General features: G+C 38.3%; 13 protein-coding genes, 2 long non-coding RNA genes and 6 pseudogenes across 19 annotated transcripts in view; 7 read left to right on the forward strand and 14 right to left on the reverse strand.

The window, feature by feature from the left end:
- Window positions 1–912: 912 nt before the first annotated feature.
- Window positions 913–2,879, reverse strand: LOC148719712 (ectonucleotide pyrophosphatase/phosphodiesterase family member 5-like; annotated as a pseudogene).
- Window positions 2,880–5,146: 2,267 nt separating this feature from the next.
- On the reverse strand, window positions 5,147–13,669 carry LOC148719713 (uncharacterized). The gene is made up of 2 exons (XR_015992976.1): window positions 13,182–13,669; window positions 5,147–5,544 (listed from the first exon to the last, which is right to left on the reverse strand). It is a non-coding gene; the product is annotated as an uncharacterized LOC148719713 (long non-coding RNA).
- Window positions 5,964–8,725, forward strand: LOC148719714 (uncharacterized). Its single transcript, XM_088737789.1, has one exon. It carries the CDS (start codon window positions 6,462–6,464, stop codon window positions 8,715–8,717), a length of 2,256 nt encoding a protein of 751 aa, XP_088593915.1. The 5' UTR covers window positions 5,964–6,461; the 3' UTR covers window positions 8,718–8,725.
- Window positions 13,670–14,473: 804 nt separating the features above from the next.
- LOC148719715 (procollagen C-endopeptidase enhancer 1-like) lies at window positions 14,474–32,786 on the reverse strand. The gene is made up of 7 exons (XM_088737795.1): window positions 32,431–32,786; window positions 21,995–22,189; window positions 20,460–20,662; window positions 19,450–19,638; window positions 18,626–18,641; window positions 18,293–18,327; window positions 14,474–14,616 (listed from the first exon to the last, which is right to left on the reverse strand). Exons 1-7 carry the CDS (start codon window positions 32,694–32,696, stop codon window positions 14,603–14,605), a joined length of 918 nt encoding a protein of 305 aa, XP_088593921.1. The 5' UTR covers window positions 32,697–32,786; the 3' UTR covers window positions 14,474–14,602.
- On the forward strand, window positions 27,710–28,548 carry LOC148719716 (uncharacterized; annotated as a pseudogene).
- A 1,387-nt stretch (window positions 32,787–34,173) lies between the features above and the next one.
- On the reverse strand, window positions 34,174–35,881 carry LOC148719717 (bis(5'-adenosyl)-triphosphatase enpp4-like). The gene is given in 1 exon segment (XM_088739240.1): window positions 34,174–35,881. A coding segment is annotated over 1 exon segment (894 nt). The 5' UTR covers window positions 35,727–35,881; the 3' UTR covers window positions 34,174–34,832.
- A 4,070-nt stretch (window positions 35,882–39,951) lies between these two features.
- On the reverse strand, window positions 39,952–42,257 carry LOC148719718 (ectonucleotide pyrophosphatase/phosphodiesterase family member 5-like; annotated as a pseudogene).
- A 1,056-nt stretch (window positions 42,258–43,313) lies between these two features.
- LOC148719719 (zinc metalloproteinase nas-39-like) lies at window positions 43,314–52,901 on the reverse strand. Its single transcript, XM_088737790.1, has 7 exons — window positions 52,462–52,901; window positions 51,406–51,600; window positions 49,998–50,200; window positions 49,081–49,269; window positions 48,485–48,500; window positions 48,084–48,184; window positions 43,314–47,378 (listed from the first exon to the last, which is right to left on the reverse strand). Exons 1-7 carry the CDS (start codon window positions 52,725–52,727, stop codon window positions 47,314–47,316), a joined length of 1,035 nt encoding a protein of 344 aa, XP_088593916.1. The 5' UTR covers window positions 52,728–52,901; the 3' UTR covers window positions 43,314–47,313.
- A 6,204-nt stretch (window positions 52,902–59,105) lies between these two features.
- Window positions 59,106–61,250, forward strand: LOC148719720 (uncharacterized). Its single transcript, XM_088737794.1, has 2 exons — window positions 59,106–59,315; window positions 59,511–61,250. Exons 1-2 carry the CDS (start codon window positions 59,203–59,205, stop codon window positions 60,343–60,345), a joined length of 948 nt encoding a protein of 315 aa, XP_088593920.1. The 5' UTR covers window positions 59,106–59,202; the 3' UTR covers window positions 60,346–61,250.
- Window positions 60,767–62,717, reverse strand: LOC148719721 (uncharacterized). The gene is made up of 2 exons (XM_088737793.1): window positions 62,519–62,717; window positions 60,767–62,376 (listed from the first exon to the last, which is right to left on the reverse strand). Exons 1-2 carry the CDS (start codon window positions 62,699–62,701, stop codon window positions 61,555–61,557), a joined length of 1,005 nt encoding a protein of 334 aa, XP_088593919.1. The 5' UTR covers window positions 62,702–62,717; the 3' UTR covers window positions 60,767–61,554.
- Window positions 62,718–65,845: 3,128 nt separating this feature from the next.
- LOC148719722 (uncharacterized) lies at window positions 65,846–67,528 on the reverse strand. The gene is made up of 2 exons (XR_015992977.1): window positions 67,305–67,528; window positions 65,846–66,243 (listed from the first exon to the last, which is right to left on the reverse strand). It is a non-coding gene; the product is annotated as an uncharacterized LOC148719722 (long non-coding RNA).
- Window positions 67,529–71,890: 4,362 nt separating this feature from the next.
- Window positions 71,891–87,071, reverse strand: LOC111343953 (procollagen C-endopeptidase enhancer 1-like). The gene is made up of 6 exons (XM_088738994.1): window positions 86,744–87,071; window positions 75,658–75,852; window positions 74,123–74,325; window positions 73,114–73,302; window positions 72,291–72,306; window positions 71,891–71,993 (listed from the first exon to the last, which is right to left on the reverse strand). Exons 1-6 carry the CDS (start codon window positions 87,007–87,009, stop codon window positions 71,891–71,893), a joined length of 972 nt encoding a protein of 323 aa, XP_088595120.1. The 5' UTR covers window positions 87,010–87,071.
- LOC148719723 (uncharacterized) lies at window positions 80,542–81,423 on the forward strand (annotated as a pseudogene).
- On the forward strand, window positions 81,512–82,806 carry LOC148719724 (uncharacterized; annotated as a pseudogene).
- A 1,526-nt stretch (window positions 87,072–88,597) lies between the features above and the next one.
- Window positions 88,598–90,221, reverse strand: LOC148719725 (bis(5'-adenosyl)-triphosphatase enpp4-like). The gene is given in 1 exon segment (XM_088739737.1): window positions 88,598–90,221. A coding segment is annotated over 1 exon segment (894 nt). The 5' UTR covers window positions 90,035–90,221; the 3' UTR covers window positions 88,598–89,140.
- A 5,247-nt stretch (window positions 90,222–95,468) lies between these two features.
- On the reverse strand, window positions 95,469–97,021 carry LOC111343951 (ectonucleotide pyrophosphatase/phosphodiesterase family member 5-like; annotated as a pseudogene).
- A 5,321-nt stretch (window positions 97,022–102,342) lies between these two features.
- LOC111343962 (tolloid-like protein 2) lies at window positions 102,343–108,307 on the reverse strand. The gene is made up of 7 exons (XM_088737791.1): window positions 107,945–108,307; window positions 106,892–107,086; window positions 105,492–105,694; window positions 104,575–104,763; window positions 103,980–103,995; window positions 103,594–103,679; window positions 102,343–102,900 (listed from the first exon to the last, which is right to left on the reverse strand). Exons 1-7 carry the CDS (start codon window positions 108,205–108,207, stop codon window positions 102,833–102,835), a joined length of 1,020 nt encoding a protein of 339 aa, XP_088593917.1. The 5' UTR covers window positions 108,208–108,307; the 3' UTR covers window positions 102,343–102,832.
- A 2,010-nt stretch (window positions 108,308–110,317) lies between these two features.
- On the forward strand, window positions 110,318–118,317 carry LOC111343960 (ciliary microtubule-associated protein 2). 2 transcript variants are annotated; one of them, XM_088738639.1, is made up of 12 exons: window positions 110,318–110,483; window positions 110,987–111,074; window positions 111,463–111,547; window positions 112,811–112,896; window positions 113,189–113,311; window positions 114,143–114,280; window positions 114,385–114,528; window positions 114,770–114,830; window positions 115,307–115,413; window positions 115,637–115,765; window positions 116,683–116,807; window positions 117,743–118,317. In XM_088738639.1, the coding sequence occupies exons 1-12, from the start codon at window positions 110,434–110,436 to the stop codon at window positions 117,801–117,803; spliced, it is 1,197 nt and encodes a 398-aa protein (XP_088594765.1). In that variant the 5' UTR covers window positions 110,318–110,433; the 3' UTR covers window positions 117,804–118,317. The 2 variants fall into 2 exon arrangements, with proteins under 2 accessions (XP_088594765.1, XP_088594766.1); XM_088738640.1 differs by lacking the exon at window positions 111,463–111,547 and having other exon boundaries at window positions 110,345–110,483; window positions 117,743–117,952.
- A 641-nt stretch (window positions 118,318–118,958) lies between these two features.
- Window positions 118,959–125,027, reverse strand: LOC111343961 (uncharacterized). Its single transcript, XM_022951163.2, has 3 exons — window positions 124,899–125,027; window positions 119,953–123,400; window positions 118,959–119,346 (listed from the first exon to the last, which is right to left on the reverse strand). The coding sequence occupies exon 2, from the start codon at window positions 123,390–123,392 to the stop codon at window positions 120,546–120,548; it is 2,847 nt and encodes a 948-aa protein (XP_022806898.2). The 5' UTR covers window positions 123,393–123,400; window positions 124,899–125,027; the 3' UTR covers window positions 118,959–119,346; window positions 119,953–120,545.
- Window positions 125,028–126,309: 1,282 nt separating this feature from the next.
- Window positions 126,310–136,811, forward strand: LOC111343947 (uncharacterized). 3 transcript variants are annotated; one of them, XM_088738332.1, is made up of 13 exons: window positions 126,310–126,461; window positions 127,268–127,283; window positions 127,316–127,459; window positions 128,137–128,436; window positions 129,552–129,779; window positions 129,993–131,418; window positions 131,689–131,950; window positions 132,079–132,112; window positions 132,430–133,656; window positions 134,063–134,215; window positions 134,617–134,747; window positions 135,584–135,642; window positions 135,866–136,811. In XM_088738332.1, exons 3-13 carry the CDS (start codon window positions 127,396–127,398, stop codon window positions 136,044–136,046), a joined length of 4,065 nt encoding a protein of 1,354 aa, XP_088594458.1. In that variant the 5' UTR covers window positions 126,310–126,461; window positions 127,268–127,283; window positions 127,316–127,395; the 3' UTR covers window positions 136,047–136,811. The 3 variants fall into 3 exon arrangements, with proteins under 3 accessions (XP_088594458.1, XP_022806883.2, XP_088594459.1); XM_088738333.1 differs by lacking the exon at window positions 126,310–126,461 and adding an exon at window positions 126,536–126,590; XM_022951148.2 differs by having other exon boundaries at window positions 127,268–127,459.
- A 250-nt stretch (window positions 136,812–137,061) lies between these two features.
- Window positions 137,062–141,350, reverse strand: part of LOC111343949 (uncharacterized) — a 13,275-nt gene continuing 8,986 nt past the window's right edge. For both annotated transcript variants that reach the window (XM_022951151.2, XM_022951150.2), the window contains exons 9-13: window positions 140,428–140,612; window positions 139,606–139,868; window positions 138,934–139,145; window positions 138,095–138,331; window positions 137,062–137,850 (exon numbers count right to left, since the gene is read on the reverse strand). In XM_022951151.2, coding sequence (XP_022806886.2) covers window positions 137,677–137,850; window positions 138,095–138,331; window positions 138,934–139,145; window positions 139,606–139,868; window positions 140,428–140,612 — 1,071 coding nt within the window. In that variant the 3' untranslated portion in view covers window positions 137,062–137,676. The remainder of the gene's footprint in view (window positions 137,851–138,094; window positions 138,332–138,933; window positions 139,146–139,605; window positions 139,869–140,427; window positions 140,613–141,350) is intronic.

Below are 141,350 nucleotides of genomic sequence, written 5' to 3' on the forward strand. Positions count from 1 at the left end.
TTTTATCGCTTTCCGTGTGCTCCTATATCCTAGTAGAGAAGTGGCGACTTGTTTCGCCAATATAACGGGAATTACATCCCGCACAAGAAAAGTGATAAACTACCATGGATTTTAGAGCAACAGGAGTACGATCTTTAACACTGAACATGTTTTTAATTTTGAAAGAAGTGAAAACTAGTTTGATATTTAGGTCCGATTTACAAAAGCGCTTGGTGAGTTGTCGGAGTTTAAGGTTCGCTATTTTAGAATAATAGCCGACAAAAGGGAGTTTACTTGAGGTAAAGTGTATTATTGTCATCATTGTTCCGGCTATTTTGAGAGGAGGACCCGTCAAGATACCGCTTGAAAGTTCTTTCAATAATATGCGAAGGAAAAGAATTACGTTTTAAATTGTCGGAAAGTTTCTTAAGATCGTTTTGAAGGCCGGAAGAGGTGTTGTTAATTTTGTAGATACGGTCAATAAGAGTTTGGATAAGGCCAATTTTGTAGCATGATGGAATAAACCTGAAGAAATTTGTTAGGAGACCAGTGTAGGTTTTTTTATGAAAAACTGAAAAAACACAATCATTCGAAGAGTTGTCGATAAATATATCAAAAAAGGAGAGTTTACCATCATGCTCTTTTTCGAAAGTGAATTTAATGTTGGGGTGCTGTGAATTAGTTTAATCAAAAAATGACCTCGCATCCTGTTCATTGTGGAAGACATAAAAGGTGTCGTCAACGTAACGCCTAGAAAGTAGAAGGCGAGTCGAATGGTTAAAATTATTTAGCCATGTTTCCTCGGGGAAACCAAGAAAAAGATTAGCTAGGATGGGTGCTAACGGAGAACCCATGCATCGCTACCCCATAAGATCAACAGCAATATCGATAGTTTCATTTAACGGAATATTGGTAACAAGACTTTCAACATCAAAGGAAATGAGAAACTTGTTGTTGAGATCGATTTATTCAGATTTATTAAGATTTATTCATCTACTTGTCTGTTATATAATTACTCACGTTCAGTTACTCATTGATTGAAGATGGCATAAGCATGCCGAAACATGTCTCTAAAAAAAGTTGTATATTTCTTACAATAATCTACTTCAGTTAAATTACATCATCTTGTGGAAATACAAAATGATGTGATCAGTTGACAGTGAATAATTTATGCGTGTTATTTCAAAAAACTTACTTATTCATAACTTTTAAAACTGTCCGACATATTCTGAGCCAAATATTGAAAAATGCAATAAACTTCCTATATTTTTTCCCGTAATTTAAAATAGGCCATTTAGTCCCTCCCACAAATAAGAAAAAAATTAAATGATAATTACTTAGTTCAAAAGAAATGCTAACCGATTCAAGCCTCGAATAGAGACGAACTCCTGACTGACCTGAAGGGTGGGTGCCTTAGGAGAGCTGTGATGTTTTCCATGGAGCCATTATTTGGACGCGGGTTTATTCTAAGAAGTTTGCTCATCAGGGGGTACAGATCTACGGTATTGAAAGGGTTCACTACCACACCTTCCCTGAAAGCGGGACCGCGGGCGTAGAATATTGAATAGCTTTTTGACTGCTCTGGTGACCAGCCATGTGATCCTAAAACTATCGGAGGATCATTTCGGGAGCGAGCAACCAACTTCAGTCTCGACGTAGATCGGTGGAATTCGGCGATTATTCTTCCAATGATACTCATCTGGTATGTTCTCTTTTCTGTACACTTTCCGGACATGAGGTATTGGATTTCTTGTGAGGTTTTGATATATGATGTCTATCATTCCTGGTTTGGGCCAGATGTGTACCGGTACAGAGCCTAAACCCAACAAAGTGTAGCTTGAGGGATCGATGTAATCATCCAAGCACACTCGACGACTAGACGATGAGTTATCCATTCCATGATCGCTAACCACTATTAAGTTCACTTTTTGCAGAAAACCGCTTTCATTTAAACGCTTGAGTAAGTATCCAACAACATTTTCATCAACATGTTTTATCATTTGCTTGTACTCGTTTGAGAAAGGTCCGTACACGTGACCTGCTTTATCGGGCTGTTCGAAATAGAAAGCGATGAAATGGGGTGGATCGCCTAGTCGCAGCCATTCCACTACCTTATCAACACGTGGAGACCACGGATCTTTCAAGTTAAACGCACAGTGGACATATGGCGGAAAGCCTGGCAAAGTTCTATTCCTAAACTTTGAAAGGTCCTCAGGATCGATTGCACTGCAGTTAATCAAACAAGTTTCTCTTTGGTAGTACGTGGGTTTGACTTGATAACTTGTTGTTGCAGGCCAAAAGTACGATGCACTACGTCCTCCTTGGTTTTGCAGACTCAGCCATATTGGCTCTGATGCATTGTAAAAGTTAGGATCAAAGTTTGAGCAGTCATAGCCGAAAATAAACTGTTCTCCGTAAACCGGATCCCAGAATACATTATCCACAATACCGTGACTTTCCGGGTACAGACCAGTGAGGATACTTTGGTGATTGGGCCATGTAGAGGAAGGCATAACATTCCTTATGTAGTCGGCTCTGACTCCAGTTAGAGCAATGAAGTTCAAATTGGTAGTTTTGGAAAGTTGACCTTTCAAAACTCGCCAATCCAATCCATCCAGTGATACTATTATTAGCGGAGGTTGATCGTCCTCAACCTCTCCCGCAGCATGCGTCAGTTGGAACAACACCCGGAGAAGAAGCAATAAGAACATGTTTACGGTTTATTTCATATTTGTCACACACTCACGAGTGATATAGCTGTATCCAGACTTGCATAACACGTCCTCATATACTTAAAATGTGCTTAAATACGCCCAGAATGTGGACGTGGACCGGATAGTTGTAATTTTTTTGTATGTCCATTATAACTGCTACTAAGAGGCAGAGGTTTGTAAATAGCATGCAGTTTTTCATCGACGGCAAAAAGCCAACTAGCGCCGAACCGTTAGGGTTGATTTCGGCCAGGTAAATTCCACTTGGGGTTAGGCATAACATGCTCCACAAAACAGGGTTTAATGGAGTCAGATTCATAGTTGTTGTTGTCTAATGTCTCACAGGAGATGAGGATTGATTGTCTGCGCATGATCGCAGCACTGTGGGTAAAGACCAATGCCGCACAAATAAACCACTGTAGAGACTAACATGAATGGGTGTACAATTTGATATCTGCAATTCTTAGTAACTACTCGTTATAAACATAACGGTTTTTCTCCCACAATGTTTTCAACTGGTGCGGGATGAAACGGTTATGTTTCTCAGCACTCTTTTCACACAGTTTATTGCAAGGGATCAAACAAATTTCGTGAGTTTGGGGTGTTTTGACTGCACACTTCACGACACTTCTCTGGAGTGACGCATTAATAATAAAGGCTCTGTCTGACTGGCTTTAAAAATATCGTTAAGAGATGAAAAATGACATCAAAGGACAATGTTTACCCCTTTCCTTCAGGGTAAACATCTTTAACCCACGTCCGCGGAAATTCCGGAACGTTTTGGAAATTATTGTAAAGTATTTGAAGGCTTGGTAAAGATATTCAGGACAGAATCATAAAATAAATTGAGTCTCTCAACATATAGCATATACATCGATTGAGAATTGACATAATCAACAATAGACTAAACGTTGTTTAAAGGGAGTCAAATATTGTTAACGAGGCGATAAGAGGTTGATAGCCACTTCAGACGACGGCTTATATCAGAAGTAACTCGAGAACAAAGATACGTCGGGTTCAGTAAACATTTATTTACGACTATTTTCTAAGACAAGTAATGCCTCGAACGAATCAAGTAAGGCCACAATAAAGATGAAATTGGCATTTACACGCTTAATCGTGTTATAATTCATAACAGAAGTAGGTTTCACCCAAAACTCTATATCTAAACGAGAAAATACCGCTTGCGGTGTGCCGCAAGGTTCTGTCCTAGGCCCATTACTCTTTTTAATCTATATCAACGATACCCAAGAATCTTCTGAAAAACTTAAATTCTTTTTATTCGCTGATGACACGAATGTTGTATACCGCTGACAAAAATCTCAAGTTCGTGGAGTCAACTGTAAATCAGGAACTCTGTAAGTTATTCGATTGGTTAACGGCCGATAAACTAACCTTGAATATTAAAAAACAAATTTCGTAATTTTTAGACCGACTCAGAGAAGACTTACCTATCACCCCAAAATAATGGTATTCGACAACGATCAAAATAAGAATGTAGCTCTAGAATGTAAAGAATTAGTGAGATATCTAGGTACAATAATTGTCAATAACCTTTCCTGGAAACATCGTATTGACCACGTGGCTATTAAAATGAGTCGAACTGTAGGATTGATCTGTAAACTACGGCATTTTCTGCCAAGACACACTCTTCCATTTATCGATCCCTTGTTGCTCCTTATTTAACCTATGCTTTGACGGCCCGGAGTCAAGCATATAAATTGTACCTTGAAAAGCTTCTCAAGCTTCAAAAGCGAGCTCTTCGCTTTATCTACTTCCCTGAGCGAAATCTGCATGCAATACCTTTATTTATCGACGCCGGTGTCTTACCGTTGAAATTTTTGTATTATGGGTATTTAGCTAACCTTATGTTTGAAATAAGATACAGTAATGCTCCTAGAAACATTCAAAATCTTTTTCAAGATGTCTCTGATATTCATTCTTATAATACTCGATCCTCTGCCTCTAATAACTTTTACACACAAAGTTCCAGACTCTCAATTCAAGTGAATTCATTTTCTAGAATCGGAACAAAAATATGGAATGAAATGCCTGTATCTTTTAGAAAACTTTCAAAAAATGCCTTCAAGAGAAAAATAAAACAAACACTTTTTGAGATCCTAACTTTAGAAGATTGTTAGATTGATCTTCCAGAAATCGTTCAAAAAGTTAAGTTTAATTTATCTTCCTCTTGATTGATCAGTTAATATGTATTCAATTATATCGTTTAATGTATCAGTAATTTCCCGTCAAGACTGTTGTCATTTAATAATTTAGTTTATCAGTAGTCTCTAGTCATTGCTGCCAATTCTAGCTTTTTCTTAGTTCTCTTGTTACTTTTAGCTGTATTTAGTTGTATCTATTTCCTGTAAACATCACCCGCCTAGTTTAGCTTAGCTACCCACGGGCATGTTACTGCACTTTTATCTCAAAACACAATAAAATGGACGAGTATGTATGAGTACTCATTTTATTTAATAGGGTGTTTTTTTAAAGTTACCAAGTACCAAAACTAGTCGGTTAGTCTCGTCATGCAACCCCTCAGAGCTACATCACGCTACAATAGGTCACGCTACAGTAGGTCACTCTACCTTAGCAATTCTGTCACATACCCGTCACAAACAAGTCATTCTTGACTCTTAATAAAGCTATATAATAAAGCTATATAATACATCCTTTGCTGAACAAGCTTTACTGAACAAGCATAATCAGTCAACATGGTTGGATATCAGCCTCGATATTTTTATCCATTTTTATGGACTTTAAACTCATCTTAGTCCATAAATAACTTACCCATAAAATTTAGTAACATCACTTTAATAAAGGGAAATTTCTTACCCCAATAATGTAGAAGCTAAAAGAGCAAGGAAAACAAAGAACAGGTTAATTCTAACAAACCTCTTACAATGATATAATTCAATATTTCACCCACTCTAAAACATGCAAAAATTAAAAAAAACAGATTATGTTCAGATAAAACACCAGACTAACTGACAGATTGTACTACATAAAACTCTTTGTATTTAAAAATAAACAAAAAAATTGAAAAATTAGGATTACAAAAAAAAACATCTTAATCGTGCAACAATAACTGAAACAATTATTTCTACTTGGTACTACACAATCTACTCTAATTACCAAAGCAAACATTACCACATTCCTCCCACAGTAAACAGAGCTACTGAAAGACTCAAGAGTCAACACTGCTCATGCTCAGTTTAGGGACTATCTTTATTTGGGGTTCAACTCTTCAATTCCTAGGAGTAACTGTAGCCACGAGAGTTATTATTTTTTTTTTTTCTTATCAGTTCTGTCGTTCGTCTTTGTTAATTGTAATTAGTGTAAATAGTTCTCGTCTCGATAGTTCAGTTCTGTATTTATTAGTTTGTATTTTTTCGTGCTGTCAAAATGTAAATTAAGTTTGTCAGCGTTGTTTCATGCAATCGCCTTTGAGTATTGTGTAGCCTTGTTTAGTCTATTGTTTTAGCCTTTTATCTGCTATATAACATCGTAGTTGTGATTTTCATTCAGTCGTTGTTATTCCGGAGTGCCGTACAGATCTTGTAAGTAGTTACGCTTTCGTTTGTATTTTCCTGTAGTTTCTCGTATTCCTTTCGTTGTATTTTAGTTTCGTTGGGTTTAAGTTCGCATTGTTAATTCTGTATTTTTTCTGTGTGTTATGTACAAGTGAATCGTCGAGATTAAAAGGTACGTATTTCAAACTGTAACGGAGTGTCAGTTACATGCATTCAAAGATCTGAAGTGGATGACATGTTGTCCGGAATTGAAGGTCGGAGAAGACGCCGAGCTCACTCAGAAGAAGCCCTCGAAAGCGTGCGAAAGAAGAATTCGAGGTCAGGGTGTTTATCCAGAGTAACGATGTTGTACCGTGCTACGGAAGTTCTGCTGAGTGATCCGAAAAATGTCGATGAAGTTAAACAGAAGTTACTGGAGATTAATGAAGCTTTTTCTCGCTTCGAACAGGTGCACTACGAGTACATCTCAACTTTGGATGGAGATATGGAAGTGTGGGGAAGCGAAGCGCGTTATTTCAAGGAACATTTCCGTCGAAAAATGGATTTCGTTTCGGGAATAGAGGGATGGATCCAGGACGTGGGATTAAAGGCCGGAGCACGTGAGGAAAATGAGATGCCAGTTGAAGACTGTGTAAGTACCGCTAATTCTTCGCAAAGTTCGCATTCATCTAGACTATCTATCAGACAGCTTAAAGCGAATCAGGCAATAGCGCAACTGAAGTTGTACCAGCTGAAGAAAAGGCAAGAATTACTACGTCAGGAAGAAGAAACGAAGCTAGAGTTAGAGCTTTTGGATGTGCAGTTTGAAATTAGGAAAACTGAACTTCAAATAAAGTTTCTTCAGGATGAGGAGCTAGTTGATTTAGCCAAGTTACCGAACGTTTTTGAAAATCTGAAGCCGTTTAGTGAAGGAGTTAATGTAGGAGCTGCACATGCGCCTGATCAGGAATATTCTAATTCTCGTGTTGAACGCAACGTTGGCTCTCAAGACCTTCCGTTGCGGCTGAAATCTAATGCGCAGGAGTATAAGAGTTGGTCAGCCGGACCTACTGCCGCCTTTGCACATCCAGAGGCGACAGGTTCTGTTTTGCGTGGAGGAGTTATGGATAGTGTGGCTTTAGCTATGAAGCAAGGATTTGCGTTGCCTAAAAAGAAATTGACAGTGTTTGATGGTGATCCTCTCGAATACTGGAACTTTATCAAATCATTTGAAACCAGTATCGTGAACAATGCAGCCAGTGAAAGCGAGAAACTCATGTACCTTCTTCAGTACACTTCTGGAGCAGCAAACGATACCATCAAATGTTGCTTAGTAATGGATCCATCCCTTGGATATCAAAGAGCAAGAGAACTGCTTCAAGAACGTTTTGGTCACCCCTTCACAATTGCCTCAAAGTACGTAACCAGGTTAACAGAAGGACCCCCTCTGAAACCAGGGGATCGCGCGGGATTGCTTGCCTTTGCAGACAAATTGAAGGACTGTGAAAATACGTTAGAATCCATTGGATATCTAGATCAAATAAACAGTGCAGACAACCTAAGAAGAATTGTTCAGAGATTACCATATCATCTCCGCACCAAGTTTGTTGAAGTTGCAGACCAAATCCAGGAAACTGGCCAAAGAACGAACATCAGTCACATCGCTGAATTTGTTAAAGTCAAAGCCAGAGTAGCAAATAACCCCGTGTTCGGTTGTGTGGTGGACATCGCGCGCGACAGATCGGAAAATGAAAGGCGAAAACCTAAGTCGAGGAGTGCTACATTAACTGGAGAACGCATCAGCACATTTAACACTAAAGAGACCAAATCCGATGGCAGACAGAGTCTACCCCCTTTTTGCAAGCCAGCTTCTTTCATGAAGTGCCCATCGTGCAGTGGTGATCATTCGTTAGCGAGATGCAGGTGTTTCAAGGACAAGAGCTTCGAAGAGCGCCTAGAGATAATGAAGAAAGCTCAGCTCTGTTTCAATTGCTTTAAATATGGCCACATAGGAGTTGGATGTTTAGCAAAGGGTGCTTGTGAAGTCCCAGGATGTAAGAGGAGACATCACACCTTACTTCATCCACCATCTCCACCACCAGCAGTGGAAGGTAGCGACAGAGTGACTGATAAAGGAACTCAAGCTGAAGGCGGTGCCCCGTTTCAAAGTGGACAGACTAATAGTACCTCAGCTGGAGAAGGAAAGGTGTGCCTGAGAGTAGTTCCTGTAAAGGTGCGAAGTCATGATGACGCTAACAAGACCATAGAAACCTATGCCCTTCTAGACGGTGGATCAGACATCTCCTTGTGTGACAAGAAGTTAGCCATGGATCTTGGAGTGCATGGACGCCAGAAAACGTTTTATTTGACAACTCAAGAGAAAGAGGATAGCCCAAGAGTTGGTCACGAATTAAGCCTAGTTGTTGAGCCACTTGATGGAAGTGACAGAGTTGACGTTGTTAGACTTTGGACAGTTGATAAATTGAATGCTTCAGGCCGCAGTATTCCATAAGAACAAGATCTAAAGCAGTGGCCTCACCTTAGAGACATCAAGCTGCCAAGTACTAGTGAGAAGGAAGTTCGATTGATTATAAGCACCAACGTCCCTGATGCCTTTTGGGTGTTGGAGGAGAGACGTGGTAACAAGGGAGAGCCATACGCTATACGCACGCCACTTGGCTGGACACTCATGGGCCCTATGCATAAGAACGTTGGCGGAGAATGCCATCTTAACGTTAATTTTGTTGGATCAGCGGAGGCCGTGGGAGAAAAGAATGATTGTCTTATGCACCAGCTAGAAAGGTTCTGGGAAGTGGAGAATTATGGAGTTGTTCCCCAATCCAAGCTTGGCATGTCAGTGGAAGACAAGAGAGCCCTTGAAGTTATGGAACAATCTGTGAAACTTGAGCATGGTCATTACCAAATTGCGCTTCCTTGGAGAAACTACCCACCAGTCTTGCCTTATAATCGCTGCATGGCAGAAAAGAGGCTACTGGCGCTTAAAGGCAGGTTCATGCAAGATGGTGAGCTTCTGAAAAATTACAAGACCACCATGGAACAGTATCTTACCAAAGGTCACGCTTCACGAGTGCCACTTAATGAGATTCATGTAAAGAACAAGCCGATTTGGTATCTACCCCATCACCCAGTGCTGAACAAACCTGGAAAGACTCGAGTGGTTTTTGATTGCGCTGCAAAACATAAAGGAACGTCTCTGAACGATCAGCCCCTTACTGGACCAGATTTGACAAATTCTATCGTTGGTGTGCTAATGAGATTTCGGGAAGAACAAGTCGCGTTGTCTGCTGATATTGAATGTATGTTCCATCAGGTCAGAGTAGTGCCAGGTGACCGAGATGCATTCAGATTCCTCTGGTGGCCAGATGGAGATCTGACCCAAGAACCAGTTGATCATCGTATGGAGGTCCATTTGTTTGGCGCGACCTCGTCTCCAAGTTGTTCTAGCTTCGCGCTAAGAACGACAGCAGAAGACAACAAAGGTGAATTCTCAGAAGAGATAGTTAAGACTGTCAGAAGGAATTTCTATGTTGATGACTGCCTAAAATCGGTAAAGTCAGCTGAAAATGCTATCGAAGTTGTGTATCAGCTCCGAGAAATGCTCTCCAAAGGCGGATTTCGACTCACAAAGTGGTCGTGCAACAGTTTGGAAGTTCTGAGTACAGTCCCTCAATCTGAGAGAGATCAACCGGTACTAGACCTTGACCTAGACAAAGACAAGCTACCGATGCAACGTACGTTGGGGCTCCACTGGGACATGGAGAGCGACAAGTTCCTATTTAAGGTTGCTCTTAAAGACAGACCGAACACCCGTCGCGGTATACTTTCCCTGTCAAGTTCCGTTTATGATCCACTTGGTTTCGTTGCGCCAATCATCCTCCCGGCTAAGAAATTGTTACAAGAGCTCTGTAAGCAGAAACTTGGATGGGATGATCCAATCAGCACTAATGATGGTGAAAGGTGGGAGAAGTGGAAGGCTGAGTTGGTCGGTCTCTCTCGGATAACAGTAGACAGATGCGTTAAGCCAACCTGCTTTGGAAACTTGAAGATGGCTGAGTTACACAACTTTGCCGACGCGTCGCAAATCGCATATGGAGCAGTCTCCTATCTCAGATTGGAGGATGTCGAGGAAAGAATCCATTGTGCGTTTCTCATGGGGAAGTCTCGCCTTGCTCACTTGAGACCTATGACTGTGCCAAGGTTGGAACTGTCAGCTGCAGTCTTAGCCATTCAGTTAGATCAGACCATAAGAGAAGAGCTGGATATTCCGATTAGCCAATCGACATTTTGGTCGGACTCCACCTGCGTGTTGCAGTACATCAGAAACCAGTCAAAGCGTTTCCATACGTTTGTTGCAAATCGGCTGTCAGTTATACATGAAAATTCAGCACCTCATCAGTGGAGATATGTTAGCTCCGAAGACAACCCGGCAGACGAAGTATCCAGAGGTCTTACGGTGGAAGAAATGTGTACAAGCAGTAAATGGCTGAGTGGTCCCGAGTTTCTGAAGAAAAAAGAAGAGTTCTGGCCGTGTGATCCTACAATTCACCGATCAGGACCTTCAGATGATGATCCAGAAATCAAGCGTGAAACTCATTCTCACAGCCAGTCGTTGACTCGTCATCGAAGCGAAGTTCTCTCCAGGTTGATAGAGTATTACTCATCTTGGGACAGATTACGAAGAGCTGTGGCCTGGCTATTGAGGTTCAGAACGTGGCTCATCGAAAGACACAGTAGCAGATTCATTAACTCCACACCTGAAAGCAGTTTGAAAGAGGGATCCCAGTTCCTGTCCGTGGAAGAATTACAGAACGCAGAACGGGAAGTTATCAAGCATGTACAAAAACTTTCATTTCCGGAAGTCATTCAAGCCATACAGACAATCAGTTCATCGAAACCTTCACGTGGAGTTACCTCCGAGTTAAAGAATCTTAAGATACCAGCTCACATGCGCAAACTTCATCCATTGTTGGACGACACTGGAATTCTAAGAGTTGGAGGAAGACTGGAAAATGCCTTAATCAACTATGACGCAAAACATCCAATTATTCTGCCGTATCGTCATCAGGTAACGGATATGATCATTTCTCAGCACCACAAAAAGGTTGGCCACCTCGGTCAAGAATACGTACTGTCCAGCTTACGACAATTCTATTGGATAATCAAGGGGCGTTCAGCTGTGCGTCGAGTGATTAGTGGCTGTTTCCAGTGTAAGAAACTTGGTGCAGTTCGTGGAGAGCAGTTGATGGCCGACCTACCAAGGGAAAGACTAATGTCAGGAGATCCACCGTTCACATACGTAGGCGTGGATTACTTTGTCCCTTTTATGTACGCCAAGGTCGCTCGAACGTGAAACGTTTCGGGTGTTTGTTTACTTGCCTGGTCGTCAGAGCCGTTCATATAGAGGTCGTGAACTCGCTTGACACTGATTCATTCGTTAATGCCTTACGAGGATGTCCAGTTACCGTTTACAGTGACAATGGGACGAACTTCCAAGCAGGGGAAAGAGAGTCACGCGAGTCATTGAATGATTTAAATCAAGAATCAATCCACAGGTTTCTTCGTCAGAAGAATATTAGATGGAAATTCAATCCCCCTACAGCCTCACACATGGGTGGGGCCTGGGAGCGTACGATCAGATCTGTGCGCAAGATCCTGAGAGCACTGCTAGGACAACAACTCGTCTCTGAAGAAATTCTCCGAACCTTGATGAGTGAAGTTGAAGGGATCTTAAATGGCAGACCGTTGACTACAGTCAGTAGTGACCCGAAGGACCTGGAGCCTCTTACGCCAAACCATCTGCTCTTGTTAAGAGCCAACCCAAATTTGCCTCCTGGAGTCTTCAACAAAGAAGAAATGTACAACAAGCGACGCTGGCGTCAAGTCCAGTACATGGCCAATTTGTTTTGGAAGCGCTGGTTGAAGGAGTATTTGCCAACCCTCCAAGAGAGAGAAAAATGGACCAAACCTCGCCGTTGCTTAGCGAACGGAGACCTGGTTCTAATTGCAGATGACAACATTCATCGAGGAAGATGGCCGTTAGGCCGAGTAACCGAAGTTTTCACGGGAAAAGACGGGAAAGTCCGCTCAGCCAAGGTGCAAACAGCTACCACAATTCTTACAAGACCAGTGACTAAACTGTGTTTCTTAGAGGGAGAAAACAAAGCTTAAAAAGAGAAACTGAACCTGTTGTTAAGAAGAATGCAATGGAATTGAAAATCCATACTGTAAAAGGATAAACTTACTCTCGCGTCGTACAATAGTTACGTTAAGTAATGAACTGTGGACTTTAGTGGTTCATTAGGGGGGCTATGTAGCCACGAGAGTTATTATTATTTTTTTTTTCTTATCAGTTCTGTCGTTCGTCTTTGTTAATTGTAATTAGTGTAAATAGTTCTCGTCTCGATAGTTCAGTTCTGTATTTATTAGTTTGTATTTTTTCGTGCTGTCAAAATGTAAATTAAGTTTGTCAGCGTTGTTTCATGCAATCGCCTTTGAGTATTGTGTAGCCTTGTTTAGTCTATTGTTTTAGCCTTTTATCTGCTATATAACATCGTAGTTGTGATTTTCATTCAGTCGTTGTTATTCCGGAGTGCCGTACAGATCTTGTAAGTAGTTACGCTTTCGTTTGTATTTTCCTGTAGTTTCTCGTATTCCTTTCGTTGTATTTTAGTTTCGTTGGGTTTAAGTTCGCATTGTTAATTCTGTATTTTTTCTGTGTGTTATGTACAAGTGAATCGTCGAGATTAAAAGGTACGTATTTCAAACTGTAACGGAGTGTCAGTTACAGTAACTATCAGTTAGTTTTTCATAAAGAAACAAAATGATCACCGTTTGAAAAAATTCTTGATTGTTAATTAAAAACATATTCTCCCTGTCAGTATTATAGGAAAGATACGGAGAACAGTGTGGAAAATATCCACACTGGTGGTGTGGTGCAAAGGTTTATATAATGTACCTGTTCTGTAACTTGCGTAATTAACAACAACTCCACTCTCATCGGATTTGGTTTGTGTGGTACCCTCTGATGCAAATTTGACTTGCACATTCTTCATTTGTTTTAATGTGAAATAGGACATAAAAGAAAGAGATGAATGAGAACAAATCCTTTTCTCAATGTATATCTCTTGGCCTGTTGTGTTTGTACCAACAAGATGGAACATAGGACACAATTAATGAAAGAGTACCATACCCTTTCTTGGTTTTCTTCGCATTTTTAAGTTAGAAAATGTTGACGAAGAGTGAGAGGTCTTGGCTTCACTTTTGTAAGGCTGTACACTGTAGCTAGAGGAACCTGGTTGCAGGATGTCCAAATGCTCCTCCTCATGAAATAGGGTACCCAGCTCTTGAAAGCTTTCATAAGCAGAAAGGTTTAAAAGTCATCAGGAGACAAAAAGTAAGTTGCCAATGGAACACAACTATGGCACAATTAATGCCAGGGTAACTTGCATTTATAAAATGCATTGACAAAATCTGGTACATTTTTATGGTCTTTGACTTCATCTCCGTCCATAAAAACATAAAAAAAGAACTCAGCCAATATCCAGTCATCTTGACCTCACCCTTGGTCATGAACCCATATGTTCAGACCAAAAATACAAAGGTAGAATAAATATATGAAAATCATATATTTGAACTGCGGTATTTGATACGTATGATGCACGATCCTCGCAGTAGATAGCGCTATTTAAGCAATAGCGAAATTCAGACCTGAAAAAAATCAGGCCTGTACGGGACTCGAACCACTGACCTCTGCGATACTAGTGCAGCGCTCTGCGAGGATCGTGCATCATACGTATCAAATACCGCAGTTCAAATATATGATTTTCATATATTTATTCTATCTCATTTATCACTTTCACGGGTTCATTACGAATCAACTTAACGGCCTGCTCTCAGTTGGCTTGTTAGTTCAATTGGTTAGAGCGCTGCACTAGTATCGCAGAGGTCAGTGGTTCGAGTCCCGTACAGGCCTGATTTTTTTCAGGTCTGAATTTCGCTATTGCTTAAATAGCGCTATCTACTGCGAGGATCGTGCATCATACGCAAAAATACAAAGTTGGTAATAAATTGATCATATCTCTAGTTTCAAATAGACTTTCAAGATTTCAATTCAAGCAAACTTCTGAATTAAACTGGCAGTGCAGAGAAACATGTTCCACTAAACAAACCATTATTATAGCACACCTACCAGTGATGCGTAACTCATCCTCGTCGTTTTCCCTGTTTTTATTGCAAAAGGATTTCCTCCCAATTTAAAGCTTGTATAAAACAAGCGAATTTCCCTCCCTGATGGAATTGAAAAATTCCATGTACACTCAGCGTTTTGATGGTAAGTCAAAGGCCAGTTGGGAGTAAATAATGTTCCACTTGCTTGCTTCAAAAACTTTTTGCTACAAATTAAAACAGGTAAAAAAAAAACATTTTTAATTAAGTAAAAGGAGCTCTATATGTGACGGCCAAAACGGTCGACGTACGAACAAAAGATCCGAGGGAAGATTTACAAGTTTATTACACAGCAAATAAATGCAACGGTACAATAAAAACGGGAACGAGTGACACTAAACAATAAATAAGAAAACAAAGCTCTAATGAGCTAAATGATGTAACAAGATTAAAATGAATTAGGAGAAAGTACTTAACACTAAAGGATAACCTACAGACAGAAATAATTCAGTAAAAGAAAGGAAACAAACAAAGTACTTGAAAACAGGAAATTGTGTGACAAAAACTATCAAAAATAGTGATTGCTACACCAGGCATGAATTCAACAAAGACTACGAGCTAGGCTTAATATTACAACTTGAGCTAATACAGTATAAAACAGTGAAAGGGGAAAATGAAATTACTAGTGTAATGAACCCATAATTTGGTTCTGAAAACACAGGAATCATAGCAACAATGAACTGGAAGCAGGTAAGGAAAATATTACAGCTGCTAAAACGAAAACAATTGTAGTTTATATAGCAGAGAAATTACATGCTGTGTGACAAAGGTCAGAGTAAATAAATAAAATACAGTAGTAAGATAAAAGGAGTATGTGGCTAAACTAAGCAACTTCTAACCCGAAAATCACTACAAAAATACAAATGGAAACAACTACATGCTAAGCTTGGGGCTCAAACAAACATAAAATACTGAAACATACCAAAAGCTAGTATAGCTTAGAATCCGCTTTAAAGGCACTCTTAGGAAGGCAATAAATCAACTGAACTCACCGAGCAACGGTTGTAACTTATAGTAAAATACAGGAAAAGGTAAAAATAACTTAAAACCAAATTTGGGCTAGGAGCGGTCAATTACACAGGAATTACATAAGGGAAATCGGCAGTTAAAGGAATAATACAATTAACACATTACTAATACAGTTAACACATTACTAACACAATTAACACATAACTGACAAATCGCTAAAATTCCAGAAAATAAAATAAACAGAACAACATGTTTTAAGTAGAAAATAAGCCTAATGACTCTGTCACATATATAGATGGCAGTCCCCAGCGATACTTGAGGTAACTGACGAGCTGTTGACAAGTAACATTTGTTTTTTTTTTTTTTTTTTTTTTCCACGGCGGAGTAAATCCCTCCGAAAAGTAGCCTGCAAGGCCCTCACCGTGGAATTCTGTAGGGCTGCAAGAAACTCGAAAAACCACTACGGGCAACTCCTGCCAAAATGAGTTTATTACGACATCTTGGTAGTATTTCATTGGCCACACTATTGACAGGTGGATGTCAAAGATCTCGGGCTCTCACACGACGAATATCCGAAACTCTCCCATTCCCACTTACATTTCTTGTAGTTGGAAGTTGGAAGAAGTTGTTTGTTTTTTCAGACAGATGTGAAGTTCAAAGTTAGAGTAAATATTATCTACAGTTATTTCGTTCCCCAGAGAATGTAGTTATGAACAGAATGCATATGGGGCTTAGAGGGTTAATTTTGCAATATTTGCCTGTTCTATTTTATTTTAATGAGGGCATGTTGCTGTTAAAAAGTGAATAAAAAGTTGTTTCATAAAAAATATTTTGTTTTTTTTTATCTTGAAAAAATATTTTTTATGCAAAGGTTTCATATCTAGCTTAAAGATCTTTCTAAACTCATTTTGAGATATCTTCCTCTCATTTTGAGAATTTTTCCTTCAAAGTAACATCGCCTGTTACTCAGCTCTTGATTTAAGGCATTGGTTCTTGAATTAAGATGCATTGCTTTTATTCCGAGTTTTCAAGATCTTAAATCAAAAGTTCTTTGTAAACTCATTTTGAGACATCTTCCTCTCATTTTGAGAATTTTTTTCTCAAAGCAAGATCGCCTGTTACTCAGCTCTTGATTTAAGGCATTGGTTCTTAAATTAAGATGCATTGTTTTTGTTCTGAGTTTTCAAGATCTTAAATCAAAAGTTCTTTTTAAACTCATTTTTAGACATCTTCCTCTCATTTTGAGAATTTTTTTCTCAAAGTAAAATCGCCTGTTACTCAGCTCTTGATTTAAGGCATTGGTTCTTAAATTAAGATGCATTGTTTTTATTCCGAGTTTTCAAGTTCTTAAATCAAAAGTTCTTTCTAAACTCATTTTGAGACATCTTCCTCTCATTTTGAGAATTTTTTCTCAAAGCAAGATCGCCTGTTACTCTGCTCTTGATTTAAGGCATTGGTTCTTAAATTAAGATGCATTGTTTTTATTCCGAGTTTTTAAGATCTTAAATCAAAGATCTTTCTAAACTCATTTTGAGACATCTTCCTCTCATTTTGTGAATTTTTTTCTCAAAACAAGATTGCCTGTTACTCAGCTCTTGATTTAAGGCATTGGTTTTTAAATTAAGATGCATTGTTTTTATTCCGAGTTTCCAAGATCTTAAATCGAAGTAAAAAAACCTTACTTCAAGGATCAGCGAAAACACAGATTTAAGAGTGAAAACCTTCGATATTTTTTTGCTACGCAACGCAATGGCTATGGCATCATCATCTTACACTTTTAGCATGATAAAAGTTCCAGTGTTCCACTTTTAATTATAAAGTTAATTTTAACGAAACAATAGTGTGTCAAAACATCAATCGAGCATGAAACTGGAAACAAAAGAAATATATCACACCTAACATCAAAGCGCTTGCGATCGTGCAAGCTAGCTACATTTTCGGAAATTTTTCGTGCCGCGAATAATGAATATTCAATTAGAAAAACAATAGAGTGCATATATGAATACTTAATCGACCCACAAAATGTGGGTACAAACTTAAACCGTGCTGAAGTTGTCATGTTGTTTTTTTTTTTTGTTTTTTTTTTCAATGCCGAAGAAATTTCAACTAAGTTTATGGCGTGTTTCAAAGTGATAATCTCGAAAAATTTGATCTAAAGAGCATTTTCAGTTAAAGATGGTGTAAATTCCAATGAAAAAGAAGGTACGACAAATGAAATTTCACTTTCTTTAGACTTGATAAATGCGAAAGATAGCCACAACTTCTATGTTGGTGTTTCGAAACCTTGATTGTTTGTAGCAATACAACTTTACTGAAACTTCAAACTGTACTGTTTTTATTTTTTTCCAAATTCTGCACTTCCAAATCGGGGGTGCGACTTATCAACGGATGTGGCTTATACATGGACGTTTAAGGTAATTGATTTTATTTCTACATGGGAAGCGTGGTTTCAAATAGAGAGTTGACAAACTGGTAGTTGACATTCAACAAAAGAATTGTTAGATTTTGAAAAAGACAACAACACTATGTCTTAATCATTAATTTCAAATTTATAAAACAGTAGTTTTACTGCTGATTACATTCTACCAAAAAATATCCATACTGTAAAATGGAGGGCTTTTTCAGTTTACCCCTACAAGAGATGATGCAAAGATCAATGTGAAGCTTCAACATCCCTCCCCTGCTCCCCAACGACCCCCCCCCCCCCAGGCATTTGAACTTGTGAAGATGGGTTTCATTCAAGCTTTAAATTGATTGATGTATTATTTCATTATAAAAAATTGGGGGAAACTGTGGCAGCTACAAGTCAGAGTGTTTTTATTTGTTTAACTGTTGAAGGTTTAAGTGTTGATTGTTTAACTGTTGATGATTTACCTGTTGAAGGTTCAACTGTTGCATGGCTGTGGCATCTACCAAAGAATATAAAAATAAGTTATCAAAAAGTTACTACAGGACAAAAATATGAAGATTTTTCTAGTAGGTATACACGAGAGCTAGCTCCCCTTAATCACAAACCACTCAACTACAAGTAGTTGGTCCCCAACTGATAGGTACTAACTTTTTTCCAGTTGTTTAATGACAAATGAAAGAATTCGAGAAATCAAATACTCTAAACTCCTCAAACAATCAAATCTCAAAAATAAAATTGCAAAATCCTCCTTAACAATTTTTTTGGTTAGTTAACTCTGATAAAGGGAAATTTCTTACCCCAATAAAGTCGAGGCTAAAAGAGAAAGGAAAACAAAGAACAGGTTAATGCTAACAAACCTCTTAAAATGATGTAATTCAATATAATTTTCACCCACGCTAAAACATGCAAAACTTTAAAAAAACAGATTATGTTCAGATAAAAGACCTTTTTGCTGCAATTGACAGAAACAAAGAAGTGAACCATCATTAATTAAACAAACACTTTCTGAAGAAATACACGTGACTCTGTGAACAAAGAGATACAACAACAATTCCATTAAGACATAGGAAGACATGTACATAGCCAAAATAAAATAGGCAACTGTGATTCGTGATTCACGTTAATTCCGTCATCAACTTATAACAAAAATATATAAAAAGTAGACACTCCAAAAGCAGACTAACTGACAGATTGTACTACATAAAACTCTTTGAATTTAAAAATAAACAAAAAAAAAATTGAAAAATTAGGATTACAAAAAGAAAAAAACATCTTAATCCTGCAACAATAACTGAAACATTTATTTCTACTTGGTAATACACACTCTACTCTTACCAAAGCAAACATTACCACATTCATCCCACAGTAAACGGAGCTACTGACAGACTCAAGAGTCAACAGTGCCCATGCTCAGTTTAGGGTATCTTTATTTGGGGTTCAACTCTTCAATTTCTATTAGTAACTATCATTTAGTTTCTCAAAAAGAAAGGAAATGATCACTGGTTAAAAAAAATTTTGATTGTTAAAACATATTCTCCCTGTCAGTGTTAAAGGAAATATATGGAGAACAGTGTGGAAAATATCCATACTGATGATGTTGCGTTAAGGTTTATACATGTACCTGCTCTGTAACTTGCGTAATTAACAACAACTCCACTCTCGTCGGATTTGGTTTGTGTGGTACCCTCTGATGCAAATTTGACCTGCACATTCTTCATTTGTTTTAATGTGAAATAGGACTTAAAAGAAGGAGATGAATGAGAGCAGATCCTTTTCTCAATGTATATCTCTTGGCTTGTTATGTTTGTACCTACAAGATGAAAGACAGGACACAATTGATGAAAGTGTACCAAACCCTTTCTTGGTTTCCTTTGCATTTTGAAGTAAGAAAATGTTCACGAAGAGTGAGAGATCTTGGCTTTACTTCAAGTTTATCGTTGAGGCTGCACACTGTAGCTAGAGGAACCTGGTTTCATGATGTCCAAATGTTCCTCCTCAAGTAATAGGGTGGCCAGCTCTTGAAAGCTTTTATAAGCAGAAAGGTTTAAACGTCATCAGGAGACAAAAAGTAAGCTGCCAATGGAACACAACTATGGCCAAATTAATGTCAGAGAAACTTTCATTTTAAAAGCCATGACTAAATTTTCTTGACTGGTATTTTCCTTTCAATCATGACTTGTAAATTGAAAATCTGTTAGGTTTAATGCCTCACAAGGTTTTGTTCTGCTCCAAAGCAAGATAATGGCACCTTGAAAGATTAGTAAGGCTTGAAAAAAATCTGGTACATTTTTATGAACCTTGACTTCATCTCCGTCCATAAAAACATAAAAAGAGAACTCAGCCAATATCCAGCCATCTTGACCTCACGTTTGGTCATGAACCCATCTGATCAGACCAAAAATAAAAACATAAAAAGAGAACTCAGCCAATTTCCAGCCATCTTGACCTCATGTTTGGTCACGAACCCATCTGTTCAGACCAAAACTACAAGGTTGGTAAATAAATAAATTAATCATATCTCTAGGTTCAAATAGATGATGAAGATTTCAATTCAAACAGACTTTTGACGTCAACTGCCTGTGCAGTGAAACATGCATGTTCCACTAAACAGACCAATTATAGCACACCTACCAGTGATGCGTAACTCATCCTCGTCGTTTTCCCTGTTTTTATTGCAAAAAGGATTTCCTCCCAATTTAAAGCTTGTATAAAACAAGCGAATTTCCCTCCCTGATGAAATTGAAAAATTCCATGTACACTCAGCGTTTTGATGGTACGTCAAAGGCCAGTTGGGAGTAAATAATGTTCCACCTGCTTTTTTCAAAAACTTTTTGCTACAAATCAAAAACAGGTAAAAAAGCATTTTTAATTAAGTAAAAGGAGCTCTATATAAGTGGCAGTGTTTAACAAGGATTTCCAGCCCTGAAAAAAGCCATAACCCCACTGATTTGCACTTAGTGTTTTATAGTTTTGGCGCCAGAGCGTTGTCCCAGGGAGTCTGGGGACCAACCCCTCTTTTTATTTAAAGTCGCGAAGAACTCAATATCCCAGATAACGGTCAGCCAGAAATCACCAAAAGATCTATAAGAAGTATGGAATGCCCTACGAATTGTAAGTTAAAATTTCGTTAAACTCTCAAATGCTATTCAATATTTAAAAAAATCTGTATTTGTTTTTTAGTTTCACTTGCTTCCTCTGGCAACCAGTACAAAAATAAACGGCAACCATACATCAGAAACCTTCAAAGCTACAGTAACGCTTCAAAACGAAAGCGCGAATCACCCACATGTGTAAAATTACAAAAAATTTTGATTGTGTTTGATACTGTCAATCAGCTGCTGACATGTCATCTGCCTTTCGGGCCACTCTGTCAGATTGATGAGTGAATGAAAAAGCCTTCAATCATTAATAAGGTCAACTTTTCTTATCAGTAAAGGCGTGTCGTGTTTATATAAGCCCCACCTAATGCACCAGGACCTACTTTGATTGTTTCACTGAGTGAAAAATCTATCAACAAGTGACATAAAATAAGCAGAACCCCTAGTTTGAAAACTTGCCAAATTGTTTGCAAATTTTCAAAGGACCCAATGTCCTTCCTTGGAGGCCTCAAAATTTTGGCTAAACAAACAATCAGCCATCGTGCTGTACAAGAAATGTCTGGATGATTCAGTGGGATTAAATACTTATAAAGACCATTAGTCTAGTTTGGCCGGCATGCTACGGCAAGATTTTCTTCATCCATGTAATCTTTTTTCTTTCAAGGGTTGGATTTGAATGTCTGTGACGCATCCCCTGGGTCCGGTAAGAAATTAATGTGTGGTTGCTTACAGATATGGAGTTTCTCTTGCTGTGTTAAACATGATTTCTCACTCATTTGCCATGTTCACTTATGAGTTATCATGTTGAATACTCCATTTTATGAACCCCCAAGGGATGCATTATTCTCCATGACAAGACTGATAACAATAATTATAATCTCAGATGAGAATCATTACCATTATCCATATCATCATTACCATTTTAATACTAAATCTTGAGAATGGGAAAAGAAATCTATCTTGATGAAGTAAATGACCCAGTTGAAAACAAGCTCTTAAATTGTCAGAAAATGACAATCACACATATAGATCAAAAGAAATAAATTTAAATGTGAAAGACTTACAGACCTGCAGTTTGAGGTGGGATCCAGTTTTGTGGTATTATCCATTGAAGTATAACGTACTTCAAACCCTGTATTCCGGTCTGACCCATCAGTTTTAAAAATAAGGGTGATGCAATGGTCCAAAGAATAAATTTTCTCTGGCATTACCAACTCTGAGCAAGAGCAAAATTTTCCAAAACGTATGGAATTGTCATTACATCTAAAAGACAAGGTTGAAAATGTTAAAAGTATATTTCCCTTTTATGCAAATCCAGAGTTATATGAACAGTTTTATTAGGGATATTCCTTCAAATTTGAGTTAATTATTAACCGCCTCCTGGTTAGTTCAATTGGTAGAGTGTCGGACTGTTGAGCAGGAGGGTGAGGAAGGGTTCAAGCCCCGGCCGGACCAACACTCAGGGTCTTAAAATAACCGACTGAGAAGAATGTGCTACCTTTCTATAATATCAAGAAATGGATGGATAATTCTAGTCTTATTGGATAAGGACGAATAACCCGTAGCTGGCCCCGTCTCCTGCAGGGTTAGGGGTAGGAGACCTTAACTTCACACGCAAAATATTACTGTGTGGTGGATGTCCTCCCCTGGGGTGGGATGGGTGGGTTTACTAGGCCCGCAGTAATTGGCGCAAGCTGTTGCGGTGTCCCTGCCGGTCGGCGAATCTAATAAATTAAATTAAATTAACGCAACATGTGCAACTACTTTTCAGATATCAACCTCCTGTCTGTGCCAAGTAAGGAATAAATTTAATCCAAAGGGTGTGTGAGATGAGGAATTATATAAGATTTGATAAAATATAAAATTCCTTAACAGTTTTTCAGAAAAACATAACACATTTTTACGGGAGAATCTAGGAGTGCATGTGCATCTGAAGTCACTGAAGCTTTCTATAATCACCCCTTAGACTAAGCGTCCAAAGCTTTCTCTACAAAAGGAACAAAAGGAACAAAAGTGGTGTTACAGAAAAATATGTGACTTGAATCTGATCTAATATTGTCCTTATAAATAAAACAAGATGTAAAATATCCCATTAATGAAGGTAAACACTTATTACTTACACATAGAACAACATTCAAGGGTGAAAATCGCGAGTGGGCAAGAATTCCATGTAACCCCATACATTAATTATGCACTCAGTCTTTATTTAATGAAAACAATAGCGGTAACAATAGAATTCCTTAGAGACTAGTAGTCTTTATTTTCAAAGTTCTGATATTTTTCCCAGTCTTTTTTGAAATAGGGTAAATTTGGCGCATTTTGGCTTTAGAAAATGAAAATTTCATGTAATTTTACTGAGGTATCTAATTTTGTAACATAATTGAATGTTGATTTCGCGTTGAAAGACTATGGCTGGCTAGAAAATAATATCAAAGCTATTGTCAGGTTATAAAGTTTGTCAATGCAAAGTTAAGTTGTATCTCCCTGTTCTTGTGGTTTGATTGATTCTTTCATTATCCTTGTAGAAATGATGCCGAAGCTCATCACAGTAGTTTGATAGGTGAATAAGTATTTTGTTTGTTTCGTGCCCGAGTGACGAAGGCGGATCACGAAAGGTACATAGAGCGTTGCAAAGAAACCTTTATATTTATAGTCTTAATGGACTACATAAAGGTGGGTGATATGTTAATAATGTTTCCAAAGGGATCCTTTCCGTAGTGCTGACGCGACATATAATCTTGTAGGTAGCCATCGAAAAGTTCTTTGGATGTTCCTGTTCGTATCACCGTTTCTGTTGACGTAGTTTCTTCGTATAGTGAGGACTCATGCACTGCTTGAGCATTTGAAAATTTGTGTGCCCAGGTGTAAGTTAGGGCTAATACTTCTTCGATGGAGAGTCTGCTACTGGAAAACCATGAATTCCAGTGCATTGAAGCCAGTCCATTGCAACCTTTTCTTGAACATCCCCACTCGTACCTGCCTTGCAATGAAGTTTGTCGTGTCCAGCTAAGTGCATTGCCGCACCCAGCCCGAGGATATTTTACTGATGTCGCAAGCAGGTTGGGTTCCTTACACCACTGTATGCACCGGTCGTGATCCGAAAAGATATGATATAGTTTAAATAAATTTAAGCTTTCCATTTTGTTGTACACCTTTGGCTCAGGTAGATGCGAATAGAAAGATAGATGAATAAAATGTCCTTTTTGTGTGGTATGTGGCCAATCGTATCGAAGAATAAATGCATTCTTTAGTTCAAAGGGGACCTCTTGTGCATTATGTAGCACAGTGGTTAAGACAATGGACTTGTAATAAAGCATTGAGTAAAGAGTGATGGTTCAAGCCTTAGCAGGGCAGCTAAGAAGGTAAAAAGAGAAAAAAAAAGGAGGCACTAGTGATGAAAATAGTGGGGAAAAAAAGAGAGGGAGGGGAGTAGAATGTGGGAAAGAAACAGAGAAGGAAAAGCCATTCTCAATCGATTTCTCTTTTTTTGAAGCAGTAAGTATCTATTAGTAATGTATATATGCTAAATCCCTGGGAATGAGTCATTATCTTGGAAAACAATGAAGTGCATGCATAATTAATAAAATGGAAGGCATAATTAATGTATAGGATTACATGGAAGTTTTTCCCGCGAGTGTAATCGATTAATTACTGGCCAAAGTTTAATTTCAAGATCAAGGAAAAGTTTAAGTTAGTTTGCATCAAAAGAGAATAAGACTTGTGAGGTACTTGCGTGCTTGTAAGTTGGGATTTACAAAATGTAAGTCTTAAATATTTTTAGTCGGGCAACCGACTATAGGTGGTTTGCACGTTACGTCATCGCCGCCATGTTGGTGGACGTAAATAATAGATATCTCATTAGCTTCTTTTGTTCGTCCACCAGCATTTGTTCCTTTCATCATTGTTACCTGTGGCTCTAGAGATTGGTTGGAAACCACCTATAGATTTACCATCGGGTTTCTCCACAAATCTCCGTCACGTGCCATGGGGAATACCGCAGACACGTAATAATTAAGGCGTAACCTTTTCTGCGGATATGTCAAATGTGTTAACAATGTGTCATCTTTCTATGCTCAACCAAACAGACCCACACACCGTTCGCGGTAGACCCTCTCTAAAAGATGGCTTGTGTAATGAACGTATATTTCGAACCGGTCGTTCCACGAACTCAAACTAGCAAAAGAATCAAATGATTTAGCGAGGTCTCTCTAGAATCAAACCAGAAATCGAATGAGTCATCAGTGAACAGAAAATGTGGACAGAGAGACAGGAGAACATTTGCTGATAAATACAAGGTGCCTCGTGATCAAACTCTGGGAAACGACATCAAAGATGCCATGTTAGACTTTCATCAGTGAGGATAAACGTAATTGTTATATTTATGTGACCTCTATCATGATTGTTACGCTTACATAATTTTGTTATGCTTTTGTTCAAACAGAGTATATTATCTTTTGTTATTTATCTGTTCGTTCCATTAGTTATGTCGCTTTAGTGCGAATATTAAATTCACGTATTTGTTATGCAGAAATGTTTGTTTGGTACCAAACAATGTGGTGTCAAATGAATGTGAATAATGTATAATTTGGACAAAGTAGCGCCATGCTTACAACAAAATTGTGACGAATCAGCGTTGTGTGCACAACAAAATGAGGTTGCAAAAGAAATAAAGTATGCAAAAGAATTCATATCTCATCATGCGGTGTTTGTTAATCGTTGTAATATTAAAAATGTGATTCAATAATTGAGGAATATCAGTACAGTATGTCTACAGAAAGGGCTTTTGAATCACTTGTCACAAAATTACTCTTCATTTATTCTGACAATAGAATGTAAATGGTGTCAGTATCTATCATACTGATAATGAGGGTTATGAGATATTTGATTCTCATGCAACAGACGAGTATGGTAGAAGCCATCCCTCAGGTACATGTGTACTCTTAGAAGTACCATCTATTCAGGGCTTACTACAGTATTTCCAGACTATACATTCCCTCAGTGACAATTACGAACTCAGAGCACTGCAGATAAATACATATGAAATAACTGCAGTGAACAGTTTGAGAGAAGAACACAACTGCTCTTGAAAACAATGCTCTGATGTAGGGCTTTATGCAATGTGTTACTAAGTAACAAAGTCTTGTAGTTATTAGAATTCCAGAACCTTATGTTGCATAGCTGACCGAGGAAATAAATTATATCATAAGATGGGCATCAACAGGCATCTAAAAAGGGAAGATTTATACACGAGTCTTACATGTAATATTTGTGGAGTTGAGATATCAGTCCAAATTAAAGCTCAAAGCTATGGGATGTTGTCCAGTGGTTTAAAGTATAAAAAAAAAGTTGGAAAACTTAATTTTCAACAACTACAGTGGAAATACAGGGTTTTTATAGTGGCTTGCAAGTTACTGTTAGGTATTACTTGTATTTTTCAACAAACAGTCAGAGCAAAGTACATGTTCTCCTTATTGACCTATGAAGATACTTGTCAACTTGCAATACAACAAATGAAAATAAGTGGTAAACCATCATTAGAACAAGCTATTTCTAACATTAATATTGTTACAAAGAAACTTAAAACAGGTATTGTTCACTATGAAATACAATTTTTGTCTTGCATGGCCATGGACCTTCATCAAATCAGACACATGCAAAAGCACAGACGAAAATATAATTATGATAATTTGGAACCTGCTCCAAAAATGAAAAGACGGCTACAGATAAATCTTAAAAAAAAAAGCAAATCCATACGACGCGTTGAGAGCAGAATCGTACGACAAGGTTAATGCCACCTTGGACTCAGGTACTGAGGTCCTTTCTAAGAGGATAAAGGTGATTAAAATGGCCGATAAGAGCGAGTTTGGCTGGTCAACGGTCAATGAGTATCTTTCGGACGAGCTGGCTTCAGACTCTGATGACGAGAAGAGGATGTTCAGGGCGGAGAGAAAAACTAAGGAAAGGCGTCGTCGTTTCCGTCCCGTGGATCGGAAGGAATCTGCGTCTCCTAATCCTACTTTTTCTTATTCTCGTTCAGGACCTCCTTATTCAGCGAGTGGTCAGTCTAATCGAAGGGTTTATAGCTCTTTGCAGCGTTTGGGGCCTTGTTTTAAGATACTTTCCACTTTAGACTTGCTTTGTTTCACCTTCGGGTTATGGCGCTACTCCCAGGCCGTACCCAATATTCTCCAGTATTTGTTGTCTATTTTTGTGTCTTATTTTCTAATAACTTCTGGTAAGTGCAGAATGCAAAAATATCTGCAGATATTTGTTTTCTGCACGTTCTTACACGGTTAATTAGGTGTGTCAGGTATCCGGACAACTCGCCCCTTGGACAATTAGCCCCAGACGATTAGCCCCCAGTCTTTGGACTATTAGCCCCCAACCCACCATCCTTGATATAAACTATGCTCTTGCTGTTCACTTTACGAACGTTTCCCTATCATGCATTTTGAAATAAACAATGTTCTTGTTATTTGCTTCTTACGAACGTTTCTCTGCCTTGCGTGTCGAATTATAAAGTATATTTTACAAAAGTGAACTGTGCTCCTTCTGTTTAGATCTTTTACGAATGTTTCTTCGTCATGTTGTTTATTTCGAGAACTTAAATAGGAAAGGAAAGGCATTCGCATTGTGCGAACTTTTACCAATTATTTATTTGCTTATTGAAAACCCATGCGCAATGTGTGAACGTTTACTCATTGTTGGTTACTTATTTCAAACCCATGCGCAAGGTGCGAAATTTTATTCATTGCTGTTTATTTCAAACTTGGCTCTGTCCAAGTTGGGTGTTCCCTTAGTTCCGGCAAAACCTCTGCATATCGCATTGTTTATCTCTGAGCTAGCTAAACGTTCTTCCGAGAATAGCTTCGGTGTATCTCCTATAGAATCTGCTATTTATGCTATTAAGTGGGGTCACGCAATGGCCGGTATTGAGGCTTGCCCTGTTAGCCATCCTTTAGTAAAGTTTGCTTTAGAAGGCGTCAAAAGAAGGCTCGCCCGACCTGTTCAGCCTAAGGAGCCGCTGTCGGTTAGTACCGTACTGGCGATAGCTGCCCATTTTGCCTCAAGCACTTCGCTTTCCGATCTTCGTTTTTTAGTTATTCTTTTGGTTGATTTTTCCGGCTTTTTTCGCATTGCTGAGATGAGGAATATAGCACTTCGTGATGTCTCTATAATTAATGATCATACGTCTGTTTATGTGCCTCAGCGCAAAACGGGAAGGCCATACTGCTTTTCTCGCTAGAACCGGCCAGGTTACTTGTCCTGTAGCTGTTACTGAGCGGTTGATTAAGCTTTTACCACAGTCTTCCTCTGCGTTCCCATTAGTTCGCAGAATCGTCAAAGCCAGGTCTAAGGAGTATTTTTATTCTAGTTTAGGTGTTTCCGTTTCCACTTTAAGGGAGGAATTTAAGAGGCATATTAAGACATTTGTAAGTGATGTTTCCAGATATGGCAAGCACAGTTTGAAGTCTGGGGCGGCTTCTAATCCGGCTTGTAGGAAGATAGCTGGTGACTTGTTAGATATCCACGCTGGTTGGAGGTGCGAGTCCACTAAGCATAGATATATTAAGCACGGCCTAAGTGAGCGTTAAGGTGTATCTAAGGATCTGTCAATTTAATGTTGTGATATTCGTCTTCTGTTTACCATTATGGCATATTTTTTCCATTATTAGTTGGTGAGCGTTTTGATAGGAGTTAGATGTTCGCTTTTGCTGACTTTGCAATTTCGAGTAAATTCGTAGAGTCCTGGCGGGGGACGTAAGATGTGCCTGGCCCGTCCCAGATTTCCTGTCCCCCCTTTTTTCTATGAGGTTTATTGGGGCAGGTTTTTTCTGGTCACCCTGGTACGCTTACGTGTAGCCTTAGTTTAATTACCTTGATGTAACTTTGTTCATTTTGGCTATCATTAAATCGGGTTTATGGCGTTACTCCCAGGCCGTACCCAATATTCTCCAGTATTTGTTGGCTATTTTTGTGTCTTATTTTCTAATTACTTCTGGTAAGTGCAGAAAATCAGGGAAGGCCCTTATTAGGTATATAATTAGGTATATAATTGTACAATCAATTGAGTATAAATAATGATTATTGCTTAATGTATTACTTTTTATATTCCTTTTTCCCTCTTAGTAAATCTTAAATATAGTATGCTAGCTTTTAATAAATATTTTCCTCGTGAAATCATGTGGTAGTGACCATCTCAAAAGCAATTGCTACTATGGCCACTACACACTTCTCCCTTTCCTACAATAGGTAAAACTCTCTTCTCTCTATTTTCTCCTTTTATTTTATCTCACATGTAGTTAATGATATAAATGGTGTAAAATAAAGGTGATGATGATGATGAGGTATGCTATGCACACAATGTTTTCACGATGAAATATACTTCCTTGCATTTAGACCGTTATTATTACAATTTCATAATATATCTTTCTAACACGTGTATCAATTGGCATGTACTTATCACCCTTGGGAAGGGGGGCCTCCTTAAATAAAAGGGACTGGGGTGCTCATTGTACCTTTTAGGGGTTAAAAAAAAGTGGGTTTGGTACTCCTCTTAGGCTGTTCAGCCTCAAAAGGTCCACAGTAGCAGCTTCTGTGATACCTTTTAGGGCATGGCACCAAAAATATGTGAGAGTGCGTTGTTGTAGAATTGGTGGCTCTCACGGGTGAAAAAATATTTTATGCCACGCTCGCAAACCAGGACCTTGGTACCTCCTTAATATTTCTTTTATAACCTCTGCGCACCATGAATGGTCAACACTCATAACAGCACGTCTCCCTGTAGCCCGACTTACGATCTTGGATCGTCTTGTTAAAGGGAAAGTACGGTCTAGAAAAAGTTTATGTCAATTAGAAGACTTTTTCCTCAGGAGTTCGAAAATAACTGCCATTTTGTCTAGTTTGCTTTGTATTAGCGACAAGAGCGCTTCGAAGTTGCCCATTTTTACTACTTTCGGGGTTAGAAAATCGCTATCTTGGATATTACGTCATTGTGACGTAGCAATAGTCAAACTTAGATCGGCACTTTGTCCTTGTTGACCAGTTTGGCCTTTTAAGAAAACAATTTCGAATACTCCTAATAGTTGAAATGAGCTTAACTGTTCTGTGGTTGAATGTCAAAATACATACTAAAATTCAAAAGGAAAAAGTGTAAGCCTCCACAAGCTACTGGAAAGTGAAATGTTAAAGAAAAGTTAGCCGACAAAAATAACCCGCGACGACGGCTTGACGAACCCTGCAAAACCTCAGAATTTCCAAAACGAAGACTTCCAGCGAGATTTACAAGCATGTAAGTTTTCCTTGTTGACCTTCGCTTCGAACTGAAACTATACTTACCTTTTCCATATTCAACACAAATCTCAGCTACGAGTTTTTTCAAACCATTTTATTATTTCTATTACATTAAAATTGTTTCATCTTTACATGCTCCCTTTGGAGGTTGGTTGGCCGCATCTTGATATGCTTTAATGTGACAGCGTGATGCTGTTAGCGAGTTTCACAGGCGCTGACAAATACTTGGCTGTGTAGCCGCGCGATGCGGTTCCGGTCCAGGCCCACAAATTGACCCTTTCTCAGCATGGAGTCTCCAGTAGCTCAGTGGTTAGAGCATCCGACTAGCTCACGGAGGGTCGTGGGTGCAAGTCCCATCTGGGGCTCGGATTTTTCTATTACATAAAAATTATTTCATTTTATCGTAAGCGAATAAATTGAAGTTCGAAATGGTAGTACACGGTGTGTGGTAAATTTTCAGTCGCCACCCTTGACCAAAGCCGATTTCCAACATCATGCGCCTTTCCAAGAGATGTACAAATATGTCTTGTTTTTCCTAAGTCTGCTATGAGTTCACCGTGTAAATTTTCTTTACCCAACCAATCACATTCTCCTGCGAAAAAAACTAAATGACATTTAATACATCGCTAGCAAATTGTCAAGACAGACACGTTTGCGACAAATACAAATTATCCTTCGTCATGCAGGCGCCCATATTTCACTATATCATATCAATTGGACACAATTAAAATAATATAAAAATTTTTATGTCTTCCAACCAACTACTTGACGTAATTATGCAGTGCTTACGCTTTCAAAAGAAATCGAAAGTTTCATTTTAGCTTCAGTCATATTGAGGTAATTTCTATAGTAAACACTGTACGATATATCTATAGCTATACGTAAGCTCTACTGTAATAATGTAGATTGTAAGTAACTCGTAGGTGCCTTCTGATTGATATTTTGTAATTTTTTATTCTTTTTCACTTGTTTTTTCCTTTCTTTTATTCCTCTATTCTGTATGGTACTGTATTGTTTTTTGTCTTCTTAGCTGTCTCACGTTTTTTGTATTGGCCAATGTAATGTAAATTGTATATGTATGTGTGTGCATTAAATCCTCCTTGATGCTAACAAAAAAAAAAGAAAGAAAAAAGAAAAAATGTAAACACTGTACGATAGAGGCGACTTTCCGGCGCGCGTCGAAAATAACAATGCTCTACTTCACACAACTCGCGACATTTCAAACATATTTTAATAAAAAATACTGCGTTGAAGCTAATTCCAAGCAATAAAGATAAAAAACACCTTTGCAAATAAAAGTTAAATGCTGAAACAAACAAAATTGAATTCGTAACAATTAACTTCTGCCTTTTGTCTGCGTTAATTTTGGCAACTAAGTGTTTGTCCGTGTTTACGCAGACGAAGAATGATCTTCAAGTCTCTCATTTCTAACTTGTTGCACGCCAATTGGGGCTGATCATATTAGTTCCAAATGGCTCGTGTTCAGTTATACACCGAAGCTGGGTTCCTGTATGTGCAAAAATAGTTCATCTCATTCCGAGGTAGCAATGTGAAAGGAATCCGTAGCGGGCACTGCGGTCTTCTTTTAGCAAAATAACTATCACTCCAGAGCGAGGATTTATTTGAAGAAAAAGCCTTTGCTTTTCATGATCAAATTGAGTCGGTGTCCTAGTACATTTTATTCTTAGGAGGATACATTCTCGTTTTCCGTAGGTTTCCCTTGACAGTTGTCGCAAGGGAACCACTCGCGATTTCCAAGACGTGTGCGACTAAGCGGGTCGACGTTTCTTCTTGAAATTAATTTTCTTGACTTTCTCTCTCTCTTTCTCCCCAACAGAAGTATCTCTTTCCCCTGAAAACGAGCCATGTTTCGTTTGAAACATAATTGGGTGTACCACATCCTCTCAGCTAGATTAAAATCCAAGTGGAGAGTTTAATAAGTGGCGCTCACCTCGCCGCTGTTCTCCTTGTTTACATCCACTTCAGCAGCGCCATAACAAAGATGGCGGATTTCAATTTGAAAATGCCGATTTTTGGAACGTAATTGCTCGAGACTAAAACGCTCTCAGCTCAGATGAATAGCCAGTTAGAACAATGCAAGCAAGGAACTTTTGATATAATTTTTCTAGACCGTACTTTCCCTTTAATTACTAATTTTGTGAACTTTCGGTTGGCACTCCTTTCGAGAAGAAATCATATTTAATACCTACCCCACTATTATTTCCAAAGAATCTTGTTCACAGTCTGGCATCACTCCTGTTATGTTCAACTTCTTAAATTCAAGAATAGCTCTTCGGTCAACGGGAACTCGGATATTGTACGAACAACTAAGGTTGTTTTCATAAAGTTCGCCATGAACATGAGAGTACACGCTTCCAGTCGAACCACGATATTCAGACTGCGGACAATCGGAAAAAGAAGCACCAGGTGAACTGAAAAGTAACATGAACGAAAGTAGGAGCATTTGTACGTCCATTTTCCGTATTTTTAGGGATGATTAATCAACAGTAAAATAGAGAGAGAGGAACAAGTCTTTTGAAAAAGGGCGAGTATTTCCTGGACCAGGACGCATAGCGGTCGTAGGCCACAACAGCGAGATACTGAAGGCAGAGATGCTGAAGGCAACGAGATGCTGAAGGCAGCCCTAGTATGCTCCAGGGTTCTCTCAGTCATTTTTCGATCAGGCCCTGGGGACAAAGCCATAGACTACTTTCATAAATGGCTGCCAGATTAATTTTCTTTTGATTAAATTTAAATTAGCCCTTCTGGCCTCGCTTGAGATAATGTATTCTTTTGAATTTTGTACTGGAGAGCGAGGCCAGAAGGGCTAATTTAAATTTAGACAAAAGAATATTAATCCGGCAGCCATTTATGAAAGTGGTCTATAACCTCCACAAAGTTGGGCAGAGTGCTTGGCGGAGGGGATGGCTTCAGCGAAAAAACTGGTGACAAAACAAAGTCATTTTGAAACCGTCATTACCTGTAGCTCAATCCCCGATGGCTACATAGATCGAATAACTATAGCTCCCGAAAAACAAACAAGAAAAGGGAAAAAACAAAAACAAACAAACAAAAAAAAGAACAGAAAGCGAGAAACAAAAGGTGCCGTGGTCGTGGTCGCCTTCCATTGACGTACAAATGCACATGTTCCTTTTACAATGGAAAGATCATACTAAGTATTTTCGTCTACTACGATAACGTAGTTACAAGGGAAAATCTTATATAAATTCTTGTATCTTTTTATAAGTCAGTTTATTATCTCTTGCTTTTAACTACGAAGTCTCATGACGGAAGCGCCCTCGGGCTGCGGCATGAAGCTCCAAACTCAGATACGAGAGGTATACCTGGAACTTTTAATTGATGTCTCTGCAACCAACTTCTTTAAAGTGGTCAACCGTGATAGTAAAACGTATGGTCTCCAATAAACAGCGGGCAGAAGAGCATCAAAGTTAAAATTCCCTTCGTTATCAAGACAACAAGCCTTTTCATCCATTTCTTCCTTGGATGCAAAAAGCTCCAAGGAGGAGTGCTGGTTTCTATGGGGTACTCTCTGATCCATTACATGAGCTGTCCAGGTATTCATCATAATTCCCCCGACGTCTCTACCACTATAGTTATTTGCCCCTCTCTAACTATTATTTGCACTGGATATTCTTTGACGGTTCAAAAATTGATATGTTGGGGGAACATGGACTTTTCTTTGATTTCCGCTCCCTGAGAAAACAGCCGGCAGTGCCGCTGCCGGGTTTGTTGTGAGCAAGTGCACAAGTTGAAGATTGTTATCACCATGTTGGGTGTGGCCTTCGTAAAAGGGATCTTTTATGTACGAGGGATCTCTTCCAGCCTTATGACAAAGTCCCTTAACAGGAGTAGTTGAGTCATTTAAGTCGCCAGGATAGCAGAGAAGTTAGAAGGGAATAGCTTATATAACTCCATTTGAGAAGAGGGCTCTTTTCGCTAAATATTTTGTGGAACTAATTGCAAAATCAAACAAATTTCAAAGGATAGACAGATCAGAAGTACTAACGACGAATCAGATTTATCACGCAAAACTGGTTTCAAGAAGCACATTTACACATAAGTAGGCGATTCACGATTGGTTTGGAAAAGTGTTGGACTAGTTTGACGTCTGATTAGTTGCGTTTGAGGCGCTAGTGATGGTCACGTCCGATGTGCAATACATATTACAGGCCGAATGGATCACTTCATCTAAACAGCCATGTATAGGATATGTTTAATGTTAACTAGTGAAAACATATTGAACGAGAAATGATGTTTAAATCGAGCTTGCTGTAGCTAAGGTTGCAATAAAAAAAGCTGAGAAACTTGAAATAGGATTGAAAACGGGATTGCTAAAGGCGTTCCTCTGTCAAAAACAGCTTACAAACTTTAACACCCACAAAACTCTCAAGTGACATCTTTAACATTTAACAAGAGGTGATACTGAATACCCACGTGCATACTAATGGAACATTATTAAGCCCAAGTGGACTGATAACGAGCAAATTGGTATGCTATTTTATGTTGTTTAGATAGTCTATATCTTACTTTAAGTCTCTCGACAAAGGAAATACAAAGTCTTCAAAAGTAGAACGCATGCTATTTTATTGTTTCAATTGTTAATAACTGCGAAGGCCATAAAAAGTGTCGACAACACAAGCCTCAAGCAGAGGTAATGCAGCACTTTTCCGGCGGTAGTGTGCCTCTCTTTTAGCACGGCTTTGGTAATTTTCATTGAGCCGTTGTTTGGACGCGGGTTTATTCCAAGAATTTTGCTCATCAGTTGGTACAGATCCACGTTATTGAAAGGGCTCACTACCACACCTTCTCTGAAAGCGGGACCGCGGGTGTAGAATATTAAATAGCTCTATGATTAGTGAGGTGGCCAGCCATGGGATCCTCGATTTAGTAGAGTATCGTTTCGAGAACGTGTAACCACCCAACCAACTTCAGTCTCGATGTAGATCGGTAGAATTCGGCGATTATTCTTCCAATGATACGCATCTGGTACGTCCTCTTTTCTGTACACTTCATGGAAATGAGGTATTGGATTTCTTGTAAGGTTTTGGTAAATGATGTCTATCATTCCTAGCTTGGGCCAAATGTACGCTGGTACAGATCCCGTATAAATCACTGTGTAACTCGAGGGATCAATACAATCATCCAAGTACACTCGACGACTCGAGGGAGTGTCTTCAATCCCGTGATCGCTAACAACTATCAAGTTCACCTTTGGTAGAAAACTGCTTTCATTTAAACGCTTGAGTAAATATCCAACGGCATCGACATCAACATTTTCTACCATCTGCCTGTACTCCTGTGAGGACACCCCGTGTGAGTGACCGACCGCGTCGGGCTGTTCGAAATAGAGAGCGATAAAATGCGGAGGTTTTCCCCGACTAAGCCATTCCACCGCCTTATCGACGCGCTTAGACCACGGACCTCTCAAATCGAACACACAGTGGACGTAGGGTAAACCTGTGTTGAATATGGAAAAGGTAAGCATAGCTTTCAGTTCGAAGCCAAGGTCAAAAAGGAAAACTTACATGCCTGTATATCTCGCTGGAAGTCTTCGTTCTGGAAATTCTGAGGTTTTACGGGGTTCGGCAAGTCGTCGTCGTGGGTCATTTTTGCCGGCTAACTCCTCTTTAATATTTCACTTTCCGGTAGCTTGTAGAGGCTTACACCTTTTCCTTTTGAATTTTAGTAAGTATTTTGACATTCAACAACAGGACAATTCACCTCATTTCCACTATTGGGAGTATTAGAAATTGTTTTTACAAAAGGTCGAACTAGTCAACAAGGACAAAGTGCCGAATTAAGTTTGACTATTGCTACGTCACAGTGACGTAATATCTAAGATGGCTTTTTTCTAACCCCGAAAGTTGTAAAAATGGGCAACTTCGAAGCGCTCTTGTCGCTAATACAAAGGAAACTAGACAAAATGGCAGTTATTTTCGAACTCCTGAGGAAAAATTCCTCTAACTGAGATAAACTTTTTCTAGACTGTACTTTCCCTTTGAGGGTCCTTAAGCAATGTGGTGCATCTCCAACTTCACTGGCTAAGGTTTTACACAACCATTGTTCGTCCTGTTCTACAATATGCTGCCCCTGTCTGACAGAATATATCAGATCTTCTACCTTATTAGATTGAGGGCATTCAGAAAAGGGCTATGCGCATCATTTTTTCCTTGATGAATTACAACGAGGCACTAACCCTTTTCTAGCAAGCCACCCATACATGGGCGTCATAACACCCACTACTATTGTTATTTGTTTCTTGTTGAAATTAAGAGAAAACATTATGTAAGTGTGTACATTGCAAGGCTGTTTGATGTGACTCCTATAGCAGCCTAGAACATCCACAATGACTCCCGATTTCCATTGCAGTGAAGCGTTCATATAACAACAAATCCCAAAGATCCAGCATTCTGCTCCAAGAGCAACACTGAAAAAGTGTCGATCTTTTAAGATAAAAACTTGCTCAAGAAATCAAAAGTTTGCATTTAAAACACACCTCAGGGCCAGATCTTGTTGTTTGGCTAGATAATGCGTTCTCGCTTTATCCGCTAGCCCTTGTTCTTCCTTTTGACGAAAGCTAGTGTCCCAAATACAACCTTTGCCTCATTTATGACCGAAAAGAATTCTGGGAAATTCAACCACAACTCGAGAAGGCAACACCTCACATTTCCATTCTAACAAATTATCAGAATCGTGTCGGGCCACCCAGTCCTACCAGCAAAATATCACATCGATCAAGACTTTTGCCACTCAAAACTGTCTCAAAAGCCTTGGTAGGTCCTGGTAGCCATCCACAGATGGGCCAGAGACAAGACTTCACTTGTGAACTCGCCAAGCTTGCATAAAAGCATTTTGGCGGTCCAGTCTACATGAAACCACCTCTCACCTCTGTTTTCTTTCAGAGGCTTGCCTCTACCCACATTCCAGCTTAATGATGCTGTCCTGAGAGCTTCTATAGAGGGAAAATGGTTCGAAAAACTCTTATAAACGCGAGAAAACAAATCGATTTGAACGCATCAAAACACAAGCGGGTGATTCGGTCTGATTTTCGCTATTGCTTAAATAGCGCTATCTACTGCGAGGATCGTGCATCATACGTATCTTTTTATTCTATTGCAAAACTTGGGATCAAATTTAGAGCAGTCGTTACTGAAAATAAACTTTTCTTCGTACAAAGGATCCTCAAATCTGTTATCCACAATACAGTCGAACCTCGATTATCTGGACTTGTCAGGACCTCGGTAAAAATAGTCTGGATAACCGGGAGTCCGGATAATCGAAAATATGAATATTAATGAGATAGAATGTAGACAAAAGGTATGCAGCAAAGAAAACGTCATTTTAATTGTGAAATCTACACAGTCTGTATGTATTTACAAATAAACTTTCAGTTCAGGTATTTACAAAGGTCTAAAATGTTCAAGCATGTTTGTTTGCTTCAAAGACTCGTAGCTTGAATTGATCGCTTCGAGTTTTCAAGATCACAACTAATTAATATTCAGATACAATGAATATATGAAGTTCATATATTTTGAACTGCGGTCTTAGATACGTATGATGCACGATCCTCGCAGTAGACAGCGCTATTTATGCAATAACGAAAATCAGACCTGAAAATATCAGGCCTGTACGGGATTCGAACCACTAACCTCTCCGATACTAGTGCATCGCTCTACCAATTGAGCGAACAAGCCAACTGGGAGCAGGCCGATGCAATAGCGAAAATCAGGTCTGATTTTCGCTATTGCATAAATAGCGCTGTCTACTGCGAGGATCGTGCATCATACGTAATTAATATTCATAAAAAAACTGGGACCAGAGGAAAAAATCCGGCTATTCGAATAGTCCGGAATCGAGGTCCGGATAATCAAGGTTCGACTGTACCGCGACTTTCCGGGTACAGACCAGTGAGAATGGTGTGATGATTGGGCCATGCAGAGGTGGGCAGAACATTTTTTATGTATTCAGCTGTGACTCCTGTTTGTGCCATTAAGTTTAGATTCAGCAGTTTGGAAACGTTGACTTTTCAATACTCGCCAGTCCATTTTATCCAGTGATGCTATTATCAACGGAGGTTGATTATCCTTGACTTCAGCCGCACCATCATTTAACGAACAAAAGCCAGAGAAGAACCAGTATCAGGCTGTTAAGTATGTTCATGTCAGTACTTCATTCGTGACAACAAAACGCGCCTCTAATAAAATTGCGCCCAGTGTTGCATGGAATATGCGGAAAGTAGTTAATAGCGAACTGGGTTCGCTTAATTAACTATGAGTATTTGTCAACCACAAATATTCAAGAAAAAATTATGACAAAATATTTGTTAGAAATAACTGGATTTTTCAAAACTTGACCAAATAATACAGAAAAAGCATGGTGTTAAGTAAGAAACGGACAGAATGAGTACCCTACCACCGTCTGTTTGCCAGGAGGTAAAACTAAATCAAATAGTGCTCGTTTGAGCGTAAACAATACGCGCCAATGATAGGCGTTTAAGCCCAAGGTGTGATGTCTTTGTTAGAAAACTCTGTTCTTCATACTTCTGACTCTATTGACAATAATAATAATAATAATAATAATTTTTTTTTTTGATCATTTTGTATTAGTTTTTCTTTTTTTTGAGGTACATATGTAAATTCTAAACATGTTAGCTGGCCACGTCCTAGACGCCCAGCTTTCGTGTATATAGGTTCTGGCATCCAGACGTTTTAACTGCCATAATAATAGGTGATTTGTGCTTCGCCTAAAGTAAGTGTGATGTTTTCCCTATATTATAAGCAGGAAAAATAAACCGACCGTTCTATAAGTATGCAAAAGAAACGACTTACTGACTGGGTACGAATCCACTGAGAACGAAACGTCTGGGTTCGACTCGAAACCGTTCGAGGCGCTAATAATGATCATGTTTGATGCACAATACATATCACTGACTGAGTAAGTTTCTAAATAGAAACTACTGCAAAATGACATGTTTTATGCTACTCAGTGAAAGAGATATAGCACGAGAGGTGACGTTTAAATCGAGCATGATGTAGCTAAGGTTGATATGAAAAAAGTTAAGATGCATGTAATGGGATTAAAAAACATGATTGTTAATAGCGTTCTTTTGTTAAAAAGGGTTGATGAACTGTAAACTTATGAAATTTTCAAGGCGATGTCTGCAACAAACAACAGCTGATTGTACCCATGTGCTAACTGAATCGCACATTAGCACAAATAAAGAGTAGTGGCTAATTAAGGAACCTAAATCTGAAACACTACTTCGTTTAGCTGAACTAGCGCTCACACTCAATTGTTTTTCTTTCGTAGACAACTTTTTCAAACAAACCAATGGCGTAGCCATAGGTACGAAAATGGGACTTAGCTATGCCAATATTTTTGTAGGTTTTGTCGAACACCAATTTTTCAGCTACAACGGCCCCAAACCTGAACTCTACGGTTGCTACATTGGTGATTGTATCGGCGCTACCTCCTCTACCAGAGAGGAGCTAACTCCACTTTCTTCATTTAAACCACACACAACCCACAATTCCTCCATTCGCTCTGCCGAAGGGCCAACGCTCGAAACTTCAGCTTTTTAACTTTTTACGATGGACAATTTACAATTTCAACTTAGTTGATATAACCAAATTACCTTGTGACACCCACAGACGCAGCACTACAGTTTCTTTGGAAACTTACCCTCTTTATTTCTTAGGACAACTTTAGCACAAACAAGGAGTAGTGCCGTGAATACCAATCATGATTTGGCTCGGTTTAGGTTGGCATTCTAGTTATTATCAAGGAAATATAATTATTGCTTCAAGTGTTAATAATTGCGAAGTTCATAGGAAGTGTTACCAACACAAGCATCAAGCAATGGCGATGAAGAACATTTTTAGCGGTGGTGGGCGCCTTTCTCAGGACAGCTTTGACGTTTTCCACGGAGCCATTATTTGGACGCGGGTTTATTCCAAGAAGTTTGCTCATCAGGGGGCACAGATCCACGGTATTGAAAGGGTTCACCACCACACCTTCCCTGAAAGCGGGAACGCGGGCGTAGAATATTGAATAGCTTTTTGATTGGTCAGGTGGCCAGCCTTGCCATCCTTGATCTTGCAGAGCATCGTTTCGAGAACGTGTAACCAACCAACAAACTTCAGTCTCGGTGTAGATCGGTGGAATTCGGCGATTATTCTTCCAGTGATACTCATCTGGTATTTTCTCTTTTCTGTACACTTTCCGGACATGAGGTAATGGACTTTTTTCTTGTGAGGTTTTGATGTACCATGTTTATCATTCCTGGTTTGGGCCAGATGTTTCCCGGTTCAGAACCTGAACTCAACTGACAACGTGTAGCTCGAGGGATCGATGTAATCATCCAAGCACACTCGACGACTAGACGATGATTTATCCACTCCATGATCGCTAACCACTATTAAGTTCACTTTTTGCAGAAAGCCACTTTCATTTAAACGCTTGAGTAAGAATCCAAAAACATTTACATCATTATGTTTTACCATTAACTTGTACTCGTTTGAGAATGGTCCGTATGCGTGACCTGTATTAACGGGCTGTTCGAAACGGAGAGCGATGAAATGCGGAGGTTTTTCCGAACCAAGCCACTCTACCGCCTTATCAATACGTGCAGACCACGGAACTCTTCTGTCGAACGCAGTGTGGACGTAAGGCGGAAAGCCTGGCAGAGTTCTGCTCCTAAACTTTGGAAGGTCCTCAGGATCGACTGCACTACAGTTAATCAAACAAGTTTCTCTTTGGTAGTGCGTGGGTTTGACTTGATAACTTGTTGTTGCAGGCCAAAAGTACGATGCACTACCTCCTCCTTGCTTTTGCAGACTCAGCCATATTGGCTCTGATGCATTGTAAAACTTAGGATTAAATTTTGAGCAGTCATTGCCGAAAATTGAACTGCTCTCCGTAAATTCCAGAATACATTATCCACAATATCGTGACTTTCCGGGTACAGACCAGTGAGATGATTGGGCCATGTAGAGGAAGGCATGACATTTCTTATGTAGTCGGCTCTGACTGCAGTTCGAGCAATGAAGTTCAAATTGGTAGTTTTGGAAAGTTGAACTTTCAAAACTCGCCAATCCAATCCATCCAGCGATACTATTATTAGCGGAGGTTGATAGTCCTCAACCTCTCCCACAGCATGCGTCAATTGGAACAACACCCGGAGAAGAAGCAATAAGAACATGCTACAGTTTATTTCATAGTTGTGACACACTCAAGAGTGATATAGCTGTATCCATACTTGCATTACACGTCCTCATATGTTTAAAATGTGGTGTTATACGCCCAGAATGTGGACATGAACGGGATAGTTGTAATTGTTTTGTATGTCCATTATATCTGCTACTAAGAGGCAGATGTTTGTAAATAGCATGCAGTTTTTCATGGACGGCAAAAAGCCAACTAGCGCCGAACCGTTAGGGTTGAATTCGGCCAGGTAAATTCCACTTGGGATTAGGCACAACATGCTCCACGAAACAGGGTTTAATGGAGTCAGATTGTTGTTGCCTAATGTCTCACTGGAGATGAGGATTGATTGATTGTATGCGCACGATCCCACTGTTGGCAAAGACCAATGCCGCACGAATATAAAACCAATTGTAGACAAACATGAGTGGGTGTACAACTTGATATCTGCAATTCTTAGTAACTACTCAAACATAACGGTTTTTTTCGCAATGTTTTTGAACTAGTGCGGAGTGAAACGGTTATATCTCCGCGCGCTCTTTTTCATTTTTTTCATTTTTCACTTTAAGAGATCAAACAAATTTCGTGCGTTTGGGGTATTTTGACTGCACACTTTACAACACTTCTCTAGAGTGACGCATTAATAAAAAAAAGGCCCTATCTGACTGGCTTCAAAAATATCGTCAAAGATAAAAAATGACATCAAAGGACAATGTTTGCCCTTTTCCTTCATATGGCGTCCCATCGGGGCCAAAATTCAACATTGCGATTTGAATACTTCTGCGATTTGAATACTTTTAGTATTCTTCCGTGTTTCACGATTGGACATTCAAGTTTTTATTCCTTAGGAAACTTTTTCCGATTCAACATTTTCTTTTTACAATTAAACTTCCAAGTTTCGAGTATTAAACATTGTACTTCTCGTCATTCCACTTTGTAGTTGTGGCAATGCAATATTGTTGTACTTATGGTATTGACATATTCAACATGCAGTAGTTCGCGCTATTCAACATTCAACTTTCCATCATCCAACCGCAACCCAGCTATTAACGAAGGAGCGCAGGCTCACTAAGGTCAAGTACCTCATGTAAGCGACAGAGCTGAATAACGTATACGCATGCGCCAGGTTTTGCCGCGGAAACATGGATTTTGAGTCGTTGGCATGGTTGATTTCCTATTCTGTTGCTTCGAGGCGTCGTTTTCCTTGCCGCTTTTCTTTTACAGAACCTCCAAAAATTTGGTACACCCCTAAAAATTTTCAAAAATTAATTTTCTCCTTTAAACCTTTGGAAATGGGAAAGTGCCTTCGACGAAAAGAGAGTTCCTCGGTTTTAAAGGTCAGCCCTTGTTATTTTCCGCTAAATTTTAGACCTAGGACACTTGAGCCCGCGTTGTTGACCGCATACCCGCTGACGTTGCATTTCATTATTCAGCTCTGTCCATGTAAGCCTCATAACTTCGTACGAGGTTATCTTCCGAGATGAAAAATGGACGATATCTCGTATTTGCTGGACTTTCTGCGCGAAGAACTGCATGTTGAATATCCACAACTGCAAAGTGGAATTACGAGAAGTACAATGTTTAATACTTGAAACTCGGAAGTTTAATTGTAAAAAAGACAATGTTGAATCGGAAAAAGTTTCATAAGGAATAAAAACTTGAATGTCCAATCGAGAAATAAGGAAGAATACTAAAAGTACAATGTCAAATCGCAATGTTGAATTTTGGCCCCGATGGGACGCCATACCTTCAGGGTAAATATCTTTAACCCACGTCTCGGAAATTCCGGAACGTTTTGGAAATTATTGCAAAGTATTTGAATGAGTCATATTAAGGACAGAATCATAAAAATAAATTGAGTCTCTTAACATCTAGTCTCTATATCGTTTAATAATTGACATAATCAACGATAGACTGAACATTGTTTCGAGGGTGTCAAATATTGTTAACGAGGCGATAGGAGGTTCATAGCCACCTTAAACGACGGCTTATATTAGAACTAACTTGAGAAGAAAGGTACGTCGGATCTAGTAAACATTTATCCACGATTATTTTCTCAGAAAAAGTAATGCCTCGAACGAATTAACTGAGGCGACAATAAAGATGAAATTGGTATTTACAAGCTTAATCATGTTATAATTCAGAGTAACATACGTAGGTTTCACCCAAAACTCATTTTGTTTAATATGGTGGTTTCTGAAAGTCACGAAGTACCAAAACTAACCAAGAAGGTCTGGTCACGCAACCCCTCAGAGCTACATCACGCTACAATAGGTCACTCTACCTTAGAAAATCTGTCACATGCCCGCACTAATACAATAAAAACGTCTATCAAAACAAACAAGTCATTCTTGACTCTTAAGAAAGCTAATAATAAATCCTTTGCTGAACAAGCTTTACTGAACAAGCATAATAAGTCAACATGGTTGGATATCAGCCCTGATCTTTTTCTCCATTTTTACAGACTTCAAACTCATCTTGGTCCATAAGAATTCAAAAAGAGAACTCAGCCAATATCCAGCCACCTAAACCTCATGCTTGGTCAATAATGCATACTTACCCTATTTTTAATGAGCCCTCTCTTACTAAGTGGCGATTTAATCATAAATGTACAACTGCAAACATACAATTGACAACTAAATTTCAATTAAATCACATATCTACTTTCTGACCAAATTATACTGGTAAAGTGGGGCCCTGAAATTTAAATACAATTTGCTATAAAGTCGTGTAGCACTTTTAACACCTTTTATAATGAACCCAATACCTGTAAGAATACAAGGTGCCTGTACATTACAAACCTATAAAGCACATTGAGCAATAATTGTTTTAAAAATGATGGAAAGTAAAATTGACAACCTTTCACCTTAAATACAAAACTGATTTAGAGGACTACCTGATAAATTATTATATGTTTTAGTATCATATGATTCTAGTAGTAGTAGTATTATTAGATATCCTCCTTTTGCGAGTATTTGAGTTAATTTATATATAACTTTACAAGCGTCTTTGACAAGACTGCATTGAGTAGTTTAAAAATTTTTTTAAGGGAATTTTTGCAGATGCGCCCAATTTCAGAATTAAAGCCAAACCACAACACCAGGAACTATGTTCCCTACTCTTTGAGATAAGTGTGTGGGTTCTTTAGCATCCCCTGCTAACCAGTAGAGAGAAGATGCAGGCGACAGGGCCTACAGTTGTTCGTCCTTATCCAAGAAGACTAGAATGTCTCACCATTTGCAAATATGATCATAACAAAGGCCACACATTCTCCTCAGTTATTTTAAGACCCTGAGTGCTGGTCTGGTCTGGGGCTAATGAATCCTCGATACTCTGCACAGCAGCCCCACACTCAACATGTGCTAACCAGGCAGCAAAGAGATCACAAAAATTGTGAATATAATAATAATATAATATAATATAATATATATAATAATAATAATAACAATGACATAGGTTAATAATGATGTATGTTATGCTACTGGCACTGATATCAAAGAATTGTCCAGAAACTCAATCATTTTGAACATACACAAAAAATTGCATTCCTGCAAGTTTACGCCACCCATGTTGATTGTTTCTGCTTTAGATGTTCATTTAAATTAATTCCCCAGCAGCATAAAGTAAAACAATCAAATCATTGGCTTTTCCTTTTAGAGTTAACACGTGAAAGAAAAAAGGAAAAAAATTAGGGGAAAAAGTAGATAATTAAATTTTGATGATCATCTAATAATAGCCTTCTGTGACATAATTATTTATTTACTATCAGCCCTTTAACTCCCAGAAGTGATCAACATGTAACTTCTCCCTGTTATATCCTTACCATATCCAGCAAATGGGCAATAAGAATACTCAAACTTATCAGGTAGAACTTGTCATCTTGATCTAACACCAAATCCTCATGACTAATTTAAAAGAAAGTGTGTAGCAGCCATAGGGGAGAATTAACAATCAGATCTTGGGAGTTAATTAATCAAGTATTTCTATCTTTTTTGTTAATGCTTTTTTTTCTGTTTTTTTTTTTTTTTTTTTAAATTATAAAAATAATTATCCTTAAAGCTAAATAACAAATGTCTCTCAAGTAACGTTACTCCAGAATGCAACTTGAGGTCGCAATAATAGCAAACATGATTTGTAAGAAATATACAACTTTTTTCAAAGACATGTTTTGGCATGCATATGCCATCTCCAGTCAATGAGTAACTGAGTGTGAACAATTATATAGTATACAAGTAGATGAATAAACTATGTACAATATGAAGTAATACAAAAGCGGGTACTAATTACAACGTGACACCAAAACATCAAAGGTGTAAACTAGAATGCTAGAAGAGTGTTATAATGCTGTAATTGTTTGTTAAGTTCAGGTTTGATCTTATTTGTATAAAAAGCTTCTTTGAGTTTTAAATCAATTGAGTTGTTAGCAGGATCCAGAATACTAAAACAAGAAGGGGAGTATTTGTTCTTACAAGAAGGAGATGTGTTGAAATCCTTAAAAATATGCGAGTTTTTATCGCTTTCCGTGTGCTCCTTTATCCTAGTAAAAAAGTGGCGAGCAGTTTCGCCAATATAACGGGAATTACATCCCGCACAAGAAAATTGGTAAACTACCATGGATTTTAGAGCATCAGGAGTACGATCTTTAACACTAAACATGTTTTTAATTTTAAAAGAAGTGAAAACTAGTTTGATATTAAAAAAAAAAAGGTCCAATTTGCAAAAATGCTTAGTGAGTTGTCAGAGTTTAAGGTTTGCTATTTTTGAATAATAGCCAACAAAAGGGAGTTTTAAATAACATGTATTATTGTCATCATTACTGTTCTGGCTTTTTTGAGAGGAAGACCCATCAAGATTCCTCTCAAAATAGCTGGAACACTAATGATGACAATAATACATGTTACTTTAAACTCCCTTTTGTTGGCTATTATTCTAAAATAGCAAACCTTAAACTCTGGCAACTCACTAAGCGTTTTTGCAAATCGGACCTTAATATCAAACTAGTTTTCACTTCTTTTAAAATTAAAAACATGTTTAGTGTTAAAGATCGTACTCCTGTTGCTCTAAAATCCATGGTAGTTTACCAATTTTCTTGTGCGGGATGTAATTCCCGTTATATTGGCGAAACTACTCGCCACTTTTCTACTAGGATAAAGGAGCACACGGAAAGCGATAAAAACTCGCATATTTTTAAGGATTTCAACACATCTCCTTCTTGTAAGAACAAATACTCCCCTTCTTGTTTTAGTATTCTGGATCCTGCTAACAACTCAATTGATTTAAAACTCAAAGAAGCTTTTTATATAAATAATATCAAACCTGAACTTAACAAACAATTGCAACATAACACTTTTCTAGCATTCTAGTTTACACCTTTGATGTTTTGGTGTCACGCTGTAATTAGTACCCACTTTTGTAATACTTCATATTGTAAATAATTTATTCATCTACTTGTATATGCATGCCGAAACATTTCTTTCAAAAAAGTTGTATATTTCTTACAATGCAACTTGAAAAAATAAATATAAAAATTCATTTAACTGAACTCTTCTCAATTATGAAATTAACAAATCTCCTACACCTTTAGGGCAAATCTACTGTATCTACAACAACAACTACATCTGACAGCAGAACATTTACATTATGTAAATGAACCCTCCCTCAAGGGTTTGAACAAAATTGTTTCATACACCGAATCAAAATATGGCATCCAAATTGAATTGCCATAGTCCTGGACTTGCTAGCCTCTCACACATGTGATAATCTATTAGTGTTTCCACGTGAAGACCAGGCTAGTATGGGTAAGTCCAGAACAATGGCGATTCAAATGGGACGCCATATTTCGATTCGGTGTATGCACAGACTTTTTTCTATCACAATAACTGGGTGGTCAAAGTCCCAGTTACCAAAAAGGAGAAAGTTGCCAACATCTTGCTTCCTAAAATCAAGAAGACAAAACCTAGTTGAAGTTACACCAATCTTGCACCCATCCTTCCCTTCTCCCTGCAGAAATACTCCTTAGCAAAAGTCGTTCTACTTTGTGCCACTCCAAGTTGTACAATGAAGGAATAAAAGCATTACAACTTGCTACATGTATATGATTGCCAAACTTAGGTCACACAATTCCCTAGAATGTTTCCTTTTAGCCATAGTGAGCAAAGACAGATGAAGCCTGGTAGGCTGACCCAAGAAATTCTTAGAAATAATTGGTTTTATTCCTACATGGGAGGCATGGTGTCAAATGGAGAGTTTACATACTGGTAGTTGACATTCAACAAAAGAACTGTGAGATTTTGAAAAAGACAACAACTTATGTCTTAACCATTAATTTCCAATTTATAAAATAGTATTTTTACTGCTAATTACATTCTGCCAAAAATATCCATACTGTAAAATGGAGGGCTTTTTCAGTTTAGCCCTTAAAGTGTGATGCGAAGATCAATATGCAGCTTCAACATCCCTCCCCCTCCTCCCAACCCCCCTCCTCCCAAACCCCCCCCCCCCCCCCCCCACATATGAACTTCTGAAGATGGGTTTCATTCAAGCTTCAAATTGACTGATGTATTATTTTACAATAAAATTTGGGGGGGGGGAACTGTGGCAGCTACAAGTCAGAGTGTTTTATTTTTCTGAGATGACCAACCTGATGAATTATTTGCACGCACTGTTGACTCATGAACTGTTGACTCATGAACTGTTGAAGATTTAACTGTTGAAGGTGTAACTGTTGGATGGCTTTGGCATCTACCAAAAAATGTAACAATAACTTTTAAAAAGTTACTACATGAAAAAAATATGAAGATTTTTCCAGTAGGTGTACATGCGAGCTAGCTCCCCTTAATCACAAACCCCTAAACTGCAATTAGTTGGTGCCCAACTGATAGGTATACTAACTTTTTTTTCCAGTCATTTGAAGACAAATGAAAGAATTCAAGAAACCAACTACTCTAAATTCCTCAAACAATCAAATCTCAAAGATGAATTGCAAAATCTTCCTTTACGATTTTTTCTGTTATTTAACTTTGATAAAAGGAAATTTCTTACCCCGATAATGATGATGCTGAAAGAGCAAGGAAAAAAAAAGAACAGGTTAATTCTAAGAAACCCCTTAAAATGACATAATTCAACATTTCATCCACTCTAAACCATGCAAAAATTTTAAAAAATAGATTGTATTCACACAAGACCTTTTTGCTGCAATTGACAGAAACAAAGTGAACCTTCATTAATTAAACAAACACTTTCTAAAGAAATACATGTGACTCTGTGAACAAAGAACTGCAATAAAAATTCTATTAAGACACAAGACAAGTACATAGCCAAAATAAAATAGACAACTGTGATTCATGTTAATTCCATCATCGACTTATAACAAAATATATAAAAATCAGACATTCCAAAAGCAGACCTAACAGATTGTACTACATAAAACTCTTTGTATTTAAAAATAAACAAACAAATTGAAAAATCAGGATTACAAAAAAGATCTTAATCCTGCAACAATAATTGAAACATTTATTTCTACTTGGTACTACACATGTTAAATCATATTCTCTCTGTCAGGATTATAGGAAATATACGGAAAACAGTGTGGAAAACATCCATACTGATGGTGTGGTGCAAAGGTTTATACAATGTACCTGTTCTGTAACTTGCGTAATTAACAACAACTCCACTCTCATCAGATTTGGTTTGTGTGGTACCCTCTGATGCAAATTTGACTTGCACATTCTTCATTTGTTTTAATGTGAAATAGGATTTAAAAGAAGGAGATGAATGAGAACAAATCCTTTTCTCAATGAATATCTCTTGGCCTGTTGTGTTTGTACCTACAAGATGGAACATAGGACACAATTAATGAAAGAGTACCATACCCTTTCTTGGTTTCCTTAGCATTTTGAAGTAAGAAAATGTTGACAAAGAGTGAGAGGTCTTGGCTTTACTTCAAGTTTATTGTTGAGGCTGCACACTGTAGCTAGAGGAACCTGGTTGCAGGATGTCCAAATGTTCCTCCTCAAGTAATAGGGTGCCCAGCTCTTGAAAGCTTTTATAAGCAGAAAGGTTTAAAAGTCATCAGGAGATGTTGCCAATGGAACACAACTACACAGCTTTGGCCAAATTAATGCCAGAGAAACTTGCATTTAAAAAACCATGACTAAATTTTCTTGACTGGTATTTTCCTTCCAATCATGACATGTAAATTGAAAATCTGTTAGATTTAATGCCTCACAAAGATTTGTCCTGCTCCAAAGCAAGATAATGGCACCTTGAAAGATTAGTGAGGCTTGACAAAATCAGATAAATTTTTATGGTCCTTGACTTCATCTCCATCCATAAAAACATAAAAAGAGAACTCAGCCAATATCCAGTCATCTTAACCTCATGTTTGGTCATAAACCCATCTGTTCAGACCAAAATTACAAGGTTGGTAATAAATTAACCATATCTCTAGGTTCAAATAGATGACGAAGATTCCAATTGAAACAAACTTTTGAATTAAACTGGCAATGCAGTAAAACATGTTCCACCAAACAGACCATTATTATAGCACACCTACCAGTGATGCGTAACTCATCCTCCTCGTTTTCCCTGTTTTTATTGCAAAAAGGACTTCCTCCCAATTTAAAGCTTGTATAAAACAAGCGAACTTCCCTTCCTGATGGAATTGAAAAATTCCATGTACACCCAGCATTTTGATGGTAAGTCAAAGGCCAGTTGGGAGTAAAGAATGTTCTACTTGCTTGGTTAAAAAACTTTTGGCTACATATCAAAATAGGTAAAAAAACCATTTTAAATTAGGTAAAAGTAGCTCTATATAAATGGCAGTGTTTAACAAGGATTTCCAGCCCTAGAAAAGCCATAACCACACATGTGTAAAATTACAAAAAAGTTTTGAGTGTGTTTGGTATTGTCAATTAGCTGCTGACATGTCATCTGCCTTACAGGCCACTCTGTCAAGTTAATGAATGAACGAAAAAGTGTTCATTCAGTAATAAGGTCAACTTTTCTTATAGTAAAGGCCTGTTGTGTTTATCTAAGCCCCACCTTGTACCAGGACCTACTTTGATTGTTTCAGTGAAAAATCTGTCAACAAGTGACATAAAATAAGTGGAACCCCCAGTTTATCCGCCTCCCAGTTAGCTCAATGGATAGAGCACTGGACTGTTGTGCGGAAGGTCGAGGGTTTGAGCCCCGGCCGGACCAACACTCAAGGTCTTAAAATAATTGAGAAGAATTCGCTACCTTTCTATAACATCAAGAAATGGTTAGATATTCTAGTCTTCTCAGATAGGGACAAATAAGTGGAGGTCCTGTCTCCTGCAGAGTTGGGGTAGGAGACGTTAATTTCCCACACACGAGATTACTGTGTGATGGATGTCCTCCCCTGGGGTGGGATGGGTGGGAAGGTGAGATAGATAGACTGAAGCGGCTGCCAGAGGCGCCTGATATGCTGATGTCTGTTCTCAACCTTACACTGCACCCGTAATTCAGCCTCTGGGCTGCAAGTGGTCAGATATAAACTATATTCATATTCATATATTCATCCATGTAATCTTTTTTCTTTCAAGGGTTGGATTTGAATTGTCTGAGACACATCCCCTGGGTCCAGTAAGAAAATAATGTGTGGTTGCTTGTAAATATTGAATTTCTCTTCCTGTGTTAAACATGATTTCTCACTCATTTGCCAAGCTCACTAATGAGATATCATGTTGAATACTCCATTTTATGAACACCCATGCATTAATTTCTCCATGACAAGACTGATAACAATAATTATATCTCAGATGATAATGATTACCACTATCTGTATCATTACCATTTCAATAATAAATCTTGAGAATGGGAAAAGAAATTTAACTTGATGAAGTAAATGATCCAGTTGAAAACAAACAGTTAAATTGACAGAAAATGATAATCGCACATAGAGCACAAGAAATAAATTTAAATACGAAAGACTTACAGACCTGCAGTTTGAGGTGGGATCCAGTTTTGTGTTATCATCCATTGAATTATACTTTGCTTCAAACCCTGTATTCTGGCCTGACCCATCAGTTTTAAAAATAAGGGTGATACAATGGTCCAAAGAATAAATTTTCTCTGGCATTACCAACTCTGAGCACGAGCAAAAATTTCCCAAATGTATGGAACTGTCATTACATCTAAAAGACAAGGTTAAAAATGTTACAAGTATAATTCCCTTTTACGCAAACCAGAGTTATAAGAATATTTCTTCAAATTTGCGTTAATTATGAACACAACATGTGCAACTACTTTTCAGGTATCAACCTCCTGTCTGTGCCATGTAAGGAATAAAATTAATTCAAGGAGTGTGCAAGATGAAGAATTAATTGGGTGGTTTGCAACCAATCTCTAGAGAAACAGGTAACAATGGTGAAAGGAACAAATGCTGGTGGACGAACAAAAGAAGCTAATGAGATATGTATTGTTTATTGTCGGTGATGACCTAACATGCAAACCACCTAGAAGGTTTGATACAACATAAAATTCCTCAGCAGTTTTCCAGAAAAATATAACACATTTTATAGGAGAATCTGTACAAGTACATGTGCATCTGAAGTCACTAATGCTTTTTATAATCACTCCTTAAACTAGGTGTCCAAAGCTTTCTCCACAAAAGGAACAAAAAGTGATGTTATAGAGAAATACGTGACTTGAATCTGATCTTATATTGTCCATATAAATAAAATACGATGTAAAATATTCCATTAACGAAGGCAAGCTCTTATTACTTACACATAGCTACATTCAACGGCGAAAATCGCGAGTGTAATCATTACTGGCCAAAGTTTAATTTCTGGATCAAGGAAAAGTTTAAGTTAATTTACATTAAAAGAGAATAAGACTTGTGAGGCGCTTGCGTGCTTGTAAGTTAGGTTTTACAAAATTTAAGCCTCAAATATTTTACCAATTTCGTAAACTTTCAGTTAGCACACAAGACTTGTTCGATAACGTATTTTAACGACTCCTCCTTTCGAGAAGAAAACATCTATAGCACCTACCCCACTATTATTTCCAAAGAATCTTGTTCGCACTCTGGCATCATTCCTTCTATGTTCAGCTTCTTAAATTCAAGAATAGCTCTTCGGCCAACGGGAACTCGGATATTGTACGAACAAGTAAGGTTGTTTTCATAAAGTTCGCCATGAACATGAGAGTACACGCTTCCAGTCGAACCACGGTATTCAGACTGCGGACAATCGGCAAAAGAAGCACCAGGTGAACTTAAAAGTAACATCAACGAAAGTAAGAACGTTTCTACTTGCATTTTCCGTATTTTTAGGGATGATTCGTCAAGAGTGAAATATAGAGAGATGAACAACGTCTTAAAAACAAGGGCGGGTACTTCCTACACAACAGCGCACCACGGTCGTAGACACAACACCTTGATACTTCCTTTGATGCTGAACGGTGATGCTATATCGAAGGCGCTCGTCGAGGGTCGAACACACAAATTTATAGTACAGCGGTTAAATATAAAAGAGGTCATGTAAGCTGTACCACTTATTCCCAACGAAAAGTTCAAACCCGAAATGTGTAAGATCGCACTGAACAAAGTATAAAGATATACAAAAACTAATACAAATGTTTTCAGTGTGTTTGAGCTAATTTACAAGGTTTTCAATCCGCTAATAAACCTAACAGTAACGTTTGAATTTTAGACGGTAGCTTCATCTCTTAAAAAGTAAAGTTTGAGAGAGATTCTCCTTGGAGCGGTAAGTCAATTTTTTTAGTAATGTAATACGAAAAACTTGTCAACACTGAAACATCAAATGATTCGTAAAATAAGGAACAAGATTTTCAGGAATTGTACACAGCCTAGCCTAGTCTTAAGTCAGTCCCACACTAGGAAGAATCTTCTCCAATATCAATTTACGTCACTAATCTGCAACGATTTTGTAAAATTAACTAAAATCTAGAATTAGGGTTCTAGATTTGCCATTCACCTTTCTCTTTTCTGTATAGTTTTAGATATGCTTTTACTTATCAGATTATTAGACTTTGAATCTGTTCAGATTTGACTCCGTTATTTATAGTTTTACAGACGCTTTGACAAAAAAAAAAAAAAAGGAGTAGATGTGAGTACTGGTTTTTAACAGAACAATTTTCAAGGTTTTCCTCAAGGAACTCAATCTCCGATTTGTTTAAAGACGATTGAATAGTCGCCGCCATGATTACGCATTTTAGTGTCTCACTGAAAAACTGTTTTCAGTTTTAAATTTCATCCTTTCGCGGGCTTTCGCAAATATTCGCGGGTTTCATAATTTCCCCACTGACCAAACTTACCGTTTACTCTTACCCTCGACGAGCGCCTTCGATATAGCATCACCCGATGCTGAAGGCCCTAGTAGTCTCCAGGGTTCTCTCAGTCATTTTTCGATCAGGCCCTGGGGACGAAGCTACAACCTGCACAAAGTTAAGAAGAGTGCTTGGCGGAGGGGATGGCTTCAGCGAAAAAACTGGCGACAAAACAAAGTCATTTGAACCCGTAATTACCTGTAGCTCAATTCCCGATGGTTACATAGATCGAATAACGATAGCTCCTGAAAACAAACAAGAATAGAGAGAAAAACTGAAAAGGAACAGAAAGGGAGAAATGAAAGGTGCCATGGTCGTGTATGAGCGGCCGTCACCACCAAAAATACAAGGATGTCAAATAGATCAGTAAATACAAAGATGGTTTAAGGATCAGCTGCAGGATAGCATAGCTAATAAAGGAATGGCATGGCCAAATTATAGACAGTCTAGGTTTCCTTCCTGAAATAGAACAGCCTAAACATAAATAGTTTAGCCAAATGATAAACGGTCTAGTTGCCCATGTCGAGTTGGAACATGAAATTGTGAAATGGACCAGCTAAATTGCAAATAGTCTAGCACTCATATGCAATACAGTACACAAACGGTGTAGCTTTGCGTCAAATGACTCAGGATAATATGGAGTAGCACAACGTACGCACAAACGGTGTAGCTTTGGCTAAAATGGCTCAGCATAATGTCGAATGGTACATCCTACATACAAACAGTGTAGCCTTGCGTGAAAAGGCTCAGCGTAATGTGGAATGGTACAGCGTACACACAAATATGGTGTAGCGTTGTGCGAAATGGCTCAGCGTAATGTCAAATGGTACGGCATAATGTCAAATGGTATAGCGTACATACAAACAGCGTAGCGTTGCGTGAAATAGCTCAGCGTAATGTGGAATGGTACAGCGTACACACAAACGGTTTAGTGACGTAACGCTACACCATTCGTGTGTACGCTGTGCCATGTGACATCACGCTGAGCCATTTCACGCAACGCTACACTGTTTGTATGTACGCTGTGCCATTCAACATTACGCTGTTCCATTTGCGATTTGTATTTTTGGTGGTTTCGGCGAGATAGCGATCTGCTGGGGGGCATGACGTCATCGAGTGTGAAGAATGGCGCGAAACCATCACTTTAGTGTAGTTGCTGTGTTGAAGAGCCTTCACTTCCCCTTGCCGTAAAGCAGAGCCAATTCGGTAAGTTTCTCCTATTTTTCCCCAGCTGATATCGCTTTTATTTGTTTTCCTTCATGAAAGCTTTTATTAAAATAGCAACAAGACTTGATTCTACCACGGTTTGCCGGCTTCCTGGTTTCCCACAGTTTGCACGCGTTGGTGCCTGAATGTTAAGTAGTGTTATGACGTGCGAGAAATGTAGAATGCCGAGCTCTCTTTTCTTTTCTGACTCGCGCTCACTTTTCAATGAGAGTTTAACTGCAAAGGGTTTTTGAACATTTCAAAAGTACGTGACAAGTTGGATTTTGTGTGGACCATCATGGACGCCATGCTAAGAAAACTGATAGCCTTGATTTGTTTTGACATTTTTCAATCGGAGTGATAACGGAATGCTTTAATTGGTTTTCCTTACGATTAGAGTATTAAGCTAAGGGAAGACTGCTTACATTTATTATTTTAAAGAGGTGTACATTATAGTCCTTTATTTATTTATTATTCCTGGGTGCAGTGATAATAAAAGTAAATTCTATTTTTATTTTGTCGATCAAACGTAGGTTATAAGCCTCCACCGGAAACAGTTAAAGATTTTTTTCGCATTCCAAAAGTAGTGTTTACCAAAGCAATATATTTTCTGAGTTGGTTTTGCATGCATACAAAGCTATCTTCCCTGTGCTCTTTTCCATTCCGTAGTCATCATTTATTAAGGAAGGCTAGTGCGGATTTATAATGCACTTAGTTGTACGTAGTTGTCCAGCTATAGGTCGAGTTTAACCTTTCGATCTGTTACGCAACTTGTTGTATAAAAACTATTGCATAATTTAGACAGCTGAGGGGACATATGGCTGTTTCGTCGTTGGTTTCGGTAGAAGTATTTATTTATATTTAGATCTATCTTTACATTTCTTTACCTCAACCATTAATTTTTGCCTTGATGATGATGATGATGATGTTTTCTTGAATTTTGCCATGAGATTAAGACTAAATTTGCGTTTTCTGATTTCGAATTACAAATGTATTTCTCTTAGATCGAATAATCATTAAAGTTTGGATAATATTATACGTTTGTGGTGGTCGTCTGAGCTGACCAGTTCGGAGTAAGGAAACAACGATCTCTGGTTTATTCTTGAGGGTAAAGGTGCAAACTGAGGCAATGTACTTTAGGCAAGATGTAATTGAAAAGGTGGTCGAGATGGGGGATGTACGCACATTGCAGCCGCGATGTACGCCCTAAAAGATTTTGCCCCACACATCTGGGTTAAGAGATCGAGAGCAAATACTTAAGCGTGCGAACTAAAGAATTTGGTGATCGAGAAAGGCGATTAAAACCTCCTACAAAAGGCGCTAGTGATGGTCACGTTCGATGTGCAAGACATATTACAGGCCGAGTAGATCAGAAATTGGAATCAAATGGAGGTTTATCCCGCCGAGAAGAAAGATATCAAGGCAACTCGAAAAGACCCAAAGGGAACAACGGTGGTCAGTTAACTCTTAAAATTCTCAGAGTGACTGACTTCTAATTTCTCCTTACAGAATCACCTTTGAATCAAATGTAAAGGTCATGAGAATGAAGCAAATTATCAATAATTTCCACAGCTCTTGATCGTCAAATATATTCTCCTTGTCTGTGTTCTTGGAAATGTAAAGATAACAGCGTGGAGATTATGACTACTTCTGTTAGGATCAGAGAAGAACAATCAAAAAATGCCAATGACAATCTTTAAGAGTGAAAGCAAAACCTCGTACCGCAACAGCGCTTTTGAAACAAGCAACTCCATGGAGGATTGAACTCGGCGCAAATCTATTATCCTTTGATATATTAATTAAAGTCCACGAAGCAACCAGGTGGACAATCAGACATGGTTTGATGCTACGCTGGTTTAAACCGTTAATGAACGTAACCAAGAAGTTACAATTCATAGACCCAACGTTTCGACACTCCTGTCTTGTGCCTTCATCAGGGGTGATCTAATCGTTGCAACATACGCATGCTGACTTATTAGCTGTCCTTTTCACACTTCGATTATCCTTGACGCCTACTTGCCTATAAGTGAGCGTCTTATGCTCAGTGTTAATTAAGACTTAGTACACATCAGATGCATAATGTCATGTGTGCAACTAGGACGCGCCTGTTTTACAGTACTCTAACAATTAGAGTCAAAGAGTTTAAACGCTGACGTTTCGAGCGCTAGGTCTTCGTCAGAGCTTCGTCAGCCCTTCGTCAGAGCTTCGTTAGCCCTTCGTCAGAGCTTCGTTTGCCCTTCGTAAGAGCGTCGTTAGCCCTTCGTAAGAGCTTCGTTAGCCCTTCGTAAGAGCTTCCTTAGCCCTTCGCTCTGTCAAAGGTCTAACGCTCGAAACGTCAGCTTTTAAACTCTTTACGGTGGCCAATTTCCGTTATCAACTCAATTGATAAAACCAAAGTTACCTCGTCACTCCCATCGACGCAGCACCACAGTTTCTTTAGCACTTACTCCCTTTCTTCATAGATCTACTTCATAAGGTCGTAGTAGTAGCAGGTAGGATAAATATTGTAAGAAATATACAACTTTTTTTAAAGACATGTTTCGGCATGCTTATGCCATCTTCAATCAACGAGTAACTGAACGTGAGTAATTATATAACAGACAAGTAGATGAATAAAATATTTACGGTATGATGTAATACAAAAGCAGGTACTAATTACAGCGTGACAACAAACATGAAATTAAAGGTGTGAACTAAAATGCTAGAAAAGATAATGCTGTAATTGTTTGTTAAGTTCAGGTTTGATCTTATTTACATAAAAAGCTTCCTTGAGTTTTAAATCAATCGAGTTTTAAATCAATTAAGTTGTTGGCAGAATCCAGAATACTAAAGCAAGAAAGGGAGTATTTGTTCTAACGAAGCTCTGACGAAGGGCTAACGAAGCTCTGACGAAGGGCTAACGAAGCTCTGACGAAGGGCTGACGAAGCTCTGACGAAGACCTAGCGCTCAAAACGTCAGCTTTTAAACTCTTTGAAGTAGAGATAGCCACTTAATTGTTAGAGTACTGTAAAACAGGCGCGTCCTGGTTGCACACATGACATTATGCATCTAATGTGTAATGTCTTAATTAACACTGAGCATAAGACGCTCAATCAAAGGCAAATAGGCGTCAAGGATAATCGAAGTGTGTTAAAATGCTTAAAAATATGCGAGTTTTTATCGCTTTCCGTGTGCTCCTATATCCTAGTAGAGAAGTGGCGACTTGTTTCGCCAATATAACGGGAATTACATCCCGCACAAGAAAAGTGATAAACTACCATGGATTTTAGAGCAACAGGAGTACGATCTTTAACACTGAACATGTTTTTAATTTTGAAAGAAGTGAAAACTAGTTTGATATTTAGGTCCGATTTACAAAAGCGCTTGGTGAGTTGTCGGAGTTTAAGGTTCGCTATTTTAGAATAATAGCCGACAAAAGGGAGTTTACTTGAGGTAAAGTGTATTATTGTCATCAATGTTCCGGCTATTTTGAGAGGAGGACCCGTCAAGATACCGCTTGAAAGTTCTTTCAATAATATGCGAAGGAAAAGAATTACGTTTTAAATTGTCGGAAAGTTTCTTAAGATCGTTTTGAAGGCCGGAAGAGGTGTTGTTAATTTTGTAGATACGGTCAATAAGAGTTTGGATAAGGCCAATTTTGTAGCATGATGGAATAAACCTGAAGAAATTTGTTAGGAGACCAGTGTAGGTTTTTTTATGAAAAACTGAAAAAACACAATCATTCGAAGAGTTGTCGATAAATATATCAAAAAAAGAGAGTTTACCATCATGCTCTTTTTCGAAAGTGAATTTAATGTTGGGGTGCTGTGAATTAGTTTAATCAAAAAATGACCTCGCATCCTGTTCATTGTGGAAGACACAAAAGGTGTCGTCAACGTAACGCCTAGAAAGTAGAAGGCGAGTCGAATGGTTAAAATTATTTAGCCATGTTTCCTCGGGGAAACCAAGAAAAAGATTAGCTAGGATGGGTGCTAACGGAGAACCCATGCATCGCTACCCCATAAGATCAACAGCAATATCGATAGTTTCATTTAACGGAATATTGGTAACAAGACTTTCAACATCAAAGGAAATGAGAAACTTGTTGTTGAGATCGATTTATTCAGATTTATTAAGATTTATTCATCTACTTGTCTGTTATATAATAGAGTGCCGAAGTGTGACGTCATGTTACCATGGTAGCATTTTTGCTGGATCTAAACACTATTTGGCGTCTTTCGTTACATCTCATCATAAAATGGGCCAATGCTTCGTTCCCGACTGCAATCATCAGTCAGAAAGTCACAATTGTAGCTTTTACCGTTTCCCCAAAGATCCTGCTCAAAGAAGAAAATGGATTTCTCTAATAAGGTAGGTTGATTTTTGGTACAATGACCACCATGATGCACGGCCACGTGTCGGTTATAGTTACGCGGAAGATGGTTTTATTTAACCACTCAAAAGTGCACTGACCTGTGGATTATACCTTTGAAAGACCTCTAGAGAGAAAAAAAGCTTTTTTTTACGTTATGATTAAAGTTTAAAACCTTCGTTTTCTCTCTCCAGACGAGCTGATCGTGAACCTGGCAAAGGCGCTCGAGTTTGTAGTTGTCATTTCCGAGGAAGTAAAGAAGAAGGCCCCGAGGTCTTTTCCTGGAATAAAGACAAACTATTTGAATCTCGAAATGCTCCAAAAAGGAAAAAGCAAAGAACTGAAGTCCCAGAGACAACGACTATCGAGCAGATCCTTTCAGAATCTTCGACGAAGAGCAACCAGAACGAGCCTTGCGAGCTCAGTTGCGAGGAGATGCAAATGAAATGCACTACTTTGCAGACTGAAAATATCCTGCTACAAGCAGAGCTAGGGACATTAAAGACCCAAGTATCCGAGTTGAAAGAAAAAGAAAGCTACTTAAAAAGAAACTACAGCTCTTTTAACATGGATTCAAAGGTAATCAACATGGAAACTGGCCTCCCAAACAAAGAAATGTTCCACATTGTTGTCGAATATGCCGAAAGATACCGCAACGATATTGTTTACGTGTGTGGCTGGAAAGTAGACAAGATATCTTTTGAAGATCAAATATTGATAACATTGATGAAGATTAGACATAATTATCATAACTTACATTTAGCTGAACTTTTTAGTTGCAGTACTGCTACAATAGCGAATATTGTGACAACATTTATCCATGTTTTGCACCAAATTCTATATGAAGATCAAATGGAGATAGCTGTTCCATCCAGACAAAAAAACAAAACTTCACTTCCAGGCTCATTTAGCTTATTTGGAGACTGTCGTATGGTAATAGATTGCACCGATATCGAGGTTGCTACACCTAAGCTTATGAGTGACCAAAAATTTGACATATTCAACGTACAGGGGTATGAATTCTTTTAAGACAATTGTTGGTGTGGCACCCAACGCGGTTATAACTTATGTAAGTAAACTTTTCCCTGGCTCAGTATCAGATAAAGTAACGGTTCAAAAGTCAGGAATATTAAAGCATTTTGTTGCTGGGGATATTATACTTGCGGATAAAGGGTTTTTGATAAATGATATTGTTCCTAATGGTGTATATGTGAACATTCCCCCATTCTTGAACAATGGAAAATTTACAGAAAGTGAAGTTAAGTTAACAAAGAGCATTGCAAAATGTCGTATACACGTAGAACGTGCTAATGCTAGATTGAAGAACTATAAAATTTTAAATTTTGTGCCACCATACTTGCGATCCCTCTCTGGTAAGATTATACAGCTATGTGGTGCTTTAGTTAATTTACAAAACCCATTAATTAAGGAAACCAATGACACTGTTGACTTTGATTAGTCATTTTAATTGAAATATTGATCATCTTACATCAGTTTACTAAGGCCTGGTATACATTGGCATTGTCTGATCATAGTTAATCAATTAACTGTATTCTGATACAAAGAGTGGACAGGTGTTGTGTGATCTGTGAAAAGCTTGTAACCCTATTTTACTTGCTCATGATACAAGGAATCATGATACACAACTTAATGACAAACTATTTATTTCTGATCAGTATTCCTGCCACCACACCCTTATGCTAGTCTTATTATGAATTCAGATAACCAACTGTATTCAAATACGATTACAATGAATCTATCATTTTCTTGTCTCAAGTAGCTAATGTAAAAACCCCAGCAAATGTTGCTGTTTAAAGAAAAACAATTTTAAGATTAACATGAACATTTTTATTTTATATACACCCTTCAGTTACTGCATATTTGTTGTAAAAGTTGCAATGATTTTACCAAATAAAACAATATTTTAAAAAATATTTCTAAAAGTATGTATTATCAAATCCATTACTTTATAAAAAACTACATTAATTTTACAACAAAGTCTTAAAATTTAAAGACCACCATCAACAAGTGCAGGAATCATGTGAATTGTATAAAATTCTTGAAGTGAAAGAAGATTTGGTTCCCATGTGCAGTCTTTCTGGATTGCCAACACAACAGTTTGCATTGTTGTCCAAACCACAAAGTAACAGATTTGCTTCCCAGTTATAAACAGCTGACCCTGGACTTGATGCCAGTAGTGGTGGGATTGTTTTAAACAATAGCCAGCATCTCTCTTTACTAAACAGAACTTAGGGTCTTTAACAGCCTCCTCAATTGTTGAATTGCGATGTGTGTAAGGGCATTTGACTTCAATGATCGCATTGTCATCAACAAGTCCATCTGGTGATGCACCCAAAACACCAGCTTGTGTAGCCAAAGGCCACAATCCTTTACTACTTTCATTGTTAATTTGGTGAAGGCCTTTATTCCTTCTTTCTCGTTAACGACACCCCATCGAACAGCCTGCACTCGAGAGATGTCGTATTCTCCAAGAACACGCTTGATAAGGGAAGGAGTGACTCTTTTTGCTTCAAGAACTGGACCAAAATTGCTAGCAGTCAAACGTCCTTTTCTCACCACATGCCACTCTCCACATTCACGTTGCTCTTTCGTGATCTCACAGACTGATTTCACTTGCTGCTCACTTACTTTCAATTTTTCCAACAAGAAATTTGTATCAAGTCCGCTTTCAACAAACTCTCTCGATAAAATGATTTCTTCGACTGTGGAGATCGGCAGACGATTCTCTTTGTCAGGTTCGGGGCTCAAAAGCCATAACATTCCTGTGAACTCGCCGTATCTCTTCAGCTTGTTCCGTAGCCATTCTCTGTCCTCATCTGTAGTTTTTCGTTTTAGGACTTTAGTTTCTTTGGGTGGATACAGATCTTCTACCGTTTTAACCACCTCGGATGCCTTTTGTTTCTTCCACTGACATTCGATGTCAGTTCTACTTAAGTTGTGGTAGCCATGAAGGAACAGAGCTACAGCGTGACTACACTTTGAACCGCCACGAGGGCACTCGCATTCTGTGGAACGTATTTCGTTTTCTTGAAGATATATCTGCGAAGGAAAGAGAAAAAGAAATATAAGCTTACTTTTCAAGATTTCCTTTAAACGAAGATTCGAAATCACTTAATTTAAATAAGTTTTGGTTTGGCGATGTTAACGGATAGACATCGAGTAATAGAAATTTTACACTTACTGTGACTTTATACGTCGTACTTTTCATGCTCGCTTGCACTGACCCTCTGATAATTCCATCACAATAGCAAAAAGATAGAACGTGTCCAGATTGGTAATGGTTTTCGCCACGGTTTAAAGATTTAGGCTCATCTGAGAAGTATTTTGCGAACGATGTTATCGACAACGCCGCCATGTTAAACATGTAGCCGCGTCAAGTTCAGTTGGGGTTTCGTGACGGCTTTGGATCGTAGAACTCGTGTACCAGGCGATAGCTGAGTTGATGAGTTGGAGGTTTTTTCGAACTAAGCCACTCCACCGCCTTATCAACACGTACAGACGACGCACCTCTTATGTCGAACGCACGTTGGACGTAAGGGGGAAAGCCTGGAAAAGTTCTGTTCCTAAACTTTGAAAGGTCCTTAGGATTGATTGCACTGCAGTTAATCAAACAAGTTTCTCTTTGGTAGTACGTGGGTTTGACTTGATAACTTGTTGTTGCAGGCCAAAAGTACGATGCACTACGTCCTCCTTCCTTTTGCAGACTCAGCCATATTGGCTCTGATGCATTGTAAAAGTTAGGATCAAAGTTTGAGCAGTCATAGCCGAAAATAAACTGTTCTCCGTAAACCGGATCCCAGAATACATTATCCGTGAATACAATACCGTGACTTTCCGGGTACAGACCAGTGAGGATACTTTGGGGATTGGGCCATGTAGAGGAAGGCATAACATTCCTTATGTAGTCGGCTCTGACTCCAGTTAGAGCAATGAAGTTCAGATTGGTAGTTTTGGAAAGTTGACCTTTCAAAACTCGCCAATCCAATCCATCCAGTGATACTATTATTAGCGGAGGTTGATCGTCCTCAACCTCTCCCGCAGCATGCGTCAGTTGGAACAACACCCGGAGAAGAAGCAATAAGAACATGTTTACGGTTTATTTCATATTTGTCACACACTCACGAGTGATATAGCTGTATCCAGACTTGCATAACACGTCCTCATATACTTAAAATGTGCTTAAATACGCCCAGAATGTGGACGTGGACCGGATAGTTGTAATTTTTTTGTATGTCCATTATAACTGCTACTAAGAGGCAGAAGTTTGTAAATAGCATGCAGTTTTTCATCGACGGAAAAAAGCCAACTAGCGCCGAACCGTTAGGGTTGATTTCGGCCAGGTAAATTCCACTTGGGGTTAGGCATAACATGCTCCACAAAACAGGGTTTAATGGAGTCAGATTCATAGTTGTTGTTGTCTAATGTCTCACAGGAGATGAGGATTGATTGTCTGCGCATGATCGCAGCACTGTGGGTAAAGACCAATGCCGCACAAATAAACCACTGTAGAGACTAACATGAATGGGTGTACAATTTGATATCTGCGATTCTTAGTAACTACTCGTCATAAACATAACGGTTTTTCTCCCACAATGTTTTCAACTGGTGCGGGATGAAACGGTTGTTTCTCAGCACTCTTTTCACACAGTTTATTGCAAGGGATAAAACAAATTTCGTGAGTTTGGGGTGTTTTGACTGCACACTTCACGACACTTCAAGGGAGTGACGCATTAATAAAAAAGGCTCTGTCTGACTGGCTTTAAAAATATCGTTAAGAGATGAAAAATGACATCAAAGGACAATGTTTGCCCCTTTCCTTCAGGGTAAACATCTTTAACCCACGTCCGCGGAAATTCCGGAACGTTTTGGAAATTATTGCAAAGTATTTGAAGGCTTGGTAAAGATATTCAGGACAGAATCATAAAATAAATTCAGTCTCTCAACATATAGCATATACATCGATTGAGAATTGACATAATCAACAATAGACTAAACGTTGTTTAAAGGGAGTCAAATATTGTTAACGAGGCGATAAGAGGTTGATAGCCACTTCAGACGACGGCTTATATCAGAAGTAACTCGAGAACAAAGATACGTCGGGTTCAGTAAACATTTATTAACGACTATTTTCTAAGACAAGTAATGCCTCGAACGAATCAAGTAAGGCCACAATAAAGATGACATTGGCATTTACACGCTTAATCGTGTTATAATTCATAACAGAAGTAGGTTTCACCCAAAACTCTATATCTAAACGAAAAAATACCGCTTGCGGTGTGCCGCAAGGTTCTGTCCTAGGCCCATTACTCTTTTTAATCTATATCAACGATACCCAAGAATCTTCTGAAAAACTTAAATTCTTTTTATTCGCTGATGACACGAATGTTGTATACTGCTGACAAAAATCTCAAGTCCGTGGAGTCGACTGTAAATCAGGATCTCTGTAAGTTATTCGATTGGTTAACGGCCAATAAACTAACCGACTCAGAGAAGACTTACCTATCACCCCAAAATAATGGTATTCGACAACGATCAAAATAAGAATGTAGCTCTAGAATGTAAAGAATTCGTGAGATATCTAGGTACAATAATTGACAATAACCTTTCCTGGAAACATCGTATTGACCACGTGGCTATTAAAATGAGTCGAACTGTAGGATTGATCTGTAAACTACGGCATTTTCTGCCAAGACACGCTCTTCTAACTATTTATCGATCTCTTGTTGCTCCTTATTTAACCTATGCTTTGACGGCCCGGAGTCAAGCATATAAATCGTACCTTGAAAAGCTTCTCAAGCTTCAAAAGCGAGCTCTTCGCTTTATCTACTTCCCTGAGCGAAATCTGCATGCAATACCTTTATTTATCGACGCCGGTGTCTTACCGTTGAAATTTTTGTATTATGGGTATTTAGCTAACCTTATGTTTGAAATAAGATACAGTAATGCTCCTAGAAACATTCAAAATCTTTTTCAAGATGTCTCTGATATTCATTCTTATAATACTCGATCCTCTGCCTCTAATAACTTTTACACACAAAGTTCCAGACTCTCAATTCAAGTGAATTCATTTTCTAGAATCGGAACAAAAATATGGAATGAAATGCCTGCATCTTTTAGAAAACTTTCAAAAAATGCCTTCAAGAGAAAAATAAAACAAACACTTTTTGAGATCCTAACTTTAGAAGATTGTTAGATTGATCTTCCAGAAATCGTTCAAAAAGTTAAGTTTAATTTATCTTCCTCTTGATTGATCAGTTAATATGTATTCAATTATATTATTTAATGTATCAGTAATTTCCCGTCAAGACTGTTGTCATTTAATAATTTAGTTTATCAGTAGTCTCTAGTCATTGCTGCCAATTCTAGCTTTTTCTTAGTTCTCTTGTTACTTTTAGCTGTATTTAGTTGTATCTATTTCCTGTAAACATCACCCGCCTAGTTTAGCTTAGCTACCCACGGGCATGTTACTGCACTTTTATCTCAAAACACAATAAAATGGACGAGTATGTATGAGTACTCATTTTATTTAATAGGGTGTTTTTTTAAAGTTACCAAGTACCAAAACTAGTCGGTTAGTCTCGTCATGCAACCCCTCAGAGCTACATCACGCTACAATAGGTCACGCTACAGTAGGTCACTCTACCTTAGCAATTCTGTCACATACCCGTCACAAACAAGTCATTCTTGACTCTTAATAAAGCTATATAATAAAGCTATATAATACATCCTTTGCTGAACAAGCTTTACTGAACAAGCATAATCAGTCAACATGGTTGGATATCAGCCTCGATATTTTTATCCATTTTTATGGACTTTAAACTCATCTTAGTCCATAAATAACTTACCCATAAAATTTAGTAACATCACTTTAATAAAGGGAAATTTCTTACCCCAATAATGTAGAAGCTAAAAGAGCAAGGAAAACAAAGAACAGGTTAATTCTAACAAACCTCTTACAATGATATAATTCAATATTTCATCCACTCTAAAACATGCAAAAATTGAAAAAAAACAGATTATGTTCAGATAAAACACCAGACTAACTGACAGATTGTACTACATAAAACTCTTTGTATTTACAAATAAACAAAAAAATTGAAAAATTAGGATTACAAAAAAAAACATCTTAATCGTGCAACAATAACTGAAACAATTATTTCTACTTGGTACTACACAATCTACTCTAATTACCAAAGCAAACATTACCACATTCCTCCCACAGTAAACAGAGCTACTGAAAGACTCAAGAGTCAACACTGCTCATGCTCAGTTTAGGGACTATCTTTATTTGGGGTTCAACTCTTCAATTCCTAGGAGTAACTGTAGCCACGAGAGTTATTATTATTTTTTTTTTCTTATCAGTTCTGTCGTTCGTCTTTGTTAATTGTAATTAGTGTAAATAGTTCTCGTCTCGATAGTTCAGTTCTGTATTTATTAGTTTGTATTTTTTCGTGCTGTCAAAATGTAAATTAAGTTTGTCAGCGTTGTTTCCTGCAATCGTCTTTGAGTATTGTGTAGCCTTGTTTAGTCTATTGTTTTAGCCTTTTATCTGCTATATAACATCGTAGTTGTGATTTTCATTCAGTCGTTGTTATTCCGGAGTGCCGTACAGATCTTGTAAGTAGTTACGCTTTCGTTTGTATTTTCCTGTAGTTTCTCGTATTCCTTTCGTTGTATTTTAGTTTCGTTGGGTTTAAGTTCGCATTGTTAATTCTGTATTTTTTCTGTGTGTTATGTACAAGTGAATAGTCGAGATTAAAAGGTACGTATTTCAAACTGTAACGGAGTGTCAGTTACAGTAACTATCAGTTAGTTTTTCATAAAGAAACAAAATGATCACCGCTTGAAAAAATTCTTGATTGTTAATTAAAAACATATTCTCCCTGTTAGTATTATAGGAAAGATACGGAGAACAGTGTGGAAAATATCCACACTGGTGGTGTGGTGCAAAGGTTTATATAATGTACCTGTTCTGTAACTTGCGTAATTAACAACAACTCCACTCTCATCGGATTTGGTTTGTGTGGTACCCTCTGATGCAAATTTGACTTGCACATTCTTCATTTGTTTTAATGTGAAATAGGACATAAAAGAAAGAGATGAATGAGAACAAATCCTTTTCTCAATGTATATCTCTTGGCCTGTTGTGTTTGTACCAACAAGATGGAACATAGGACACAATTAATGAAAGAGTACCATACCCTTTCTTGGTTTTCTTCGCATTTTTAAGTTAGAAAATGTTGACGAAGAGTGAGAGGTCTTGGCTTCACTTTTGTAAGGCTGTACACTGTAGCTAGAGGAACCTGGTTGCAGGATGTCCAAATGCTCCTCCTCATGAAATAGGGTACCCAGCTCTTGAAAGCTTTCATAAGCAGAAAGGTTTAAAAGTCATCAGGAGACAAAAAGTAAGTTGCCAATGGAACACAACTATGGCACAATTAATGCCAGGGTAACTTGCATTTATAAAATGCATTGACAAAATCTGGTACATTTTTATGGTCTTTGACTTCATCTCCGTCCATAAAAACATAAAAAAAGAACTCAGCCAATATCCAGTCATCTTGACCTCACCCTTGGTCATGAACCCATATGTTCAGACCAAAAATACAAAGTTGGTAATAAATTGATCATATCTCTAGTTTCAAATAGACTTTCAAGAATTGAATTTAAGCAAACTTCTGAATTAAACTGGCAGTGCAGAGAAACATGTTCCACTAAACAAACCATTATTATAGCACACCTACCAGTGATGCGTAACTCATCCTCGTCGTTTTCCCTGTTTTTATTGCAAAAGGATTTCCTCCCAATTTAAAGCTTGTATAAAACAAGCGAATTTCCCTCCCTGATGGAATTGAAAAATTCCATGTACACTCAGCGTTTTGATGGTAAGTCAAAGGCCAGTTGGGAGTAAACAATGTTCCACTTGCTTGCTTCAAAAACTTTTTGCTACAAATCAAAACAGGTAAAAAAAAAAACATTTTTAATTAAGTAAAAGGAGCTCTATATGTGACGGCCAAAACGGTCGACGTAAGAACAAAAGATCCGAGGGAAGATTTACAAGTTTATTACACAGCAAATAAATGCAACGGTACAATAAAAACGGGAACGAGTGACACTCAGTAAACAATAAATAAGAAAACAAAGCTCTAATGAGCTAAATGATGTAACAAGATTAAAATGAATTAGGAGAAAGTACTTAACACTAAAGGATAACCTACAGACAGAAATAATTCAGTAAAAGAAAGGAAACAAACAAAGTACTTGAAAACAGGAAATTGTGTGACAGAAACTATCAAAAATAGTGATTGCTACACCAGGCACGAATTCAACAAAGACTACGAGCTAGGCTTAATATTACAACTTGAGCTAATACAGTATAAAACAGTGAAAGGGGAAAATGAAATTACTAGTGTAATGAACCCATAATTTGGTTCTGAAAACACAGGAATCATAGCAACAATAAACTGGAAGCAGGTAAGGAAAATATTACAGCTGCTAAAACGAAAACAATTGTAGTTTATATAGCAGAGAAATTACATGCTGTGTGACAAAGGTCAGAGTAAATAAATAAAATACAGTAGTAAGATAAAAGGAGTATGTGGCTAAACTAAGCAACTTCTAACCCGAAAATCACTACAAAAATACAAATGGAAACAACTACATGCTAAGCTTAGGGCTCAAACAAACATAAAATACTGAAACATACCAAAAGCTAGTATAGCTTAGAATCCGCTTTAAAGGCACTCTTAGGAAGGCAATAAATCAACTGAACTCACCGAGCAACGGTTGTAACTTATAGTAAAATACAGGAAAAGGTAAAAATAACTTAAAACCAAATTTGGGCTAGGAGCGGTCAATTACACAGGAATTACATAAGGGAAATCGGCAGTTAAAGGAATAATACAATTAACACATTACTAATACAGTTAACACATTACTAACACAATTAACACATAACTGACAAATCGCTAAAATTCCAGAAAATAAAATAAACAGAACAACATGTTTTAAGTAGAAAATAAGCCTAATGACTCTGTCACATATATAGATGGCAGTCCCCAGCGATACTTGAGGTAACTGACGAGCTGTTGACAAGTAACATTTGTTTTTTGTTTTTTTTTTTTTTCCACGGCGGAGTAAATCCCTCCGAAAAGTAGCCTGCAAGGCCCTCACCGTGGAATTCTGTAGGGCTGCAAGAAACTCGAAAAACCACTACGGGCAACTCCTGCCAAAATGAGTTTATTACGACATCTTGGTAGTATTTCATTGGCCACACTATTGACAGGTGGATGTCAAAGATCTCGGGCTCTCACACGACGAATATCCGAAACTCTCCCATTCCCACTTACATTTCTTGTAGTTGGAAGTTGGAAGAAGTTGTTTGTTTTTTCAGACAGATGTGAAGTTCAAAGTTAGAGTAAATATTATCTACAGTTATGTTGTTCCCCAGAGAATGTAGTTATGATCAGAATGCATATGGGGCTTAGAGGGTTAATTTTGCAATATTTACCTGTTCTATTTTATTTTAATGAGGGCATGTTGCTGTTAAAAAGTGAATAAAAAGTTGTTTCATAAAAAATATTTTGTTTTTTTTTATCTTGAAAAAATATTTTTTATGTAAAGGTTTCATATCTTGCTTAAAGATCTTTCTAAACTCATTTTGAGATATCTTCCTCTCATTTTGAGAATTTTTCCTTCAAAGTAACATCGCCTGTTACTCAGCTCTTGATTTAAGGCATTGGCTCTTGAATTAAGATGCATTGCTTTTATTCCGAGTTTTCAAGATCTTAAATCAAAAGTTCTTTGTAAACTCATTTTGAGATATCTTCCTCTCATTTTGAGAATTTTTTTCTCAAAGCAAGATCGCCTGTTACTCAGCTCTTGATTTAAGGCATTGGTTCTTAAATTAAGATGCATTGTTTTTGTTCTGAGTTTTCAAGATCTTAAATCAAAAGTTCTTTTTAAACTCATTTTTAGACATCTTCCTCTCATTTTGAGAATTTTTTTCTCAAAGTAAAATCGCCTGTTACTCAGCTCTTGATTTAAGGCATTGGTTCTTAAATTAAGATGCATTGTTTTTATTCCGAGTTTTCAAGTTCTTAAATCAAAAGTTCTTTCTAAACTCATTTTGAGACATCTTCCTCTCATTTTGAGAATTTTTTCTCAAAGCAAGATCGCCTGTTACTCTGCTCTTGATTTAAGGCATTGGTTCTTAAATTAAGATGCATTGTTTTTATTCCGAGTTTTTAAGATCTTAAATCAAAGATCTTTCTAAACTCATTTTGAGACATCTTCCTCTCATTTTGTGAATTTTTTTCTCAAAACAAGATTGCCTGTTACTCAGCTCTTGATTTAAGGCATTGGTTTTTAAATTAAGATGCATTGTTTTTATTCCGAGTTTTCAAGATCTTAAATCGAAGTGAAAAAACCTTACTTCAAGGATCAGCGAAAACACAGATTTAAGAGTGAAAACCTTCGATATTTTTTTGCTACGCAACGTAATGGCTATGGCATCATCATCTTACACTTTTAGCATGATAAAAGTTCCAGCGTTCCACTTTTAATTATAAAGTTAATTTTAACGAAACAATAGTGTCAAAACATCAATCGAGCATGAAACTGGAAACAAAAGAAATATATCACACCTAACATCAAAGCGCTTGCGATCGTGCAAGCTAGCTACATTTTCGGAAATTTTTCGTGCCGCGAATAATGAATATTCAATTAGAAAAACAATAGAGTGCATATATGAATACTTAATCGACCCACAAAATGTGGGTACAAACTTAAACCGTGCTGAAGTTGTCATGTTGTTTTTTTTTTGTTTTTTTTTTCAATGCCGAAGAAATTTCAACTAAGTTTATGGCGTGTTTCAAAGTGATAATCTCGAAAAATTTGATCTAAAGAGCATTTTCAGTTAAAGATGGTGTAAATTCCAATGAAAAAGAAGGTACGACAAATGAAATTTCACTTTCTTTAGACTTGATAAATGCGAAAGATAGCCACAACTTCTATGTCGGTGTTTCGAAACCTTGATTGTTTGTAGCAATACAATGCAACTTTACTGAAACTTCAAACTGTACTGTTTTTATTTTTTTCCAAATTCTGCACTTCCAAATCGGGGGTGCGACTTATCAACGGATGTGGCTTATACATGGACGCTTAAGGTAATTGATTTTATTTCTACATGGGAAGCGTGGTTTCAAATAGAGAGTTGACAAACTGGTAGTTGACATTCAACAAAAAAATTGTTAGATTTTGAAAAAGACAACAACACTATGTCTTAATCATTAATTTCAAATTTATAAAACAGTAGTTTTACTGCTGATTACACTCTACCAAAAAATATCCATACTGTAAAATGGAGGGCTTTTTCAGTTTACCCCTACAAGAGATGATGCAAAGATCAATGTGAAGCTTCAACATCCCTCCCCTGCTCCCCAACGACCCCCCCCAGGCATTTGAACTTGTGAAGATGGGTTTCATTCAAGCTTTAAATTGATTGATGTATTATTTCATTATAAAATTTGGGGGAAACTGTGGCAGCTACAAGTCAGAGTGTTTTTATTTGTTTAACTGTTGAAGGTTTAAGTGTTGATTGTTTAACTGTTGATGATTTACCTGTTGAAGGTTCAACTGTTGCATGGCTGTGGCATCTACCAAAGAATATAAAAATAAGTTATCAAAAAGTTACTACAGGACAAAAATATGAAGATTTTTCTAGTAGGTATACACGAGAGCTAGCTCCCCTTAATCACAAACCACTCAACTACAAGTAGTTGGTCCCCAACTGATAGGTACTAACTTTTTTCCAGTTGTTCCATGACAAATGAAAGAATTCGAGAAATCAAATACTCTAAACTCCTCAAACAATCAAATCTCAAAAATAAAATTGCAAAATCCTCCTTAACAATTTTTTGGTTAGTTAACTCTGATAAAGGGAAATTTCTTACCCCAATAAAGTCGAGGCTAAAAGAGAAAGAGAAACAAAGAACAGGTTAATGCTAACAAACCTCTTAAAATGATGTAATTCAATATAATTTTCACCCACGCTAAAACATGCAAAACTTTAAAAAAACAGATTATGTTCAGATAAAAGACCTTTTTGCTGCAATTGACAGAAACAAAGAAGTGAACCATCATTAATTAAACAAACACTTTCTGAAGAAATACACGTGACTCTGTGAACAAAGAGATACAATAACAATTCCATTAAGACATAGGAAGACAAGTACATAGCCAAAATAAAATAGGCAACTGTGATTCGTGATTCACGTTAATTCCGTCATCAACTTATAACAAAAATATATAAAAAGTAGACACTCCAAAAGCAGACTAACTGACAGATTGTACTACATAAAACTCTTTGAATTTAAAAATAAACAAAAAAAAATTGAAAAATTAGGATTACAAAAAGAAAAAAACATCTTAATCCTGCAACAATAACTGAAACATTTATTTCTACTTGGTAATACACACTCTACTCTTACCAAAGCAAACATTACCACATTCATCCCACAGTAAACGGAGCTACTGACAGACTCAAGAGTCAACAGTGCCCATGCTCAGTTTAGGGTCTCTTTATTTGGGGTTCAACTCTTCAATTTCTATTAGTAACTATCATTTAGTTTCTCAAAAAGAAAGGAAATGATCACTGCTTGAAAAAAATTTTGATTGTTAAAACATATTCTCCCTGTCAGTGTTAAAGGAAATATATGGAGAACAGTGTGGAAAATATCCATACTGATGATGTTGCGTTAAGGTTTATACATGTACCTGCTCTGTAACTTGCGTAATTAACAACAACTCCACTCTCGTCGGATTTGGTTTGTGTGGTACCCTCTGATGCAAATTTGACCTGCACATTCTTCATTTGTTTTAATGTGAAATAGGACTTAAAAGAAAGAGATGAATGAGAGCAGATCCTTTTCTCAATGTATATCTCTTGGCTTGTTATGTTTGTACCTACAAGATGAAAGACAGGACACAATTAATGAAAGTGTACCAAACCCTTTCTTGGTTTCCTTTGCATTTTGAAGTAAGAAAATGTTCACGAAGAGTGAGAGATCTTGGCTTTACTTCAAGTTTATCGTTGAGGCTGCATACTGTAGCTAGAGGAACCTGGTTTCAGGATGTCCAAATGTTCCTCCTCAAGTAATAGGGTGGCCAGCTCTTGAAAGCTTTTATAAGCAGAAAGGTTTAAACGTCATCAGGAGACAAAAAGTAAGCTGCCAATGGAACACAACTATGGCCAAATTAATGTCAGAGAAACTTTCATTTTAAAAGCCATGACTAAATTTTCTTGACTGGTATTTTCCTTTCAATCATGACTTGTAAATTGAAAATCTGTTAGGTTTAATGCCTCACAAGGTTTTGTTCTGCTCCAAAGCAAGATAATGGCACCTTGAAAGATTAGTAAGGCTTGACAAAATCTGGTACATTTTTATGAACCTTGACTTCATCTCCGTCCATAAAAACATAAAAAGAGAACTCAGCCAATATCCAGCCATCTTGACCTCACGTTTGGTCATGAACCCATCTGATCAGACCAAAAATAAAAACATAAAAAGAGAACTCAGCCAATTTCCAGCCATCTTGACCTCATGTTTGGTCACGAACCCATCTGTTCAGACCAAAACTACAAGGTTGGTAAATAAATAAATTAATCATATCTCTAAGTTCAAATAGATGATGAAGATTTCAATTCAAACAGACTTTTGACGTCAACTGCCTGTGCAGTGAAACATGCATGTTCCACTAAACAGACCAATTATAGCACACCTACCAGTGATGCGTAACTCATCCTCGTCGTTTTCCCTGTTTTTATTGCAAAAAGGATTTCCTCCCAATTTAAAGCTTGTATAAAACAAGCGAATTTCCCTCCCTGATGAAATTGAAAAATTCCATGTACACTCAGCGTTTTGATGGTACGTCAAAGGCCAGTTGGGAGTAAATAATGTTCCACCTGCTTTTTTTAAAAACTTTTTGCTACAAATCAAAAACAGGTAAAAAAGCATTTTTAATTAAGTAAAAGGAGCTCTATATAAGTGGCAATGTTTAACAAGGACTTCCAGCCCTGAAAAAAGCCATAACCCCACTGATTTGCACTTAGTGTTTTATAGTTTTGGCGCCAGAGCGTTGTCCCAGGGAGTCTGGGGACCAACCCCTCTTTTTATTTAAAGTCGCGAAGAACTCAATATCCCAGATAACGGTCAGCCAGAAATCACCAAAAGATCTATAAGAAGTATGGAATGCCCTACGAATTGTAAGTTAAAATTTCGTTAAACTCTCAAATGCTATTCAATATTTAAAAAAATCTGTATTTGTTTTTTAGTTTCACTTGCTTCCTCTGGCAACCAGTACAAAAATAAACGGCAACCATACATCAGAAACCTTCAAAGCTACAGTAACGCTTCAAAACGAAAGCGCGAATCACCCACATGTGTAAAATTACAAAAAATTTTGATTGTGTTTGATACTGTCAATCAGCTGCTGACATGTCAGCTGCCTTTCGGGCCACTCTGTCAGATTGATGAATGAATGAAAAAGCCTTCAATCATTAATAAGGTCAACTTTTCTTATCAGTAAAGGCGTGTCGTGTTTATATAAGCCCCACCTAATGCACCAGGACCTACTTTGATTGTTTCACTGAGTGAAAAATCTATCAACAAGTGACATAAAATAAGCAGAACCCCCAGTTTGAAAACTTGCCAAATTGTTTGCAAATTTTCAAAGGACCCAATGTCCTTCCTTGGAGGCCTCAAAATTTTGGCTAAACAAACAATCGGCCATCGTGCTGTACAAGAAATGTCTGGATGATTCAGTGGGATTAAATACTTATAAAGACCATTAGTCTAGTTTGGCCGGCATGCTACGGCAAGATTTTCTTCATCCATGTAATCTTTTTTCTTTCAAGGGTTGGATTTGAATGTCTGTGACGCATCCCCTGGGTCCGGTAAGAAATTAATGTGTGGTTGCTTACAGATATGGAGTTTCTCTTGCTGTGTTAAACATGATTTCTCACTCATTTGCCATGTTCACTTATGAGTTATCATGTTGAATACTCCATTTTATGAACCCCCAAGGGATGCATTATTCTCCATGACAAGACTGATAACAATAATTATAATCTCAGATGATAATGATTACCATTATCCATATCATCATTACCATTTTAATACTAAATCTTGAGAATGGGAAAAGAAATCTATCTTGATGAAGTAAATGACCCAGTTGAAAACAAGCTCTTAAATTGTCAGAAAATGACAATCACACATATAGATCAAAAGAAATGAATTTAAATGTGAAAGACTTACAGACCTGCAGTTTGAGGTGGGATCCAGTTTTGTGGTATTATCCATTGAAGCATAACGTACTTCAAACCCTGTATTCCGGTCTGACCCATCAGTTTTAAAAATAAGGGTGATGCAATGGTCCAAAGAATAAATTTTCTCTGGCATTACCAACTCTGAGCAAGAGCAAAATTTTCCAAAACGTATGGAATTGTCATTACATCTAAAAGACAAGGTTTAAAATGTTAAAAGTATATTTCCCTTTTATGCAAATCCAGAGTTATATGAACAGTTTTGTTAGGGATATTCCTTCAAATTTGCGTTAATTATTAACCGCCTCCTGGTTAGCTCAATTGGTAGAGTGTCGGACTGTTGAGCAGGAGGGTGAGGAAGGGTTCAAGCCCCGGCCGGACCAACACTCAGGGTCTTAAAATAACCGACTGAGAAGAATGTGCTAACTTTCTATAATATCAAGAAATGGATGGATAATTCTAGTCTTCTTGGATAAGGACGAATAACCCGTAGCTGGCCCCGTCTCCTGCAGGGTTAGGGGTAGGAGACCTTAACTTCACACGCAAAAGATTACTGTGTGGTGGATGTCCTCCCCTGGGGTGGGATGGGTGGGTTTACTAGGCCCGCAGTAATTGGCGCAAGCTGTTGCGGTGTCCCTGCCGGTCGGCGAATCTAATAAATTAAATTAAATTAACGCAACATGTGCAACTACTTTTCAGATATCAACCTCCTGTCTGTGCCAAGTAAGGAATAAATTTAATCCAAAGGGTGTGTGAGATGAGGAATTATATAAGATTTGATAAAATATAAAATTCCTCAGCAGTTTTTCAGAAAAACATAACACATTTTTACGGGAGAATCTAGGAGTACATGTGCATCTGAAGTCACTGAAGCTTTCTATAATCACCCCTTAGACTAAGCGTCCAAAGCTTTCTCTACGAAAGGAACAAAAGGAACAAAAGTGATGTTACAGAGAAATATGTGACTTGAATCTGATCTAATATTGTCCTTATAAATAAAACAAGATGTAAAATATCCCATTAATGAAGGTAAACACTCATTACTTACACATAGAACAACATTCAAGGGTGAAAATCGCGAGTGGGCAAGAATTCCATGTAACCCCATACATTAATTATGCACTCAGTCTTTATTTAATGAAAACAATAGCGGTAACAATAGAATTCCTCAGAGACTAGTAGTCTTTATTTTCAAAGTTCTGATATTTTTCCCAGTCTTTTTTGAAATAGGGTAAATTTGGCGCATTTTGGCTTTGGAAAATGAAAATTTCATGTAATTTTACTGAGGTATCTAATTATGTAACATAATTGAAAGTTGATTTCGCGTTGAAAGACTGTGGCTGGCTAGAAAATAATATCAAAGCAATTGTCAGGTTATAAAGTTTGTCAATGCAAAGTTAAGTTGTATCTCCCTGTTCTTGTGGTTTGATTGATTCTTTCATTATCCTTGTAGAAATGATGCCGCAGCTCATCACATTAGTTTGATAGGTGAATAAGTATTTTGTTTGTTTCGTGCCCGAGTGACGAAGGCGGATCACGAAAGGTACATAGAGCGTTGCAAAGAAACCTTTATATTTATAGTCTTAATGGACTACATAAAGGTGGGTGATATGTTAATAATGTTTCCAAAGGGATCCTTTCCGTAGTGCTGACGCGACATATAATCTTGTAGGTAGCCATCGAAAAGTTCTTTGGATGTTCCTGTTCGTATCACCGTTTCTGTTGACGTAGTTTCTTCGTATAGTGAGGACTCATGCACTGCTTGAGCATTTGAAAATTTGTGTGCCCAGGTGTAAGTTAGGGCTAATACTTCTTCGATGGAGAGTCTGCTACTGGAAAACCATGAATTCCAGTGCATTGAAGCCAGTCCATTGCAACCTTTTCTTGAACATCCCCACTCGTACCTGCCTTGCAATGAAGTTTGTCGTGTCCAGCTAAGTGCATTGCCGCACCCAGCCCGAGGATATTTTACTGATGTCGCAAGTAGGTTGGGTTCCTTACACCACTGTATGCACCGGTCGTGATCCGAAAAGATATGATATAGTTTAAATAAATTTAAGCTTTCCATTTTGTTGTACACCTTTGGCTCAGGTAGATGTGAATAGAAAGATAGATGAATAAAATGTCCTTTTTGTGTGGTATGTGGCCAATCGTATCGAAGAATAAATGCATTCTTTAGTTCAAAGGGGACCTCTTGTGCATTATGTAGCACAGTGGTTAAGACAATGGACTTGTAATAAAGCATTGAGTAAAGAGTAATGGTTCAAGCCTTAGCAGGGCAGCTAAGAACGTAAAAAGAGAAAAAAAAAGGAGGCACTAGTGATGAAAATAGTAGGAAAAAAAAGAGAGGGAGGGGAGTAGAATGTGGGAAAGAAACAGAGAAGGAAAAGCCATTCTCAATCGATTTCTCTTTTATTGAAGCAGTAAGTATCTATTAGTAACGTATATATGCTAAGCCCCTGGGAATGAGTCATTGTCTTGGAAAACAATGAAGTGCATACATAATTAATGAAATGGAAGGCACAATTAATGTATAGGATTATATGGAAATTTTTCCCGCGAGTGTAATCGATTAATTACTGGCCAAAGTTTAATTTCAAGATCAAGGAAAAGTTTAAGTTTGCATCAAAAGAGAATAAGACTTGTGAGGTACTTGCGTGCTTGTAAGTTGGGATTTACAAAATGTAAGTCTTAAATATTTTTAGTCGGGCAACCGACTATAGGTGGTTTGCACGTTACGTCATCGCCGCCATATTGGTGGACGTAAATAATAGATATCTCATTAGCTTCTTTTGTTCGTCCACCAGCATTTGTTCCTTTCATCATTCTTACCTGTGGCTCTAGAGATTGGTGGGAAACCACCTATAGATTTACTATCGGGTTTCTCCACAAATCTCCGTCACGTGCCATGGGGAATACCGCAGACACTCAATAATTAAGGCGCAACCTTTTTTGCGGATATGTCAAATGTGTTAACAATGTATCATCTTTCTACGCTCAACCAAACAGACCCACACACCGTTCGCGGTAGACCCTCTCTAAAAGATGGCTTGTGTAATGAGCGTATATTTCGAACCGGTCGTTCCACGAACTCAAACTAGCAAAAGAATCAAATGATTTAGCGAGGTCTCTCTAGAATCAAACCAGAAATCGAATGAGTCATCAGTGAACAGAAAATGTGGACAGAGAGACAGGAGAACATTTGCTGATAAATACAAGGTGCCTCGTAATCAAACTCTGGGAAACGACATCAAAGATGCCATGTTAGACTTTCATCAGTGAGGATAAACGTAATTGTTATATTTATGTGACCTCTATCATGATTGTTAAGCTTACATAATTTTGTTATGCTTTTGCTCAAACAGAGTATATTATCTTTTGTTATTTATCTGTTCGTTCCATTAGTTATGTCGCTTTAGTGCGAATATTAAATTCACGTATTTGTTATGCAGGAATGTTTGTTTGGTACCAAACAATGTGGTGTCAAATGAATGTGAATAATGTATAATTTGGACAAAGTAGCGCCATGCTTACAACAAAATTGTGACGAATCAGCGTTGTGTGCACAACAAAATGAGGTTGCAAAAGAAATAAAGTATGAAAAAGAATTCATATCTCGTCATGCGGTGTTTGTTAATCGTTGTAATATTAAAAATGTGATTCAATAATTGAGGAATATCAGTACAGTATGTCTACAGAAAGGGCTTTTGAATCACTTGTCACAAAATTACTCTTCATTTATTCTGACAATAGAATGTAAATGGTGTCAGTATCTATCATACTGATAATGGGGGTTATGAGATATTTGATTCTCATGCAAGAGACGAGTATGGTAGAAGCCATCTCTCAGGTACATGTGTACTCTTAGAAGTACCATCTGTTCAAGGCTTAGCACAGTATTTCCAGACTATACACTCCCTCAGTGACAATTACGAACTCGGAGGACTGCAGATAAATACATATGAAATAACTGCAGTGAATAGTTTGAGAGAAGAACACAACTGCTCTTGAAAACAATGCTCTGATGTAGGGCTTTATGCAATGTGTTACTAAGTAACAAAGTCTTGTAGTATTAGAATTCCAGAACCTTATGTTGCATAGCTGAGCAAGGAAATAAATTATATCATAAGATGGGCATCAACAGGCATCTAAAAAGGGAAGATTTATACACGAGTCTTACATGTAATATTTGTGGAGTTGAGATATCAGTCCAAATTAAAGCTCAAAGCTATGGGATGTTGTCCAGTGGTTTAAAGTATAAAAAAAAAGTTGGAAAACTTAATTTTCAACAACTACAGTGGAAATACAGGGTTTTTATAGTGGCTTGCAAGTTACTGTTAGGTATTACTTGTATTTTTCAACAAACAGTCAGAACAAAGTACATATTCTCCTTATTGACCTATGAAGATACTTGTCAACTTGCAATACAACAAATGAAAATAAGTGGTAAACCATCATTAGAACAAGCTATTTCTAACATTAATATTGTTACAAAGAAGCTTAAAACAGGTATTGTTCACTATGAAATACAATTTTTGTCTTGCATGGCCATGGACCTTCATCAAATCAGGCACATGCAAAAGCACAGACGAAAATATAATTATGATAATTTGGAACCTGCTCCAAAAATGAAAAGACGGCTACAGATAAATCTTAGAAACAAAAGCAAATCCAAAGTTAGACAACAGCACGAGTGAGACAATCCCAACTCTTGATATCTGCATTAATTAATTCAAGGAGAATGCACTGAAAAATATCTGCGGTACGCAGTTTAGCAGATATTTGTTTTCTGCACGTTCTTACACGGTTAATTAGGTGTGTCATAGTGTCTGTTTGTCCTTCGGTATTTTAGTAGTGTCAAGTAGTTTGCATTCGGTTATATAAGTGTCTCGTTCATTCGTATTCATCCTTCGGGCTTGTGAACGCCTACAACCCCCAGTTTCGTTTTAGTGTTCACTATGTCCAACGAGCGGCAGCAGCAGTTTCCGACCGTTTCCGTTAATGACGACTCAGCCACTGCAATCAGCTGGGTTAATTAAGGCTTCCGTTGCCGAGTCTATCGATGCTTTAACCGATAACCTTACCGGCAGGTTATCGTGGATCGTCTTGGCGGTTTCGCGAAGCGGTTTTCTGAAAAGAATAGTTCCACTGTTGAGCATGCAGTTAAGAAGGCCCGTCGAGAAAGCTATACCCGTAAGAGAAAGGGAAACTAACTGCAGCTGGACCATGCCGTTCAAGTGCTGGACAAAGTTGACGAGGCATCCGACGCTTTGAGAGCAGAATCGTGCGACAAGGTTAAAGCCACCTTGGACTCAGGTACTGAGGTCCTTTCTAAGAGGATAAAGGTGATTAAAATGGCCGATAAGAGCGAGTTTGGCTGGTCAACGGTCAATGAGTATCTTTCGGACGAGCTGGCTTCAGACTCTGATGATGAGAAGAGGATGTTCAGGGCGGAGAGAAGGGCGGAGAGAAAAACTAAGGAAAGGCGTCGTCGTTTCCGTCCCGTGGATCGGAAGGAATCTGCGTCTCCTACTCCTACTTCTTCTTATTCTCGTTCAGGACCTCCTTATTCAGCGAGTGGTCAGTCTAATCGAAGGGTTTATAGCTCTTTGCAGCGTTTGGGGCCTTGTTTTAAGATACTTTCCGCTTTAGACTTGCTTTGTTTCACCTTCGGGTTTATGGCGCTACTCCCAGGCCGTACCCAATATTCTCCAGTATTTGTTGTCTATTTTTGTGTCTTATTTTCTAATAACTTCTGGTAAATGCAGAATGCAAAAATATCTGCAGATATTTGTTTTCTGCACGTTCTTACACGGTTAATTAGGTGTGTCAGGTATCCGGACAACTCACCCCTTGGACAATTAGCCCCAGACGATTAGCCCCCAGTCTTTGGACTATTAGCCCCCAACCCACCATCCTTGATATAAACTATGCTCTTGCTGTTTACTTTACGAACGTTTCCCTATCATGCATTTTGAAATAAACAATGTTCTTGTTATTTGCTTCTTACGAACGTTTCTCTGCCGTGCGTGTCGAATTATAAAGTATATTTTACAAAAGTGAACTGTGCACCTTCTGTTTAGATCTTTTACGAATGTTTCTTCGTCATGTTGTTTATTTTGAGAACTTAAATAGGAAAGGAAAGGCATTCGCATGCTGCGAACTTTTACTAATTATTTATTTGCTTATTGAAAACCCATGCGCAATGTGCGAACGTTTACTCATTGTTGTTTACTTATTTCAAACCCATGCGCACGGTGCGAAATTTTATTCATTGCTGTTTATTTCAAACTTGGCTCTGTCCAAGTTGGGTGTTCCCTTAGTTCCGGCAAAGCCTCTGCATATCGCATTGTTTATCTCTGAGCTAGCTAAACGTTCTTCCGAGAATAGCTTCGGTGTATCTCCTATAGAATCTGCTATTTATGCTATTAAGTGGGGCCACGCAATGGCCGATATTGAGGCTTGCCCTGTTAGCCATCCTTTAGTAAAGTTTGCTTTAGAAGGCGTCAAAAGAAGGCTCGCCCGACCTGTTTAGCCTAAGGAGCCGCTGTCGGTTAGTACCGTACTGGCGATAGCTGCCCATTTTGCCTCAAGCACTTCGCTTTCCGATCTTCGTTTTTTAGTTATTCTTTTGGTTGATTTTTCCGGCTTTTTTCGCATTGCTGAGATGAGGAATATAGCACTTCGTGATGTCTCTATAATTAATGATCATACGTCTGTTTATGTGCCTCAGCGCAAAACGGGAAGGCCATACTGCTTTTCTCGCTAGAACCGGCAAGGTTACTTGTCCTGTGGCTGTTACTGAGCGGTTGATTGAGCTTTTACCACAGTCTTCCTCTGCGTTCCCATTAGTTCGCAGAATCGTCAAAGCCAGGTCTAAGGAGTATTTTTATTCTAGTTTAGGTGTTTCCGTTTCCACTTTAAGGGAGGAATTTAAGAGGCATATTAAGACATTTGTTAGTGATGTTTCCAGATATGGCAAGCACAGTTTGAAGTCTGGGGCGGCTTCTAATCCGGCTTTTAGGAAGATAGCTGGTGACTTGTTAGATATCCACGCTGGTTGGAGGTACGAGTCCACTAAGCATACATATATTAAGCACGGCCTAAGCGAGCGTTAAGGTGTATCTAAGGATCTGTCAATTTAATGTTGTGATATTCGTCTTCTGTTTACCATTATGGCATATTTTTTCCATTATTAGTTGGTGAGCGTTTTGATATGAGTTAGATGTTCACTTTTGCTGACTTTGCAATTTCGAGTAAACTCGTAGAGTCCTGGCGGGGGACGTAAGATGTGCCTGGCCCGTCCCAGATTTCCTGTCCCCCCTTTTTTCCTATGAGGTTTATTGGGGCAGGTTTTTTCTGGCCACCCTGGTACGCTTACGTGTAGCCTTAGTTTAATTACCTTGATGTAACTTTGTTCATTTTGGCTATCATTTAATCGGGTTTATGGCGTTACTCCCAGGCCGTACCCAATATTCTCCAGTATTTGTTGGCTATTTTTGTGTCTTATTTTCTACTTACTTCTGGTAAGTGCAGAAAATCAGGGAAGGCCCTTATTAGGTATATAATTAGGTATATAATTGTACAATCAATTGAGTATAAATAATGATTATTGCTTAATGTATTACTTTTTTATTGCTTAATGTATTACTTTTTATATTCCTTTTTCCCTCTTAGTAAATCTTAAATATAGTATGCTAGCTTTTAATAAATATTTTCCTCGTGAAATCATGTGGTAGTGACCATCTCAAAAGCAATTGCTACTATGGTCACTACACACTTCTCCCTTTCCTACAATATGTAAAACTCTCTTCCCTCTATTTTCTCCCTTTATTTTATCTCACATGTAGTTAATGATATAAATGGTGTAAAATAAAGGTGATGATGATGATGAGGTATGCTATGCACACAATGTTTTCACGATGAATTATACTTCCTTGCATTTAGACCGTTATTATTACAATTTCCTAATATATCTTTCTAACACGTGTATCAATTGGCATGTACTTATCACCCTTGGGAAGGGGGGCCTCCTTAAATAAAAGGGACTGGGGTGCTCATTGTACCTTTTAGGGGTTAAAAAAAAGTGGGTTTGGTACTCCTCTTAGGCTGTTCAGCCTCAAAAGGTCCACAGTAGCAGCTTCTGTGATACCTTTTAGGGCATGGCACCAAAAATATGTGAGAGTGCGTTGTTGTAGAATTGGTGGCTCTCACGGGTGAAAAAATATTTTATGCCACGCTCGCAAACCAGGACCTTGGTACCTCCTTAATATTTCTTTTAGAACCTCTGCGCACCATGAATGGTCAACACTCATAACAGCACGTCTCCCTGTAGCCCGACTTACGATCTTGGATCGTCTTGTTAAAGGGAAAGTATGGTCTAGAAAAAGTTTATGTCAATTAGAAGACTTTTTCCTCAGGAGTTCGAAAATAACTGCCATTTTGTCTAGTTTGCTTTGTATTAGCGACAAGAGCGCTTCGAAGTTGCCCATTTTTACTACTTTCGGGGTTAGAAAATCACTATCTTGGATATTACGTCATTGTGACGTAGCAATAGTCAAACTTAGATCGGCACTTTGTCCTTGTTGACCAGTTTGGCCTTTTAAGAAAACAATTTCGAATACTCCTAATAGTTGAAATGAGCTTAACTGTTCTGTGGTTGAATGTCAAAATACATACTAAAATTCAAAAGGAAAAAGTGTAAGCCTCCACAAGCTACTGGAAAGTGAAATGTTAAAGAAAAGTTAGCCGACAAAAATAACCCGCGACGACGGCTTGACGAACCCTGCAAAACCTCAGAATTTCCAAAACGAAGACTTCCAGCGAGATTTACAAGCATGTAAGTTTTCCTTGTTGACCTTCGCTTCGAACTGAAACTATACTTACCTTTTCCATATTCAACACAAATCTCAGCTACGAGTTTTTTCAAACCATTTTATTATTTCTATTACATTAAAATTGTTTCATCTTTACATGCTCACTTTGGAGGTTGGTTGGCCGCATCTTGATATGCTTTAATGTGACAGCGTGATGCTGTTAGCGAGTTTCACAGGCGCTGACAAATACTTGGCTGTGTAGCCGCGCGATGCGGTTCCGGTCCAGGCCCACAAATTGACCCTTTCTCAGCATGGAGTCTCCAGTAGCTCAGTGGTTAGAGCATCCGACTAGATCACGGAGGGTCGTGGGTGCAAGTCCCATCTGGGGCTCGGATTTTTCTATTACATAAAAATTATTTCATTTTATCGTAAGCGAATAAATTGAAGTTCGAAATGGTAGTACACGGTGTGTGGTAAATTTTCAGTCGCCACCCTTGACCAAAGCCGATTTCCAACATCATGCGCCTTTCCAAGAGATGTACAAATATATCTTGTTTTTCCTAAGTCTGCTATGAGTTCACCGTGTAAATTTTCTTTACCCAACCAATCACATTCTCCTGCGAAAAAAACTAAATGACATTTAATACATCGCTAGCAAATTGTCAAGACAGACACGTTTGCGACAAATACAAATTATCCTTCGTCATGCAGGCGCCCATATTTCACTATATCATATCAATTGGACACAATTAAAATAATATAAAAATTTTTATGTCTTCCAACCAACTACTTGACGTAATTATGCAGTGCTTACGCTTTCAAAAGAAATCGAAAGTTTCATTTTAGTTTCAGTCATATTGAGGTAATTTCTATAGTAAACACTGTACGATATATCTATAGCTATACGTAAGCTCTACTGTAATAATGTAGATTGTAAGTAACTCGTAGGTGCCTTTTGATTGATATTTTGTAATTTTTTATTCTTTTTTACTTGTTTTTTCCTTTCTTTTATTCGTCTATTCTGTATTGTACTGTATTGTTCTTTTTCTTCTTAGCTGTATCACGTTTTTTGTATTAGCCAATGTAATGTAAATTGTATATGTATGTGTGTACATTAAATCCTCCTTGATGCTAACAAAAAAAAAAAAAAAAATGTAAACACTGTACGATAGAGGCGACTTTCCGGCGCGCGTCGAAAATAACAATGCTCTACTTCACACAACTCGCGACATTTCAAACATATTTTAATAAAAAATACTGCGTTGAAGCTAATTCCAAGCAATAAAGATAAAAAACACCTTTGCAAATAAAAGTTAAATGCTGAAACAAACAAAATTGAATTCGTAACAATTAACTTCTGCCTTTCGTCTGCGTTAATTTTGGCAACTAAGTGTTTGTCCGTGTTTACGCAAACGAAGAATGGTCTTCAAGTCTCTCATTTCTAACTTGTTGCACGCCAATTGGGGCTGATCTTATTAGTTCCAAATGGCTCGTGTTCAGTTATACACTGAAGCTGGGTTCCTGTAAGTGCAAAAATAGTTCATCTCATCCCGAGGTAGCAATGTGAAAGGAATTCGTAGCGGGCACTGCGGTCTTCTTTTAGCAAAATAACTATCACTCCAGAGCGAGGATTTATTTGAAGAAAAAACCTTTGCTTTTCAAGATCAAATTGAGTCGGTGTCCTGGTACATTTAATTCTTAGGAGGATACATTCTCGTTTTCCGTAGGTTTCCCTTGACAGTTGCCGCAAGGGAACCACTCGCGATTTCCAAGACGTGTGCGACTCAGCGGGTCGACGTTTCTTCTTGAAATTAATTTTCTTGACTTTCTCTCTCTCTTTCTCCCCAACAGAAGTATCTCTTTCCCCTGAAAACGAGCCATGTTTCGTTTGAAACATAATTGGGTGTACTACACCCTCTCAGCTAGATTAAAATCCAAGTGAAGAGTTTAATAAGTGGCGCCCACCTCACCGCTGTTCTCCTTGTTTACATCCACTTCAGCAGCGATATAAAATTAGTATGTTTTGACTTCTATTGCTACATCATAACAAAGATGGCGGATTTCAATTTGAAAGTGCCGATTTTTGGAACGTAATTGCTCGAGACTAAAACGCTTTTAGCTCAGATGAATAGCCAGTTAGGACAATGCAAGCAAGGAACTTTTGATATAAGTAAACTTTTTCTAGACCGTACTTTCCCTTTAATTACTAATTTTGTGAACTTTCGGTTGGCACTCCTTTCGAGAAGAAATCATATTTAATACCTACCCCACTATTATTTCCAAAGAATCTTGTTCACAGTCTGGCATCACTCCTGTTATGTTCAACTTCTTAAATTCAAGAATAGCTCTTCGGTCAACGGGAACTCGGATATTGTACGAACAACTAAGGTTGTTTTCATAAAGTTCGCCATGAACATGAGAGTACACGCTTTCAGTCGAACCACGATATTCAGACTGCGGACAATCGGAAAAAGAAGCACCAGGTGAACTGAAAAGTAACATGAACGAAAGTAGGAGCATTTGTGCGTCCATTTTCCGTATTTTTAGGGATGATTAATCAACAGTAAAATAGAGAGAGAGGAACAAGTCTTTTGAAAAAGGGCGAGTATTTCCTGGACCAGGACGCATAGCGGTCGTAGGCCACAACAGCGAGATACTGAAGGCAGAGATGCTGAAGGCAACGAGATGCTGAAGGCAGCCCTAGTATGCTCCAGGGTTCTCTCAGTCATTTTTCGATCAGGCCCTGGGGACAAAGCCATAGACCACTTTCATAAATGGCTGCCAGATTAATTTTCTTTTGATTAAATTTAAATTAGCCCTTCTGGCCTCGCTTGAGATAATGTATACTTTTGAATTTTGTACTGGAGAGCGAGGCCAGAAGGGCTAATTTAAATTTGGACAAAAGAATATTAATCCAGCAGCCATTTATGAAAGTGGTCTATAACTTCCACAAAGTTGGGCAGAGTGCTTGGCGGAGGGGATGGCTTCAGCGAAAAAACTGGTGACAAAACAAAGTCATTTTGAAACCGTCATTACCTGTAGCTCAATCCCCGATGGCTACATAGATCGAATAGCTCCCGAAAAACAAACAAGAAAAGGGAAAAAACAAAAACAAACGAACAAAAAAAAGAACAGAAAGCGAGAAACAAAAGGTGCCGTGGTCGTGGTCGCCTTCCATTGACGTACAAATGCACATGTTCCTTTTACAATGGAAAGATCATACTAAGTATTTTCGTCTACTACGATAACGTAGTTACAAGGGAAAATCTTATATAAATTCTTGTATCTTTTTATAAGTCAGTTTATTATCTCTTGCTTTTAACTACGAAAGTCTCATGACGGAAGAGCCCTCGGGCTGCGGCATGAAGCTCCAAACTCAGAAACGAGAGGTATACCTGGAACTTTTAATTGATGTCTCTACAACCAACTTCTTTAAAGTGGTCAACCGTGATAGTAAAACGTATGGTCTCCAATAAACAGCGGGCAGAAGAGCATCAAAGTTAAAATTCCCTTCGTTATCAAGACAACAAGCCTTTTCATCCATTTCTTCCTTGGATGCATAAAGCTCCAAGGAGGAGTGCTGGTTTCTATGGGGTACTCTCTGATCCATTACATGAGCTGTCCAGGTATTCATCACAATTCCCCCGACGTCTCTACCACTATAGATATTTGCCCCTCTCTAACTATTATTTTGCACTGGATATTCTTTGACGGTTCAAAAATTGATATGTTGGGGGAACATGGACTTTTCTTTGATTTCCGCTCCCTGAGAAAATAGCCGGCAGTGCCGCTGCCGGGTTTGTTGTGAGCAAGTGCACAAGTTGAAGATTGTTATCACCATGTTGGGTGTGGCCTTCGCTAAGGGATCTTTTATGTACGAGGGATCTCTTCCAGCCTTATGACAAAGTCCCTTAGCAGGAGTAATCGAGTCATTTAAGTCGCCAGGATAGCAGAGAAGTTAGAAGGGAAAAGCTTATATAACTCCATTTGAGAAGAGGGCTCTTTTCGCTGAAAATTTTGTGGAACTAATTGCAAAATCAAACAAATTTCAAAGGATAGACAGAGCAGAAGTACTAACGACGAATCAGATTTATCACGCAAAACTGGTTTCAAGAAGCACATTTACACATAAGTAAGCGATTCACGATTGGTTTGGAAAAGTGTTGGACTAGTTTGACGTCTGATTAGTTGCGTTTGAGGCGCTAGTGATGGTCACGTCCGATGGGCAATACATATTACAGGCCGAGTGGATCACTTCATCTAAACAGCCATGTATAGGATATGTTTAATGTTAACTAGTGAAAACATATTGAACGAGAAATGATGTTTAAATCGAGCTTGCTGTAGCTAAGGTTGCAATAAAAAAAGCTGAGAAACTTGAAATAGGATTGAAAACGGGATTGCTAAAGGCGTTCCTCTGTCAAAAACAGCTTATAAACTTTAACACCCACAAAACTCTCAAGTGACATCTTTAACATTTAACAAGAGGTGATACTGAATACCCACGTGCATACTAATGGAACATTATTAAGCCCAAGTGGACTGATAACGAGCAAATTAGTATGCTATTTTATGTTGTTTAGATAGTCTATATCTTACTTTAAGTCTCTTGACAAAGGAAATACAAAGTCTTCAAAAGTAGAACGCATGCTATTTTATTGTTTCAATTGTTAACAACTGCGAAGGCCATAAAAAGTGTCGACAACACAAGCCTCAAGCAGAGGTAATGCAGCACTTTTCCGGCGGTAGTGTGCCTCTCTTTTAGCACGGCTTTGGTAATTTTCATTGAGCCGTTGTTTGGACGCGGGTTTATTCCAAGAATTTTGCTCATCAGTTGGTACAGATCCACGTTATTGAAAGGGCTCACCACCACACCTTCTCTGAAAGCGGGATCGCGGGTGTAGAATATTAAATAGCTTTATGATTAGTGAGGTGGCCAGCCATGGGATCCTCGATTTAGTAGAGTATCGTTTCGAGAACGTGTAACCACCCAACCAACTTCAGTCTCGATGTAGATCGGTAGAATTCGGCGATTATTCTTCCAATGATACGCATCTGGTACTTCCTCTTTTCTGTACACTTCATGGAAATGAGGTATTGGATTTCTTGTAAGGTTTTGGTAAATGATGTCTATTATTCCTAGCTTGGGCCAAATGTGCGCTGGTACAGATCCCGTATGTATCACTGTATAACTCGAGGGATCAATATAATCATCCAAGTACACTCGACGACTCGAGAGAGTGTCTTCAATTCCGTGATCGCTAATAACTATCAAGTTCACCTTTGGTAGAAAACTGCTTTCATTTAAACGCTTGAGTAAGTATCCAACGGCATTGGCATCAACATTTTCTACCATCTGCCTGTACTCCTGTGAGGACACCCCATGTGAGTGACCGACTGCGTCAGGCTGCTCGAAATAGAGAGCGATAAAATGCGGAGGTTTTTCCCGACTAAGCCATTCCACCGCCTTATCGACGCGCGCAGACCACGGACCTCTCAAATCGAACACACAGTGGACGTAGGGTAAACCTGTGTTGAATATGGAAAAGGTAAGCATAGCTTTCAGTTCGAAGCCAAGGTCAAAAAGAAAAACTTACATGCCTGTATATCTCGCTGGAAGTCTTCGTTCTGGAAATTCTGAGGTTTTACAGGGTTCGGCAAGTCGTCGTCGTGGGTCATTTTTGCCGGCTAACTCCTCTTTAATATTTCACTTTCCGGTAGCTTGTAGAGGCTTACACCTTTTCCTTTTGAATTTTAGTAAGTATTTTGACATTCAACAACAGGACAATTCACCTCATTTCCACTATTGCGAGTATTAGAAATTGTTTTTACAAAAGGTCGAACTAGTCAACAAGGACAAAGTGCCGAACTAAGTTTGACTATTGCTACGTCACAATGACGTAATATCCAAGATGGAGTTTTTCTAACCCCGAAAGTTGTAAAAATGGGCAACTTCCAAGCGCTCTTGTCGCTAATACAAAGGAAACTAGACAAAATGGCAGTTATTTTCGAACTCCTGAGGAAAAAGTCTTCGAATTGAGATAAACTTTTTCTATACTGTACTTTCCCTTTGAGGGTCCTTAAGCTATGTGGTGCATCTCCAACTTCACTGGCTAAGGTTTTACACAACCATTGTTCGTCCTGTTCTACAATATGCTGCCCCTGTCTGGCAGAATATATCAGATTTTCTACCTTATTAGATTGAGGGCATTCAGAAAAGGGCTATGCGCATCATTTTTCCCTTGATGAATTACAACGAGGCACTAACCCTTTTCTAGCAAGCCACCCATACATAGGCGTCATAACACCCACTACTGTTGTTATTTGTTTCTTGTTGAAATTAAGAGAAAACATTATGTAAGTGTGTACATTGCAAGGCTGTTTGATGTGACACCTATTGCAGCCTAGAACAGCCACAATGATTCCCGATTTCCATTGCAGTGAACCGTTCATATAACAACAAATCCCAAAAATCCAGCATTCTGGATTTTTGACCCACAAATCCCGATCACAGATTGTCAGCGTCTTCAGGAAGATCTTACCAATATTGGCGAATGGGCTTGTAAATGGCAATTACGTTTTAACGCGGATAAATGTGAATCTATGCGAATTACACATTCACGTGATAAGTCAGTGACCAATTATTTCTTTGGAAAGCCCTTGAAAGACGTAGATAAATTTAAAGATCTCGGTGTTATAATAACTAAGGACCTCTCATGGAGTAACCACATTGGTATAACTGTGAACAAAGCGAATAAAGTCCTAGGTTCTATGAAACGCTCGATAGGCACCGCTAATGCAAATATTTTTTCTATGCTCTACAAATCTCTTGTACGGCCAATTTTGGAATATGTGGTACCTGTCTGGTGTCCTTACCTCGTCAAGGACATCCATGCTCTTGAGAATGTACAGCGAAGAGCTTCAAGACTTGCTTTAAATCAACGCAAAGGAGACATGTCCTACGAAGACCGATGCAAATTGCTAAAATGGCCTACTCTTTCCGACCGTAGAACTTATCTATCTTTAATTGAGTGTTATAAAATTGTTTTTGGTTTTTACCATTTAGATTTTGGAACCTTTTTTGATTTTGCCACAACTAGATGTACGAGAGCAAATCATCAGTACAAACTTTACGTCAAACCAGCAAGACTTAATTGTTATAAACATTCGTTCTTCATTAGGATTGTTAAATTATGGAATGAATTACCAAGAAACATAGTGGAAGCTGATAATCTTCAGCATTTTAAATCTCAGCTTAAATTGTATTTAAATATTTAATTATAACTAAGTATTTTATTTTCATTTAGACTTATTTTTTTAGGGAGTTTTCACATAGGGATAACCTCTTAACTTCCTTTTCTGGAAGCATATTTTCCATTTCTTCTTAGTGTATACATAGTCTGCTTCTGGAATAAATAAAGTATGTATGTATGTTTTCTGCTCCAAGAGCAACACTGAAAAAGTGTCGATCTTTTAAGATAAAAACTTGCTCAAGAAATCAAAAGTTTACATTTAAAACACACATCAGGGCCAGATCTTGCTTTTTTGGCTGGAGAATGCCTTCTCACTTTATCCGCTAGCCCTTGTTCTTCCTTTTGACGAAAGCTAGTGTCCCAAATACAACCTTTGCCTCATTTATGACCGAAAAGAATTCTGGGACATTCCACCACAACTCGTGAAGGCAACACCTCACATTTCCATTCTAACAAATTATTAGAATCGTGTCGGGCCACCCAGTCCTACCAGCAAAATATCACATCGATCGAGACTTTTGCCACTCAAAACTGGCCCAAAAAGCCTTGGTAGGTCCTGGTAGCCATCCACAGATGGGCCAGAGACAAGACTTCACTTGTGAACTCGCCAAGCTTGCATAAAAGCATTTTGGCGGTCCAGTCTACATGAAACGACCTCTCACCTCTGTTTTCTTTCAGAGGCTTGCCTCTACCCACATTCCAGCTTAATGATGCTGTCCTGAGAGCTTCTGTAGAGGGAAAATGGTTCGAAAAACTCTTATAAACGCGAGAAAACAAATCGATTTGAACGCATCAAAACACGAGCGGGTGATTCGGTCTGATTTTCGCTATTGCTTAAATAGCGCTATCTACTGCGAGGATCGTGCATCATACGTATCTAATACCGCAGTTCAAAATATATGAACTTCATATATTTCATTGTATCTGATTTATCACTTTCACGGGTTTACTACGAATCAACTTAACGGCCTGCTCCCAGTTGGCTTGTTCGCTCAATTGGTAGAGCGCTGCATTTGTATCGCACAGGTTAGTGGTTCGAATCCCGTACAGGCCTGATTTTTTTCAGGTCTGATTTTCGCTATTGCTTAAATAGCGCTATCTACTGCGAGGATCGTGCATCATACGTATCTATTTATTCTATTGCAAAACTTGGGATCAAATTTAGAGCAGTCGTTACTGAAAATAAACTTTTCTTCGTACAAAGGATCCTCAAATCTGTTATCCACAATACAGTCGAACCTCGATTATCTGGACTTGTCAGGACCTCGGTAAAAATAGTCCGGATAACCGGGAGTCCGGATAATCGAAAATATGAATATTAATGAGATAGAATGTAGACAAAAGGTATGCAGGAAAGAAAACGTCACTTTAATTGTGAAATCTACACAGTCTGTATGTATTTACAAATAAACTTTCAGTTCAGGTATTTACAAAGGTCTAAAATGTTCAAGCATGTTTGTTTGCTTCAAAGACTCGTAGCTTGAATTGATCGCTTCGAGTTTTCAAGATCACAACTAATTAATATTCAGATACAATGAATATATGAAGTTCATATATTTTGAACTGCGGTCTTAGATACGTATGATGCACGATCCTCGCAGTAGACAGCGCTATTTATGCAATAACGAAAATCAGACCTGAAAATATCAGGCCTGTACGGGATTCGAACCACTAACCTCTGCGATACTAGTGCATCGCTCTACCAATTGAGCGAACAAGCCAACTGGGAGCAGGCCGATGCAATAGCGAAAATCAGGTCTGATTTTCGCTATTGCATAAATAGCGCTGTCTACTGCGAGGATCGTGCATCATACGTAATTAATATTCATAAAAAAACTGGGACCAGAGGAAAAAATCCGGCTATTCGAATGGTCCGGAATCGAGGTCCGGATAATCAAGGTTCGACTGTACCGCGACTTTCCGGGTACAGACCAGTGAGAATGGTGTGATGATTGGGCCATGCAGAGGTGGGCAGAACATTTTTTATGTATTCAGCTGTGACTCCTGTTTGTGCCATTAAGTTTAGATTCAGCAGTTTGGAAACGTTGACTTTTCAATACTCGCCAGTCCATTTCATCCAGTGATGCTATTATCAACGGAGGTTGATTATCCTTGACTTCAGCCGCACCATCATTTAAAACGAACAAAAGCCAGAGAAGAACCAGTATCAGGCTGTTAAGTATGTTCATGTCAGTACTTCATTCGTGACAACGAAACGCGCCTCTAATAAAATTGCGCCCAGTGTTGCATGGAATATGCGGAAAATAGTTAATAGCGAACTGGGTTCGCTTAATTAACTATGAGTATTTGTCAACCACAAATATTCAAGAAAAAATTATAACAAAATATTTGTTAGAAATAACTGGATTTTTCAAAACTTGACCAAATAATACAGAAAAAGCATGGTGTTAAGTAAGAAACGGACAGAATGAGTACCCTACCACCGTCTGTTTGCCAGGAGGTAAAACTAAATCAAATAGTGCTCGTTTGAGCGTAAACAATACGCGCCAATGATAGGCGTTTAAGCCCAAGGTGTGATGTCTTTGTTAGAAAACTCTGTTCTTCATACTTCTGACTCTATTGACAATAATAATAATAATAATAATAATTTCTTTTTTTTTTTTTTGATCATTTTGTATTAGTTTTTCTTTTTTTTGAGGTACATATGTAAATTCTAAACATGTTAGCTGGCCACGTCCTAGACGCCCAGCTTTCGTGTATATAGGTTCTGGCATCCAGACGTTTTAACTGCCATAATAATAGGTGATTTGTGCTTCGCCTAAAGTAAGTGTGATGTTTTCCCTATATTATAAGCAGGAAAAATAAACCGACCGTTCTATAAGTATGCAAAAGAAACGACTTACTGACTGGGTACGAATCCACTGAGAACGAAACGTCTGGGTTCGACTCGAAACCGTTCGAGGCGCTAATAATGATCATGTTCGATGCACAATACATATCACTGACTGAGTAAGTTTCTAAATAGAAACTACTGCAAAATGACATGTTTTATGCTACTCAGTGAAAGAGATATAGCACGAGAGGTGACGTTTAAATCGAGCATGATGTAGCCAAGGTTGCTATGAAAAAAGTTAAGATGCATGTAATGGGATTAAAAAACATGATTGTTAATAGCGTTCTTTTGTTAAAAAGGGTTGATGAACTGTAAACTTATGAAATTTTCAAGGCGATGTCTGCAACAAACAACAGCTGATTGTACCCATGTGCTAACTGAATCGAACATTAGCACAAACAAAGAGTAGTGGCTAATTAAGGAACCTAAATCTGAAACACTACTTCGTTTAGCTGAACTAGCGCTCACACTCAATTGTTTTTCTTTCGTAGACAACTTTTTCAAACAAACCAATGGCGTAGCCATAGGTACGAAAATGGGACTTAGCTATGCCAATATTTTTGTAGGTTTTGTCGAACACCAATTTTTCAGCTACAACGGCCCCAAACCTGAACTCTACGGTTGCTACATTGGTGATTGTATCGGCGCTTCCTCCTCTACCAGAGAGGAGCTAACTCCACTTTCTTCATTTAAACCACACACAACCCACAATTCCTCCATTCGCTCTGCCGAAGGGCCAACGCTCGAAACTTCAGCTTTTTAACTTTTTACGATGGACAATTTACAATTTCAACTTAGTTGATATAACCAAATTACCTTGTGACACCCACAGACGCAGCACCACAGTTTCTTTGGAAACTTACCCTCTTTATTTCTTAGGACAACTTTAGCACAAACAAGGAGTAGTGCCGTGAATACCAATCATGATTTGGCTCGGTTTAGGTTGGCATTCTAGTTATTATCAAGGAAATATAATTATTGCTTCAAGTGTTAATAATTGCGAAGTTCATAGGAAGTGTTACCAACACAAGCATCAAGCAATGGCGATGAAGAACTTTTTTAGCGGTGGTGGGCGCCTTTCTCAGGACAGCTTTGACGTTTTCCACAGAGCCATTATTTGGACGCGGGTTTATTCCAAGAAGTTTGCTCATCAGGGGGCACAGATCCACGGTATTGAAAGGGTTCACCACCACACCTTCCCTGAAAGCGGGAACGCGGGCTTAGAATATTGAATAGCTTTTTGATTGGTCAGGTGGCCAGCCTTGCCATCCTTGATCTTGCAGAGCATCGTTTCGAGAACGTGTAACCAACCAACAAACTTCAGTCTCGGTGTAGATCGGTGGAATTCGGCGATTATTCTTCCAGTGATACTCATCTGGTATTTTCTCTTTTCTGTACACTTTCCGGACATGAGGTAATGGACTTTTTTCTTGTGAGGTTTTGATGTACCATGTTTATCATTCCTGGTTTGGGCCAGATGTTTCCCGGTTCAGAACCTGAACTCAACTGACAACGTGTAGCTCGAGGGATCGATGTAATCATCCAAGCACACTCGACGACTAGACGATGATTTATCCATTCCATGATCGCTAACCACTATTAAGTTCACTTTTTGCAGAAAGCCACTTTCATTTAAACGCTTGAGTAAGAATCCAAAAACATTTACATCATTATGTTTTACCATTAACTTGTACTCGTTTGAGAATGGTCCGTATGCGTGACCTGTATTAACGGGCTGTTCGAAACGGAGAGCGATGAAATGCGGAGGTTTTTCCGAACCAAGCCACTCTACCGCCTTATCAATACGTGCAGACCACGGAACTCTTCTGTCGAACGCAGTGTGGACGTAAGGCGGAAAGCCTGGCAGAGTTCTGCTCCTAAACTTTGGAAGGTCCTTAGGATTGATTGCACTGCAGTTAATCAAACAAGTTTCTCTTTGGTAGTGCGTGGGTTTGACTTGATAACTTGTTGTTGCAGGCCAAAAGTACGATGCACTACGTCCTCCTTGGTTTTGCAGACTCAGCCATATTGGCTCTGATGCATTGTAAAACTTAGGATTAAATTTTGAGCAGTCATTGCCGAAAATTGAACTGCTCTCCGTAAATTCCAGAATACATTATCCACAATATCGTGACTTTCCGGGTACAGACCAGTGAGATGATTGGGCCATGTAGAGGAAGGCATGACATTTCCTATGTAGTCGGCTCTGACTGCGGTTCGAGCAATGAAGTTCAAATCGGTAGTTTTGGAAAGTTGAACTTTCAAAACTCGCCAATCCAATCCATCCAGTGATACTATTATTAGCGGAGGTTGATAGTCCTCAACCTCTCCCACAGCATGCGTCAATTGGAACAACACCCGGAGAAGAAGCAATAAGAACATGCTACAGTTTATTTCATAGTCGTGACACACTCAAGAGTGATATAGCTGTATCCATACTTGCATTACACGTCCTCATATGTTTAAAATGTGGTGTTATACGCCCAGAATGTGGACATGAACGGGATAGTTGTAATTGTTTTGTATGTCCATTATATCTGCTACTAAGAGGCAGATGTTTGTAAATAGCATGCAGTTTTTCATGGACGGCAAAAAGCCAACTAGCGCCGAACCGTTAGGGTTGAATTCGGCCAGGTAAATTCCTCTTGGGATTAGGCACAACAGGCTCCACGAAACAGGGTTTAATGGAGTCAGATTGTTGTTGCCTAATGTCTCACTGGAGATGAGGATTGATTGATTGATTGTATGCGCACGATCCCACTGTTGGCAAAGACCAATGCCGCACGAATATAAAACCAATTGTAGACAAACATGAGTGGGTGTACAACTTGATATCTGCAATTCTTAGTAACTACTCAAACATAACGGTTTTTTTCGCAATGTATTTGAACTAGTGCGGAGTGAAACGGTTATATCTCCGCGCACTCTTTTTCATTTTTTTTCATTTTTCACTTTAAGAGATCAAACAAATTTCGTGCGTTTGGGGTATTTTGACTGCACACTTTACAACACTTCTCTAGAGTGACGCATTAATAAAAAAAAGGCCCTGTCTGACTGGCTTCAAAAATATCGTCAAAAGATAAAAAATGACATCAAAGGACAATGTTTGCCCTTTTCCTTCATATGGCGTCCCATCTGGGCCAAAATTCAACATTGCGATTTGAATACTTCTGCGATTTGAATACTTTTAGTATTCTTCCGTATTTCACGATTGGACATTCAAGTTTTTATTCCTTAGGAAACTTTTTCCGATTCAACATTTTCTTTTTACAATTAAACTTCCAAGTTTCGAGTATTAAACATTGTACTTCTCGTCATTCCACTTTGTAGTTGTGGCAATGCAATATTGTTGTACTTATGGTATTGACATATTCAACATGCCGTAGTTCGCGCTATTCAACATTCAACTTTCCATCATCCAACCGCAACCCAGCTATTAACGAAGGAGCGCAGGCTCACTAAGGTCAAGTACCTCATGTAAGCGACAGAGCTGAATAACGTATACGCATGCGCCAGGTTTTGCCGCGGAAACATGGATTTTGAGTCGTTGGCATGGTTGATTTCCTATTCTGTTGCTTCGAGGCGTCGTTTTCCTTGCCGCTTTTCTTTTACAGAACCTCCAAAAATTTGGTACACCCTAAAAATTTTCAAAAATTAATTTTCTCCTTTAACCCTTTGGAAATGGGAAAGTGCCTTCGACGAAAAGAGAGTTCCTCGGTTTTAAAGGTCAGCCCTTGTTATTTTCCGCTAAATTTTAGACCTAGGACACTTGAGCCCGCGTTGTTGACCGCATACCCGCTGACGTTGCATTTCATTATTCAGCTCTGTCCATGTAAGCCTCATAACTTCGTACGAGGTTATCTTCCGAGATGAAAAATGGACGATATCTCGTATTTGCTGGACTTTCTGCGCGAAGAACTGCATGTTGAATATCCACAACTGCAAAGTGGAATTACGAGAAGTACAATGTTTAATACTTGAAACTCGGAAGTTTAATTGTAAAAAAGACAATGTTGAATCGGAAAAAGTTTCATAAGGAATAAAAACTTGAATGTCCAATCGTGAAATAAGGAAGAATACTAAAAGTACAATGTCAAATCGCAATGTTGAATTTTGGCCCCGATGGAACGCCATACCTTCAGGGTAAATATCTTTAACCCACGTCTCGGAAATTCCGGAACGTTTTGGAAATTATTGCAAAGTATTTGAATGAGTCATATTCAGGACAGAATCATAAAAATAAATTGAGTCTCTTAACATCTAGTCTATATCGTTTAATAATTGACATAATCAACGATAGACTGAACATTGTTTCGAGGGTGTCAAATATTGTTAACGAGGCGATAGGAGGTTCATAGCCACCTTATACGACGGCTTATATTAGAACTAACTTGAGAAGAAAGGTACGTCGGATCTAGTAAACATTTATTCACGATTATTTTCTCAGAAAAAGTAATGCCTCGAACGAATTAACTGAGGCGACAATAAAGATGAAATTGGTATTTACAAGCTTAATCATGTTATAATTCAGAGTAACATACGTAGGTTTCACCCAAAACTCATTTTGTTTAATATGGTGGTTTCTGAAAGTCACGAAGTACCAAAACTAACCAAGAAGGTCTGGTCACGCAACCCCTCTGAGCTACATCACGCTACAATAGGTCACTCTACCTTAGAAAATCTGTCACATGCCCGCACTAATACAATAAAAACGTCTATCAAAACAAACAAGTCATTCTTGACTCTTAATAAAGCTAATAATAAATCCTTTGCTGAACAAGCTTTACTGAACAAGCATAATAAGTCAACATGGTTGGATATCAGCCCTGATCTTTTTCTCCATTTTTACAGACTTCAAACTCATCTTGGTCCATAAGAATTCAAAAAGAGAACTCAGCCAATATCCAGCCACCTAAACCTCATGCTTGGTCAATAATGCATACTTACCCTATTTTTAATGAGCCCTCTCTTACTAAGTGGCGATTTAATCATAAATGTACAACTGCAAACATACAATTGACAACTAAATTTCGATTAAATCACATATCTACTTTCTGACCAAATTATACTTGTAAAGTGGGGCCCTGAAATTTAAATACAATTTGCTATAAAGTTGTGTAGCACTTTTAACACCTTTTATAATGAACCCAATACCTGTAAGAATACAAGGTGCCTGTACATTACAAACCTATAAAGCACATTGAGCAATAATTGTTTTAAAAATGATGGAAAGTAAAATTGACAACCTTTCACCTTAAATACAAAACTGATTTAGAGGACTACCTGATAAATTATTACATGTTTTAGTATCATATGATTCTAGTAGTAGTAGTATTATTAGATATCCTCCTTTTGCGAGTATTTGAGTTAATTTATATATAACTTTACAAGCGTCTTTGACAAGACTGCATTGAGTACTTTAAAAATTTTTTTAAGGGAATTTTTGCAGATGCGCCCAATTTCAGAATTAAAGCCAAACCACAGCACCAGGAGCTATGTTCCCTACTCTTTGAGATAAGTGTGTGGGTTCTTTAGCATCCCCTGCTAACCAGTAGAGAGAAGATGCAGGCAACAGGGCCTACAGTTGTTCGTCCTTATCCAAGAAGACTAGAATGTCTCACCATTTGCAAATATGATCATAACAAAGGCCACACATTCTCCTCAGTTATTTTAAGACCCTGAGTGCTGGTCTGGTCTGGGGCTAATGAATCCTCGATACTCTGCACAGCAGCCCCACACTCAACATGTGCTAACCAGGCAACAAAGAGATCACAAAAATTGTGAATATAATAATAATATAATATAATAATATATATAATAATAATAACAATGACATAGGTTAATAATGATGTATGTTATGCTACTGGCACTGATATCAAAGAATTGTCCAGAAACTCAATCATTTTGAACATACACAAAAAATTGCATTCCTGCAAGTTTATGCCACCCATTTTGATTGTTTCTGCTTTAGATGTTCATTTAAATTAATTCCCCAGCAGCATAAAGTAAAACAATCAAATCATTGGCTTTTCCTTTTAGAGTTAACACGTGAAAGAAAAAAGGAAAAAAATTAGGGGAAAAAGTAGATAATTAAATTTTGATGATCATCTAATAATAGCCTTCTGTGACATAATTATTTATTTACTATCAGCCCTTTAACTCCCAGAAGTGATCAACATGTAACTTCTCCCTGTTATATCCTTACCATATCCAGCAAATGGGCAATAAGAATACTCAAACTTATCAGGTAGAACTTGTCATCTTGATCTAACACCAAATCCTCATGACTAATTTAAAAGAAAGTGTGTAGCAGCCAAAGGGGAGAATTAACAATCAGATCTTGGGAGTTAATTAATCAAGTATTTCTATCTTTTTTGTTAATGCTTTTTTTTCTGTTTTTTTTTTTTTTTTTTTAAATTATAAAAATAATTATCCTTAAAGCTAAATAACAAATGTCTCTCAAGTAACGTTACTCCAGAATGTAACTTGAGGTCGCAATAATAGCAAACATGATTTGTAAGAAATATACAACTTTTTTCAAAGACATGTTTTGGCATGCATATGCCATCTCCAGTCAATGAGTAACTGAGTGTGAACAATTATATAGTATACAAGTAGATGAATAAACTATTTACAATATGAAGTAATACAAAAGCGGGTACTAATTACAATGTGACACCAAAACATCAAAGGTGTAAACAAGAATGCTAGAAGAGTGTTATAATGCTGTAATTGTTTGTTAAGTTCAGGTTTGATCTTATTTGTATAAAAAGCTTCTTTGAGTTTTAAATCAATGGAGTTGTTAGCAGGATCCAGAATACTAAAACAAGAAGGGGAGTATTTGTTCTTACAAGAAGGAGATGTGTTGAAATGCTTAAAAATATGCGAGTTTTTATCGCTTTCCGTGTGCTCCTTTATCCTAGTAGAAAAGTGGCGAGTAGTTTCGCCAATATAACGGGAATTACATCCCGCACAAGAAAATTGGCAAACTACCATGGATTTTAGAGCATCAGGAGTACGATCTTTAACACTAAACATGTTTTTAATTTTAAAAGAAGTGAAAACTAGTTTGATATTAAGGTCCGATTTGCAAAAACGCTTAGTGAGTTGCCAGAGTTTAAGGTTTGCTATTTTAGAATAATAGCCAACAAAAGGGAGTTTAAAGTAACATGTATTATTGTCATCACTAGTGTTCCAGCTATTTTGAGAGGAATCTTGATGGGTCTTCCTCTCAAAAAAGCCAGAACAGTAATGATGACAATAATACATGTTACTTTAAACTCCCTTTTGTTGGTTATTATTCTAAAATAGCAAACCTTAAACTCTGACAACTCACTAAGCGTTTTTGCAAATTGGACCTTTTTTTTTTAATATCAAACTAGTTTTCACTTCTTTTAAAATTAAAAACATGTTTAGTGTTAAAGATCGTACTCCTGATGCTCTAAAATCCATGGTAGTTTGCCAATTTTCTTGTGTGGGATGTAATTCCCGTTATATTGGCGAAACTACTCGCCACTTTTCTACTAGGATAAAGGAGCACACGGAAAGCGATAAAAACTCGCATATTTTTAAGCATTTCAACACATCTCCTTCTTGTAAGAACAAATACTCCCCTTCTTGTTTTAGTATTCTGGATCCTGCTAACAACTCAATTGATTTAAAACTCAAAGAAGCTTTTTATATAAATAATATCAAACCTGAACTTAACAAACAATTGCAACATAACACTTTTCTAGCATTCTAGTTTACACCTTTGATGTTTTGGTGTCACGCTGTAATTAGTACCCACTTTTGTAATACTTCATATTGTAAATAATTTATTCATCTACTTGTATATGCATGCCGAAACATTTCTTTCAAAAAAGTTGTATATTTCTTACAATGCAACTTGAATAAATAAATATAAAAATTCATTTAATTGAACTCTTCTCAATTATGAAATTAACAAATCTCCTACACCTTTAGGGCAAATCTACTGTATCTACAACAACAACTACATCTGACAGTAGAACATTTACGTTATGTAAATGAACCCTCCCTCAAGGGTTTGAACAAAATTGTTTCATACACCGAATCAAAATATGGCATCCAAATTGAATTGCCATAGTCCTGGACTTGCTAGCCTCTCACACATGTGATAATCTATTAGTGTTTCCACGTGAAGACGAGGCTAGTATGGGTAAGTCCAGAACAATGGTGATTCAAATGGGACGCCATATTTCGATTCGGTGTATGCACAGACTTTTTTCTATCGCAATAACTGGGTGGTCAAAGTCCCAGTTACCAAAAAGGAGAAAGTTGCCAACATCTTGCTTCCTAAAATCAAGAAGACAAAACCTAGTTGAAGTTACACCAATCTTGCACCCATCCTTCCCTTCTCCCTGCAGAAATACTCCTTAGCAAAAGTCGTTCTACTTTGTGCCACTCCAAGTTGTACAATGAAGGAATAAAAGCATTTCAACTTGCTACATGTATATGATTGCCAAACTTAGGTCACACAATTCACTAGAATGTTTCCTTTTAGCCATAGTGAGCAAAGACAGATGAAGCCTGGTAGGCTGACCCAAGAAATTCTTAGAAATAATTGGTTTTATTCCTACATGGGAGGCATGGTGTCAAATGGAGAATTTACATACTGGTAGTTGACATTCCACAAAAGAACTGTGAGATTTTGAAAAAGACAACAACTTATGTCTTAACCATTAATTTCCAATTTATAAAACAGTATTTTTACTGCTAATTACATTCTGCCAAAAATATCCATACTGTAAAATGGAGGGCTTTTTCAGTTTAGCCCTTAAAATGTGATGCGAAGATCAATATGCAGCTTCAACATTCCTCCCCCCTCCCACCCCCCCTCCTCCCAAACCCCCCCCCCCCACATATGAACTTCTGAAGATGGGTTTCATTCAAGCTTCAAATTGACTGATGTATTATTTTACAATAAAATTTAGGGGAGAACTGTGGCAGCTACAAGTCAGAGTGTTTTATTTTTCTGAGATGACCAACCTGTTGAATTATTTGCATGCACTGTTGACTCATGAACTGTTGAAGATTTAACTGTTGAAGGTTTAACTGTTGGATGGCTTTGGCATCTACCAAAAAATATAACAATAACTTTTAAAAAGTTGCTACATGAGAAAAATATGAAGATTTTTCCAGTAGGTGTACATGCGAGCTAGCTCCCCTTAATCACAAACCCCTAGACTGCAATTAGTTGGTGCCCAACTGATAGGTATACTAACTTTTTTTTCCGGTCGTTTGAAGACAAATGAAAGAATTCAAGAAACCAACTACTCTAAATTCCTCAAACAATCAAATCTCAAAGATGAATTGCAAAATCTTCCTTTATGATGTTTTCTGTTATTTAACTTTGACAAAAGGAAATTTCTTACCCCGATAATGATGACGCTGAAAGAGCAAGGAAAAAAAAGAACAGGTTAATTCTAAGAAACCCCTTAAAATGACATAATTCAACATTTCATCCACTCTAAACCATGCAAAAATTTTAAAAAATAGATTGTATTCAGACAAGACCTTTTTGCTGCAATTGACAGAAACAAAGTGAACCTTCATTAATTAAACAAACACTTTGTAAAGAAATACATGTGACTCTGTGAACAAAGAACTCCAATAAAAATTCTGTTAAGACACAAGACAAGTACATAGCCAAAATAAAATAGACAACTGTGATTCATGTTAATTCCATCATCGACTTATAACAAAATATATAAAAATCAGACATTCCAAAAGCAGACCTAACAGATTGTACTACATAAAACTCTTTGTATTTAAAAATAAACAAACAAATTGAAAAATCAGGATTACAAAAAAGATCTTAATCCTGCAACAATAATTGAAACATTTATTTCTACTTGGTACTACACATGTTAAATCATATTCTCTCTGTCAGGATTATAGGAAATATACGGAAAACAGTGTGGAAAACATCCATACTGATGGTGTGGTGCAAAGGTTTATACAATGTACCTGTTCTGTAACTTGCGTAATTAACAACAACTCCACTCTCATCAGATTTGGTTTGTGTGGTACCCTCTGATGCAAATTTGACTTGCACATTCTTCATTTGTTTTAATGTGAAATAGGATTTAAAAGAAGGAGATGAATGAGAACAAATCCTTTTCTCAATGAATATCTCTTGGCCTGTTGTGTTTGTACCTACAAGATGGAACATAGGACACAATTAATGAAAGAGTACCATACCCTTTCTTGGTTTCCTTAGCATTTTGAAGTAAGAAAATGTTGACAAAGAGTGAGAGGTCTTGGCTTTACTTCAAGTTTATTGTTGAGGCTGCACACTGTAGCTAGAGGAACCTGGTTGCAGGATGTCCAAATGTTCCTCCTCAAGTAATAGGGTGCCCAGCTCTTGAAAGCTTTTATAAGCAGAAAGGTTTAAAAGTCATCAGGAGATGTTGCCAATGGAACACAACTACACAACTTTGGCCAAATTAATGCCAGAGAAACTTGCATTTAAAAAACCATGACTAAATTTTCTTGACTGGTATTTTCCTTCCAATCATGACATATAAATTGAAAATCTGTTAGATTTAATGCCTCACAAAGATTTGTCCTGCTCCAAAGCAAGATAATGGCACCTTGAAAGATTAGTGAAACTTGACAAAATCAGATAAATTTTTATGGTCCTTGACTTCATCTCCATCCATAAAAACATAAAAAGAGAACTCAGCCAATATCCAGTCATCTTAACCTCATGTTTGGTCATAAACCCATCTGTTCAGACCAAAATTACAAGGTTGGTAATAAATTAACCATATCTCTAGGTTCAAATAGATGACGAAGATTTCAATTGAAACAAACTTTTGAATTAAACTGGCAATGCAGTAAAACATGTTCCACCAAACAGACCATTATTATAGCACACCTACCAGTGATGCGTAACTCATCCTCCTCGTTTTCCCTGTTTTTATTGCAAAAAGGACTTCCTCCCAATTTAAAGCTTGTATAAAACAAGCGAACTTCCCTTCCTGATGGAATTGAAAAATTCCATGTACACCCAGCATTTTGATGGTAAGTCAAAGGCCAGTTGGGAGTAAAGAATGTTCCACTTGCTTGGTTAAAAAACTTTTGGCTACATATCAAAATAGGTAAAAAAACCATTTTAAATTAGGTAAAAGTAGCTCTATATAAATGGCAGTGTTTAACAAGGATTTCCAGCCCTAGAAAAGCCATAACCACACACGTGTAAAATTACAAAAAAGTTTTGAGTGTGTTTGGTATTGTCAATTAGCTGCTGACATGTCATCTGCCTTACAGGCCACTCTGTCAAGTTAATGAATGAACGAAAAAGTGTTCATTCAGTAATAAGGTCAACTTTTCTTATAGTAAAGGCCTGTTGTGTTTATCTAAGCCCCACCTTGTACCAGGACCTTCTTTGATTGTTTCAGTGAAAAATCTGTCAACAAGTGACATAAAATAAGTGGAACCCCCAGTTTATCCGCCTCCCAGTTAGCTCAATGGATAGAGCGCTGGACTGTTGTGCGGGAGGTCGAGGGTTTGAGCCCCGGCCGGACCAACACTCAAGGTCTTAAAATAATTGAGAAGAATTCGCTACCTTTCTATAACATCAAGAAATGGTTAGATATTCTAGTCTTCTCAGATAGGGACAAATAAGTGGAGGTCCTGTCTCCTGCAGAGTTGGGGTAGGAGACGTTAATTTCCCACACACGAGATTACTGTGTGATGGATGTCCTCCCCTGGGGTGGGATGGGTGGGAAGGTGAAATTGATAGACTGAAGCGGCTGCCATAGGCGCCTGATATGCTGATGTCTGTTCTCAACCTTACACTGCACCCGTAATTCAGCCTCTGGGCTGCAAGTGGTCAGATATAAACTATATTCATATATTCATCCATGTAATCTTTTTTCTTTCAAGGGTTGGATTTGAATTGTCTGAGATGCATCCCCCGGGTCCAGTAAGAAAATAATGTGTGGTTGCTTGTAAATATGGAATTTCTCTTCCTGTGTTAAACATGATTTCTCACTCATTTGCCAAGCTCACTAATGAGATATCATGTTGAATACTCCATTTTATGAACACCCATGCATTAATTTCTCCATGACAAGACTGATAACAATTATCTCGGATGATAATTATTACCATTATCTGTATCATCATTACCATTTCAATAATAAATCTCGAGAATGGGAAAAGAAATTTAACTTGATGAAGTAAATGATCCAGTTGAAAACAAGCAGTTAGATTGACAGAAAATGATAATCGCACATAGATCACAAGAAATAAATTTAAATACGAAAGACTTACAGACCTGCAGTTTGAGGTGGGATCCAGTTTTGTGTTATTATCCATTGAAGTATAATTTGCTTCAAACCCTGTATTCTGGCCTGACCCATCAGTTTTAAAAAAAAGGGTGATGCAATGGTCCAAAGAATAAATTTTCTCTGGCATTACCAACTCTGAGCAAGAGCAAAATTTTCCAAAATGTATGGAATTGTCATTACATCTAAAAGACAAGGTTAAAAATGTTACAAGTATAATTCCCTTTTATGCAAACCAGAGTTATATGGATATTTCTTCAAATTTGCGTTAATTATTAACACAACATGTGCAACTACTTTTCAGGTATCAACCTCCTGTCTGTGCCATGTAAGGAATAAAGTTAATTCAAGGAGTGTGTGAGATGAAGAATTAAATGGGTGGTTTGCAACCAATCTCTAAAGAAACAGGTAACAATGGTGAAAGGAACAAATGCTGGTGGACGAACAAAGGAAGCTAATGAGATATGTATTGTTTATTGTCGGTGATGACCTAACGTGCAAACCACCTAGAAGATTTGATACAACATAAAATTCCTCAGCAGTTTTCCAGAAAAATATAACACATTTTATAGGAGAATCTGTACGAGTACATGTGAATCTGAAGTCACTAATGCTTTTTGCAATCACTCCTTAATCTAGGCGTCCAGAGCTTTCTCCACAAAAGGAACAAAAAGTGATGTTATAGAGAAATACGTGACTTGAATCTGATCTAATATTGTCCCTATACATAAAACACGATGTAAAATATTCCATTAACGAAGGCAAGCACTAATTTCTTACACATAGCTACATTCAACGGCGAAAATCGCGAGTGTAATCATTATTGGCCAAAGTTTAATTTCTGGATCAAGGAAAAGTTTAAGTTAATTTACATTAAAAGAGAATAAGACTTGTGAGGCACTTGCGTGCTTGTAAGTTAGGTTTTACAAAATTTAAGCCTCAAATATTTTACTAATTTCGTAAACTTTCAGTCGGCACACAAGACTTGTTCGATCACGCATTTTAACGACTCCTTTCGAGAAGAAAACATCTACAGCACCTACCCCACTATTATTTCCAAAGAATCTTGTTCGCACTCTGGCATCATTCCTGCTATCTTCAGCTTCTTAAATTCAAGAATAGCTCTTCGGCCAACGGGAACTCGGATATCGTACGAACAATTAAGGTTGTTTTGATAAAATTCGCCCTCATGAGAGAGCACGGTTCCAGTCAAACCATCGTATTTAGACTGCGGACAATCGGCAAAAGAAGCCCCAGGTGAACTGAAAAGTAACATGAAGGAAAGTAGGAGCATTTCTACGTCCATTTTCCGTATTTTTTAAAATGATTCGTCAACAGTAAAATAGAGAGAGAACGATGTCTTGTAAGCACGGGGAAGTACTTCTTCGAAAAGGCACCACGGTCGTACTATATTTACACTTCCTTTTCTGGATAATGACTAGGTCCAGGGTTCTCTCAGTCTTTTTTCGATCAGGCCCTGGGGACGAAGTTATAACCTGAAGAAAGTTAGGCAGAGTGCTTGGCGGAGGGGATGGCTTCCGCGAAAAAACTGGTGACAAAACAAACTCATTTTGAACCCGTAATTACCTGTAGCTCAATCTCCGATGGTTACATAAATTGAATAACGATAGCTCCCGAAAACAAATAAGAAAAGAGAAAAAATAAAAGAACAAAAAGGGAGAAATGGAAAGGTGCCGTGGTCGTGGTTGCCTTCCCTTGACGTACAAATGCACATGTTCCTTTACTATGGAAAAAAATCATACTAAGTACTCTCGTCTACTACGGTAACGTACTTACAAGGGAAAATTTTATATAAATATTTGTTGCTTTTTATAAGTCAGCTTATTATCTCTTGCTTTTAACTACGAAAGTCTCATGACGGAAGAGCCCTCGGGCTGCGGCATGAAGCTCCAAACCCAGATACGAGAAGTATACCTGGAAATTTTAATTGATGTCTCTAGAACCAACTTCTGTGATAGCGGTCAACCGTGGTACTAAAACGTATGCCACCCTTCCCCGGCACAAAGGTACCATCTTTGAAAATGTTTTATCAAAGTGCCAACAAGCTGACCGATCTCGAAAACTTTCTTTATCTGCGAACAAATGGAGCCGAAATTAAAACAAATTCATTTTGCCTGATCACAGGTCTAGTAATATAATCAATCTATGGGTGCTTACTTGAGTCGAAAAGAAGTAGTTCGAGAGAAGTTTTTCAATGCGTATAATGTTAGGGCTATGATCGCGCAAACTCAGAAATGGCTTTGGAGAAGTGGAAAAAATTAACATTTGCACATAACCTTTTAACTGAACTCTTATGCTCATTTTACTCCTTCCGTAGTTTTTTTTTTTTTTTTTTTTGGTACTATTTTTATTTTTTTACTGCGTTTCAGAAACACAGAGAAAAAAATTTCACTGAGTTCACAAATTATTTATCTCCCAAGAGAGTGAAATATTTTTCTTCTGGTCTCCAATAAACAGCTGGCAGAAGAGCATCAAAGTCAAAATTCCCTTTGTTATCAAGACAACAAGCCTTTTCATCCATTTCCTCCTTGGATACATAAAGCTCCAAGGAGGAGTGCTGGTTTCTATGGGGTACTCTCTGATCCATTACATGAGCTGTCCAAGTATTCATCATAATTCGCCCGACGTCTCTACCACTATAGTTATTTGCACCTTTGTAACTATTACTTGCACTGGATATTCTTTGACGGTTCAAACACTGATATGTTAGGGGAGCATGGACTTGTCTTTGATTTCCGCTGCCTGGGAAAATAGCCGGCAGTGCCGCTGCCGGGTTTGTTGTGAGTAAGTGCACAAGTTGAAGACTGTTATCGCCATGTTGGGTATGGCCTTCGTCTAAGGGATCTTTTATGTAAGAGTGATCTCTTCCAGTCTTATGACAAAGTTCCTTAACATGAGTAATTGAGTTCTTGTGAGAATGATCCATTTAGATTTTTTTTTAAGACCGGAGATAATCTCTTTGACATTCACCTTGCTGGAGTGTTTTTCCTTAGCATTACGTCATAGAGACGTATTTTTATTACGCGCGCGCAGAAAATCGAGGATCAAGCACGATACGAGAATGGAATCTTTGGAGGGACCAGCCTAGGTGAGTTCTTGCAGTTTTCGTAGCCCTTTAACGTCCTTTGGCTGTAATAGTGGTTTCCGAGGCGAGATCAAAAAACGACTGCAAAAGAGAATTAATGTCCTTGTTTTGGGGAATAAATTCCTATGAACGGAGAATGGAGGATTTGAGACAGTGTACATTGAAAAAAATTATAGACGAGCATTAATGAAGATTTTTTGATAAATTCCTTCAGCTTGAGGCGAAAATTTAGTTCAGCTGTCGACCCCGGATGTTCATTCAGCCTGGCCTCCTGCACTCGTCGCGATTTGTTGCCTGGCGTTTTCCGGTGTTGCTAAGCAATGTCTTTTCACGCGGAGTTAGTAAGTGGAGTTATGAAGCCGCTATGATGTGGAGATATGTGATCTAAAAAAACTTCTGGATCCCGGTAGATAAAGGCCAGCGAATATGTCTCAGAAGAAATTTTCTGGGGCACCATTCGGAGTACAGACTTCTAGGTGGGTGCGATTTATGAGGGCTACGAGCAAGTTGATGTCAAAATTATTGGCGCGCTTGAGTCTGTTTCTTCGAAATCAATAACTTCATTATACCTGTGTTCATTCCTTAAAAATTCATCATTCTCGTAGCATTATTAGGAAAAGGAAAGAAATTTTTGACCTAAGATTTTAAGATCTTTGTAGATGAAGAATTTCGTGCTTCACTCGTGGTCATGCAACACTTGTTCAGGCTTGTCAACATATTATTCTGGAATGCACCCACACAATGCACTACAGTTAAAAAGACACTGTGATATCGAGTACGGATAAATTTTGATAGAGCCAGTGTTAGAAGCTTCACTATGTAGTGGCTTTAAGTGACATTTCAAAAATTTTACCCAGATTGCCTTCAAAAGAGAATTGATTTTCTCTGGAAAATCTTCACAAGGAAATGTTAACTGAGAAAAAATTCCTCATTTGAAATTTGCTCTGATCAAACCATGGATTTCAATTTTGATTTGTAGGTTTGATGTTGCTGGAATTCATCCAAAAAGCAAAATACCTGGGACAATAACACAAGTTGCATATGACAAGAAATGCATGTCAGATGTGGTGGGTTTTCTCTTGATCATTATAGCAATACTGCATAAAAACTTACATGTATTATGCTTTACCCTGCCGAGGTGCTAAAATCGTCTCATACATGAACTATAGATAGTAAGATATATTCTGGTTTGCAATATGCCATTAGAAATAATGCAGGAAATGGTCAGGCAAAACTGGGTCATGATTTCCAATGAAGCTACAAACAGCCAGTCTCAATGCTTGCTTAGAGATGGTTGCAGGTTAATCCAATTATTGGCCTTTTATTTGAAAAATAGCTAATTTAGGGATATCAGAATTGTAGCATAGGGAGGTGACTGTAAACAATTGATTTTTTCTTGTTGACACAGAAGTAGTGGAATTTTTGGTGATGAAGGACAGTTTTTTCTTGCCCTAGAATCGCCGTCTTGGACCAGGTTCATATAACATCAATGTGGGTGGATTCAATCCCAAGTCTGTCTTTGAGAGATCTTCTGGACCTGGTAAAGACGTTGGAATTTTCTTTTGGTTAACACAAATTAAAATAATACTCTTTTAAAAAATTGTCATTTTACGACAAATTCTAACTATCCACCAAATGGAAAAATACCATGGAAAAATGCCCTGTGATAAATCACCATAATTAGCTGCATGATCATCAAAAAACACTAATTACTGTTCTTACACAAAATCATTGTTGGTCAGCAGTGACCTTTATTTGAGTGGTGGCTCCTAAGGGAGCTGGGTTTTTTAGTGATAACTTTGAGAATGAAGTGTTTATTTTTCTTTTATCTTCTCCATTTGTTTATTTTAATGTTATCTATACTTACTGTGGATAATTAGAATGGGAAAGGGCAAATGGAAAAAAATACCCCTTTTTTTACCCCTTTTTTTTTACCCCTTTTTTGGGACACACTTGCTTTAAACTTTCAGCCATTTTGTTCAGTAGTTGACAAATGAAGAACTTTGTACCTGATCCAAAAGATTCATAATAGCTGCTTGTGAACAATTACATTACAATGAAAAAATTTTAAGGTCAGATTGGATGGGTTGGACTGTTGATCAATTGGTGGGTAGATGACTGCTATATTTGACGTTAATGGGTGATTTCAATTGGTAATTGGGCAATAATCATTCAGTAGATAGTCAATGTCTTTGTTGAGATGTCAATAGACTATCCATCATCTGTCAGTGTACAAAACACGTTCAATCACCGTAGACCGACTATTCTCAAATATCAACAAAGTTGAAATGGTAAATTGGCCACCGTAATGATTACAAAGGCTGATGTTTTGAGCGTTAGCCCTTCGTCGGAGCGAATCTTTCGTTACCCCGACCAACGCAGCCCCAAACAGTTTCTTTCGAAACTGTCAGCCTTTATTCTCAAATATATCAACCGCCAATTGAAAGTTGAAGATAATTCCTCAATATACATGTACCGTATTTTTGCTTACCACCAGAATGATTTTTGCATGAAAACAAACTGAGAACTAGTCAAACTTTAACAAGAAAGGGTGGTATGTCTTAAAGCTGAGCATTTCTGCTAAAGAGAAAAAAAACATTTCTATGAGAGAATACCATAAGTTGACTGTATATTTGGGTATTAGCGGTGCAATCACTGTTGGTCAATGACTTTTATTCAAGTGGGGGTCCTAAAGGAGCTGTTTTGTTTAGTTTAACCTCAAAAATGAAGTTTTTTATTCATCTTGTAGAATAATATTATTCCATCAGTTTAATGTCGTCTATTGTTTACTGTAAATAACTAGGATGGGAAAGGGCATTTGAAACAGCTCGCCTGGCAAAGATACCTCATCTGTTGTACAAAGAACAATGGGAAAAGAAGCAACTACAGGTAACTATTATGTGAATGCTAAATATGCAATTGTAACTACAAGCTGGATTGATAATTGATGGTTGTATGTGGAAAAATGCATTTTTTGCATGAAACGTGAATCCTTGAACCTGACTAATGCCAAATTTTCCTCTCAAATTATTCACCAAATCTTTTCCCTGGCTTGTATCCATTTCTATAATTTTTAAGGAAATTTGTGGCACTCAATTAAAATCATTTACTTTTGATTTAATCATTTTACTTGGAACTCATTCTAATTCCAGTTTTCAAAGTCTGTGTTTTATTTCAACAGAAGCAACTTCTTGGTCCTGGAACATATAACATCACTAATTTTATTGATCAAATGAGCAAAAAGCCTGGGAGTACAAGGGGTGTCTGTGAAACCAGAGAAGCAAGATTTGATGCTACAAGATTGGTTTGCGATTTGATTGTGTGGCCAATAATATTAATCTTAATTTATTTAGCACAGTCAAATTCGATCTAACCTCCTTGTAGCCAGCATATTAGTTAAAGAACTCCAGTCAAACATCCAAACAGTCCGAGATTGAAGTTTTCCTCATTATTTTACCTCTGAAGTCAGTTTACTTTCAGATCCACCACCTTTGTGGTGTGCTCAGTCTCCAGGCTTTTTTTAAGTCTGATCTTTGATCTACTTAAAAGGGTGTATTTAGGACAGGAACTGTGTTAGAGCCTATCCACAATTGAGCATCCCCAAAATGTCTAATCAAAGCTTAGTAACCCTGTAATCCCTAAGAATGATTAGCATCTTATTACTCCTTACATCATCACACTGAATCAAAAATTAAGGTAAAGAGAATAATGGAAATGATCAGCATCTAAAGAAGTTCCTGATTGTATAACAAATTCTCCTTGTCAGCACCTTGAGGAATGTATAAAGAATAGTATGGAGAACATGCATACTGATACAATGAATATATGAAGGTCATATATTTTGAACTGCGGTATTAGATAGGTATGATGCACGATCCTCGCAGTAGAGAGCACTATTTATGTAATAGCGAAAATCAGACCTGAAAAAAATCAGGCCTGTACGGAATTTTTTTCAGGTCTGATTTTCGCTTTTACATAAATAGCACTCTCTGCTGTGAGGATCCTTCATCATACGTATGCATACTGATGTTAGGCTGTTAGGGGTTAAGTAATTGCAACTACCTATAAATGCAAAAATAAATTGAAAATTACAGAGTATGCATATCTTTTGTTACCTTTTTTTGAAATACTGCAGAGTCAAGTGCCAGGGCCAGGAACTTATGGTAAGGGAGGGATACCAAGTGCTGTGGTTGAAGAGAAGGTGCAAAAGTCCGTCAGTAATGTAGGAATGCTGGATTCTGGAAAGTCGTACAAGAGACAGCTTCCAGAAGCGGTATGTACATGCATGTCTAATAGTCTTACAGTGTTACTTGCACATTGCTTGGTGAATACCACTTGAAGAGTTAGCAATATTTTTTCTTTGGAATGTTTGAATAGGGAAGTCGTCTGTGTCCTGGACAATATGAGATGAAGAGCTTCACCGATGAGATGGAAGCAAGAGTAGTTAGCAAAAGAGGACCTTATGATCTCTTCACTGGTGAAAGGAACAAGCCCGTATCTGTGGGATACTTTGCTCTTCCGGTAGGATTCTAATCATATAATTTAAGTACGAAAGGTTGACAAAAGCTTTAGAACAACCCACAATTCACACACAACCCACAATTCCTCTATTTGCTCCGACGAAGGGCTAACGCTTGAAACGTCAGCTTTTGTAATCGTTACGGTGGCCAATTTACCATTTCAACTTTGTTGATATCTCCAAATTAAAAGCTTTAGAAATTAAGTGTCTTTGACCCAAGATGGTATTTCCTTTATTTTTCAGGGAAAGCAAACTTTGGGTCCTGGAGAGTACGACTTAAAATCATTCTTGCATGAGCTGCATGGTAGGCAATTTTACAGGCACTACTTTATCTGTGGCTTCAACACATATGCATTTTTATTAGTTGCAGCAGGCAAGATACTATGCAAAATGAAAAATCTGTTTTAAGGAATTCCCCATCCTTGATCTAGACAAGAAATATTATCAACCAATCAGATTGTCAGGATGTTAAAGTTAATTAGAGTGGTTTGAAGCATATATCTGGTTGGTAACAAAACAGCAGTGCACCCTGATTGGTTAGATAAAAATGCAACACTGACGCAAGAAAAGGGGATCAATGTCAATATTTGACAAACTGCACACATACCCCTCCCCTAATCCAACAATTACCTTGGGTTAGTTGACTGTTGATTTGGTAGGGGAGGGGTAGATGCGCAGTTGCATTAACCTACTTACAGTCATTTTTCAACAATGGAAGGACTAAGCTAATGAACAGAGCTAATTTTCATGTACTTATGAAATCATAATTTTTTTCTTTAGATAAGCATCAAAACCATCACGGAGTCTTCCTGAAGGTGCAGCGCTTCCCACCATACCCAACCAACAGGATCTACTGTTCAACATTGAGTCAATACCCAAGAGACTCTGTAAGTTTTTTTTCCAAGGTTTGTCCCAATTTGTGATTGGCTAAGATGCCTTTGTATTACTTGTTTTTTAGTGCAATTCATGCACAATAATGAGTCAAGTATCATAGTCAGAAATAGTTGGGGTGACAACACTTGTAGGCTCAGATATTTTTCTGTTCTGCTTCTTTCCATGAGACAAACACGTGACTGTGACTGTATGATCTATGAATTTCTTCATCACTAGACCGACCCAGGACCTGGAAACTACTCTCCTCAGGAACTTACTAAGCCAGAGGCAACTGTTAGACCACCCTTTGGCTCAACTGCGGACCGATTCGACCGTCATGCCAGAAGATTCTTCCTGGGAAGCATAGTATGTCTTTACACAGAGTAACAATAGCACCAATATTAATTACAACATAACCAAAGCAAAGCGCGCGCTCTGATTGGTCAATTTAGCGTCCCCCATTTTCCCATGGGTGTACGCTGCTGACGTGAGCAAATGCAAAGACTATTTTTCCGCGCGCGCTTGTTTCTTCTAGTCGCGTAAGATTTGTTAATTAAAAGGGAACTCTTTAGCTACAATGTATCAATGTTATGTTATAAAACAAATGGTAAACACCACAGCATACACTATTGAGTTATGGATGCACTTGGGAGATTTGCTAAGCACTCAAGAAGCTAAGAGTCGCTCTCGGCTATCGCCTCGAGCGACTCTTACGCTTCTTTCGTGCTTAGCAACCTCCCGCGTGCATCCATAACTCAATAGTGTACGCTGTGGTGTTTACCATTTGTTAAATATTCTACACATAAATTAGGTCAAAACAAATTCAAGTTAACTCGTAGTATTGCGTTGGCCATCTGTACCAATTAATTGACCTAGCTCAGGCGCTTAAGTAGAACTCAAGATTTTTCTTTATCTCGGGAGGTATAGCCAGGGAAGAAAGTAGTCATTCTATGGTTGCACAATGTAGTAACAAGTGTGGTGACCTACCATTTTTTTAACTCTTGTTTGGACTTGAGTGGTAACTTCTTTTTTTTGAAAAATGTGGATTTAGTAAGTGAACTTGCCAGGTTATCTTACATATCAAGAGGATTAGACATTCTCTTGTACATATGAAATTGATCACCAGGTACAGGTACTGCTATTCGTAAGCGAATGTTGCTGGTAAAACTTGTTTGTCATTAAAATGTACGTAGGCAGCCACCGGGCAAAAGTTGATGAAAATCGGAATGCAGGTTCTATTTAAGGCGGATGACTTCAACCTGTTACTTTTGATAAATTTTCAGAATCCAGTTGGTCCTGGGCGATATGATGTGGATCGCTATGACAAGGCACAGCACAGTAATGGACATAGAAGTGCTTTCAACTCTAAAGCCAAGAGATACGATCTTATACGGGACAAATACTTAACGTCAGTATACCTTGCAAACACATTTAATGCCCTTCACTCTTTCGCTTTGAAGATTGACTGAAATAACCATGGTATAATAGTCCATTTTACAGTTGTGTGCTTGGTTGCCAAGCCTTTGGACGGGAGTGAGGCTACGGGTGACCTTGTTATGTGACCTTGCTGCCTTTCACTTTGTTATCATGCTAACTAGATACAGGTCTCTATCACAACAAGGTCACCTTTAGCCTCACTCTGAATCAAAGGCTTGGCAACTTAGTACACAACTTTAAAATAGCCTATTGTAGATGAATCTCGCTACAAGAACAATGCGATCGACTTCGGCGTTGATTGCACGAACATTTGACTATTGTCGGATGAGCTGGTGAGCTTTGTTACCGCTCTTATTTTTTGTGTTGATACTTCTCCTTAAAGTCTTGCTTAGTTCACTTTACTCTATAGAGCTAAGGGCTCTAAAATTCCATTTTTATTTGGAACCCTTTTCAGAGCTAAGTCAAACCAAATACAGAATTTACGCTCAAGTAATCTAGTTATTTTCATCATTCTTTATTTTAGATAATTAAATGATTTGAGAAACTAATGAAAATTGAAAGCAAAGACGAACATAGCCTAGTGTGACCGTACCCCCTTTGGAGAAACGTCCCCCCCTTCCGTTTCTCCCGGGGGGAGAGTGTGGCTACATGTAGGCTAAGACGAAAACACTTCCAGAAGCGTAAAGCTGGAAGAGAACGCGAGGTACCAAAGAGGGTTTGATATTGTTTTATATATCTGATCGGTTAAGAGATTGGTAGAGTTTTCTAGGCCAAGCACGAGGCGTCATAAAGCACAAAACCAACCCAATGCCATATTATTTGTATCACTCAATCGGAAATGACTCTGAATGCAATATTTCATGATTGTAAAGAAGGTTGATGGTGAATCTTACTTTTTTTCTGCAGGGAACGGATCAAACCAAGTGAGGTTGACAAAGTTTTCATGGTCCCCATTGATGCACAGTAAAATTACCAAGCAAGCTTGTTCTAGCAATGGTACTTCAAGGATTTATTTCGAATTTTCTCATCAATAATATTAAAGAAGAGTTAAAAGTATTTAGTAGCGAATAGCACATTTCCCAGTGCACTACTTTTTGTAAATCGAAAATTCAGCTTGTATGTTTGGGAAACAATTTATGCATGCTTTATTTCCGGCGAAAGGGCGGAAGCCAGTCATATGTTTTCTATTAATGCGTGAGATATTTTTTTTTACACAAATCAATTACTACTTAGTGTTTTTATCTGGATGATATTTTAGTATTGGTTTCCTTAAAAAATTTTCATGGAACAATTTATGACTCTGTTAACGATATAGATATATAACATGAATTTCGACATGTTAACAGTAGGTCTTCAGGAGTGCAGATCTTTCATTAAATTTTCGTACGAAGCGTTTTTTATCATCGGAAAATACACCCAATTGTAATGGAAACTCCAAGTTTCAAGTGTTTTGATTAAAGCCATACATTTTGTCTTTCTTACATTTGATATAGTTGTGTTAATGTGAAGTCAAAAATTGCGCAGAGTGTAATGACAGGACAGGACAAAAGCCGTCTTAAGAATTGCAATTCTTTTGCACTTATCCCTATAATTTTCTGGCACTACAAGAAACCGATTCTTGAAAAATAAATCTGAATGGCTTGTAGAATGATTAAACGAAAGTTGAAAAATAAACAAACCAAACTGGAAACGAGTTGCAACGAGATTCCGCGTTAAATTTTGCACAAATAATAGTTGCAGTAGTAACTTGAAGACCAATCCACTAATCATGAAACAATTCCATTGCAATGTTTTCAGGTCGAAACTAGAAATAAAGTTTACATCAATTTTCTTTACATCATTTCCACTCTTAGTATTAGTGTTATTTCTCAGCCCGAGGTGGCACTGTCAACTCCTTTAATTCTTTGAGCAGATTTCCTTCTCACAACCTAAAATGAGCTCAAATTCTAGTCGCCATTGCAATGGAATCGATCTCAGACAATGAAATTCTATTTCAAGTTGATATTTTACCTTCGGCTCTAAGTTACCTTGGCTTCAGAGTATTTCTTTTTTTGCTCGACTAACACAACGAGGCTACATTTTGTTCATCAGAATCACTTAATAATAAAGGAAAATCACAGACAAATCGTCGACATTCAAATAGATTCATGTATGTTGCTGTGAATCCTCACTATAATATTGCTAGAAATGTTGTGCAAACTATTTTTTTCATATTCTTTTTGGAATTTTTTACACCATCCCAAACAATTGTCGATCGAAGATAGGATGGCAGGCTCCTGAGGAGTGATTTGATGGGCATAAATGAAGTGTTCTTTAGAAATTTTCAATCAAAAGCTTCATTCCATAGTACAGTAACTACAAACTCATCAATCATATCTAACTACATATCAGAATCCCTTTTCGAGCAACATTTGTTTGTTTCATTGCATAGATCTGACTACTGTTCCTTCTAAATTTGGTATACGAACGGTTTTGGAAAGTGTCTTACCCGGCTGGGTTTTTTCCTTTGCCTGAAAAAAAAACAAATATAAAGTTTCTATTAAGTTGAGAATCATTTTAAGCTTATTTCTAAGGGAAGCTTGTAAACGTTTCTTCACACACTGGTTGAAATGTGGACTATTTATGACCGAAAATCTAAGACTTTGAAATCATTGTCACAGAAGGCTAGTTGGAGAAGTGTCACAGCGCTAAACTCCATCTTTTTTATCCTAAGCCATGCTTGCACACAAGCCGTAGACAACACTCTAGGCAACACTCTAGGCTTCTCTAACATCAATATAGGATGTAACGAAGAAAAGACTGCTACTTTCCCTGGGTGGAATACCCCAATAGAATAGTTTAAGATCACAGCAGAAATACGTGCTGTTTCTTTTGGGAAGGTACTGATTTTACTTTCACAACGCCACAATCTACGCAGCAGTACAGCTGAGAACCGCATTGTCAAGGAAATGCATAATTAAAGTGATCTACAATGGACTAACAACCTAACCAACAGGAAAAGTACTTCGACTAGCTGCATGAACACCCTACAAAAGAATTGGCATTTTTTGGCCTCTTGTCTGGTACTCAAAACTTTGTCTAAAAAAAGAATGGCCAGCAAGCGTGAGCTTACCCACCGTGCATATATATGATCTTGTCACATCTGTTCCAAGTTCTCAAAGGTGACGTCATCTCCAATAAGGACGAAGGGGGCCCAGTGACGCGGGGACTGGAAGTCTTGCGAGAGTCGAAGAGCAGTTGTGGCCTGGCGAACGGCTTCACTTGCCTTTTTGCCGACTTTTAAATGCTGATAAAACTTGCGCATGAATTCCAGGGTAGCCTCGTCATTAACGGCCCATAGGGTGGCAAGAACTGACCTCGCTCCAGCACCGAGAAAAGCTCGAGCGATTCCAATTACACCTTCGGCTCGAATGTTTCCAGTTGCACTATGGCAACAGCTTAGAACAACAAGCTTAGCTCGCACCTTTGCATTTTGCACTTCTGCCATTGTAAGGATAACGTCTTCTTCATCAAGTACCGGCTTGCGTTTTTCTGGGGGTGGAGCGAATGCAATTTCACCTGTTACAGAATTTCCGTGTGCAGCAATATGGACTAGGGCCGCCGTGTCAAGATTTTCAAGGAAACGTGCCTTGGTAGCTTCTTCTCCAAGTAGCGGTTCAACACCGAACAATCTAGCGATTTCTTGCGCTTCTTCGTTTGCATGTGCCAGTCATGCGATCGATTCCTCTTTCTTCTTCGCTTTAAATAACACTGTGCCAACATCTGGATCCCCAACAATTACAGCTCCTTTTTGATCATGAAAGTCGGGTGGACACTTAAAAATCGCCTTCATAATTGTCAAGGATGGTAATACTCTTATTCTGTGTTGCGCCCCTAGGCTTTCGTTGTTTTCATTTCGAAGCGCTGCCCAAGGAATTCTATGGAGCTCTGCATCAGGAACAATGATGAGGTCTGAGGTGGCTTGGTCAGGCGACGTGCAGGAAAACAACACATCATGGAGTTTCTCCAATGCACTTGATCGATCTTTTGGAGTGATACGCTTCGATGGAGGGCAACACAACAGATCTCCTTTAAGTTTTTCCTCTTCTTCCTCGTTCTCTCGATCCTCAAGAAGACGTGTGTTTTCTCGCGATGGCAACGAGCGATCTTCACAATTCGCGGGGTGCTCATTAACTTTCATTTCCGAGAGCGCTTCGTCTAACAGACTCTTCCAGTTGTTAGCCTCCCCCACAAACTGAGGAGCAGAATTTCCTTGACTATTCCATAGTACAACATTCTCCTTTCCAGCTCCAGACAGAGCATAGTAGATTATCTGGCCTCCCAGACGAGAAACGACTTCACGGAGGCTTCCCTCATTGAGAGCTTCTCTTTGCCCGTCCTTTGGATCATGAAGACCGTACTTTACTACCATCATGTCAGCAAGCGCTGCGGAACGTGCTCGTTCGGTAACTAGTAGAGCTTCCTCGTGCTTTTCTTGCTGCAGAAGACACTGTGTGTAGAGACGATAAGAAGAAGCCTGTACGTCACTTAGAGAAACCTTGTATACATCCTTTTCGAAGAGAAGTCGTCTCACTTCCGCATACAGTTGGGTGCATTTTTCCAAGTGATCACAGGCCATTTCGAACTCTTTGGACTTTGAATAAGAAACGCCGAGGTCATAGTGGCAGGAGCCCATCTTGTCTAAGCTTTTCATCTTCTCGGCGAAACATAAAGCTTTTTTCTGAAACTCAATTGCCTTGGAAAGTTCATCCAATTTCAAGTAAATCTTTCCAAGATTTAGGCATCCTGTCATCTCACCGGCTATTTCTCCGATGGAGTTGGAGATAGAGATTTGCTTTTCGCTATGATGTATAGCTTCCTCGAGATTTTCCATGCGGTAATTGATCATTCCAATGTTGCCATGAGCGGTTGCTTCTCCTTGCTTTTCTTCCAAGGCTTCACAGAGTGACAGATGTCGCTGATGACATTCAAGCTCTTTTTCATGATCTCCCATCCGATTGTAAACATTTCCAAGATTTCCAAGCATCTGCCCCACCATGCGCTGATCTCCGGCTGCTTCAGCAAAGGGCACGGCTTTTTCGTATATATCTACAGCCTGTAAATACATACCGAGGGCTAGATAAGCATTTCCTATATTGGCGTACGAGGCACCTTCAAGTGGTTTATCTCTTATTGAACGGGCGATTTCGAGGCTTTCCTGGTAGCACTTGATTGCCTCGTTGTAATTTCCACGCTCAAAATGAATGTTGCCTACCTTCTCAACCGATCGCCCTTCCCCTCCTTTATTTTCCAATTCCCTATTTATTGCGAGATTGAATTGATGATGTTTCAAGGCATTTTCTAGGTCTCCGAGAGAGTAGTATATGCTTCCCAGGTAGGCATTAGCAAGGCCTTCTGCTGCCTTGTCACCGATCAACTTTGAGATTTCTAAGAACTTTTTTTGCATGAAAATGGCTTTTTCAAAATTTCCTAAGGATCTGTGAGTGTTTCCGAGGAAACCATACGCAAAGCCCTCGGTGGCTTTATCGCCAATTTCTTGCGATAACTCTAATAGCGTTTCAAGATTTTTCTGTGATTTTCTGTTTTCTCCTAGGGAGTGTTGCGCTCTTCCAATTTTTCCAATGGCATTTGCTTGCGCTGACTTGCTGTTTAGACTTTCTGCGATACGAAGGTAGGCTTCATAATTTACAATCGCTTTTCTTGTTTCTCCTCGACAATGATAAACATCACCAAGAGCCCCCAGTGCCCTTCCCTCGATAAACTTGTTTCCTATCTCTTTGGAAATTTTTAATTGCTCTTGATAAAGTGCAAACGCTTTGATGTAATCTCCCTTCGATAAGTGAACATTACCGAGATTTCCAAGAGCTATAGCCTGACTTTTCTTCTGACTAACTTCTCGTGCTAATGTTAGATGCTTCTCGTTGTGGAAAATGGATTCTGGATACTGTCTCTTCTTGTAATACACGACACCCAGACCTCCATTGGACTCGGCGATGGCTGCTTTATCGCCAAGATCAGTAGCAACTGTAAGACTTTCTGTTAAGAACTTTGTGGCGTTTGGGTAGTCCCCAAGCTCTGTAGAAGTGGTACCCAGATTGAACAGGCATTTCCACCTTTGCTTCTGGTGATCAGTGGTAGAAATAGCATCTAGGGATTTCTTATGGAATTCAAGGCCTATGGTCAAGTCTCCTAGCTTTGAGTAGGCACTTCCAACATAGGAATTGGCTAATGCTTCAAGATCTTTACGACCTGCCTCGTTGGAAAGGGAAAGGCATTTCTGCCCGTAAGAGAGAGATTCGACAAAACAATCCATAGCGAGCAAAACTTCAGCCAGGTTGCCGCAAATCTCGGCCTCTGAATCTTTGTTCGATGTTTCTTGTGCTAAGCGTAACGCTTGTTTTAACATTTCCGCTGCTTGCTCGTAATTTTTAAAGTGCTCTCCACTGACCTGAAGCTCTCGGGCTTTGGAAAGAAGATTTAAAATCTGATCTTGCCTTTCTGATGTTTCGCTGAGATGTCTTTGAGAATTGCGATCATCACTTTCGTTGCCTTCCATGGCGTTATCTGAAACGTTAAACATTGAGAACTATACTGCTGATAATGCATTTGAATGTTCACTACTTGCAATTTGAATAGCATTCATCCGGGCTTTTACAAAGAACCAAAAATCTGTCACGCCAGAGTTCCTTCTTGTCACGCTTAAAGTGTAAATGAAAATGAGTGAGGAAGAAAGGATAAACCCTCTCGACAGATAACCAGAACACATTTAAATATCTAAAATTAAAACTGTTAATTTTTAAAACCATGGCCGTGTTTCTTTAAAGGAAAAGCAGCCACAAAGGTGTTTTATCTCTTCGAACAAGCTTTTGTGTTTAACTTACTTCATTGTTTAACCGCTGACATTGTCAGAGCATCACAGTTTGTTTTTGCCTATCTATTTTAAACCAGACCTTGTGGATTAGTTATCCTGCTAGGTTTTGTTTTGGTACTTATTCTTTCGACCGATCTTGTGTTTTTCTTCTCCGTTCCCTTTCAAGTTATTTTGAAATTATACTTAGCTTTTCATAAGTAGGGGGTAAAACAGAAAGAGAGTGCTGAGAATGCATGTTATTTGTGTAGACTGTGATTAGGATGACCCTGAAAAGCAAATATTTTTCTTGCTTAGATATATCAAAGCTTAACCCCACAAAAAAAATGTGAAGGACCCTCACACAAATCGCAAATTAGTGACCTCTTCGCTATTAAGCAAAGATAATTTCTGTAAATCAGAGAAAGTTAAGGTCGATCAACTGAAGTAATCAATATTACCGCAGAAATCTGGAGCCCATGAAAACCAAAAATGAATATTATAAAAACCAGTTCAATGATGTCGTTTCAGTCAATGCCAGAGCAGAGGCACCTTCAGCAATATCAGCAAACTACCACATATACTCAAAGTCATATCAAAACCTGTCTCATTGAAAGGATCTAGCCGCATTTTCGTCACGTTTTTTTGAGAGATCTCTACCGTCGACTAGGAATTATTACGAATGGCACAAAATGCTAAGTGATTGCTTTCGCTGGCAATAGTGGGTTTAATTTACGGTTGACTGAATTTCAAAATTCTTTAACTTTGCCAGTTTCAGTGCGTAAAATAAATCATTTAACTTGTTTGTCGCAAATGGAAGATACACAGAAGTTTGACGGACGGATGGCTGCATCACTATCACTTCCAGCTTTTAACAGCTTAGTATGCATGCTGCGAGAACAGGAGTGAGATCCAAATGTACTTTTCGTTTTCGCTTCGTTTTCTCTGGTACCCAGGCTAAGTGGATAAATTTCCCCCCCCCCCCCCCCTTATTGCTGCTTCTATGAGTGGGTAAATTGTATTTGAAACGACGGAAGTGACTTTCTGTCTCAACGAAGTAGCTATCTCAAACAAGAAGGAATCACACTCCTTCGCTTTCGAATAACCTGCACGACGGCCTGAATAAACCAACAAAAATCATTCCTTTCTCTACAGTTTTTCTTTTTGACTGAGCATTCAAGTTTATACAGCCGGGAGGTAGTAAAATTGACATACCTCTGCGATTCTTCCTCCAAATCGTATGGTATACTTTACCAGCTTTAAAGCAGGTAAAACGAGTCTGTCTCTGTTAAATTTTCCTTGATAATTAGCTTCTCATCTTTCCTAGCAGATGGCCCTGGCCTAATGACATATGCATAGCTAATCAGGTTTTTTTTTACATATGTTCACGAAATTTCTACGAAATGGCGGAAACGGCTTGCTCGCGAATAACTCGAGAACTCAGAAATTACTCTGGTTAAAGACATTGATTTGTGGCTGTTGAAGTCCCTTTGTCGGATTAATTGTGGTCAGATCCCTCAACCAGTTGAGCTCAGGTGGTTCCCTGGTACAATGGTGTTTTTTAAGTTACATACAGAACAGCAAGTAATCTGCTGCGTTACTCCAAACCCATGTCACTTCCGGTTAATAACTACATGTGGGATACTTAAGAAGTCAGCACTTTGATTGTTGGGTAGAACTGAGCGTGTATTACACTCCCGTTTGGGCTGATTTCTTTGCATACATTACTTCTCAAACCGAAGCGAGCACTTTTGCATACAATAGACATGCGTATTTCACTTGTTTTACATCTACATTCAAATGAAATGAGAAAATATATCTGCGATTTTAAGAGCGGAAGTTCTCCCATCTCCACTCCTAGTCTTTATATCTATTTACCAACTTCTTTCTTAGAAACGTAGGGGTTAGCGGTAAATACCCCATCCCCACCCCCCCCCACCCCTCGCGATACTACTTTAGCAAGACTTATATTGTCCTCTTGTGGACGAATGGAGTCTGCGTTGCTATGGCTCTAATAACTCTGTGGCAAGTAGTCTATATTAAACGCTACAAGCTCAGAAAAGCGTCATAGGTTCTAATGCGAAGTTCTTGATTCATCTCGATGTCATTCGAGCACAATTTCCAAATAAATAGCAGAGGATTACATTACCGGAAATCGTTCAGACAGAATACGATAATATTACTTTTCATTTTGGAAAATGATGCGCTCGTGTGTAGCTTTCAGTTTTGTTTTCAGGATCAGACGTTGCTGGGGTGAATGTACTTTTTGGAATGTAGCATTCTCTGTTTTCATCAAAAATCAAAGTCAAATTTTGTCTAGCCTTGTATTTCGTCGATGAAAATTACAATTTGGTCTGGGGGCTTAAATCGATGTCACGGGCGTGACCGATCGCGACCATTTTGTTTGTACGCCCTTGTGTAACTCAATTGACATGACGTATTCAGATAAAGTTTCTCTGAAAAGAACGGGATGGGATGTTTACGTTTTGGGAGGAGAAAGCAGCTTTGTCCGCCTTGACCAATAAGAAGGCAGCGTAAATGCTCTTTGACCAATATTAAGAGTAGGGTATTCCCCAAATTCAATCACCGCATTACAGATGAAATTTGACCCTTGGCAGAGGTTCCAATTCTATTTAAAAACTGGTACACAGCTAGTTCCATTCAGGCAGTTTTACTACGCATTCACAGGCACTCATAAAGACGCACTCTTAAAGAGAGCAGCGAAAATATTTACTGTGAGACGGTTTGTGAAACATTCATCGGAGGGCTTAAACAAAGGTAACCAACCATGACTCCAGTCTTGAAGTGAATGATAATCATTCATTACTGCTAGCTATGGTAATTTACACGAGGTTTACTATCACTGACGTTAGTTTGTTTTTCGGGTGCCAAATCATACGCCATTCGGTAAGGTTTTTAACGCTTAAACGCTATCTGTAATTTTACTTTCTGACCATTTAATGTGGACTGAGCTAGATATCACGTTTTCTGAAACTTATACCGCTAGCCTTCAAGTTGACGTGGACTAAATTTCATTTGCGAACTGGAGGTCACACAAGGTCTGTGATCGATAAAGCACTCCGTAGTGTAAATAGCGAAAATTTGAGGCTAGCTGAAACAGTTGAAATGATAACGCGGTTAAGCTTTGAGTGCATTTTTACCACCTGACTAAACTTATGAGAAAAGCACACGAACAACTACATAACAAACCAAGCTCCCGCATGTATGGCTGACAGTCTAGTAGTTGAATTTTTGAAGTGTTTCCCAGAACTGACCTGGTATTGATTAATATGATAACATCTGGCGTGTAATAAATGAGAGACTGTAGCTCTCAGACGATTTAAAATGTCAATGAACATCGCTTATCATAAGATAATGCTTCATATGATCTGTAAAACAGCATTAACTCGCCCAACCGCTTAACAGTTAATTAGTCAACCATGCCCTATTTCTGAGAAGAACCGACATTCTGAGAAGATCATTCAGAGATTTATTCCTCTAGTATTGATTGAGTCAACAGCTACTTCATAGTCAGGGGTTTGAATAATGATCCTGACCGGCCATCGACTCCTTTTATTCCGCAGGCCGGAACTGAACAGTATTTGAACTGAACAGCATTTGAACTGAACAGCATTTGAACTGAACAGCATTTGAACTGAACAGCAACAAGAGCTTTGATTCACGAAACTAAGTGTTGTTCCTAAACCGGAATATGGACTTCACTGAGTCACAGGACGGAGAGGGATGGTATTTTGTCCAAAACAAAGAAGAAATCGGTGAGGCTCAGTTTTGTTTTGTTTTTTTCTTGTTTTCACTTCATGGTCGTTAATCTGTAAAAGCATTTATTCCTTTCACTTTCGATATGCTTAAAGTTAGCCATCCCGCATCACGCTACATTTGAGGTGGCTTGAATCGCTACTTCCGGCGTTATCTCTCACCGCGTGGTGAATCGGTGCAAAGTTGTATCAGCGATGTTTTGATATTGTTCAACCACTAAAAGCATTAATAGTTAAGGTAATGTTTACATGACAATCGAATGTTCTTGATAAACTAAATCAAAGTGCTATTAACGAAACATCTGCATTGATTTTCTACCTCAATACCATGACAGCCTGACTGCGATCAGTTTGGTTCAGAAATCTGTGAACTTTCCTGTTTTTACCCTCTCTTAATTTGCTAATTGCAAGGTATGTTACGGTCGTTAGCTATAAAGGTAGCTAACGAAGGAATAAAATGAAACAAGGAGTGGAGTTTGTCTTTTTCTTTATTAACAAATAAGGATTTCAGAGGTCACAGAAACTGGCATTTGGTCTTTTCCACTTTGGAAATAAACTTTGTACTATAATTGACTTGCCAATGAAACCGCAATGAAATTTCTATCGTGCTTATTATGAAAAAAGGTTTTTAAGAGCCAAAACATTGTTTAACTGACAATACTTCATGTGACCCGCAGATACAAGATGCTTGTTGAAAGAAGGAGGGCCGACAGAGGAAGATATTGAATGTATAGTCAGAGAAATAAGCGGCAATCCTGGTGAAGAGAGGAAGCTATTTGAGTTAACGCGGGTTAACAATGATGATGCAGGATACATTAGTGGGGATTCCACAGACAACGCTAAAGATTTCACTGATGGAATGACCATACTCAAGCATCAACTAAACAACCAAACGTTCGAAGGACTAGCTGCAGTTTTCAGTGACCCATCCCTGAACAGGAAAGATTTGGTGGTTAAAGTTTGCTGCATCCACGAAGGTAAGAAGGACACGCGCCTCGTTCTTTAAACCGGTTCGGTTATTAGCGCATTTGAATCGAGTTAGAGTCGGTAGAACAAAAATCAAAGTAATTTGAAATGTAGATCTGAACGAAGGAAAAGATTCTAGGGATCATGAAAGGAGAATATAAATTACAAACAAGCAAAATGCTTGAGGGGTGCAAACCGCGAGTGGCCTTGTGGGATTGGTCTCAGTTTTGCATGTGATTGGCTAAGGGAGAGGCTAGAGATTTTAGACCAATCATACAGAGAATATTCGAAGAAAGACAAACCTAATAATATGGTGAATAACTTAACACTGAAAATCGAAAACCGCTCTACAATTTTGTTTTATTTCTCTGTCGTGAGGGACAAATATAATTGTTTTCTTTGCCCAATTTCTAATCATTATTATTTCTTGTCAAAATCTTCGTGCTACACATTTGATAAAGAAGTACAAAGTAATACTTCGATGTTGCCCAGCTCATTATTTCAAACAGGCAAAGATAACAAAAATGCCCTATAAGGGACAACGCAGTTTCTCAGACAATCAGCATGGTTTCCTAGAGCGCCGGACTGTTATGCGGGAGGTCGAGGGTTCGAGCCCCGGCCTATAGTATCAAGAAATAGATAGACATTCTAGTCTTCTCGGATAAGGACGAATAAACCGTAGGTCCCGTCTCCTGCATCTATTAATTAGTTAATTTGGTTAGGCAGGGGACGTTGAAGAACCTACTCACGAGATTACTGTGATGGGGTCTGGCCTGTTTACTGGGAATTAAGGGGGGGGGGGCAAATTCAAATAAGTTTTCCTCGATTGTTTGTAAACTGCCAATGCAGTCCGGCCAAACTCCCCCGAAAAGTGTTGTGATGCGCATTTGATCCACATGTTAATTTGCGCAATATAAATGTTAAATTATTATTATTATTAATTCAATAATACACAAGCCTTTCTTCGGGAAAAAAGTCACGATTCTTTTCAAATTCATTCGCTGCAATTTGACTTCAAAGGAAACTAAGTGAGTGTCTTCCGATTCATGAACTAAATCAAATTCTCAGCGACATCGTTGAACACGACTGAGCTAATAGGTAATACACCTTAATTTCTCGTCGACAGATCTGCTTCCCACCTACATTTTGGCGAGAGGCAACCAAGCCGTAACAGCTTATCGAGGAGCTTTAAAATCAGGCGAAACACCCGACAACCGAGTCAAGGTAATATTGATTGGTGATGATCAAGTCGGCAAAACAAGCGTTGAAAAAGCACTGAGAGCCAAAACACTTAAGAGTAAAGACACACATGGGTCAGAAGAGCTAGGACAAGTGACTGAAAAAAATCGACCAGGTTGGTTTAATTTGATCCTCGTACGATTATAATAAAAACTTTGGAGTTACGATTATTTAAAGTGTAGCCCGCAGTTATTAGGGAACATTGAGAAAAAGGCCCAACGATAATTTATGGAATATCCTTAACAACTTGTTTAGAAGCAATAACGACTACACAATAAATTTTTTCTGTTCTTGCTAAGATTTCCATTTGCTTTCATTTTTACTTCAGTGTTGCCACAAACTGATGGAGGTATTTCGCTGCTACAACCTGTGGATAGAGTGGACGAGGAAGCCAGCTTGGTTGAAGAGATCTCATTATACGATGAGGTCGATTGCGTTCGGCGTAATTCCCCTGAAAAAGAATTAGAAATATGGGAATTATCTGGCCAAGGCGTCTACCGTGCCATACATCCTATGTTCATGACCCCAGATGCTGTATACATCTTGGTGTTTGATCTGTCAAAGCGATTGTTTCAAACGTCAAGGGAAGAAGACAACGAGAACAGTTTGCCACCGAATTCAGGGAAACAAGATTCCAATCTTGATTGTATTATGAGGTGGATGGACATCTTGAATTCCTTGAAATATTCTGCCGATGGTGAAACTCTTCCCCCAGTTATCCTTGTGGGTACTCATGCTGACCGTGTTGAAGGAGACCCGGAAAAAATCATGGGTGCGCTTTTGGACAGATTCCGCAACATCAAGCTGGGCGATCAAATCAAAGGAAAATTCGTCTTGGACAAAACACGCAATGTAAACGACCAAGAAGACCGACAAATTGCCAATTTGCGTCGGCGAATATTAAATGAAGCCAACAAGCTGCCGCATGCTAAGAAGAAGATCCCCCGTAAATGGTTTGACATAGAAAGAAAGATTCAAGAAGAAGCTAAAAGGGGAGTTAAGTATTTTACTTCCAAAGAGGTCTTCACAAAAGAAATTGTCAAGAAAGTTTGTCAAACTCAAGATGTACATGATATCGACCAGATTTTGCACTTCCTTTGTGATCGTCGGTCGATAATCTATCCCGAGAATGCTTCTGAAGAAGATGGCTTGGTAGTACTGGATCCACAGTGGCTTGCGGATGGACTTTGCAAAGTATTAAATAAAGAAGAAGACGTGGTAGAATTTCGAAACCTACGGCACGAACTTCGAGAGACAGGCATCCTGCACCAAAAACTTTTTGATCACGCCTGTCTAGAGTGGGGTGTACAAGAAATTCAGCAGCCATTGGTTTCTCTCATGAAACATTACAATCTCCTTTTTTCCTGTCCAAGTAAGGACAGGGGAAAAGAAGATTGTAACGAGCAACCCAGTTATCTCGTTCCAAGCATGATTAGAAGAAAGATGGGAGAAGATAAAGTCATCTCAAGTAAGAATGGTTCTTCAACACATCCACCGATTTATTTAACCTTTAGAACCAAGTTTGTACCAATGGGCTTATTCTCCAGACTGGCTGTGCTTATTGGAGCATGGGCTGCGACAAAAAGTTCCAGTGAACAGCCGCAGATCTACGCCGACACAGCACACTTCATTTTAGAGGGCAAGAAATTCTTGGAGTTGAAGTGCTTGAAAAGTGTCATTAGGTTGCAAGTTTGGTCTCAAGACAGCACAGATCCACTATACGCTGATCCAGGATTTTACTTCGAGATTTATCGGTGAGACCGCTGGCCTATTTGTTTCCTTGGTCTTAAACTTATACGAACTCTATTCTCCTTACAAGTTGAGCTAAGCTAAAATTTATTTCATTGAGCATAAAAATTCATTAGTACCCTTTTTCTGGTCTCGTAGCCCTTACATCATTGCCCACCTATCTGGAAGCCTTAAACTACCCCTAAAAATAATTTGTTGTGTTTTTTTTTTATCGCTATTGACCAATACTTAAATATATTATAATTTTTTTTTTTTTTGAAAAATCTACTTTAAAGCTGTTTGGAAAGGAGTTTGGAAGCGATACGAACAACTTGTCACTGGTTACGTTCTGTTTCCCGGGATCTTTGTGTACAATGCTGCGTACAATCTTGTCCAGGCACGGTCAACTCAAAAACCGGAAAATGTATCTGGCACGACAGGGAAAAATGTCCTCAAGAAGACTGTGCACACTATATTCCTTTGAAAAGGCACGCTACCTTGTATTGTCCACAGACCATGACGTGTCTCCCTGAGGGAAAATTTAAGATGTTGGTGCAGGTAAAGGACTGTTTTGATATATCAAATAAGGAAGTGTAACATCTTTGTTGTTTTAAGACGTACTTACATGAAGCGATTTAAGTGCGTCGATTTGTGGTAACTAAATGGAATTGCTTTCCTTTTTTTAGGCTTTGGAGAACAATAACAGTCAAGAGAGAAAAGGTTTATTTTGTTTTGTTTTTGCCTTTGACTGCTTCCATACATCTCTAGCTTTTATTCCCCTTAAAGTTTTATCACATAGTATATCAATATTCAAAGTGTTGGCTCTTAAGATGGAATAAATCTGTAAATATCGGCAGACTGAGACCTTCGTTCCAGAAGGTTTAAGTCTCTCAATGATAATTAACGGTCAATACAATACCACTATGAGAGAGAGAGAGATCCATGTTACTTAGTGTGTCCAACTAGAAGAAACCTTGACTCGCATGCTAGCAAGCTATTTCTATTTAGTTCTTTATTAATACCTTTTTATATTTTAGTTGACCATTCATCGGCCATCTCACGAAAAGAAAATCTAGCGCTGCCTTCAAGATCCTCGACCAATGAAATTACTGTTCTGCTGTTAGCTGAGGAGTGGGGCTCAGGGAAGGGAGGTCTATCAACAATCAGTAGGGAACTGGCAATTGAGCTTGCAAAATATTCCAATCTGAGAATCCACTTCTACGTCATCAACTCCAGCGAAGAAGATAAGCAAATGGCGAAGAGAAGCAACATCAACGTCATAAAAGCCAAAGAACGACCTGGTTTTAATAATGGTTTTGACCGGTTAGCGTTCCCTCCGGTAGAATTACCAGAGATTGACGTTGTTATTGGGCATGGAGTGAAGCTGGGAAAGCAGGCTCAAATTATTCAAGTCAAACATCCAAGATGTGTCTGGGTTCAGTTTGAGCATACCGCTCCGGAGGAACTTGGCGCCTACAAGAATTATGAGGGCAACATCGCGAGAGGAGAAACGAAGCATTGCGATGAGGTAGGTCTCGCCGAACTCGCTGATATCGTGGCTGCAATCGGTCCCAAACTGACAGAGTATTACAAGACTTCACTGCGTCCTTTTAAAGGTGGACCGGACAAGGTTTTCCAAATGACTCCGGATCCAAGCATGTTCCACGAATTTCATTCGTGCGAGCAGGACAGGGAAGACAGAGACAATTTCAACGTTTTGATATTTGGTCGTGGTGACTCGGAAGATTTCGAGCTTAAAGGATTTGACATAGCCGCAGCAGCAGTTGCAGAACTTAAGGACGGGAGGTACCACCTCTATGCTGTTGGTGCTACACACGGACAACAGGAAGTTGTTCGAAAGAAGTTACTTCAGTATGGTCTCTCCGAAAGTCAGTTGACAGTTCGTGGTTTTATCGAACGTAGAGATAAAGTTGCCCAGTTGCTGTGCGAAGTGGACCTTGCCATCATGCCATCAAGAACAGAGGGCTTTGGACTGACAGCTCTTGAGGCCTTAGCTGCTGGTCTTCCGATTTTAGTTGGAGCAGATTCAGGTTTTGCCAAAGCTCTTCAAAATATTAAAGAATCAGCTTGCATCGTGAATGACAATGACATAAAGGAATGGGCCAAAGCAATTCGAGGCGTCAAGGAGAAACCTAGATCAACGCGATTAGAAGAAGCCATGAGGTTAAAAGAGAGGTACCAAGGGGAATTTTCCTGGTCAAAGAGATGTAAAACCCTCCTGCAGAAAATTAATCTTCTTGTTGGTAAGAAGTATTTAAATATTTGCACTGTCTGAACCAGCATAAATAACTTATCTACCTTTTTAGGGTTTTAATGACTGTCTGTTTCGGTTCGTCTTATTATCTGGCTTGCCAACTCCCTCAAATCATTTTCCCAGCGACAACCTGTTTCACCTCAAAAACTCGCAAAAGCAGCCATGCGATGTGGCACGACTAAGTTCAACTTCAACAGTTAAACTCTTCCAACGTAAACGGTTACATGTAGTACGATTATGTGTAACTTCTGCAACAGTTACATTCTAACTGGGATGCCCTTAAGTCATGGAATACCGTAAAAAAAAAAACAAACAAACAAAAAAAAAAAAACAAATAAAGGGTATTCTCCATACCCGACGACGAATCTCTGACATCAAGCCTTGTACTTCGCTAGAAAAGAAACGTCACAGTAAAGATATGAAAGACGAACAAAAGCGTGAAGACGCAACAAACCCAGAGGAAAATGAAGAAGATGAAACGCAAAACCAGTCACAAACAACGCGAACACCTGACGCAGTTGAGGAACTGGAGCCGACAGATTATGACGGTATGTAACAAAAATCACACGAGAGAACAAACTGTGGAGTAGTTTTTCCTATCGAAATTTTTTCTTTTTTTTTTTTTTTTCTTTCAAAGCAAACGACATTGCAAGTGTCTAAAGCGGCGCGTAATTAAGGGTCGCAGGTGCGTGATTGACACGAAACGTTTCTCTCTCAAACTTTATGGGGATGTAGACATATCTTGATTATCTTCACCCTAGTTTCAAGCCAGTCTAATCAGATCGTTATGGTAAAACATAATCCGAATTACTTACTCTAGTATGAACTCTCAATGTAAGTTGGCCCTAAATTGATATCGAATAGTCTGAACGAAAAGAAGGATACCGAAAATAGCCTCAAGATCCCATTGTGCATACTGTATTACTGATAGCTTTCTGTTAAATCACAGAGGGTTACAGTTGCTCCAAAGACAGAACCAATTCAAATCAATCTTTATCCGGACATGAGGAGACCAGACATTCTCTAGTCGTAGAGCCTGGTTTATCTTCCGAGATCGAAAACACGCGACTTAACAAGCAGGTAAAGTCAAGAAGAGTCATTATAACATAACCAAAGTAAGGCGCGCGCTCTGATTGGTCAATTTAGCGTCCCCCATTTGCCCATGGGTGTACGCTGCTGACGTGAGCAAATGCAAAGACTATTTTCCCGCGCGCGCTTGTTTTTTCTGGTCACGTAAGATTTGTTAAATAAAAGGGAACTCTTTAGCTACAATGTATCAATGTTATGCTATAAAACAAATGGTAAACACCACACCGTACACTATTGAGTTATGGATGCACTTGGGAGGTTTGCTAAGCACTCAAGAAGCTAGAGTCGCTCTCGGCTATCGCCTCGAGCGACTCTTACGCTTCTTTCGTGCTTAGCAACCTCCCGCGTGCATCCATAACTCAATAGTGTACGCTGTGGTGTTTACCATTTGTTAATTACAATTAACAAATTACAAATTCTCATTTTCCTGGTGGCAAGCGTACACAGGTACCTTTCTTGTGTTTGTTAAAGAAGGATTTGTCCAATACCGCTCGTTTTCCCGCCCTTTCGTGCTTTTTCCGCAGAGGACCGTGGGCTTCGATACTCTTTTTTTTTTCTACTGTAGCGGTCATCTTGATTTTGTTATGTTTTTGAGTTCGAAATAAAGTACTTTCTTTGACGACTTCTTCCTGGTTGTTCAACTATTCTGGTTTCGTAAACAATGTTTCTTTCGTTTGGTTGGCATTTCTTTGTGATAGTTTAGGTCTAAAATGAGGTATAAAACCTGACTCCTATGACCTGCCCCGAAACAGCTTCAAGCAATTCGTCGACATGGGTCGTGCTGAATGAGTTCTAGTAATATACTATTTTCTTCTTTTATACAATAGCAAAACGGATCTCAACTTGAGCAAGATGAAAATCAGAAGACAGATGCATTCGAAAAGAAGTATGTGGAAAAGTTTCTCTTCTTATCAAATCGACCTGATGTTTATCAACGAAAATTACAATTCATAAATGGAGTAGCCATTAGAGGGGTTAGAGTATAAGTATCTTAAATGTTAAAGTAAAAATAATGGCTTCAGCCCTTTTAGACATTTTCCAGGGGTTGAAATGTTGTGCCAAATGCTAAGTTGTCGTACCAAAGGTTAAAATGCCTTGTTCTTCGGCAGTTCAACCCAAGAACCACGACAGAGGAAAAATCTTCCGAGTCAAACGGATTGCGACGGAAAGATGACGAAAGACGTGAAGCGTTCAAGGATCGAGGGCCTACAATGTTGGAGAACAAGAAGTTGCTTGATGCTACTCATATTAGTAATGTTGATAGCAGCAGCATTCTGTTTACAACTGTAGAGTTTTATGAAGGATTAACGGAGTGCGCCTCTGTTGGCGCTTGTCTGTACTATAGATAACTTGTAATAAGCTCAGTTGGGCGTTAATAAGTATTTTGCATCGAAGTATCCATAAATCAACCATTTACATTGGTAACCATAATACCCTCCACACTGTTCTAATAATATTTCCTATGGAACTGACAAGGAGAAATTATTTGAAAATAAGTATCTTTTAAATTAGTGATAATTTTTCTGTATTCTCATGACCTTTATATTTGATTTAAGGGTGACACTGTTAGGAGAAATGAGTACTCAGTCATTTTTAGGGGTATAGAGGTAAAATAACATTTCATCTGGCGTTCCAATTCATCAATTATATAATCATTGTACGATCCAAATGATAAAAATCACACCTTACTTACTGCTCTATTGTTTTTTTAGGGGGAGAGGAGAGGGGGTCAAATAAATTGCCCTTTTTCAATCAAGATCTCCAGGTATATTCTCCGTACTGCGTGTCTTTCAGATTTGGTGGTGTAATATGGTTTTTCGCCCCTTTCCTTAACAACATTTACATAAGGGTTGTGGGATTCCTTATTAGCGATCCCCGGGTCAAATTATCAACGCATTAACCACGATCACATAAACATAGTAGACATTAAAATATCTTTAGGGCATCTATATAAATTCCATTCTTAGAGAATTAAGCCGTTACTTAAAGTATCATTCTATTCATTTATATATTTATGTCAAAATATAATAAACATTACTGGGTAAAGTCGTAAAACGTATCTTTTGTATTTACTCGTGTTAAGTGATGCTTGGTTTTAAGGGTCAGTTTGAAAGAACAGTACTCATAGAAGCCTTCACTTTCAGGATAACAATTATAACTCTATTGTTCTCTCGTGACCCACCCAGTCGTTTCCTTGACAATATAATGATCCCTTCCCACCCCTCCCCTCTTTACTTGGGCTCTGAACAGGCCATCTCACGATTCTTAGGGGCCATGGCAAATACTTGAAAAAGACAAACAATCGTACGGTTTAACTTTTATTTTTTTGTTTTAGAACTATTAGAGCTTTCATCCTGCAGCAGTACTATTTGAAACCACTTATTCATCATTTAAAAAATTGTTATTTAGGTGGGTGACTAACGCTTTCTTCAGTCCCCAGTTTCCTATCCCTCACCGCATCTGCAGTAGGGCAGTTGTAATGGGAGGGCTACCCTTCGACTTAACTTCATTATGTCTGCTCCAAATGAGTTAAAACCTATTGTATGTGATCATTACGACTAATGCTCTTGATAAAGACAAAATTGACTCGTGCTATTCTGAAACTTTTTTTTTTCGACTTTTGGGCAAAACGATATTATTCTAAAGGCTACATGGTTCTCAGAGGAAAACTTCGAAGAGAGGACGACCACAAAAAGATGTTTTTTTCCCCAAGATCTTAGGTTACACTGGAGGGTGCAAGGATTGGTGATCGTGTATCCCTCTTAAATGTTTATTACATTAATTTTTATATTTAGATCTGCTAAATTGCAGTCATCCTCAAGAATAGACCTTGCTTAAGAAATTAAAACTAAAACAAAAGCATTAAAAAGAAGAGATATAAAATAAGTAACCTAGAAGCACATGAATAGTTCCTGCTTTGCTAGTTTTGCTTTTTGGGATAGACAATTGGCTCAAAGGTTTGCTCTGGATGGTATAACACCCTGATCTCCCGCTTTATAGTGACCCACTTGACGTCGCCTCGCAAAACGTCCCGGTTAAGAGGCTCGGACTCCAAAGCTTCTCGAAATCTGGGGACGGTATCGAGTCGTAGTCCCTGTTTTAAACAACACAACAACAAAAAAATAAATATACATACACTAACGTTGTGTAATTAGTGAACAGGGTTTCGTTACTTTTCGCTGACCTTTGGTAAATTTTCACTGACTTTGAAAAAATTGGTAAAAATCCACATCAGCAACTACAATGCAACTCCAGATTGTCATTGACACTCAACACGTTCTAATAATAATTTCTATATAAATGAAGTCTCCAATTCTACCAAGAAAAGTGATACATACATCGGGTGTGTCAATCCCTCTGGTGCTTAAATAAGGACTAAGCTCTATTTGAGTCTGGAACAAAGGCTCATAATCAGTCTCGGCTGTGGTGGCATACAACATAATGACGTCATTGCATCCGTCAGGTCTTGTTAATTCAACGTTAGGCTCCACCATGAGACGAACTGTTTCAGGCTCGAGGTAAACGCGTCTGATCTCTGATACTGACTCCCCAGGCCTAAGGACCCCGCTGACACCCTACAGAATGGATGAAGACGAACATCATTCACTTTTCTGAGCTCTACGGTATTTGGTTGTCATGGTATGAAATGCTACAGTTCAAATAGACCTTGGACGGCGTAGTTTCGTTACACCAGGAGAAATTATAATTAGCATACATAATTATTGGGGGCAAAACGCTTTCCGACTGCGATAATAATATGATTTTCAGGGTGCAAATGTCTACAAAGGTGCATGTGCTTCTTAAATCCCTTCCCGCTCAAGCTAATCGTTCGTTTTGACACTGGTATTCTCTTAAGAAGACAGATCTGGTCTCGAATGTTTACTTGCTTAATGAAGAATCTTTACGTTTGAATAGTTATTGTATCAACTGACGAGATCGTCGTAGACAAAACTCGTTTTATAAATCGGAAAATTAGTTTGATGTGTCGATAGTAAACGAAAATCAAGATTTTTCTGAGTAGGGCGATGTCTTTTCAAAGCCTACGACAAAATTGAAACATTTATTTTCCAATTTTTTTTGACCCAGCAAGATTCGTCTCGAAGATGTAGCAGCCCCTTCTCCGGTAAAGCTACGTACAACGACCAACAATAAATTAACCAAAAAAACAAAGACTTGCCCTTTTCGCTGCCGGATATAAGACAACGATGGAGCCATCTGACTGGTAGGAAATCAAACAAACGTGGATTGGAAATGCTTCGTTATTGGTGATCTGAAACACAACCGCGTCCCCAGTAGAATCTAAAGCCTGGTACTTGATGCGATTAAACGTGTGAGGTACAACCTCGACCCTGTGGGCTCCAAAAGTTGGAATATAACCCTCTGGTTTTCCTGGAATAAAGATATAACCAGGAAGAAAATGGTAAGGAAACATTTTCAGTAAGGTTACCCCATCACCCCTTAATGCCAGGGAATTCATTAAAAATGTTTGAATATCAAAAGAAGCTCCTACCCCCTGACCCTGTTTATTTTTGACAAATCGAGGAAGGAGGCAGTATAATTTTAAAGGCAGAAAATGGAGCTACGTTATTGGTGGGAGCATGGCAACGAGAAAAACATGAATAAATTAGTGGAATGAAAAGCGTTCGTTGATCCCTGTGGGATTTAGACTGCCAGTTTGAAAGATGAAAGGAGGCAGTAGACTACATTAACCCCAAAAATACGGGGCGAGGAAAATGAGCTTCTACACAAGTTTGACACACGTATATGAATGGACCGTCCCTCAGCCTCCTGCATACCAACACCCCTCCCCCCCCTCCCTCATCTTCACATCCTATTTATATGGCATTACCTTCATAAATCTCCCCACTTTCAATGGCCTGAGCTTTCAACGCCGCCTTCTTACTCAAATCTCCCTTGTAGGGAGGCACGTTCTCCATTTTGAACAGCTTGAGGCTGACATTTCTCAGCATGTTGTGATTGGGTTCCCTTGGCCGGATCCCAAACTGGACACGAAAATACTTGCAGAGATTTTTGATCATGAGGTGACCATCCCTAGTACGCTGATCAGGCACAATCATCCTACCATTGTAAATGGCACGCCAACATTTTTGTCTGTAAATCAAATGTCCCACTTCAGATACGCTCATGGAAGTGTTTAAGGATCTACATAACACGATCTCTTTATGAATACAAACCAACAAAACGAACAAGAACACACAATAAACGACTTGGAAGTAAGCGCAGTCTCCTGAATGAAAATGAGCGTCGCAGTATTTCTGAATCGCCTCTTTTTACATGCTCCTGCGCGTGAGTAATCCACACAATCGACAAACGCGTAAACAACGAAATACGTAAACAAACTATTAAAGAACTTACACCACGTAAACGGATCGATTAAGAGTACAACGCAATAAAACCTGCACACTTGTTCCCAATTGCATGTACGTTCACCCTTAATAATTTCAACCCTAGGTAAGTCTTCTCAAACCCTTCTACCCCATTTGAGTTATTAAGAGTCCATTCCCTCTTCCCTATTTCAAATAGGGAAATGTTTAACAAATTAATTCAGTTATTACCGGATAACAGATTAATAAACTGTACTGCGATACTTTGCAGTAAAACAGAGGCCTAAAAGAATAGCTTAGAAGTATTATAAAAGTTGTTGTTTTACTCTTCGATTGTTACGACGTCCAACTTGACACAATCGGGTGTGTCATCTTTCCTAATGCTGAACATCTGCTGGCTTTCCATTGCGAGTTTCACGTCGCCCACATATTTTTCTTCAACCCCTTCAGCAATGATGCAAAGGGGATAGAGCATACTTCCCAGTTGGGCCAGGCGAGCTTTGTATCCCACCTGAAATTGAAACACACAACTTTTCAGGCCACGCGAAATTGACATATAGATTCTAGTCAGTGATCTGAAAATCCAGTTGGATGACCTCAAACTCAAGTTATCTCACGAGGAGAAGGCCAAAGAAGAACTGCACGGCACTATCAACAGATGTGAAATTTTAGACGTTAATTTTTGTGCTTGGGAAACTATTATGTGTTTCCTAGTGATACGAGCTAGATATCTCTCTTCTATCACTTCATTTGGCGATTCCACTATTTCAAACTCTAGTAGGCTAGTTAACAAATAGATTCCGTAATGCCGTGGGTCTGTTCGGTAATATATCACACATAAAGTCAAAATGTGGCAAGAACAGTTGTTTGTGGTGACGTCATCTATTTGACAGTTCTCCCAAAGATTATAGGTAAGAACCAATCAAAATGCGCGTATAATTCAGCTTATTAAAAACTGGATCATTGGATAATGCAATTCAAGACTTTTTATTGGTTTAGCCATTATGGTATATGAGCTAATATACCATAATCTAATATCTGTACATTGTAACATCGGTTTCTTCTTACAAAATAAAGTCGAGAAGATTTGTCTAATATCTTGGGGGCGTTTTTTTTTTTAATAAAACAATTATTCCACTCGCACTTGTTGGATATGAGATGATTATAGCCAACTCGGCGCTACGCGCCTCGTTGGCGAGCTATCATCTCATATCAAACGCGCGCTCGTGGAATAATTGTTAATTATCAT

Source organism: Stylophora pistillata, chromosome 11, assembly GCF_964205215.1.
Source record: "Stylophora pistillata chromosome 11, jaStyPist1.2, whole genome shotgun sequence".
Classification (NCBI taxonomy): domain Eukaryota; kingdom Metazoa; phylum Cnidaria; class Anthozoa; order Scleractinia; family Pocilloporidae; genus Stylophora; species Stylophora pistillata.

Excerpts from the sequence above, each read along its gene's own strand:
- LOC148719714 (XM_088737789.1), top strand. The coding sequence starts at position 6,462 with ATGTTGTCCGGAATTGAAGGTCGGAGAAGACGCCGAGCTCACTCAGAA.
- LOC148719715 (XM_088737795.1), bottom strand. The coding sequence starts at position 32,696 with ATGGACGTACAAATGCTCCTACTTTCGTTCATGTTACTTTTCAGTTCA. Across the intron at positions 22,190-32,430 it reads TCTTTGGAAATAATAGTGGG|ATGTAATGACAATTCCATAC; the intron begins GTAGGTATTAAA and ends CTTGTCTTTTAG. Across the intron at positions 19,639-20,459 it reads GGATGAGTTACGCATCACTG|GTACAAACATAACAAGCCAA; the intron begins GTAGGTGTGCTA and ends TTCATCTTGTAG.
- LOC148719719 (XM_088737790.1), bottom strand. The coding sequence starts at position 52,727 with ATGCAAGTAGAAACGTTCTTACTTTCGTTGATGTTACTTTTAAGTTCA. Across the intron at positions 51,601-52,461 it reads TCTTTGGAAATAATAGTGGG|ATGTAATGACAGTTCCATAC; the intron begins GTAGGTGCTATA and ends CTTGTCTTTTAG. Across the intron at positions 50,201-51,405 it reads GATCCCACCTCAAACTGCAG|CCAAAAGTTTTTTAACCAAG; the intron begins GTCTGTAAGTCT and ends TTTGATATGTAG.
- LOC148719720 (XM_088737794.1), top strand. The coding sequence starts at position 59,203 with ATGGGCCAATGCTTCGTTCCCGACTGCAATCATCAGTCAGAAAGTCAC. Across the intron at positions 59,316-59,510 it reads AAATGGATTTCTCTAATAAG|ACGAGCTGATCGTGAACCTG; the intron begins GTAGGTTGATTT and ends TTCTCTCTCCAG.
- LOC148719721 (XM_088737793.1), bottom strand. The coding sequence starts at position 62,701 with ATGTTTAACATGGCGGCGTTGTCGATAACATCGTTCGCAAAATACTTC. Across the intron at positions 62,377-62,518 it reads GTACGACGTATAAAGTCACA|ATATATCTTCAAGAAAACGA; the intron begins GTAAGTGTAAAA and ends TTTCCTTCGCAG.
- LOC111343953 (XM_088738994.1), bottom strand. The coding sequence starts at position 87,009 with ATGGACGCACAAATGCTCCTACTTTCGTTCATGTTACTTTTCAGTTCA. Across the intron at positions 75,853-86,743 it reads TCTTTGGAAATAATAGTGGG|ATGTAATGACAATTCCATAC; the intron begins GTAGGTATTAAA and ends CTTGTCTTTTAG. Across the intron at positions 74,326-75,657 it reads GATCCCACCTCAAACTGCAG|CAAAAAGTTTTTAAAAAAAG; the intron begins GTCTGTAAGTCT and ends TTTGATTTGTAG.
- LOC111343962 (XM_088737791.1), bottom strand. The coding sequence starts at position 108,207 with ATGGACGTAGAAATGCTCCTACTTTCCTTCATGTTACTTTTCAGTTCA. Across the intron at positions 104,764-105,491 it reads GGATGAGTTACGCATCACTG|GTACAAACACAACAGGCCAA; the intron begins GTAGGTGTGCTA and ends TCCATCTTGTAG. Across the intron at positions 102,901-103,593 it reads GCATGCAAATAATTCAACAG|GAAGCAAGATGTTGGCAACT; the intron begins GTTGGTCATCTC and ends TCTTGATTTTAG.
- LOC111343960 (XM_088738639.1), top strand. The coding sequence starts at position 110,434 with ATGTCTCAGAAGAAATTTTCTGGGGCACCATTCGGAGTACAGACTTCT. Across the intron at positions 115,766-116,682 it reads GATTCTTCCTGGGAAGCATA|AATCCAGTTGGTCCTGGGCG; the intron begins GTATGTCTTTAC and ends ATAAATTTTCAG. Across the intron at positions 116,808-117,742 it reads ATACGGGACAAATACTTAAC|GGAACGGATCAAACCAAGTG; the intron begins GTCAGTATACCT and ends TTTTTTCTGCAG.
- LOC111343961 (XM_022951163.2), bottom strand. The coding sequence starts at position 123,392 with ATGGAAGGCAACGAAAGTGATGATCGCAATTCTCAAAGACATCTCAGC.
- LOC111343947 (XM_022951148.2), top strand. The coding sequence starts at position 127,396 with ATGGACTTCACTGAGTCACAGGACGGAGAGGGATGGTATTTTGTCCAA. Across the intron at positions 127,460-128,136 it reads CCAAAACAAAGAAGAAATCG|ATACAAGATGCTTGTTGAAA; the intron begins GTGAGGCTCAGT and ends TGTGACCCGCAG. Across the intron at positions 135,643-135,865 it reads ACAGATGCATTCGAAAAGAA|TTCAACCCAAGAACCACGAC; the intron begins GTATGTGGAAAA and ends GTTCTTCGGCAG.